This window comes from Phaseolus vulgaris, chromosome 4 (assembly GCF_000499845.2).
Source record: "Phaseolus vulgaris cultivar G19833 chromosome 4, P. vulgaris v2.0, whole genome shotgun sequence".
In the NCBI taxonomy this organism is placed as follows: Eukaryota; Viridiplantae; Streptophyta; class Magnoliopsida; order Fabales; family Fabaceae; genus Phaseolus; species Phaseolus vulgaris.
The window spans coordinates 8817004-8961182 of NC_023756.2; the positions used below are offsets into that span (position 1 = coordinate 8817004).

The window sequence follows — 144179 nt, forward strand, 5'->3', positions numbered from 1 at the left end:
TTGTTGAGTTTTTAGAATAAATCTTTGAAATTTAACAAAGGTTAAAATGAATTTCGTTAATTTGTTGAGGTTGTTGAATAAACCTTTGGAACTTACTGAAAGTTAAAAAAAACCTTCGTTATTTTGTTGATATTTTAGAATAAATCTTTGGAATTTAACGAAAGTTAAAAAAGCCTCTACTATTTTGCTGGGGTTTTAAAATAAACCTTTGAAATTTAACGAAGGTTAAAAAAACCTCCGTTATTTTACCGAGGTTTTAGAATAACCTTTGGAACTTAACACAAGTTAAAAAAACCTCTATTAATTAAATCAATTCCTAGGGTTATATTAACCTCTGCTAAATAACCTCTGTTAAAACCTTTTTTTTAGTGTCAAATTGACTCAAAGGAAGAAAAACAGAAAGAAACTTACTCTAGATAATATTACAATCATGCAACTTTACTCTACTCATTGCTAGGAGGCTGGTTAGACTGATAAAGGATAGGGTGGAAATTTAGAGAGAAGACAAATGAGAAAAGAAAATATTTTCTAGAGATAATGTGAAACTAATGCTCATATTAAGCGCAAGGAAATTGTGTTGAACGAATTTAAGGTAAAAAACAAATATAACTCATTTAAAATAATAATTTAACATGTAAAAACCAAGACTTAACTTTAAAATACGCATCACATCAATTTAAATCATCAACCACTTATTCAATTGTTTAAACTTCCAACCATTTTCACCAATTAACATCTATTTCAATAAAAAAGAAAATTTTGCAATAAATTTTGAAACTTGTGTGACCACATCACCTTCTTATCCAGATCCTCTAATTTAGAGTTCTATTGAAAAATAACATTGACTTCCCCTATTTGATTATGAGCACTCACATAGAACTCCAACTCCTAATAAAGAAAACAAAGATAACCTAATATGCACCACAAAATCGTCATCAATGATTTGATCACATCACTATAGTACCCTAAACTAAGAATAATCCTAAAGTCACATACATTACAAGTAAAATTAATTATATTTTCTATATATAATATATAATGTATAATATTAATATTTGTGCAATATACTATATTTTTTATTAGTATACCATTGTTATATATTAATATTATACTTATTAATTAATAAATATTTAATATATTTAGTAAATATAATATAGTATTAATTATATCAATTACTCTCAATGTTTTTTCTCTTCTTTTCTTAGTTGTACATATACAAAATTATAATAATTTATTAAATAAATAATGTTATATAATTAATATGGAATAATATGAAAAAATGTAATAACATAAATATACATGTGTATTTAATATATATATTTATTTAAAGTTTAGATAAAAATTTAATAATACATTTATTATTATAATAGATTGCATTTATACATTTTTTAAATAATCAATTTTAATCATAAAGGAAGAGAGAGATTAATTAAAGCCTTTCCAACTTTTCAAATTTTACAACCAAAATAAAACGCCTTATTGTATTTATATAACCTTTAAATAAAACATTTATATAAATTTATGATTTAATTTATTTCTTACTGCAATTGATAAAGTTCCTTAACAGTTTTGATAAATTTATATTTGTAAAGAGAGACTAAAGGGGAAAAAAAATATAATTCAAATTAGATCATAGAAATGTTAGAAATTCAAGGTGATTCAAAGTTGTTTATATGACAATATAAATAATAAACAAGTAAAAAAAATTCGGTTGGAGATATCATCTTGACTTTTTATATGAATTTGTTTACAATTCATTAATATTGAATTTCTCGAAAGTCTCTTCTAAAAAATCCTGAAAACGGTACAATACTTAAAAAAATATTTCATTCAAGAAAGAGATGTGTTCCAATATGAAATTTAAAAAAATATATAAATAAAAAATTCACAAAACTTTTTATCTTAAAATTTTAGGTTAAATATAACATTGTAGTATTTTGTGAATTTTGTTCATAACTTATTGTTAACAAATCTTCCTAATATCTTATAAAAAAAATAAAAATAAATTATAAATTTAAGCAATGTAAACATGCGTTTACTACTAAGATAAATGTTCATTGGATGCTTCGTATTCGATGAAATACGTGTCTTACTTACTGTGGAAGAACCAGGTTTATGGTTACTCATATTTTTCGTGAAGGGAATGTGTGTGCTGATAAGTTGACTAATTTAAGATTTATTCATAGAGAATCCTTTCATTGGTATAATAGGTTTCCATCTAGTCTGTTATAAGAATTTTTTATTAATAGGTATAGTTTATCTATGTATCGTTTTTGTTAACATATGAGTTTTGGTCTAGTTCCCCCATATTTTTGTATTTTCTTTCTTTTTCTTCTTTTTAATAATATTTTTTTCATGTGATGACAAATGATTGTTATTACTTGAGGTGTCATTCTATCTGAGATGTTAAGTAGCATAGTAATACCTAACACGAAAGCTTTTGACATAAAAAAAATCTTAAATTAGTTCCCCCACAATAATCTCAAGCTTGTGCCCCGACATTCCACACAATCCTTCTCCTCTCACATTCTCAACACCTATATAAGGCATTCCCCTCCCAACCCTAATGCACTCAAACCCTATTCTTCTCATTCACATATTCATATCTCTCTAAGATTCTCCCAATCCCATTTCCTATAACATTTTCTCCAAACTTTCTCTTTTGCTTATCATTGCATCATTCCACCACCCCAAACCCTAATAAGATCTCATCACCACCATGCTTCAAATCCTCTATTATCACAACTTTTAAATCCACCAATAGTTCTAGTTTAGATTTTTCACAATCATGTCTTAGATCCATAAGCCTCTACCACATCTTAGACACACTACCACTCTTCAAATCCTCTTAGTGAAATTTTCTTACTCCTCTCTCCTTTCAACTACCATTACTTACATTTGCTATATTTATGTTTTTAAAATTTGAATCTAAATTTGGACTCTTCTATCTGACTTCTGTTTTGGGATTTTTTGTGATTGGACAGAAGATGGTTGCCAATGAAGAGAAATAGCATGGCAATATTGCAATGTTTGAAATGGGGAAAACAATATCTATAGTTCTACAACCAGGTAAATATTTTCTTAAGTTTTGTGAGTTTTTTCCTATGTTATTTTGTCGTGTGTTTGTGGTGGTTTGCAGAGTAGGCGAAAATATTAAATATGAGGAATCATGTTAAAAGGTGAAACTTTTGTTGGTGGATTTGTGTTATGCTAAGGATTTTTTTTGTACTTTGTGTGTGTTAGTTGTGTTTGTGTCTACTTATGTATATATAGATTTTGTGGTTTGTTTTGAGTTTGGATGAAAAAAAAATTGTTTATTTGATTTTCTATGTTGAAGTGGCAACATGGAAAAAATATTTGTGTCCTATTTTATTATGTCCTAAGTGCCTTTTTAAAAAGCTTATTTTTAATAATATAAATGTTTTTTTTTAAATTGTATTATATTTAAATTATTCTATCTCTAGTGTCTAAAGATTTATTTCATTTATTTCATTTATTTTAGTTATTGGCAAATAACTTTTACTCATGGTGCATCTAGTTTATATTCACGTCTTTGTGTGTGACATATCTAGACGAGAATTTTATTTTATTTTTATATTATTTAAAAAAAAACAATTTTACCTCCATTTAATTTAGAATATACATTTTAGTGTATGGTCTATAATCTGCATGAAGATTTCTTAGCTATGATGTACCAATACTTTAAAATTTTCAAGATACGCATATCATATTTATGAGTTACTAATGTGTACTATTCAGATGCCTTTTTATCAAAATTTTATTTATATCTTTGAAAATAATGTAATGCAAGTTTTGTTTCATGTAAAAAAATGTATAATATATTTAATAAAATATCTTATATTCAAATTTAATTATGATATTTATATGATAAAATTTTCAATATAGATTAAAGACTAAAAATAATATCTTTGATAATCGCAAACTGATATATATATATATATATATATATATATATAAACATAATGTATACAATAAAAATCTAGAAAAATAACCAAAAAAATATAAATAAATTTTTTAAATTATTATTTTATAAATATTGTTTTTTTAAATTGCCATTTACTTATAGCATTATGCCTATTAATGTACTTCTAGTTGTATGTAGGATTGAATGATAGGGTTTGTGTTCTCTTCAATTTTTATTTAAGTTGGAAACGGTGGTTTCAAGTTCAACCATGTCAACATTCATTAGAAAAAATAATAATTTTAATATGCTTTAGAAAATAAAATATTAAAAAATCTGAAAATTTCTAAGCAAGGAAGCAAAAGAAAATGCAAGTGAGGTCACTTGATGTGTTGATAATACTAATGAAAAGTTCCAAACCTAATTTGCAAAGCTTTTAAACTACTAACTTTTTATGGACGAAACATTATGAATTCAGTAAGTATTACAATTTTAATTAGAAAATATATTTTGGAAACCTAGTTTGCAATTGCGTTGTTATTTTTTATCTTTTAAACCATTTCTTTTTTGTTTTTTTCTTTATTTTTTAAAATGGTTGGAAACTTGTTCAAAATGTCTTGGAAATAAAATCAAAATTTAAGGTGTTTATATGAAGGCATACAAAAAAAAAGTTCACTATTGTTGTTCTATGTATCTCGTTTGTCCTAGTTTGTTATATTCTGTTTATCAGTTTTATTCATTTTATTCCTGAAATTTGTCTTCTAGGTCAAATTTTATCTCACAAAAATAGTTTTGATTTATTTTGTAAATTGACTCAATTATACATTCATTCACATTTATTACCACTTCTTGCACACAAGTCTTAACTTCACGTAAATATTCTCCTATTTTCTTATTTAACCTTAACGTATGATAACAATTTCATTAATTTGTCCTTGTGTTGTGTTATAATGGTCACTTTATATGCATCTAGAGAAGCTTAAATCTTTATTCAACTTATATATGTATTTCTTAAAGGATTTTCTTTGTCATATTTTGCATGCATAATACATAAAAAAAAAATACTAGATCTTGAATTATCATTGTTTATTAGATAAATTGTGGGACTAGAAGTTTGAAATATAAAGTTAATTCTTTATCCTTAGTTGAACTAATAATACAATTCAATATCAGTGGTACAAGAAATATGGAATCATTGACCCAAGTAGACAATTTGGAAAGAATGAATGCTCATCATAATTCTTGTACCTACCCATTTTTGCGTGAAACTTCTCAGTTTTCTGACCAAGTATTGTATCAATAAACCATGAAATTTATCCATGGATAAGGAAGAAGGTCATATGCATCTTCATTATAATAATATTATGCACATTCAGGGATAAATTTCATGGTAATTGACAGTGTACACGGTTAAAGAATTTGAGAAGCTTCATACAAATATGAGTAGGTAAAGGGTTGTGATGAGCATTCATTGTTTTTAGATGGTCTACTTGAACTAATATTTTCACATTTGCATATCATCACATATTGAACTACATTATTGATTCAATTAATATAAAAAATAGAATTAAGTTTATACTTTTGAACCCCACAAATAATCAAGGAAAGGATGGTAATTCAAGATCAAGTATTATTTATGATGTAATATGCATGCATGATCATTCAAAGGGAATCCATTATAGAAAATATATAATGAAAAAAATTTGTCAAGCTTCTCCATATGTGTATAAAGTTGCCTTTATAGTATAAGATAATGACAACTTAATGGAATTTCTAACATATCATATAGTTGAAAAAAGAGAGCATATTTAACTTGAAGACTAAGACTTGTAGGCAAGAATTATACAAAAATAAATTCAATATGATTTTTTAGGATAAAATTACTCCATAGGACTAAATTATAAAAATATTGACAATAAATTATAAACATAATGTAACACAAAAGTAAGTAAAAAATAAAAGGAGAACATCCTCTCATAATTGTAAAACATACCCTCAACAATAAAATTTTATGTCAACTAGAAAAATGTTATCAGAATTCCAAGATTTGCTATTCTACACTTCATTGTTCTATTTGTTAAAATGTTCTCCATTTCATGAATTTGTAACCTCCTTTTACTACTTTCTTACACCTTCATAATCTTACAACCACTTCCTTATCACCATGAACTTCTAATGGCACCACGAGCTTATAAAACACCTCAACATCTTAACTTTCTTTGATTTTAACATTTACCCCACAAAATTGCTTTCATTTCTTTTTCAAATTGACTCAACTAGATGTTCATGAAAACTTATTACCAATTTTTGCCTACAAGTCATCTTTATATAACACTACAAGAAAATCATGAAATAGAAACCAATTTTTAGAGACAAAAAATAATTAGTTGTTATAGTGACTAAATTAGACATCGTTTTAGAGATTAAAAAAATTTTGGTTTCTAAATTAGTTTCTATTATTTTTAAATGGTTTCTAAATTGGTGTCTAATTAGCAACCAAGGTTTTTGCTACCAAATTTAGAATCTAAATAATTGGTAGCAAAAACCTAGGTTGCAAATTAAACACCAATTTAGAAACCATTTAAAAATAATAGAAACTAATTTAGAAACCAAAATTTTTTTAGTCTCTAAAATGGTTTCTAATTTAGATAACAACTAATTATTTTTGGTTTCTAAAAATTGGTTTCTATTTCATGATTTTCTTGTAGTGTAAACTCTCTAAGTTTTTTTTTAACCTTAGCAATTTCAACAATTTGTCCTTTTATTGTGCTATAATAGACACTTTATATACATGTGAAGAAACTTATTTTTTTATGTGTTTATTCCTTAATGAATTATTTTTGTAAGATTTTGCATGGATAGTACATCACAAATAATACTTGCTTTTACATTACCTTTGTCTCCTACCTTGGTTATTCATGGCATTAGACATTTAAAATATAAACTTCATTCTTTATCATTCACATTAGTAGAATGAGTAATATGATTGTGTTGCAAATGCATAAACATAGGTTCAGGTAGACTATTTAGAAAAAAATGGATGCTCATTAGAACTCATGTACATACCCAGTTTTTTTAAAGCTTCATAGCTTTTAAACCATGTACTATACCAATTAGCAATGGAATTATTTGCCTACTCGTTGGTAGAGTGTATGGTTAAGAAATTTGAGAAGCTTCATGGAAACGTAGGTAATTACAGGAGTCATGATGAGCATCCATTATTTTCAAATAACCTGCTTGAATCAATGTTTCCACTTTTGCATTACAATTACATAGACTCAACTAATGATAAAAAATGAATTTTAAACTTTGAAGTTCTAATCCCACGTATAAATAATCAAGCTACTAGAAGATGATAACTTTAGATCAAGTGTTATGTATGATGTAAGGATGCATTCTTATTCAAAGTGAACCATTATGGATATAAAGGTGCCATTATAAAACAAGACAATGACATATAATTTCTAACATATCTTAATGAGTTTCATATTGCTATAAAGATAGTATCCACAATATATATTTAGAGAAAAAAATATCCTTTATAAGCGAGATGTTTTCTAGAGCACACCCAACATTGCCAAACTTAATGCATGCATAAAAGGTATATGATGTGTTAATGAATCAAGTATAAACTTTAATACTATTTGAGAATTTATATTTAGTGATTTATTTAGTTAGATTCATGTAAGCTTATCTGATAATAATATGTTATCCATAATTTGTTGCAAACATTATTCCTAACATTATCTAGTTATTATTTTGTTCTTTTGAATGAATATTATTAACAAAAGAAAAGTTTTTCATATTTTTTTGTGAGAATCTTGTTCTTTTTACAAAATGTCTATAACTAACACTACAATAAAATCATGAAATAGAAACAATTTTTTAGAGACAAAAAATAATTAGTTGCTATAGTGACTAAATTAGAGACCATTTTAAAGATTAAAAAAAAATTGGTTTTTAAACTACTTTCTATGATTGTTAAATGGTTTCTAAATTTGTGTCTCATTAGCAACCAAGGTTTTTGTTACCAAATTTATAATCTAAATAATTGGTAGCAAAAATCTAGGTTGCTAACTAAACACCAATTTAGAAACCATTTAACAATAATAGAAACTAGTTTAGAAACCAAAATATTTTTAGTCTCTAAAATGATCTCTAGTTTAGTTACTATAGCAACTAATTATTAAAATTGGTTTCTATTTCATGATTTTCTTGTAATGTAAAGAAAAAAAAATTGAACACATATTAGTTAGATTTTATTGAGATTTGTATATGTTTCTTGCATGTTTTTATTTATGATGCTGGTGAAAAATCTATATATAGGAAGATAGTGAAGTTGGACCCTTTAATGTTACAACATGAGAAAAATATTTACTTCTTGTATCATATTTAAGTGAATCATGAAGTTCAGGCTAACCACATTTCTAAAATATTCTATTTTTATTTATTTTATTTGGTTGTAAAAAAAAAGAAATTTGAACTTATTTTGGACTCAATATTTAACTTTTCCAAAACATTTTTATGATGGAAATAAGATAGTCATTAGATTCCAATAAATATTATTTTTAGTTGAATTCAAATTTCTTATAAATAGTTAGAATATGGATGACACATCCGATTAGAAAGTGATGTATTCTCACGATTTCAAAATTAATTCCATTTAATTTATGACAAGACTAGGAATTTTACATATTTTCATGTTTTACAATTTCAAAACTAACCAAATGATAATTGTATTTACATTTTCAAAAAATTCATTAAATATATTAATTTTAGAGATAAAAAATAATTAGTCACTATATTAACTAAATTATATATAGTTTTAAAGAATAAAAAAATTATTGCATTATTAATAAATAGATTTTAAATTGGTGTATAATTAACTACCAAAATTTTAGCTACGAACTTTAGAATTTAATTAGTTGGTAGTTCAAACTTTAATAGTTAATTAGATATTAATTTCAAAATTATTTATTAATAATAGAAACTAATGTAGATAAAAAAAAACTTTTTAGTCTTTACAATAATATATAATTTAATTAATATAGTGATTAATTTTTTTTTTCTAAAATTAATTTTTATTTCTTTTGTCATGTAGTCACAATACTACAATACTTAGATTTAAAACAAATGAGTATTTATATAAGTTATTCAAATAAGTTGTAGGAATTTATCTTTTTCTAGTGTCTTAAAAAGGTTAAAGTGTTTATCAATAATTTAAAATGTGAATGTACATCAATATTCTTCCATCTTTTGCATACTCATATATTAGATTGACTAATGTTTGAAATATTTTCTATATTTTGAGTTTTTACATATTTTAGTTTCGATATTTTTTTTTACTGATTTTGTCTAATAATTGTATTATAATACCATTTATGATGTTAGTTTTGTAAAAAGAAATAATGATATTGTATTCTTATAGGCTATTTACATTAAATAAATAAATTTTACTTGAATTGTTACATTAAATAAAAAACAGATAAATTGTACATTAAACTATTATCACTATAAGAAAATAAAATAGAAACCAATTTTTTTTAAAAAAAATAATTAATTGCTAGTGACTAAATTAAGAAAAAAATATGTTAAATAAAAAATAAAGAAGAAAAAAAATTAAGAAAAGATCCTAAAGAAGATTCACGAGAGGCAGGGTAACAGAAATAGAAAAAAAAAATTAAGGTTTTAATTTTATAAAACTCTTAAATCATAATTTTTTTAAATTTTTTTTAAAATATGATATAAATCAAGAGTCACCAAAGGATAGGATATATGTTGGACAAACTCAATAAATGAAAAATACAGTAAAGATTTTCTAACCAACACATCCCCTTTCAAATTGAAATGATGATTGAAACTATTTTAGATAATTTTTCCTCATTTTATATGCCTCCTAGAAAAAGTAATCATGAGTTTTTTCTTAAATCTATGAACTAGCATATACCTTTTTCTAATTTCAGGGAGCACCCATATACATATATTAATAAGTATTAGTTGACATAATATTAGTTGACATAGTCTTTAAGTAGTTGTATGTTCACATTTAGTATTCTTATTATTCTTAAACACGTATAAGATGTCTCTTCCTATTCTAGATCATGACATATTTCTATATAAAGGAGCCTAAATCCCTATTGTAAATACTTTTTAAAGAATGTATGAAATCACTTTTGTGACATATCTCTTTGAAAGTCTTAAGAGTTATCTTATATTATCTTGAAAAACTTTTTTAATTAACGAATCAACATGACACTTATCATTTTAGAATCATCTTGAAGGTGGTGCGTTCTTACTTCATTCTTTTTACAACTTTTTCTTTTTTTTTTTCATTTTGCTTTGATGTAATCCTTAAAAGGATGGTAGGATCTTGATCAACTCAACAGATGTTGGACAAGAGAAACTCCATGCAAGAACATTGAAAAGTTGCAAAAGCATGTGTTATTCATATTGGTAACTTAAGAAAACAATATGTAAGAACAATTTGCAAAAAATGAAATAGAAAATGGATTGTGAGTTTAAATGGGGTAAGAACAAGCCACTTAAAAGTTGTGATTCAACCTTTATGACTAGGTGAACCAATTTTTCTAAAAATGTATACTCATAAAGTTCTACAACATTTTGAATTTCTCTTCTTAAAACAGTCACAAATCTAGCAATCTCTGACTCTTGATTTTCATGCATATTAATCTTAGTCAAAATTACTTCTAAATCTTTGAAGTATTCATCTACACTCTTAGGTCCTTGATGAAGTTGTTAGAGCTTCAACAAGAGTTCCTTCCTATAGTGAGGAGGAACAAATTGTGTGTGCATGCATAACTTTAAATCACTCCAAAAGACCACAGTTGGCCTCTTGTTTAGCCTAATGTTCATTACAGTTTGATGCCACCATTGCATGACATATTCTAAAAATTCTACGGAAGCTAACTTAACCTTTTGGTCCTCTTTGACACCATACACATTAAAAATTTGTTCTACCTTAACTTCTCATCCTAAATACAAGTTAGGGTCACTTTCCCCACTAAAACTAAGTAACTTTACAAAAGGAAAATAAGGCTTTGGTGGCGCCTAGTTTCCATATTTTGCACTCTCCATTCTTTTTATTCTTCACCCCCATAGTGCATATGATACCTTGCAGTGCGTCTAGGTTCCCACCTCCTTTCTCTAGCTAGTCTCTCTTGAGTATCTTTTAGCCTTTGAATTCTTTCCACTAGTTGCCTCATTTCCTCTTCTTTGTGGATCAAGCTCCTCTTGGCATCTGCAAGCTCCCCCAAAAGATGTGTTTTTTTAGGAGATTGTGACTTTGAAGACTCTCTTGAAGATAAATCAACCATGATTTTGTACAAAAGAAAGCAAACAGTTAGTAAAAATAACAATTTAATGCACTCATTCACGTGTATCACTCAACTATTTAGTAAAGGATGGAAAAAAAAGTTTAAATTCACTCAAAGATTTAAACTCCAAAAGGTATACACTTGGTAGCAACGCTTCAAGTGAAAGAGGTCAAAGCTCTTATCACCCGCTCACCAAAGAACCCCCACAAAACTAAAGAAAGATTTGAAGGCAAGAAAGAAAAGATAAATGAAAGAAAGCTAAACAAAATTAGAATTTAGAGGATGCCAAAACTTTTAACAAGACAAACAAGAAAAACGTTTATGAAGACTCAAAGAAACTTACTTAAACTTTTAACTATGAAGTTTTTAATTTTCTTAGAAAGTGTAAAAGTAAGAAGGATTAAGTTTCACAACTGTGAAAACAATTTGCCACATAAAAATAATCCTCTTAATATTTTAATCTTGAAAAGTGAATTGCATTCAAATTGTTTTTGTATTTGTTTTTATGGATTTAAAATGTCCACATTCTTGACATGCATATTTTTACTTCACTTTCAATTTTTCACAAAGAGAATGAGGTTCAATTCATATGATCACTTGAATTCTTTGTTTGGAACTAAATCAACTACTACTTAAACAATTTATAGTTGCTTTTAGTTCTTCACAATTAAAAGCAAAATAAGCAAAAAGGAATTAAAGACTATTAGAACACTAAGAACATAAGACTCAAGCAAAACAGACAAGGGAAAAATGGCACCTAATAATTCAAAAGCAAAATTTAAATGGCTGAATGAATAAAAGGGCGAAATCATAAATGACAAGAATTTAAAGGCGGAATTGAAATTGCTTGAAGATAAAAGCAATAATTGAAATGTGCTGAAATTTAAAGGAAGAAATCAACTCAAAAGCAATTAAGCACAAGATAACCATGCTCCGATACCACATGATTGAGTAGATTTTAGGATTACACATTTTATGGGTTACACTTTTGTTTATGAGTTTTGAGATTAATAATTATGGTGAGAAACCCAAAGAAGATTCCCACTAGACACGAACTTAACCAAATGATTAAGTAAGTGTGGAAGTTCAATTCTAGAGGATAAAGAGAAAATACAAATATGGTGATTATGATGATGAAGGTGCAAAAATAAAGGACATGAAAAGAAACATAAGATGATGAAGAAAGTCAAACAAAAATGAATAAAAGTATGGAAGAATGACGTAAGGAAAAGGAAAGAAAAACAAAAAGGTGAAGAGATTAAGAGATGCTTATGGAATAAGGAATCACGCCACTTGGAGGGGGGGAGACTCCAAGATGAGTGGTGAAGACCGCAACTTGAGGTGTTGTTCACTGAAGATAAGACCCAAAGATAATAGGAGACTCAGCTCACTAAACACTCTGACAGAGTTTCTTTACTTTCAAAATTCAATGTGTCATTTACAAAAGGGGAAACACCCTATTTATATAAATGAGTGCCTTGGAGAGGAAGAGGGGAAGGGTAGGAGTGTAAATAACTACAAGCTTCTTGAAATTGGGTGGGGGAGTCGAATTTAGGTCAAAGGTGAGCACATGGGTTTAGGGTTAAGGTGAGCTTTAACATAAGCCCAATTTATACTAAGTACATGCTAATCTAGCTTACTCTTCTATTTGAACCCCCAAAGTGAGCCCAATAAAGTTGAAGGAAATCGTTATTTTGAGGAAATGGAAGGGAAGGAACCCTTAAGCATTAGTCTCTTTGACCATTTTTCCATAAATTTGTCTTGATTAAGTATTAAAGTCGGTTATCTGGTTAGTATAGCATTCATTTCTTTAAAAATGCCCTATGTTATATTCTACTTCATTTCATTTTACATATTATTTCGATGTTGTTGTAGGATCTTCCTGCTCCATTTGCACAAAATATTTGACAAGGGAGATTCAATAAGGTTACTCTCCATTGTCTACTAATGGAGGTGGAATGCAAGGTTTTGAAAGGGAAGTTTCCTTTTAGACGCATTAAACTTGACAAAGGGTGGAAGAATTTTTGTCGTCTTCATTCTTTCCGTGAAGGAGACAAGATTATCTTTGAATGTGATACCAGAAATCCTTCTTCTCATATAAGAGTTTTGTTACTTACTTCTATTCACCGTTTAAGCTATCCTAGATAATTTCTTTTATTATTCTCTTAGGATAACAGTTACCAGTGCTTACCAAAGATTAAACATATTTATTTTTGTGCTTTCACTTTGTTGGAAACCTAAATAGTTAAGTGCTCTTTATGTTTATGTTGACTATATGTTTATGTTTAGTAGTATTCATATTCTATTTGTTCATGCATTTCTTGCAATGTGAATACATAATACATAAACTATTACAATTTTGTTTCATTATCTGGTATATTTATAATATGCTGACATTATTACATATGCTTAACGCTATAACAATTGTCAGTATATGAAGGTCATAAAAATCTTTGATCATATTTTTTATTTTATATATTTTGTGTTAATGTTATAGAATGCTTATATTCATTTTAATCTTTATATATTGTTTATTATTAATTAGTCATTGAAGTATTAAGTTGGTTGCTTTTTTTTTAGGAACCTACTGATGCATATATGTTTATTTTTGTTGTATGGTTTTTAAGATTTTTAGTTATTTATATAAATAGTATTTCATTGTATTTTATTTCATCATATTTTATTTGTATTATATTACATTTTAATTTAATTTATATGACAAAAGGTGACTTCATAATTTAATATGATTTTTGCCTACAATATGTTTCTGGAAGAAACACACATTTAGTTCTATTATAATTGTACTTGGTATAATATAATGAATTATTTTTTAATTGTAATAATTATTTGAGAGATTTTTGCAGATTAACTTACCGCATGAAGTTAGCATGGAGTTGGTGAAGAGTACTTCATTCTCACCGTAAATATTTTATGGGAACATAATATTAGATAATTATTTATATAATGTAAATTTGTTCAAATTATTGTATTGTATTGTAATGTATTTGTTATGGCAAAAATTCATTCATTCATTTTTACTTATAATTAATTTGTGGACTATTAACATTCCAAATTTATGTTAAGTTAAATTTTTTAATATGAAAAAGTATGTAAACTTATGCCCAGTGTTTAGTGTACTATATTTAATTTCATTTGCTCAATTTTATAATTTATATATATATATATATAAAATATTTATTAATTATAATATTAATATTTATATATAAAATATTCTAAAATTTTCCATGTGTTGCACAGGTAGTTTATTTACAAAAACATGTCTTTTAAAAAAACTAGAAGAAAGAACATTTGATGCTCTGACCTATGTCCAGTTCTTCTTCTGTTAAGGTCCTTCTAATATTTGGTGGGGCCTTGTCTTGTATGCTGAGATGAATGATTTAATTGAGAAACGTCTCTTGTGTCCTTGGTCATCTGCTTGTCTAATTGGGTTGTATCGAGGAGTTATGCTTGTTCATATGGTTAAACAAAATTACTTGGAACAAAGGTATGAAACTCATTAGATGATCTAGGTAAACCATATGCTCTTGTAGACTATGTTTCTCTCCTAGATGGTTGTACATTTTTACCTAATCTTAAAAGTAATTGTTTTTTCCTAACTGAGATGTCAAGTTGTATAGCAATGTCTAACATGAAAACTTTTATATATATATAAAGGTAATTGCTTGTAACTGATTTGTGGTTTGTACTGTTGGCCATCTTGGCCATCTGTGCAATCCGATTTTCCAAGTTGTGAATGATTTCTTGTATTCTTTACTAGAAATTCATGTTGTGCTCAACCCTCTGCTTCATATGTTCTCTAGAGAAGGTCCACTCTTTGTTTGTACATCAGTTGGTGATAGAGGTTGGTGTTGGTAGCGTGTGATAAGATGGTTTTCTTGCACCAACATTTTTTGTGATCGGTAAGGAACAAAAGATTATTTCTATTGATGCGAATCATTGCTAATTAGATGGTCTATTGAAGTCATAAGACAACCTATCTTCGCTTGAAATGTTGGCAGCATAAGTAAAAGTACAAATTCCACATAAGTAAAAGTACAATTTTATATAAGTCATGGACTAGTTGCTTAACCAAGGATATTAGATCGTCTAGCTTGCTCTTTAGCTTTGAATAATGAACAACATAAGTGGTCCTCATCTCATGAACACCTCGAGCACAAGGGATAAAATTGCTTTGACTACTGAATTGCTGATTATTAAAAGCCACGTTCTCGATCAGTTGTCTCGTTCTGACAAAAGTATTATCTACCAAGACTTCTCCACTATCAACATCTATTGTTACACTTTCTCAAAATTTCAACATTTTAGAGTATATAGTAAACGTTTCTATAAATATTTTCTTCAAATTTTAAATTTAAAAAGTTCAAAATACTTTTTGGAACTAACAAAATAAGAGTTAAAGTAAATTTTACTTATTTTAATTAATAAAAAAGTAAACTTTTAAAGATGTTACAAATATTTTTTAAAAAAAATTATAGACATTTTTTTAATTAAATTTGTAATTAAAAATTATTAAATTTATTTATTTTTAAAATATTATAAATTCATTCTTGAAACATTACAAAATAATATAAATTCCTTTGTGAAACTAATAATAGTTGTTGTTACATAATTAAATTCATGTTAACTACTTTTTTTTATCATTTTAAACCTTTTATAAATAATTTAAATTACTGGAATTAAATTAACAACAATTAATATTTATTATTAATTTAAAAATAAAAGTTCCTAAAATTTAATTATCATCTTAAATATATTTTAATTGAATATATAAATTTCTTTATATATTATTCTATATTAAAAACTCACCATCTCTAAAAAAGACCCCTGTTTTTTCTGTACATAATATTTTTTTTGTGGTCCGAAATATTTTTATTCACTTCTAAAGAAAAAAAAAAGTCACCCCAGTTTTATCTACACTTGTATATAATATGATTATGTTTTATAACTTTTTTTTCACATACATATTTTTATCTCTTTATTTTTGTAAGTATAATTAATTTTATTAATTTATAAAGAAACTATCCACTATCATGAATAGTAGTTTCTCTCATAAAAAAATACCAGCTCTTATTATATATAACTACAATATATTGCTATAATTATTATATTATTAACTTTTTAATTATGTACACTTTTTTTATTATCCTAAAAATATGTTTTTAAGAGAACATTTATTCATTTATTATATATAAATAATCTGAAAGATAACGAAGACACGTACCTCAAATTTTGGCGGTTGAGAAGCGTCTTCTTCATCTCGTTTCTTCTTACTTTCTTTTCTGTTTGTGTTGCTGAGAAAGGAAGAAAGAGCGAAGCACTTAAGCAAGCAAAAGTGCGTTTCCGTTGTGTGTTTGCGATGCCAGGTGGAGCCACCGTCTGCTCTGGTCACCGATTTCTCTGCCTTGTTGTTCCGCATTCAACTCGTCCCCGACTCAGCAACTCGACTCGCTTACGGCCGGTTCCGGTTCAGCTCCGATCCATATTTGTGTCCAATGGCAACACCAAGCTATGCGGCTCCAAGCTGAGTCTCATTCCCAGAGCCGTTGATTCTTCTTCCGCACAACCTTCCGTGGTTTCCGACGATGGCTTCTCCGTTTCTAAGGTTGGTCTTTTCGTTCCTCGCTCCGGTTTTCTTTCTCTTATCTTAATCAGTGAACCGAACCGGACTAGACCGGTCTAGTCTTATGATGACTTTTGAACAACTTATATATTTACTGTTTATTTCCGCTTATTTTGTGATATAATATAAGCCTATGGCCTGTCTAGTTGGATGATTTAGTTCATAATTGTTCTTCTAAATAAATAAACATGAATATTTTTATAAATGTTTATTTTTGCAGAAGTTAAAAATACATTTTCAAAATTGTTATTTAAGATACTTTTTACCACCTATTGGTTATTTATTATTCACGGATAAACTAATTTCAATTTTTATTTCGTGAAAAAAATAACATATTTGTATTTAAGATATTTAAAGCAACTAGATCTTATTTATTTATTGTTCATTATTTAAATAACTTATTAAATTCTGTAAATGTTTAAAAGAACTTGTAAATATAGGTAATGAATGACATGTCTAGTTGCTTTAAAACTTTTATCTAATAATCTTCTCTTTTTTGTTAGTTTCACAATACCAGATTCATAATAAATGAACTATAATTCATCTTGAGTAGGAACAAATACAATTAGTAGTACATAATTTACGAGACAAGTGCAGATTTCAGTATCTTGTGCTTTACTTTTTACGTATGAGTATTTTGTGAAGCATTTATAGTTTTTGATCAGAGAATTTGAAAAGAAATATTGATTTATTGGTGATGTATACTATTGTGTGAATGGATTCACACAAGTTGCAAGTGTGAACTCTTCCTATCTGTCTAATGACAAATTATATATGGCAGTGAATTGGTGGTTTGTCTGTAATATTTTCCTACTCTTTGAGGGAACTCTTGTTTATTTTTGTAAGTTCTGGTTCATGTTACTCACCTTCACTGCTTTATATGATTATTTACCAGCATTAGCATATTTTTTTTAACTAGTGGTGTAGGGTTATTTATTCTCAGGATATTGTTTAATTGTTGCAGGTTTCTTTTGGTGTGATTGGTCTAGGTGTTGGACTCTCACTCTTGTCGTGAGTATTATTTTCTTTTTTCACTTTCTTCATTGATTTCATACAAAGTGCTTTTGTTTATTATGCTGGCCTTTTTGTTACATGCAGCTATGGTTTTGGGGCATATTTTAATCTTTTCCCTGGATCTGAATGGTCAGCTTTAATGTTAACATATGGCTTTCCTCTAGCAATTATTGGAATGGCACTCAAGGTGAAGAAAGTTTTACCAATGTGAATAAATTTAGAAGATGAATGTTCATCGTAATAAAGTTGTGCAAAATAAGTCATGTTAGGTGTTCCCTTTCCTAGTTCTATTTGCATATTTGTGTTAGTGGATGCTCCTGAGTTACGCACTCTTCATATTCTTCATACTTTCTAATTGGCCATCTCTCCTTTGCAGTATGCAGAACTAAAGCCAGTCCCATGCCTCACATATTCAGATGCTCAACTCTTGCAGGAAAAATGTGCAACTCCAATTCTTAAACAGGTGACACCATCCTAGGTTCATACTTACTGCCCAACTTGGTGTCAAATCCACGACGCCTGGCACTTTTCTTTTAAACTAGTTATCTAAGAGCAATCAAGATTAGGTAATTAAAGGAGGCACACTATGTCTTGTCCAGGTTCTAGTCATTTATATCAAGGATTAAAATGCTCAATTGTGGTATTTTTCTTTGTTCGCGTTTGTAATTGCTCAGGTGAAATAGTCATTTTTCAATGTAGAATTCATAGGCTCTACAATTTAATTTGTTGACATGCACAAGTAAAGTGATTTATAACCATTAAGTTCATAAGTAAAGTGTGGATTGATTTGATGTTGCAAGATTTAACCAAATTGTTCTATGGCTTTGGTCACTTTTGAACTTGTGTGAATTACATACCTCCTTCAGGAATTGTAGTTTTGTGAAGTTAAGCAAACAAACTTCTAGTATGATATTGATAATCGAACGATCCTTCATATTGACTCCAATCTAGTATTTCACTAGAGAACCAAACACATGAGAATTGATCATCATTTTGTTAGGAAGAGGTCATTGTCCAAGGAACTTAGTACTGAATTCTTTAGCTCCATGACTAGCTTGCTCTCAAATTTAGAAAGAATAATATATTTCTTTTGTTTTTCAATAATGAGGCCATTGACCTATAAATACCTGAACTTGCTGTTTATTTTAGGAAATATAGAGAGCTAGTTCTAAGGAAACAATCCCTCTAATTATGGGAATTTTTTAAGTACATAATCGTAGTTTTAAAGAAAGATACACCTGTAATAAAGAATAAAAAAGCTTCCTAAAATATATAATCTGCAACACGGTTTTGATACTCCACCTCAAGCTCGTGAGTCTCCATTCACAGTTTGGATATAATTCTTTCAAAGTTAAATGCAGTTCAACCCTTTGGTGAGTATGTTTGCAAGTTGATTTTGAGTGGACACATATAGGGTGCTAATCAAGCCATTATGTAGCTTTTCCTTGATAAAATGTTTGTCCATCTCAATATGTTTAGTTCTATCATGTTGCATCGGGTTGTGAGCTATACTAATCGCAAATTTATTATTACAATATAACATCACACTTTATCTTCAGGTCTTCTAATATAATTTTCAGCCATAAGTTCACATATTCCTTGGGCCATTGCTCGAAATTTGGCTTCAACACTTTATCTGGCTACTACATTCTGTTTTTTGCTCCTCCAAGTCACTAGGTTTCCACCAAGGAAGGTGCAATATCCAGAAGTTGATCTCCTATCCGCAACTGACCCTGCATAGTCTGCATCAGTATACGCTTCAAGACTTACACTCTTATTTCATTAGACTTACACTCTTATTTCATTTAAATAAAATCCCTCTTCCTGGAGTCCCTTTAAATACTGAACAATTCTAAGAGCAGCTTGTAAATGAGCCTCCTTTGGTTGGTGCATAAATTGGCATACTAGACTCACAACAAAAGCAATGTCTCGCCTAATGTGAGAAAAGTAAATAAGTTTGGCAACAAGTGTTTATACATTTCTTTGTCCACTGCAATATCCTCCTCTGCATTTCCCAACTTTATGTTTGGATCAATAGGAGTACTAGCTGATTTGCAGATTGTCTTCCGTGTTTCATTAAGCAAGTCAATAATATACTTTTGTTGAAATATGAAGATTCCTTTTTTGAATGAGCCATTTCAATTCCCAAAAAATATTTAAGTCTTCCCAATGTCTTAATCTCAAATTCTATGCCAAGGCATTGCCTTGACATTTGCTACTCCCTTTTGTTATTCCTAGTTACTATAATATCATCAACATTCACCAACAATATTGTTACTTCCTTTGAAACTGAATGTTTGATAAATAAAGTATGATCCCGTTAACTTTGTTTGTAACCGTAACCTTGGTAAATCTACCAAACCATGCTCTTGGGGATTGTTTCAGCCCATACTTTCTTAACTTGCAAACAATTCCAGTAGCAACCTGTCCTTCATAGCTTGGGGCATTTCCATATATATTTCTTCATCAAGGTATGTAGGAATGAATTCTTCACATCAAACTGCTGCAGATCCCGATCATAATTTGTTGCTGATGACAATATCACTTTAGGTTTGTGAAAGATTTTGAAAATGGAAACTTACTAGAATATGTTAAAGAGCACATACCTGTGGGCTGGACTGGACATTTTGCAATCCTCTATCAATTTGGGAAATGTCCATAGTTTCCATTATGAAATGTTCTCATCCATATAGGTGGATTATGTAGCAATAAAGGCTGCAATAGTGATCAGAGTGGCGCACAATGAAGGATGCAATATGTTTAAGGGGCGCAACAATGAAGGCTGTGTTTTTAGGGTTGATAGACACAGTCAGAGACTCCCAAAGACTAGGGGCACTGATACCATCTCAAATTTAGAAAGAATAATATATTTATTCTGTTTTTCAATAATGAGGCCATTGGACCTATAAATACATGAGCCTATTGTTTATTTTAGGAAATATAGAGAGCTAATTCTAAGGAAACAATCCTTATAATTATGGGATTGTTTTTAAATACATAGTCCTAGTTTTAATAACAAGATACACCTGTAATAAAGAATAAAAAAAGAAAACTTTCTAGAATACATAGTGAGCAACACAGTTTTGACACTTGCAAACATTCTAACCAAGTTTTAAGAGGACGTAGAATTCAATTTATATGTTTCAATTTGAGCAGGAGTTTTAAATAGTTGTTTATTATTTGTTGTACAACAGTTGCTCCTTTGGTTGTATTCAGCTTAAGCATTAAGTATCATAGGATGTGGTTGTTTTCCTTTGATTGTTCATGTTCTGACCTTTTCCATACACACACACACATATATATACACACACACACACACACACACATATATATATATATATTTATGTATAAATGGAATACATCAGCTGAAGTAATACTCACTAACTTTTTCCATCCTTTAAATTGAAGTGTTTTGAATACTAGATGTAACAACCATCTTGGGCTTTCACAGGTGAAGAGTGATGTCACCAGGTATCGCTATGGAGATGAGCAACATTTGGATGAGGCATTGAAACGAATATTCCAGTATGGCCAAGTATGTTATTTGAATTAATGAATTATCTTTTTTCGTACATATATTTTCTATTTCTCTATTTTCTTATTTTGAGGACTTAAATGAAGCATAAAAGTCACATCTTTCCTCTTCTCTACTTGTGTGTTTGAAATGAGAACCCACTTCCATGCCTTATTGGGAAAAACCCAAGTCCCACATTATTAGGAGAAAGGAAACTATGAATTCAATGTCTGAGTTTCTACAAGTGATGAGGTTTGTTTATATAGACTACAAGAGCTCATCTAACTAATGAAAAAAAATATAATGTGGAATAAAAACTTAGTATAACACTCAATAATTTTATGCCTTAAATCCAGGAGAGACAAATTTACTGTAATAGTTGTGACTAAAAAAGGAAAGAAAATATACGTTTGGATCCTGGCTGTACAAATTAGAGATGCATGATCCTGATTAGCCAAAATAAACACATGATTTTGATTGATCATGATTACCCAAGACAATCACCAACACTCCTCCTTTAATTTGTATGATAGATATCTATTATACCTAGATTGAATCTAATATTCTTATAGGTGTGCCTTGGAAGAGCTTTAGTTAGAATTTTTCTTTTAGGTTGAATGATGGTATGTGATCAATCTTTATGATATTATGATTAATCTTTTCCTTTATGAAATGCTTTGATAAATTTCCTCATGCTTTATTCTATTGTGGTGGAGTGGGTATTTTGCAATGCTAGTGGCAACCTTCTTGTCACATAGTAGTCTCATTGTGTAATCTGTGGGAATCTTGAGTTCATCTAGTACTCTCTCTTCAGCTAAACTCCTTCACAAGTTTCATGTGTCATGGCTCTATATTTTTCTGCAATACTACTTCTTGCCACCATGGGTTGCTTCTTACTCCTCCAAACGACTATGTTTCCCATACAAAGAAACAATATCTAGTGGTCAATTTTTTATCTTAAGCACAACCTTCCCAATTTGGGTTTGTATAGACTTCTATGCCCTTATTTGAATTGTTCTTTGAACTAGGCGCCTTTTCATCGAGGACCTTTGAGGTATTGCAAGATTCTATTCACAACCTTCATGTGAATGTCAATTGGGTTTATCATGAATTGACTTACCATGCTGACAACAAACCCAATGCAGGTCTAGTGTGGGTTAGGTAGATTAGTTTTCCAACTAGGCTTTGGTACCTATCTTTTTACCGACTATAGGACTTGTATGTGCGAACTTGCATCTTTTTTTGGTTCTATTGGAATGTAAGTTGCCTTGCCTTACACCCTAGCATCCCAGTTTCTTGAAGTTGGTCTAACATTTACTTAGGTTAAGAGAGATAGATCCCATTCTTAGTTTGGCTACTTTCATCCCTAAGAAGTACTTTAGTTGTTCCAAGTCTTCAACCTCAAACTCTTTAGCTAATAGTCCCTTTAGGTGCCTAATGTAGTCATGAATATCCCCTATATGATAACTATATCATCAACATTAACAATAAACTTGGTCATCTTTCCTTTTGAAGAGTGATTGACAAATATGGTAGGGTCTGATTGGCATTGGGTGAATCCATCTTTCTTAACAACTTGAGTCAACATATCAAACTAAGCTCTTGAGGATTGTTTGAGACCATACAAGGATATTCAAAGCCTACATACCTTATTTGAGGTGCTAGATGATTCAAGTCCTGGTGGAATTGGCATAAACACTTCTTCTAACTCACCATTTAGAAAGCCATTCTTTATGTCTAACTAGTGTATTGACCAATCCAGATTTGCAAGTAAGGATAAAATGACTCAACAGAATTAAGTTTGGCCACCACAACAAATGTTTCTTCATAGCACACAACATATGATTGGGTGGATCCCTTTGCCACCAATCGGGCTTTGTGCCAATTTAAACTCCTATGACGATCGTATTTAATGAAAAATATCCACTTTGTAACCAACAGTCTTCTTTCCTTCAGGTAGTATAATGATCTAAAGTTCCATTTTTCACCAATACTTGGATCTTGTTTGTCATAGTTGCAACCCATTTGGGGTGTAGGAGAGATCTTGAATATTTCTTGGAATTTGGGTGTTATCAAGTGAAGTTGGAAATGCCTTTATCCTTGTGTCAACTTACCATATGATACATAACTCTCAATGGGGTGTTGAGTGTAGGTTCTCACCCCTTTTCTCATGGAAATAGGCAAATGTCACCAATATTTTGAGAGACAAATTTAGAATTGAGAAAGAATTACCTAAGTGAACCTTGTTTCTTGGAGCAGGTTGATTTCATGGTTTGGCTTAGGAGTTGTGTTTGATCCTACCTCCTTTTGGGTTTTCTTCTTCCTAAAGTAAACCCACATGTCATTATCTTGTGTAGTTGGACCTTGGTTTGGTTCATGAGAGTTTGTTGTCCTTGGTTTTGTTATTTGGATTTCTTCTAGTGCTTCCAAAGCTATTGAGATAGTTTTTGTAATTCCTTGATGAGGTAGGTTTAGTTATGTTGATCTTTTCTTGTCCCAAAATTTAGAATTTTGATACCTCAAGTGTGGTTAGTGTCTTCTCCCCCTAAATTTCAACTTTGGTGTAAAAGGCTAGTTTTTATATAAGTAGCATCCATGATGAGGTAATATCTTTTGGTTGAGAGAGAGTAACACTTTTTTGGTGAAGTGGGTAGCCAAAACCAATGCATTTAATGGATTTTGGGTCAAGTTTGTCGCAATGAGGATTAGTATCATGAACAAATGTTGATCATCCAAATTCCTTTAAGCGGGGTGAGGAGAGCATGCAACTAGTTGGTTTAAAAGTTTGAAAGGTGGCATGTGCGATGTTGATGTTAAGAATTTGAGAAGGTGTTCTATTGATGAGATAAGTAACAAATAGTACAACTTGTTCACAATACCATTTTGAGATATTTATAGCCAACATAAGTGGCGTTGTTACTTAGAAAATGTGTTGGAAGAGGGTGGTTCTTGTCGCAATGATCACCAAAGGAAAACAACACTCGGTAATGGAGGATAAGGGCACGCAATAGTCTTAGGTAGTGTTCACCTAAGAGAAATTAGAGCCTTTTGCAGATCATGGGTACTGTACACTTGAAAGAAAAAATTAGGGCCTTCTCGGAAAAAAAAAACCTTAACTACTGATAGCATATAAAAAGTGTTATCTGAATGTTGTGTGTTATTTATACCAATTTACGGAATCAATTACAATAAATTCTTTGTCTAATAATTAGGAATCAATGATCCTTGTAACAACTAATAACTAATTATATTCTAACATAAAGTAATTTATAATGACACCAAATTATAATTTTTATTTTGCTTTTAATAATGTCCAAGTATGTTTCCTAGTTTGGATTTTCCGAATGCTTTTATATATTATGTTTTATAAATTTTTATAATATTTAGATATGTATCTCGCACATATCTTTTCTTATATATTTTAGAATAATTATATCACTTATTAAGTACATATTGTATCTGAACATGTATCATGTTCATGCATCAAATAAGCCTTTATTTCATGTGGGATTTGATCTTTCTTTTGCAAATGGTAATATGTTCTTTAGTTCCAAAACATCATATCAATTTTATTTGTCTTTTGTTTCAGGGAGGAGGAATACCAAGGAGAAGTGCTCCTGTTCTACAACTGATTCGAGAAGAAGTATGTTTGTCAATTTTACATTTATTCACCAATCAATTCTAATATTTAAGTCTCATTATGAACATATTTGTTCATATTAGTGACAACATCCGTTGCAAATACAGGAAAATAAAAGAATAGCATATACCTCATTTTACTTCAAAAGAAAATTTTGTAGAATGTATTAACTTGTTGTGGAAAATAGGTCAAAACATAAGAAGAAAAAGTTAAATTGTGTTTTAAAATTTTCAAAAACTTTTCTTAAAGCTTTGTCTGATTGACGTAAACAAATAAAGTTTATACTTGACAAACGATTTGTGTGGTAGTTTTCTTAAGAGATTGCATCCGATGAAGAATGGTAGACACAACTATAAGTTTGACAGATGAACTATTTAAAAATGCTTTCCAAAAGACTTATTTTCATAAAACTCTCCTTTGATTAGTTGCAGATAAATAACAATACAATGTGAGTTTAAGAAAGACTTACTCAAGGTATTTTTATGTTAGTTTGTCTGATAATCAAGACTACATCTAGTTCCTGGTCAACAGAATCAAGTTTCAATAAGAGTAACTACGAAGATACAAGTGAGTATTGTTTAGACCTCAACCAATCTTGTCTAAAACAACACGAGTATTCTTTGGACACTCGATCACTCCTAGTTAACAACCCTAAGTTTTGTTTGGAACACAATCACCCTTAGCTAGGATCAAGTTTTGTTTGGAACACAACCACTCTTGGCTAAAACTGAGTATTGTTTGGAATGCAATCACTCATTGTTAAAACTAAGTATTGTTTGGAGCGCAAACACTCTTGTCTAAAATCGAGTATTGTTTGGAATTCGGTCACTCTTGGTTAAACCACCGAGTATTGTTTGAAACACAGCTACTTTGAAGACTAGGTATTGTTTGGACAACAACCACTTTTAGCTAAAACAAAAAGGTTTACAAAGAGAGTGATCTAGGAGAACACAAGTTTGTTCACTAGAAAGAGAGGTTACGCTTTCTACGTATACAAGGTTTATGCACTCTTCTAGATGGCTATGAACACAAATTGTGTTCATCGTCACAATTACAAGGCTAAGGATTTCTAAAGATTAAAAGAGCTTGTTCTCATTCTTGTTGCAAGATTTTCATCAATCTTCCATTTTCGAAAATATATTCCTTATATAGAGATGAGAACAAAAAAGCCATTCATGATGAGGGTCTTCTTCTATTACTGCTTCTTCTTGCGTCTGAGCACGCTTGAAGCGTTGGGACACAATTAAATGCTCTTGTCTTTAGCATTAAATGCGTGAGGCTTCTTTGGCAACACTACTGGAACACGATAGAGCTTCACAGGCCTAGGCAGGTTGCTTTTTTCGACCTTTTAAGAAAAGTTCGAGGTCTGATACAACTAGCTAACTCTCTAGCACATATATCCCGTCTTTTCCAAAAAAGTTGTTTGCGTGTAGTAACTTTCAGCACATTCTTCAAGGGATCTTTGATATTGAAAAAAACGTTGCGAGATCCTCTTGACATAATGAAGAAACGAACATTCTCTACAAGCATAAAATAGGCATTTATAAGTTTGATGGACACCATGAAATGCTCAAGGTTTGAGTTGTCAGAGAGACAAAGTATACTCACTCGCATTTGTTCAAGCAAAAGTTTTATCTAATGAAGAGCATGCTTAAGGCTTTTGCACATGTTAAACCGCACAACTTGTGTTTGTTAGGCTAAACTAAACATTTGCATCCGATATGATGTGATGTTAACCAAATTATATTTTATACTTTATTGTTCAAGTACAAAATTAAAACTAATCAAAGGGTGTGTTAAACTTTGATCTAACACTTACATAGTACTAGTTCATGTCCATCCTTCTATATATATCATGAAAATTTGAAGTTTCATTCATATTCTTTTGTCTACCTTGGCTTCATTTGTCTATCATTCTATTAGTTTATCATGGAGTCTTGTTTATATCTTAAGCTTTAACCTCTATCCTTATCCCCTTACCCATAGGCCACCTCAGAGTGACCTCAGCACTCTGAGTACCCTCTCATAAGATTCATTTTAATTAAACTCAAGCACCCGGGTTGGCTTTTGAGCACCATCAGATTCAACTAAATTTCTTGTGTTGTCTCAGTATTTTTGTTGGTTCAGGGTATAAAAGCTACAGGTAATTCTTTGATTAATTCACTTCTTGGTGCATTTAGATTGGCATTGAAAGTATATTTTAAACCACTTGAAATTTAGTAATTTAAAGCCAAAATAGGAGTTGTTTTGAATTCTTTTTATTTCTACACATTTGGTGCTTGTGCTATCTTTTTGTTAACCACTCCATCTTTTATAGAACGTATCTATTATTTTAAATGTTTCAAGATTTTTCTGTGAATGAGTACTGCCAATAGACAGGCTCTAGTCTCCAGCAGCTATTCTTTGTTCTAAGATTGGGTCCCGTCAATATTGTTTTTCCATTTAAGTAGAATGGCCTACCTAATCCGTTTTGGTTGCTCAAACTTTTGTCATTAGTACAAAAACCCTCTATTGTAAGATTCTATAAGGGATTCCATAACCCATTTTAGTTGCTCAAGCTTTTGGTAATATTCTGAACGCATCAAGCATATTATTTTTGGGATCATTGTTTTATTAGACTCTTTTCATTCCCCTATTAATCCTGTTTCTTGATGTGGTTATATCTTAGGTCACACAAGATGGTAAATACTGTCTGGTTTTGGTTTTTGAGGCCAAGGCTCTGCAGTTGTCAGATTTTGAACCAAGACAGGTATTCCGCTATGTTTCCTGGAGCTTATGTTTTAATTAAATAAATTTTGTATTAATTTTTATGCATGTTCGTGAAGATGATGGGACTATTTGGATCTTCGAGAGAGCACAAGTGCTAGAAACTAGATAGCTCGTGAGGTCTTTTCCTTGTACTCTATTTGGCAGGGCGGGATGGGGAATTTAAAAGAACTCAGAAGAGAAAATAAAAATAGAAGAATCAAAGAACAGGAATACCACAACCTAAATCTCATTGCCTTAAATTAATTTGACATATGTGGGTTTTAGAATTATACTTGTAATGTTTTTGGCAGCAGGTTTGGGTTATATTTCAGCTTGTCTACCCAGAGCGGTGTCCAGTATTCTGTTAAAATTTATATATTTTAATACGTGTTAACAATGAGACTTACTACTTAATGAATAATATTTTGCATATGTTGATCATATTTGTTTCGTAATATTAACTATATACTATTTAATCTACCAAAAAAAGACCCTGTCAAAAAATTTAGTTGGGTAGGGAGTAAGATAAACCGATCCCAACCTGAGATATCCAAAACAGAGTAACATCCGGACGAGTGGGAAATATTGGTCAGAAGAATTTGGGTATAATGATGGCTAGTTAAACATTCTATAATACGAAGAATAGTTATGAACCCAATAGGCCATTTTTCATGGGGTGATGAAGAGAGGAACCCAATTGATAAAAAGATAATAAAAAAAGAAACCTCAACTCCTCGGGGTTTATGCTGCACTTTATTAACTCCAAAATGGCATAGAAGTTAAAGCAATTCTCAAGAGATAAAACGTACTTTTCATAACAGGTTATCCCTATGCTATTCATAACCAAACCATATTATACACTGACAGAAAGCTCTAATTTAACTTTGGCCTACCACTGCTTTCGAAATTTAATTAATTCATTTCATATTTACTGCAATTCTTAAATCCTCAAGGGTTTTAATATCAAAATATATTGATGCTAACTATTTCTCAATCTTCAATTGTTCAGGCCAAATTTGCTTCATTCTTTGGGCCAGGAATTACAGCTGAAATTGGTGAGTTTGAAAAATCAAACTTTGCTTGTGTGCTAAATTGCTGATACTTAAAATTAGTCTAAAAAATGAGACTAGTGTGTGCTAGTATTTAAAATTGCTAAACTGCTTGTATGCTAATCTTCATTTGGTCGCTACGGTGGTTCCATTTTAATTTCTAGTCTCTAAATGAGAAAATTGTAATTTAGTCCCAACACATGCATAGAAATTAGGTTTTGGTCCTAGTCATTAACATTGTTATTAATGTGGCTAACAATGATGGTGTTAACATTGCTACCAAACATTTTTGGAGTGTAAAACTGGTATAAAAATTCTGACTGTAAACTTGCTATACATTTCAGAAAATTTTGTAACTGTGTTAGTAGCAGAAGCAGCATTTAACCGTGGTAATAATAGGGACCAAAACTTCAAGTCATGTGTAGGTACCAAAACTTTCAATTTTCTTGTATAAGGACGAAAACTTAAAATGAGGAAAACTATAGAAACTAAGTGAATAGTTTAATGCATTAAAATGCAAAGTGTGACAATGTGTAGCAAGAGTGAATACATTCTGACATAATAATTGGGTGCAGGTAAGGGCGAAAAGGACTTATATGAGGTTCGACTTATCTCCGCTACAGACCCCAATACTTCACCTTCATGAAGCTCTGGACCATTTGATCCTCTTCCTTGTCTCATGTATGTAAAAATGTTATGTTCAAAAGTATCGAGTTATTATTTAATCAACTGTAAATTTTGACATTAAAAGAAAATAAAAATAGCAATTTAAAAGTGACTAGTAACTGAATATCACATTATTTATGCTATTTAACATTTGATATAAAACTTGGAAACTAGTTTGAGAATTGTTTAAAACATGGCATGTCAAATTGTTCGATTTCGGCAATTTGGTAATAGCATTTTCTTCCTGCACTCAAAAAGTTTTTTCTCTCACCCTATCATACAAATGTGTTTCTCTCCTAACTAAAATAAACTATTAGTTCTAGAGATGAGTTGAGTACAGTTTAAATTTGACTTTTAAAAACTTCAGGTAATTATGTGTAATAGTTATTGACAGAGGGTTGTCGAAAAGTTTTATAAAGAAATTTACAAATCTTTTCAAAAATGTTTTATGTTGTCACGAACACAAGGGCACATGTAACATGTCATAGATGGAGGCACTGAATGCTTTGTTTTTATACTTGTTTACACACCTCGGTTATGTCTAGTTTATCAGTGTCAATGACAGAAGTTTCTAGATATAAGTGATAGTCAAAATGTATCTCTTTTAACTTAAGATCATAGAAGTTCAAACACTATGATTGTAACTCGGTCCATTTTTTCTCTTGACAATTTTTTCAACTACAATTTAACTCTTTATTTGTGACTTAATTTATCTAATTTCATCACAAGACAATTATACAACCTATAACAATATTTCTTTCAATAATAATTTGTCCTAGTGAAGACTTTCCTCTTTATCCTATGACAAATCCTCTTTATTAACAACGAAACTTAAAGGTTGACTGAAAATTTTTCTACTAACCAAGCTTCATATAAAAGCTTTTTTATCCTCTCCTAAGGAAGGTTTGAGATTTACTCATCAAGCCTTTTTTTTTCTCTAGTTGTGAAAGTCACCTTCTCATGTACTTGGTCAAAACTAAAGCCCAAATACATCTTCCAAAAAATCCTAAAAAAATTTACAAAAAAATATGTATACCTATATAACTTTCGCAAAATTAAGAAGAAAGAAAATTTATAATATTTTATCATAGAGTTTTCTCCTTTGAAGTTTCATCTTCTTCTTTCCTTTTAATTGTGGCCCTTTTTAAGAAGGGTGAAATATATTTTCATTGAATTCTGTTTGAGTTTATTTTCTCAAAATATCTTGTTTATTACAAGAGTCAATACTTATTTATAGAATGAGGTTCAGTGAGCTTAGTGTGTGGAGAAAAATTCAAAATTCAAATTAAACATGTGTAGGCACCTATTTCATGTCACTAAAAGCAGATCTAAGAGAGTTATGCTTTCACATTTAAGCATGTGCTTAATATGGAGAGTGTGATCACATGTCTCCTCTAGCTAGGGTTTCTAGGAGTCTAAGCTAGGTTATTTTTCTTGGGCCAGAAACTCAATTTATTACATTTAATCATGTCTTATAAAAGACTAAAAAAAAGAATACTTGATATTTTAGTCTATGCTCAAGTATTCTTCTCTTGAGGATCCTTTGAGGAATAAAAGAATGTGTCTGACCAAGTTTGGAGTCCTATGTATGTTTTGGTCATCCTCCTAAAAGGTTTGGTTGGTTTAGTATGTCCTCTGTCAATCAGAATTTCATCAGGATAGAAGAAGATGAAGTTTCATGGAGAAAGACTCTCCGCTTAAAGAATAAAATATTAGGATTTTCTTTCTTCTTCTTAGTCTAGTATAAATTGTATAGGTGTATATTTTTTTCTTTAAATTGTAGGATTTTGTGTAAACATAAGTATACCACTTTTAGGTATTAATAGTCCTCCGATAATGCACGAGGAAGCTACAACATAAGAAGAGCTTGAAGAGCGAGGAAAGACACCTTTCTTGGTTTTTGACAAAATTTCCCTCAATAGTGTGAAAAATTGTCATTAGTTATCATTTTATAGTTTTAGTCCCACACTGTAACAATAATTTCATATTTTTTGTAAATTTTCACAATATATTCCAAAAATATATATTAGTAAGAGTTATACATCAGGATATAGAATTATTCATATATTTTATACATTTATTAAATTTTATTTATTAAATTTTTCATGAGTCAGTTTTAAAAAAGATTTTTCAAAATCTTCCTGAACATCTCTTGTTGAGTAGGTTTTGCTTCTATTTGTACCACATGTACAAATCAAAGGAAAACACACAAAAATTTGAGATCTTTATAAGCCTTAAAATAAATAAATAAATGAAACAATATATAAAAAAAAAAGTACAATAATGTATAATTCAAAATAGACAAAAGATTAATAGAACACACATAAGTTTATTAAGATTAATATAAAAAGAGCTCAACCTCACTCCCTCCTTACTTTTAATTGGAGAGATACCTAGAAGCATAGTTATAAATGCTCTTAGGAAATTCAAAATTTCCATTACTTTCTATTCATTCCCTTTCTCTCTTTCTCCTTTCTCTCTCATTTTACTTTTTCTTCTTTATATTTTACACGCTCAATTTGCTTCTGTTTCATGATTAATTCAATCACAATTTATATTTCTACTTATGCTTTGTTTTACATTCTCATTTCTAAGTTTCTTCACTTTATATTTTTTTTAGTTTATGTTTCCTACAATTTACATTTCAACCATTTAGTTTTCCTGCACCTTACATTACAATCATTTTTTTTTATTAGCCATTTACTTTTCTATGATTTACTCTTAAACGCTCTTTTTTTCTTTTTCTGTAGAATCATTACACGGTCTAGTAAGAAATTGTTGACTAGACACTTTAATAATTGTACTTAACTTCTTTTTCATGGACTTTTTTATGTTTTAGTTTTCATTGTAGATTATTTTCATGTCTTTTATATTTTTTTTCATCTACATTTCAATTCTTTATATTTCTTGTGTTGATAGATGGTTTACTAGATAATTGTGTATAGACAATATATTATTCACTCTATTTTATGTTCTAATTTGTCTTTCATTCCAATTTCCTTTCTTCCCCCAAATTTTAATTATATTAAGGAGATTATGAAGTAGTGGAAGTGTGATATATTGAATGTGTCTTCGGGGATTCGACCTATATTACATTAGGGAAAGTTTAGTTTTATTTTGAAAACTAGACACAACTAAACCAATACATCAAATTGGCATTGTTGCTAAGGGACACCATCTCATTATGTTCCTATTGTTGATTTTCTCTTTTATTTATGTTCGTTTTCTTAGGATTTTTTTGTTTACTAGACGATTTTACTTAAAGGTCTTGATTAGACGATTCGTTATAAATAGTCTTATATGTAGACTTTTTTTTTTTTTTTGAGTTTTTAGATTGTCTAAGGAGTTTACAATTTGGTTCTTTTATTTGTTTCATTTCCTTCGCATTATATATGTATTTATTTTCTTTTAATAATAAGTTTACATAATTACTCTTAATTTTATCATGGTCAACATTATAACTATGAACCATATTATAAGCAGTCTAATGATTCATATTGTGTGTCATATTGTTATTAACTTTGTGCAAACTTTAACTATCAGAGGCTTAGTAAGTCAAGTTTTCAACAACCAACTTGTCAATCATACCAACAACGATCTTCGAATTCCTAAACACGATGTTGAAATCCTTCTACATGATTGCAATCCAGAACAAATCCCCAAACTTATATCTTTTGATTTTATGCCTTTGAATGGATGTAATAACATTTTACACTTTACTTTTATATTTTATCAATGTGAAAGTGACATAGCAAATTACAAGCTTTGAAAAACACAACATGTATTCATCAGAGCAACTATCACTAACTATAACCCTATGGTATGCATCAACTCTCATAAACAACTCTTTCAATCTCTTAAGGGCCCACACAAAGTTATTTCATGTTCAGAGCCAGTAAAACAAATGCACCAAAGAAAGTCAACCTTGTTGAGTATCCTCAAATAAGGGCATCTTGTACCTGTTAGTTTTGTAGGTACTATCTATCATCAACATAATGTTAAACAAATTCAATAGTTTTACTGAATCATGATGTGTCTAAAATATATTTTGCACCATGTTCGTACCCTTATTAAACCTACACCAACAAAGATACATGTCTCGCTAAAGTAATATCCTCAATTGTTGCATTTCAATTCTATAAGCTCTTTTCGATCTTTGATACACAATAAGTGATGGAGGACCATCCCAACATATCTAGTCACCACAACCCAAGCTAAGAGCATAGAATATAAAGCTTTACATAAGATATTTTATTCTTAGCCTTGTAAATATTTGTAAAAAGTAGACTAGTTTTAATTTTGGACCTTATATTTTACACCAAGTTGCATAGGGATTTATTTTGAACATTGTATTTAGGCCATGGATAAAATAGGTTTAATAACCTAACCTTAAATTCCAGTTATGAGACTTATGGGAAACTTGCTCCATAAGTTAAGGTTAGGTTTAGAGTTTGTGAAACTTGCAATGCAAGTTTCCCTTTCCTATAAATAGGACATACATTCTCTTGTATTTTCAACTTTGATTTGGATACAGAAATTCTGCTCAATTTCTTGCAAACTTTGTACCTGTCATGGTTCTCTCTAGAGTAGTCTTTTTTAAGATACTCTCTAGACTCCTTCTAAGTGTTGGCCCAACCTTACTCTAGGAACTCTAACCTTCATCTCCATCTCACAAAACACGACTACTCCATTCCTCAAAACGCTTCCGCCATAGTTCATCTTTCACGGAGAAGATCTAAAGAAATGCAAGAACGACTTGCATCAGTAAGGGCATTATAAACTTTCTTTATGGTGATTACATTATTATCATTATGCTCCTTCATTGTTAGCAAAATATTTCTAGGTTTATCTGAACTCTTTGTCATATAAAAAGCATGGATTTCTCATTAATTGTTAATCTACCAACATATTTGTCAAGTTGTGATTATGAGAGACACAACGTAATTTCATAAATCCTTCACCACCTTTTACCAGTTTCCACCACAATAAAAAGATAGTTATATTTCCTACTTCTGCTTTCAGTAAGCTCTAAGTTATTTTTATATCGTTTGTATTTACCTCATATCTCACAACCCAACAATGTGTACGTCTTCCTTCCTCGTTCCCATTCTATGTATCTTACCTTAATATAACAATAACAAAGTCAAACTCAAATAATTTTTGTACCCACTTGGAGATCATCAAAGTAGTGAATACTTACAAAAACTTATGCAATTTCTATTTTATTCGTCAAATAGGCTTCACAAATACAACTTATAAATACTTATGTGGCAGTAACCTTTACCTCATATGTCCTAAACACATCAATACATTCATGTGTTTTACATTCATTATCTAATGTATTACAAGATATTGAGTACTCCATATTAATATTATTTATATCCCCATAAACATCAACATCATTTATATCCCCAACATCATTTATACTCTCACAAACTTCAACCTCATTTGATATCTTCATGTAAAACTCGTAATCCATAATATTTTTGCAAAAAAAAATCAATTCATGTTAGAAAAAACATTATAGCTTAATACATTTTGGAAAGTCAATTCTGGAATAAGAAAAATGAATTCTGGAGAAATATGAAATAGTGAATATGACTTTATGAAAATATAATTTTAAAATTATAATTTTCTATTCCAAAATAAGGTTTCTAGAATAAAAATTACACTTTCAAAATTATATTTTCAGAATTCAAATTCACAATTTTGAATTTCTCATTTTGAAATTTATTTTTCCTTTTTTAAAGTTGATTTTCTAAAACATATACCATCATACCCTCTAGATCAACAATTTTGAAAATCTCTGAAACTTCAAATTTTGGAATGCATCTATAAAAGTTCTAGAAACTGTTTTCACAATGTACTTGATATTATTCCTGAAAGATGGTTCTAGAATACAATGACAAACACTCCCAAACTATTATTGATTTTGTTTTCCATAATCTACCTTACAATTCTAGAAACTCTATTCTAAAATACATTGTGTGCTCCATAAACACGTATTCTGAAAGTCTATTTTCGTATTCCAATTTTCACAAAATTTCACCATTTCATCAATATTATTAAAAAAAATAACCTTGAAACCACCTATCCTTAGTTCTAAACAATACTACCAATTCCACCACACGTGACTGAAACTATCCCCTTCCTCCCACACCAACCTGCACAAAGCCCCACTAACCAAGTCTTCCATGTAGCTTGTGGCTTTCAAATAAAATTTCCAAAAGACAAAGTTGGTATGTTAGAAATTATGCAAGTGCAAAGAAAAGTTGGAACGGGTGAACGAAGCAAAAGCTGAATGTTAAAGCTACAAAATAGTTACTTTTGTCTTTCATGTAGAAAATAGTTTGGGTTGCTTCGATCATGAGTTTCCATTTTTCCTAAGCATGGCCTCCTCAACTTCAATATGGACGGTAGCTCTCTAACGAGTCAGGTTCTTGATCAGAGAGTAACTGAACGGGCTCGCTAACATACCTTGTTGGAAAGCGGTGACCATCATCTCCTCATCTTGCGTTTGAAGTCTTACGGGGACTGCACAAAATCTATTCAAGTATGCCTTGAGCGACTCCCCTTCGCTCTGTTTAACATTGAACAAGTCACATGGTTGTGGGCATTGACCTTATTCACTGAGAACTGCTCTTTAAACATTCTAGAGAACTGGGGAAAAAGGTGATATGACCATCCAAAATCCCACTAAACCATTGCAGGGTTGTCCCTGTGAATGTACTCATGAACATCTTACATTGAATTGCGTCAGACCCCCCGGAGAGAATCATTTGAGCTCTGAACTCCTTTAAGTGATTCTCAAGATCATCTACACCAGTGAACAAGGTGATCTTGGGTGTTATGTAAATGGGTGGCACAGGCTCGTCCATGATTTGTTGAGAGAACGGCTTGGGGTCGTCCCTTAATAAAAAATGTGGGAAATGTTCCCGAGCGGGACGTCGACCCTGTTCGCAACTCCTCATTGGTCCTACGCAACTCCACATTTTGTGCATGCTCCACCATGGTCGCTCGAGAGGCCACGATCTAGGCCATAAGGCGTGCTTGAAGACGTTCTTGGTTAACTCGAGCCTCCGCTCGTAGTCGCTCTTACTCTGCCCTGACCTCTTCTCGAATTTGCTCCTACTCTCGTCAATATTCTTCGTTTGCCTCCTGGAGAGCCCTCGTGGCCTCCATGATTTGTTGCAAGGTGGGGGCCTCACTTCCTTCATAGCCCAACAATACATGTCTCGCGATTCTCATTATGCATAATACTCAGTTGCAAATATGTGTGAGATCAAGTTTTATCGGGTCTCACGGTGCACGTCAAATGTTCTTGTCGAATGACCTCGTAACACACTTTTGGGCTCATACCCGGTCCAGGCCGAGCTAGGCATAACTCGCACAATCGAGCTGACCATACCTAAACACTTGGACCGAGGTCCCAAACACTCTTGACTAGTACAAAATTTAATTTTTATTATTGATATTTAATTAGCTACTAAGATTTTAAATATTAATTATTATTTTAATTATTTTAATTAATATTTAAAGTATTTTTAAATTCCTCAGATTAAAGTTATTGTTACTGTCTTTCCCGTGATCCTTTTTCTCATGCATTTTCGTTTTCCCAATGTTGCACTCAACAACTTGTTCATAATTCAATAAAAACACACGCTTATTTACCTGATATTCATATTTGTGCTGAATTTAACATATTATTTGTTTTTTATTTTTTATAATATTAGAAATTGTTTCATTTTGAACTTATATGAACATTTTAGTAAGAGACATAAGCTTATCACTTCATGCAAGCTTTATTTTTCATTCCACAATTTCATGTATTTCATCCTATTTTCTTGTTTAAAAAAACAGTAAAAATAAGGTGAAATAAATATAACTAAAGTAACATAAATAAATGAAAATAATGTTCTTATGATTTCTCTTCCTTTCGAAACACTGAAGTTGGGTTTTAAGTATTATTTTTATTCTTTTTAAATTAAAATATTATAAAATAGTTTTGAATTAAAAAAAAAATTTAAGACAAAATATTCATTCTAGAAACTTCCTAATGTTTCATTATAAAAGAAAGAAGAAGAAACAAGAAAAACAGATAGGCAATTAACAAGGACGGATCTTATATGGGAGTTACTTTCTTCTCCAGTTCTTCCGAGTCATTCAACTCATTCGACTCAGCAATCAACTCGGTTAGTTTTCGTTTAGCTCCATCCATTTGGGTCACATGATTGCAACTGTTTTCAGTTATATTTTTCTTCCTCTCATTTAAAACTGATTTTTTTTTCTTTTTTCTAAAAATAAGAAAGATCGAACCTTCCAATGTTTTGCAAGAACTAATTTACGAGTGTAAGATTTAGATTAACTCAACAATTTAAATGACTAAAATTTAACAAAACAATTTTTCATATAAATATTATAGTTTTGAAACTAAGAAGTGTTTGCATGCAAATGTAAATGCTTGAAAAAGAGTCAAAGAAATGTATCTATAAATTATTTTCAGTTGACCTCTTTACCATTTATAAAATGCATGCATGAATTACACATCCAATAATTTTTTATGTTATTTTGAATAAATAAGAAAATAAGAAACTTATCACCTCAAGAAAGTATATTTTTTCATATTATAGAATAAATTATAAGTTTGAATTTGTTTAAAACATTGAAGTTGGATTTTAGGTATCTTTTTGTTATTTTCTCTAAAAATTAAATATTATAAAACAAAGCTTTCAATTAAAAAAAACTTATATTATTTTGCATCTATTTGTTTCTATTACTTTTTCAATTTTGTAAAATTGATCTAAAACAATAACAATTTAAATATATTTATAATATGTAGGTTAGTCTTCCTATATATTTATAGAACATCATGTACGAAGAAACAAAGTTGGAATTGGGGTCTTTTCTTGTATTTGTTGAACAAATGGCATTTAATTTGATTTTTTATGGTATGTTCTTTTCATCTAAACCTGCTTTTTCTTCATATTTCCTCAATCAATTAATTACATTTGATTTGAATTAGTTTGCATGCTTGTTTCAACTTAGACTTTAGATTATAGTTTGAATGCTTATTTGTAAATTTATTTTTTTCAGAAAAACATTTATTTTTGAGAATATATAAGAAATGGTTTCATAAATATATTAAGATGGAATATTTGGATACATATTATTGCTTGATATATTATAAGAATTTAATGTTTTTGTTATTCTAAGTATTTGTTATTTGTACATGTTACCGAGACTGTTTTGAGAATCAAACTTAAATTTTTGGATGATAATGGTAAAGCACTATGGAATTTGAGAAGTTACAATATTCTTCTTCTCCAAGGTAACTCTCAAAATCCATTTGAAATAATTATAGTATTGTGATTCGGATTCTAGCAAGTTTTCTAAAAGAAAACAACATGCAGATATTACAATACAAGATGAAATTACTAGTGTACAAGAAGAACACGGGTATGTTAATGGCGAGAAGAAAAAAAAGACTAATAAGTATATTTTCTTAAGGTGAGTTCATTTCTTAAATTTTAGGATAATGCTTACATGCATTCTATTAATTACCATTATTTTATCTATTAAATAAGTATAATGAAAATGAAATTGGGTTCCAAGAAGTCATTTAAGATACTTTCAGATTTATAATGTAATATTTTATAAGAACCTTAATATAGATGTCATATTCAAATCTTACATTTTAGGACATTACATTATCGACTAAACCATAACTACTAAGTTACATTTTTCTTTTCTACCTTGGATGAATGACTAAAAGACTCAATCGTCACAAAGTTTCATATGGACTTTTAAGTGAAATAAGTTTATGAGACTTTTTTTATAGTTAGCACATGGGTCTTATGTAAATTGTTCTTAATAGCATAGTTGTTGGTCAATACACTCATTGGTTTAGATAAATTGTATGTGTCTTTTTTCACTAATGGAGTATTGGTGTTGTATTTATGAGACAAATATAAATTTATCTAATACCGTGTGTTAGAAGTAACGTGTTGCTAACATTATTTTTAACATGATGGACCTTTTATTTGTTTATAACTTGTGATATGATTAAAATTATAATAGAAAATGTTTTTATTGTGTTTTGTAGGGTCTGGTGGAAATTTTTCTCTGATCGATTTTGATCGAGGCTGGAGTATATTTCCTCTGTTATTTGTGTTCTTTGTGCTTAAGGAATTTTCACATTATTGTGATGTAGAAAGATTCTAAAAGTTGCTTAAGATGTTTTTCATGAGATATTATGTTTTAATGTAAGTTAATATGTTTTTCATGAGATATTACTGTTTCAATGTAAGTTAAGATGTTTTTTATGAGATATTATTGTTTCAATGTAAGTCATTAAACTAATTAGATGGGGATTCACACGTTTATTGGAAAGTGATGTATTATAAATATTCCTAGTTAGCTCAATCAATTTTTGGCTTTTTATTAGATATTAGCTATGTATATTTTATTTAATACAACTTATTGTTGTTATTTTCTTTAATCATATAATTCATTCTCAAAAATATGTAGAGTTATCTATAAAAGTCGTTTCTAATAACACTATGAGAAAATCATGAAATAAAAACAAATTTCAAAGACCAAGAATAATTAATTACTATAGTGACTAAATTAGAAACCATTTTAGAAACTAAAATAAATTGGTTTCTAAATTAGTTTCTATTATTGTTAAATAGTTTCTAAATTAGTATCTAATTGGCTACCAAGGTTTTAACTACCAATTATTTAGATTCTAAATTTGGTAGCAAAAACTTTGATAGTTAATTAGATACCAATTTAGAAACCATTTAACATAATAGAAACTAATTTAGAAACCAAAAGTTTTTTTAGTTTATAAACTGGTTTCAAATCTAGTCACTATAACAACTAATTATTTTTTGTTTCTAAAATTAGTTTCTATTTCATGATTTTCTTATAGTGTAAGTAGTTCAATTTATTAAGATGAAAATGTTAAAGATGAGTTGGATATGTATTAGATTATTTTATTCTTCCAATAATGAAGTCTGTGTTGATATAGGTACATTCTATTTTGATTCAATGTGATGAAATGATTTTGATTATTCTTAATTTTTTGTTTAATTTTTTTAACGATTTTTTTCATCTTTTAAATTAAAATATAATATTAAAATTATTACTTCAAATTTGATAAATATATTCAATAATAAATTAATTTTTTTGGAGTATAAGACAAATAAAAAATTTAAATTAATTTAAAATATAAAAATACAACAAATTAATATGACACATCTGACCAAGTTAACAAAAAGAATATAAAAATAAAAATAAACTATATAATTGTCATAAAAAATAAGTAGAACATAAAATAAAATAAATTATATAATTATTATATCATCTAAAAAAATCCATATGATTGCAACATACTACTAAAAATAAAATATTATTTCTTAAATTTATTTATATTAAATTTTATTTACTTGGATTTTATTCTTCTTATTTTTCTCTCTTTCTTAGAAACTATTCTACGAAAAGTTTGTCCAAAAATATCCTAATTATTTACTAGCATTTTCATTATCTTCTTACTTTTTGGTTACAAAAATACCGTTTTTTAAAATTCATTTCCTGTTTCCAAATACAAAAAATATTAAAAATATATTTTCTAAACTTCTCTGTTTTTTTTATCAAATCTTTGAAAATAAGAAATACATTGAAAACAATGTGACACTTCGAAATTAAAAGGTGAAAACAGTTAAGTGATTCTGTCGATACTAGTTAAAGTATTATATTAAATACTTTTTTGACTACTTAAAAAAGGCATTAAATGACATTGGTATTTTTAATACAATAAATGCTTTATTTGAAAGAAAAAAAAAATCTACTTTTATTTCCTTAACCTAACATTTACCAATGCTTATATACTACTATAAGACTAACAATAAAAAGGCAAATCAGTTTTGAAACTAAAAGTAGAAGTCTGGAGCAGACTTTATCTGGTATCCATACCCTGTTCAGTTGGTTTTGGAGCTTTTAAATTCAGTAAGAGCATCATCAAAAGAGCTCCTAATATGCTTGCACATAAGCATCAGTTCCAAGCATCCATCTTTCAACACCTCACTTGCTGAATCCCCTGCACAAACATATTGAAGACAAAATTACAATTACAAAGTAAAAGTATGTTGCATATCAGATACATAATGATGCTTTTAGATGCTCCACCTTCACACTGACCTCATAATTCCCTTACAGTATTCATAGATGCATTACCTAAATCCTTTATGCTTTGCTTGAATTAGGAAGTCGGATTTGAAATGATTTGAAAGAAAAATGTGGAGAAAGGTAGATTGTTTAAATTAAGATGAATAGAATGGAAAGTGTACGGAAAACATGTGTCTTTCTGGGTGAACAGTAATCACTCGGATCCAAACAAGGGCTTAGTGTCCATAAAACATCTTACTTTCCTAACTTTCAATAAGGAAAGCAAGGACCAATATTTTAGTATCATCAGATCTAGTTATACAAGTAAATATCTTAATATATTGCATATTATTGATAATTTCTGCGAGTCAAACGCTCAAAGAAACATTATGAGATCATAGTGTTTTCCTTTTCTAGTTCCAATGAAGACAAATCCAATTTTTCATTGGGCTTGTGTTGAAGATTTATCTTCAGGTGAAGTGCCAAGATTGGAAAAGAAAAAGTTTTGCTTAGGTTCTCAGTAGTTCTTGCTTAATGCAGGAAACTCATCTTCCTAAGCCATGCAGAAAAACTAATATGGTTGGTATCAAAATTCCCAAGGAGTATCAAGCAGGTTTGGCTAGGTCCCAACATCATTTGCATGGCAGAGTAATTCTTCAAAAGGTGACAAGCCTTTTGAAAACTGATGAATGTAAGTCTTTGTGATCCCTATCATTTCTCTCTCAAAAGAGGTTTTTCCCAAATTTTCTTTTGAATCAGCAAATGAATTAATTAAGTAATATATTAGCAGTAGGTCATTGGAATCTCAAGCTAGGTTACTTGAGGCTATTCCTATGTTCCCTGAATATTAACTCTATACAACAAAGGATAACAAATGCACAAGTATGGGTAAAAAATAATAGGTCTTCTTCATCGGGAGTGTTTGCAGGCCAAGAATTTTGTATGCAGTAGTTGAAAGGATAGGGGTACCAATTTCGTTAGATGAAGCTAATATCTATAAATCTGTTGGCCACTTTGCTTGAATTTTGGTAGCTATTGACTTAAATAAGCAACTTCTTGATCAAACTCTAGTGAAAAGGGAAGGATTTGGATTTTTTGTTGAACTGCAGTGTGAGTGAAAGACTGCCTGCATTTTGTTATCATTTTGTGAAAGGACATGATCAAGGAAGAGCAGAAGATTACCGATTAAAGCTCACAGGATTGATCCACTCATGAAAGAAGAGAAAAGGGAGGGTAAGATTGGAGGAAAAATTCAAAATTCAGTTGGGGATCAAAGAGATTGTTAAAGAAGGGATAGATCAAACTAATGCTGAGTTTATTTGTGACTGAGTGGAACAAACCATCTTTTGAAACTACATTAAATTTTGAGAAGGTTTTGGAAACACAGCAAGAGTTTTGCTAGAAAAAGGCAAGAATAAATTGGAATCAGCAAGGACATAAGAAACACAACCTATCTTCAAAGAATGGTTAAAATACCTTTCTAAAAGAGGATGACAATATTCCAACTGATAGGCAAGAGATGAAGAATCATACTGTTAATACAAATTGCATTGGCAGATTTTATGTTGAAAATAATTTCCAAGGTATGGTGGCAGCATTGTTTCATGAAATAAGTGATAAAAGTTAACTTGTTTCAAGGATTTTAGTATCATTAGATCCAAAATATCATACAAGTTATGTAACAAAACTAGCAAAAATAAGGGTCCAACAGGGTATATTAGGTTGCAAAGCAGACTATGAAATTAGTGGTATATGTAAAGGAACTTGTGATTGTGAAAAAGAGCACTGCAGCATAAGTGTAGATTGTTTCCAAGATTTAAACCCATAACCTCATGATCATGGGGCAACAACCTTATAGTTGTGTGAAGGCTAGCCCTACATTTGTAAGTGTATTAAAACAAATATGAACCTAAAGTACATGATTGAGGCAGAATTTTGTTACTTATAGTAACATTTGGCTCAGTGTGATAAACAATGGACAAGAAACTCAAGACACTTCATGTATTACCTGTTGTCTGGACTCTGATATTAACTCGACTAAATGAGGGATGAGGAATGCTGTACCCACAAAATGTCACCCTCGGACTGCAAAACAACACCAACAAACTCAATGAATCAGGATATATTGAATTAAACTCACATCACAAGGGTTCTAAATTGTGGATTATTAAGACAGAGACAACAAAAACACCATGTTTTTCATGTTTTCTGGATGAATGTTTACACACGACAAACAAATTAAAAAACAATGTCACACCTTGTAATTAAGAGAAGGCATTGTTGTAACAGTTGTCATTTTAATCAGATGGAACTGAAATCTAAACACATTCATACTCCTTTTGTTTCTAAACTCTTGATGTTTAAGGTTATCCTATAAGGTTTAAACAATCAATATTACTGACAAATTATGTAAAGTTTAATAATTACTATAAGCTACATCAAGAGAAAACAGAGGTATATATAGAAAACAGACTTGAAAACCGTACAATATCAAGAGTTTAGGAATAAGATTTAGTAGGCTTAAACATCAAGAAGTTAGTAAAAGAACATGATATTCATATTACAGATATTTTACCAATTTGGTAAAATTTTATCTCTAAAATGAGTAAAATTTAAAAAAAAATTACTAAAATCACATAAGAATATTGACACTACTAACTCCTGATTTAGGGTGAATCGGATAGAATTTGCAAGTGTATGATCCTCATCCACCAGACAAAATGTTGATTTACTATTATCAGAATTTGACCCAAGCTCCATCGCTGTCACTCAATCTGAAACAACAACATAGCATATTTATAACAACAACCTTAAAATATAAAGAGTCCTTTGAGACCATCATGAAAATGAAAATCACAAATTAGTTTTCCTGTGCAAAAACTAAAAAATTGCTTTTCATATCTGTCCACACGACAGCAACAAGAACAATATCTCTGAAAGTTCCACAAATAACAATAATAACCAGAAACTTGGTATCAACCTCTTCTGCAGTTTACACAACCTTAAGAAATAAGAAGTGTGCATTTTTTTTATCATTAATGAATCTGCACCTATGATTACTGCATAACCAAAATCATCATCAATTACACTGATCAATCAAATTGCAGAAAAATTGCAGAAGTGACACATTCAATTATCAAAATAAAGAAGTAAATTATCAAATGTTGGTTTAAAAAATTCTTGTTTGCAAGTCTCACTGTCACCATTACCTATTAGTACCCAGAAGTTGAAGATTGAAACTTATTGAAACTTTTTGGTCACGAAATAATTTTAAATTTTGTATTTGTTAGAGATTGAAAACTTGTCAAAAGATTTATAATAACTTACCCACTATGCTCAACAAACTGAACAAAACCACCTTGACTCAGTTACTTTTAATTAATTAATAATTTTAACCAAAATTGATTATATTTTAAGAAAATATTAAAATTGAGAAACAGCTAACCGCTTACCCTCTCTTTACGTCATTTGGAAAAAAAAAAACTCGAGAAAACGATTATTTACTTAATTATTTGTTAGAGAATATAAACGGATTTTTTTATTTTTTATAACTTTATAATTATAATTTATTAAAAATTGAATTATAAGCATAAAATAAAAAGTAAAAAATATTTTTTTATTTTTAATTTAAAATATTGTAAAATATTAACAGAATCTATTTACTTGTTATTGTTATTACTTAATAGAAGATAAAAGATTTTGGAAACACAGGATGAAAAATTTAAATTAATTAAGATAATTATGACTAATGTCTATTAATTGAATTATACCGAAAAAAAGAGTATTTGAGGATGAACTTCCGCAACACATGTAACAGCAGCGTTAAATAAATGACAAAAGGATAAATTGGAAAAATTTATAATTGTATCATATAAGAAATGAGAAAAATATTAGTATTTTTTTCTGTTGTGTATAAAATCTTAAATGGTACTTTTTTAGATTAGAGATAGTGAGTGTTTTTTTTCTCTCTCTAAAACTCAAAGTGAATGTTGTTTACAATATTTAAAAAAAAATGTTATTCAGAAAGCTTGAAAATAGATTAGTGAAATTTTCCAAAAATTGAAAATATATCAAAAGAGTCTAATTTAATATATTTGGCTAGAATCTTTCAATTCAATTTTTAGTTATGTTTATTTTCTCATATTGAATTTATTTATTTTAGACAATTTTGTTAATTTATTGATTTTTTTTAATGATAATATCTATCTATAACAAAATATATATATATATATAAATATGATTTCTTAATTGTTGTTGTTCGTATCTCATATTTTTGTTTTATTTTTAAGGTTTAATTACCTTTTTCGTCCCTATATTTATAGCCAATAGTCAATTTGGTACAGTGGTTTTTAAAAAATTCAATTTGGTCCCTAAGTTTTTTAAAATGTATTCAAAATGGTCCTTTCTGTTAAATATCACCAAACGGTGTTAAGTGGTGCTTATGTGGCAGACACGTGTAAGTTACGTGGATGGTGTTTACATACATTACTTTAGTGAATACTGAATTAGGGTTTAGGTTATTCAAATTGAGAATTTCGAATTTCTGATTTAGGGTTTCTAATATGAGGATTGCTCCCCTGGTTGGATTCTGTGGTGCGCTTCCTTGCTTCGATTGCATTTGGAGGTGTGCACCACAAAATCGAATGAGGGGAGCACACCTCCGAATGGAATCGAAGCAGGGAAGCGCACCACAGAATCCAACCAGAGGAGCAATCCTCGTATCAGAAACCATAAATCAGAAATTCGAAATCCCCAATTTAAATAACCTAAACTCTAATTCAGTATTCACTAAAGTAATGTAAGCACAATCCATGTAACTTACACGTGTCTGTCACATAAGCACCACTTAATGCCGTTTGGTTATATTTAATCGAAAGGACCATTTTGAATACATTTTAAAAAACTTAAGGACCAAATTGAATTTTTTAAAAACCATGGTACCAAATTGACTATTAACTATAAATATAGGGATGAAAAAGATAATTAAACTTATTTTTAATTATGTTTTTTTTCATAATATATAAAAGAGGTTATCATATTCTAAAATGAAAATGAAAATAAATTATTTAAAGTTTAAAAATAGTTATAAACATATATTCTAACTTTATACAACATATTACAAATCACTCTCAATGACTCTAAGAAAATAATTTATTAACTATTATTAAAAGAGATGAAGGTTTATATAAGCACACTATTATTAATTCTATTTTCTTTAAAATATATCCCTAATTAACGATAATCTAGTTACTCGGAATTGAATATTTGAAATATAATTTGAATTTGTTATGGATTAATTTTATACATAATAGTTGTTAAATATATAAAAATAGATAAAATATAAATACACTTAAATACATAATGAGTTCCCTAAAGTAATATACTTGGTCTTGGATATCGAAACTTTGCATTCAAGTCTATAAATGACTCTTAAATTGACAAGTTAATTCAAATTTGAAGTAAGCAATTTCATGGGAAAAAATAGACTTTTTTTATTTCTACTAATTTACTTTAGAAAGAAAATTAGATTTAAATAATTTTGCATAGATTAGACTCACTTATGGGAGTAAAAATGGTGGAAAAGTTGTAAGACACTACAAGAAAAAAAGGTTTTAATAGAGGTTATTTAGTGGAGGTTAATATAACCTTAGGAATTGATTTAATTAATGGAGGTTTTTTCTAAAACCTCAACAAAATAACAGAGGTTTTTTTAACCTTTATTAATTTCCAAAGGTTTATTATAAAACCTCCGCAAAATAACGAAGGTTTTTTTAACCTTCGTTAATTTCCAAAGGTTTATTTTAAAACCTCCACAAAATAACGAAGGTTTTTTTTAACCTTTGTTAATTTACAAAGGTTTATTTTAAAACCTCCATAAAATAACAAAGATTTTTTTAACCTTCGTTAATTTCCAAAGGTTTATTTTAAAACCTTCGTTAAATTCTAAATATTTATTCTAAAATCTCATCAAAATAATAGAGTTTTTAATTTTTTTTAAGTGTCAAAAGTTTATTGTAAAACATCAATAAAATATTTTATATTTTCTCAATTCTTAATAAATAGATATAATTAATTTTTTTAGTGAGTTTAGCCTAAACTGGTATATATATTTAAATATGCTTTGAACTTAGGTCTTAGAGGTTGATTCATTAATTGAAGTTAGAAGGCACTTCATTAATTGAAATTATTATTCAATTCTTAAAGATTGTTTTTATGAATTTCAATAAGTAAAAATAAGTTGTTTGTGAAGTGACATTAACTTATCACATATATACATCATCATAATTTATTTTTTGGTTACATTTGCAGTATCAAATTTTGAAGAATCAGACACTGGAAACTATTCATTATAATAATATTAATAATAATATTTATACTAATATTAATAATAATATTAATAATAGTAATAGTAAAAATATTAATAATATGAATAATATTAATAAATATTAATAATATTAATAAATATTAATAATATTAATAAATATTAATAATATTAATAAATATTAATAATATGAATAATATTAATAAATATTAATAATATGAATAATATTAATAATATGAATATAATATTAATAATAATGTGAATATAATATTAATATGTATAAATTATGTTAATAATAATAAGTAAAATAAAAGTGATAATATGACCAAAGAACTTCTCTGGTCTAGTGGTTAACCCTTCTTTGGTTTTCCTGTTTCTTGTAGTGAGAGCACTATACTCACAATTCTCATGTATGAGAGACCACTTGTTAAGAAGGATTTTTTCAGTATTTAGGTTGAAAGTGATACCCCATATTTCAAATTTTATATTTTAGTATTTATTTGCTTAATACTTTTTTTAAAAAAAAATTATCAGAAAACATGGCAAAGAATTAAATAAAAACTAAACATCCAAGTAAATAAAATTTAATATAAACTATAATGTAAGAAATAATATTTTATTTTTAGTATGTTGCAATCATATGAAATTTTTTAGACGATATAATAATTATATAATTTATATTATTTTATGTTCTACTTAGTTTTTTATGACAATTATATAGTTTATTTTTATTTTTATATTCTTTTTGGTAACTTGGTCAGATGTGTCATATTAATTTGTTGTATTTTTATATTTTAAATTAATTTAACATTTTTATTTGTCTTATACTCCAAAAAAATAATTTACTATTTAATATATTTATCAAATTTGGAGTAATAATTTTATTATTATATTTTAATTTAAAGGATGAAAAAAATCGTTAAAAAATTAAGAATAATAAAAATAATTTGTTCTTATTTAAGACATGAATCAAGATAGAATGTACCTATATCAACAAAGACTTCATTATTGCAAGAAGAAAATAATCTAATACATATCCAACTCATCTTTAAAATTTTGATCCTTAATAAATTGAACTACGAACAACTTTTATAGATAACCTTACATATATTTCTGAGAATGAATTATTTGATTAAAGAAAATAACAACAATAAGTTGTATTAAATAAAATATACATAACTAATATTTAATAAATAGTCAAAAATTGATTGAGCTAATTAGGAATATTTATAATACATCATTTTTCAATAGATGTGTTTATTGTGTAATTAGTTAAATGACTTACATTGAAACAATAATATCCCATGAAAAACATAGCTTACATTGAAACATAATATCTCATGAAAAATATATTAACTTACATTGAAACATAATATATCTCATGAAAAATATCTTAACTTACATTGAAACATAATATCTCATGAAAAACATCTTAAGCAACTTTTAGAATCTTTCTACATCACAATAATGTGAAAATTCCTTAAGTACAAAGAACACAAATAAAGAAGGAAACATACTTCAGCCTCGATCAAATAAAGAAGGAAACATACTTCAGCCTCGATCAGAGAAAAATTTCCACCAGAACCTGCAAAACACAATAAAAACATTTTCTATGATTTTAATCATATCACAAGTCCAGAAGTATGTCCATCATGTTAAAAATAATGTTAGCAACACATTACTTCTAACACATTGTATTAGATAAATTTATAATAGTCTCATAAATACAACACCAATACTCCATTAGTGAAAAAATACCCATATGCAATTTATCTAAACCAATGAGTATATTGGCCAACAACTATTCTATTAAGAACAATTTACATAAGACCCATGTGCTATTAGAACCAAAGATACTAACCATAAAAAAGTCCTATAAACTTGCTTCACTTAAAAGTCCATATGAAACTTTGTGACTCTTAAGTCTTTTAGTCATGCATCCAAGGTAGAAAAGAAAAATGTAATTTAGTAGTTGTGGCTTAGTCGATAATGTAATGTCCTAAAATGTAAGATCTGAATATGACATCAAATATTGTACATTAAGGTTCTTATAAAATATTACATTATCATTACATTATAAATCTGAAAGTATCTTAAATGACTTCTTGGAATTCAATTTCATTATACTTCTTATTTAATAGATAAAATAATGGTAATTAATAACATGGATGTAAGCACGGTCTCCTAAAATTTAAGAAATGAACTCATCTTAAGAAAATGTACTTATCAACCTCTTCTTCTTCTTGCCATTAATACAAGTAATTTCATCTTGTATTGTAATATCTGCATGTTATTTTCTTTTAAAAAACTTGCTAGAACCCGAATCACAATACTATAATTATTTCAAATGGATTTTGAGAGTTATCTTGCGAAGAATAATATTGTAACTTTTCAAATTCCATAGTGCTTTACCATTATCATCCAAAAATTTAAGTTTCATTCTCAAAACAGTCTCTGTAACATGTAGAAATGACAATATTTAAAATAGCAAAAAGATTAAATTCTTACCCTATATCAAGCAACAATATGTATCCAAATATTCCATCTTAATATATTTACGAAACCATTTCCTATTTTATATATTCTCGAAAATAAATGTTTTGCTTGAAAAAAATATTTTTTCATAAGAAAATGGGGAATTTAAACCAAATGAAATTAAAACTTTATAAGATATTGCATAACCTTATTACGTATTATGTGAAAACTATAGATTAAAGTCTTTGTAAAGTCAATTTAAAAATAATTTATCAAGTATTTACATGCAAACACTTTTTTTTTTACCAAAACTATAATATTTATTCAAAAACAAATAGAGACATTGATTATTTTCATAAGTTGCAGTTAGTATGTTAGGCTTGTCCAATTTTACAAATAAGGATTCAAACTATAATGTAAGTTGAAATAAACATGCAAACTTATTCAAATCATATCTAATTAATTAATTGAGGTTTGAAAGAAAAAACAGGTTTAGATGAAAAGAACATACAGGTTTAGATGAAAAGAACATACCATAGAAAATCAAATTAAAAACGTCATTCATTAATTCGAGAAATATGAGAGAAGATCCAATTCCAACTTGCAGAAGTTTCCCTTTTTTTTATTGCTTTCCCTCTCTCATTTCTTTCTTTCTTCATAGCTGATGTTCTAGAATAACCTACATATTAAATATACTTAATTTTTATTGTTTTAGATCAATTTTATAAAATTGAAAAAATAATAGAAACAAATAGATGCAAAATAAATTATCTTCTTTTATAGCAAGTTTTTTTAATTGAAAGTTGTGTTTTATAATATTTAATTTTTTGAGAAAATAATAAAAGGATACCTAAAATGGAACTTCAATGTTTTAAACAAATTCAAACTTATAATTTGTTCTATAATATGAAAAAAAAAATATACTTTCTTGATAAGTTTCTTATTTTCTTATTTATTCAGATAACATAAAAGAATTATTGGATGTGTATTTTATTCCTGCATGCATAAGTTAATTCCATTATTAAAAATAAAATAAAATTATAATCTAGCATTTTTAATATAAAATTAACTTATTTTTATAAATGGTGAAGAGGTGAACTGAAAATAATTTATAGATACATTTCTTTTGACTTTTTCCAAGCATTTACATTTGCACGCAAACACTTTCAAAACTATAATATTTATATAAAAATTTATTTTGTTAAATTTTACTCATTTAAATTGTTGAGTTGATCTAAATCTTACACTAATAAATTACTTTTTGCAAAAACATTCAAAGGTTCGATCTTTCTCAAAAAAAAAGAGAAAAAATCAATTTTAAGTGAGAGTAAGAAAAATATCATTGAAAAGAGTTGCAATCATGTGGCACAAATATGTTATGGATGGAGGTAAATGAAAACTAACCGAGTTGATTGCTAAGTCGAATGAGTTGAATGACTCGGAAAAACTGAAGAAGAAAATAACTTCCATATAAGATGAGTCCCTGTTAATTGCCTGTTTGTTTTTCTTGTTTCTTCTTCTTTCTTTTATAATCAAACAGTAGGAAATTTCTAGAATGGATATTTAGTCTTAAAAAGTTTTTTAATTCAAAACTATTTTATAATATTTTAACTTAAAAAAGAATAAAAGTAATACTTAAAATCCAACTTCGGTGTTTCCAAAGGAGTTCCGAAAGGAAGAGAAATTATAAGAACATTATTTTCATTTATTTCTGTTACTTTAGTTATATTTATTTCACCTTATTTTTACTGTTTATTTAAACAAGAAAATAGGATGAAATACATGAAATTGTGGAATGAAAAATAAAACTTGCATGAAGTGATAAGCTTATTTTTCTTACTAAAATGTGTATACAAGTTCAAAATGAAACAGTTTCTAATATTATAAAAAATTAAAAACAAATAATATGTTAAATTCAGCACAAATATGAATATGAGGTAAATAAGGGTGTGTTTTCACTGAATTATGAACAAGTTGTTGATTGCAGCCAAAAGAAAATACATGCGAAGAAGGGTCACGGGAAGGACAGTAGATGCGGGCTGAAGGAATGAAGATGCATGTAGAAGAACGGTCCTGAGAAACATAATAACACTATTAAGTTTATAGAAACATAAAAAAAAAGAGTAAGAAAATGAATAGATATGAATATATTTAAATTTTTATTGTTTTAGATAAACTTTATTAAATTTAAAATAAATAACAAAAACAAACCGATATAAAATATATTACTTTTTCTTAATTTTTTTAATATTTAATATTTTATTTTTTAAAAATAATAATAAGAATAGGTATACTCAAAATCCAACTTCAATGTTTAAAAAAAAAATAGAAATCATAATTTTAAGAACCTGGTTATTAATTTGTTTTCCTTACTTTTTTCTGTCCATCTGTATTTATTTCACCTACTTCCTATTACTGTTTTTTAAATAAGAAAATGAGGAGAAATACATGACTTTCACCAAGTGATAAAGTTTCTTATTTTCTAATGTGCATATAAGTTTAATATCACTCAGTTTCTAATATTATTAAAAAATCAAAAATAAATAATGTCTTAAATTATAGATTTTAGTTTTATATATTTTTAATTAATTTAGAATCAATAATTTTCATATTTTTTTCAAGAAAAAAATATCCCTAAACATTATAAACAATGAATCTAATCTAACATCGAAATAAATAAATAAATTTCAATTTAAAATGTAAAAGTAAAATCAAAGTCCAGTATTATCTACTGTAAAATATTATAATAGCAAAACTAAAACAAATATAATTTTCTTTACTATTAAGAATATTTTCAATTAAAAATTAATTTTACATGATTTTTATGTCTTAATATATGCACCATATTTAGTTTTTTAGTACCCAATAATACTTTTAAAAATATCTTTTAAATTATATGTTTTGATCTAAGTTTTTTTTATGTGTGAATTTTACAACTCATATATCTATTAATTTCCTGGTGACATAATATATTGCAAAAATATTAAAAATTATTGATTTTATAAAAAAAAGTTAATATATTAAAAGATAAATTTAAAAATACATAAATATTAATTAAAATAATAATTAATATTTAAAATCTTAGTAATTAATTAAAAATTAATTTAAAAATTAGTTATCAATAATAAAAATTAATTTAGATATCAACAATATTTTTAGTATCTAAAATAATTTATAATGTAGTCAATATTGTAATTAATTATTTTTTCTCTCTAAAATAAGTTTTTATTTAATTATTTTCTTGTGATAATAGTAAAAATTTAATATAAATAAATATTTTTCAAAAAATTTATAGTTTAATTTAAAGTTGGAAATAAATATTATTATTTTTATAATATTTTGAAGTATGATTTAATTTGAACATATATTTTAAAATAAAATAAATTAAGATTTAAAATATATTAAAAGATGTAATAATTACCAAAACTATAATATTTATATAAAAAAATGGAAACATAAACTATTTTAATAAAAAACTACAACTACCAACAAATCTTTTGAAAAGTTAAAAGGAAGATGATCTTAATATAAACCCCAGTAAGGATGATACTCTTCTTTTGTAAGGCATGTCCACAAAATATAATGGTGATTAAATCTATATTATGTTACTTTAAATTGGTTTTTGGTTTTAAGGTCAATTTTTCTAAGAGCAGGAATGGTGGGGTGGGTATAAGTCAATCTCAATTACGACTCTACTCGTCTGTTTTAAACTGCGAGATTATGAATGCCTCATTCAAGTATTTGGGTATGGAGTGGTATAGAAAGGGAAGTTTTTATCTATGGTTGATAGAGTTTGTATGTTGAGGTCAGTTATTTCTTCCATTTCCTTGTTTTATATGTCTTTCTTCAAGATGTCATTGTCTGTGGTTCTCTCTATTAAGAAAATACAGAGGAATTTCATGTGGGGTTGAGGGAAGGATGTCAAGAAGGTAACTTGGGTGGTGTGGGAGAAGGTGTGCAATTCTAGAGAGAAAGGTGGTTTGGGTATAAGATATAAGGCGTTTTAATGATGCGCTTTTAGGGAAATGGATTTGGCGTCTTTAGTTTGTAGAGGGTGGGTTGTTGAAAGAGAAGTCTAAATACGACAACTGGATAGAATTGTGAGTGGTTGAGAGTAATTATAAGGATTCGCTTTGGTGGAATGACCTGAAGAAAGTTTGGGCGTCGGAGGAGTAGGGGACTAACTTTAAGGATAATATTGCTTGGAGGCTGTGATGGGAATCAAATTAGATTTTGGGAAGATAATTGATTGGAAACGAGGCTTTAAATGTAAGATTTCCAAGGCTTTACTCAATTACTAAGGATAAAAGTGTTGTTGTGTCAAGAGCTGGGGGTTGGGTCAATAACAAGTGATCTTGGAAGGCGGAGTGGAGGCGTACCCTTTTTTGCGTGGGAAGTGGATGAGGAAACCTGTTTAATGTTTCTATTTGAGGACAAGGCTTTATCTTTAGGGGTTATGGATAAATGGGTTTGGAAGTTGGACGAAATTTTTGGTTACTCTGTTAGTTCAGCACCGTACATTAGGTTAAGGTTGGCTGAGGAAGGTACATATGTTTCTATTTATGAGGCTTTTGGAGTCTTAAGGTGTTACCCTCGTCAATGACTACTGTTTGGAAAGTCTTGGCTGATAGGTTACCAACACATGTGAACTTGGAGAAAAGAGGGATTGATCTGGAAAGCAGTATGTGTTTCTTGTGCAGGGAAGAGAAGGAATTTGGGAGTCATATTTTTTTCAAATGCAAGGTAGCTTGGAAGGTATGGAGTTTGTGCAGTAAGTGGGTTGGGGAGGCCTTCGTATACCATTGGAATGCTTGTTCCCATTTTAATCAGTTTTATCTTGGTTGGGCTTCTCAGAAGATTAATAGATATTGGGGGAGTATGTGGATTGCTGTGATTGGGGAAATTTGGAAACAGAGGAACCTCATCATCTTTAAGAATGGTAGAGTGGATTGTTTGAAGATCTTCACCTTGGCCTAACTCAAAGTGTATGTGAATTGTTGTGATTGGGGAAATTTGGAAACAGAGGAACCTCATCATCTTTAAGAATGGTTTAGTGGATTGTTTGAAGATTTTCACATTGGCCCAACTCAATGTGTATGGCTCACGAGTAGAGTAAACAGTGTTTCGTTTACTTATGCCCAATGGTGTTTGGACCCATTGGTTTGTTTGAAGTCTAATTAAAAAATAAGGGTGGAGTTGGAGGTCTTTGTGGGTGTGTTGGTCTTTTGTCAACAAAGGACTTTGGTATGTGTTGCAAGTTCTTGAGTTGTTTCCGGAGTTATGAAGGATTGAAGTTTGTTTTTTCTTTCCCTTATATTATTTTACTTTGCTTCTTTTGGGTGGAAGGACTTGATAGGTTTTTTCTTAGGCATGTATGCAGTGTTGCTGGTTTGATCGGTTTGGTATTTTCGGAGGCTTGTATTTTCTGGCCGTTTGTCTACTATCTCAAGAGACTCCAAAATTCTGAACTCAAGAGATTCGTTTTATTGTCAAAAGTATTTCTTTCATTTATTCATATTTCTTGACATGTAACACGTTTAAAGACATATAACTTAGGACATATAAATTAAAAATAATATTTTCTTAACTTTTAAAAGATTAAAATCATTTTTGTGGTTATGTCTTGTTTTTAACAGGAAACAAATTCAGATTACATATAGTTTGTTTTATACTTTCCCATACATAATTCTTAATACAAACAAAAGTTAAATAAAAAGGAAAAGAAGTAAAAAAACACAGTACTTTTGTAATTAAGTGTGATAAATTTTGGCATTTTTATAGTATATTTTCTTAGCGATGAGAAAATATTTATACAAGTTAGATGAGAAAATATGTTTGCAAGATAAAATGTTAGATGTCTCATGTCATCTAACTAATTTTGAAATATAAATCATATATCTATTTGACAAATATATATTAATTTATTTTAAAGCCAACGTGTTAAATTGTACACATATGTCAGTATTTTTTAAGTATTTTGGGTTTCAAGTTGGAGACAATCTGAGAAAGAGAAAGTTTTGGAAAGAAGTCCTCAATAAAGTAAGGAAGAAATTATCAAAATGGAAAGGCAAGAACTTAATTTTTGCAGGAAAAGTATGTCTGATCAAGTCTGTCTTCACAATTGTACCTCTGTATTATATGTCCATCTTTAAAGCCCCAATGGAGGTATGTAAAGACCTAACAAGATTGTAAAGGAGATTTTTGTGGGGATGAGGTAGCGAGAAAAGGAAGATTGCTTGGGTAAAATGAGAAAACATCTGTAAACCAAAGATTGAGGGAGGCTTGGGCGATTAAAGATATTAGAAGTTTCAATATGGCGCTCCTTGCCAAATGAATGTGGAGGTTGAAAGTTGACGTATCTGGGGTGTGTAGAGAAGTAGTTTTGTCCAAATATTCTATCTACAGAAATACTAGAAGAACTTCTTCAAGCACAACACAATCCTAGTGGTGGAGGAACTTGTGCAATCTTTATGAAGAATGTAAAGAAACTAGTTATACAAACAATTAGCTTGGAAATTGGGGCCATTAGATAAAGTCCTTTTTGGGAAAGACAAATGAATTGGTGATTACACACTGAAACAAAAGTACCCTTTTGCATGGGGGTATGAACAACAGTCCCAACTCCTAACAGACTTGAACAACCTCAAACCCCATAAAGACTCTCATGATAATGTTGTTTGGTTAGTTCAGGAGGATGGTTTATTCTCTGTCAAATCCACTTTATGAAGTTCTACAGTCTTTCGAACATCTTGAGCCATGTCTAGCCATGAAAACTTTATGGGACACCAAAGTCCTACCAAATGCTTTATCCTTAGCTTGAAGAATTCTCAAATGCAAGATTCTGACTAGATTGAATCTCTATAGAAGAGGCCTCCCTTCTTTATTATGCCCTTTTTATAATCAGGTAGAAGAATTGACTCAACATATCTTTGTGGAATGTGCGATAGCTTATGAGGTATGGTCGCAAGTTTCTAGGTGGGTGAGAATTAAGTCAGTTTTTCATAATGACCTTAAACATCTGCTACAATTTTACCAGTTTCAATTCAACTCTAAAAGAAATAGAGTCTGGATGAAAAGGTGTTTGGGTGACAATTTTATGGAGCATTTGGAACCAAAGGAATGGGGTCGTCTTTAGAGGGGGAAGGGTGGATGTTGACGAAATAATTAACCTAGCACAATAACAAGTTTGATGTTGGTTGAAGAGGAAAATAACTAGTTTTAGTTTTTCCTATTCAAATTAGGTTCTTTACCCCTTGAACGACTTGTTCTCAGTTAGGTTTTTGTTATAGTAACACTAAGACCTAAAAACTACGAGAGATAAAATTTTAAGAAAAGGGAAAAACTCTCATTCATTCATTGCACTCATATTAAAATAGGGTTTGGGAAAGGTCACAATGGGCCTTCCCTTTAAGTCACATTACATTAAAACTGAAAACAATTAAATTGAACATCCTTTAGCCCATTAAACCAAAAAGTCTTTCATCCATCTAGGTTTATTAATCTGACGTTTGGGCCTGTTGATGTTGTTGGACCCTGGTGTAACATTACCATCCGCTAGTTGAGGCACTTTGTCCTCAAAGTGAGTCTGATGTCCTTTTTGGGTTAAGTGGGGTTGTTGGGCTGATTGGTTGGGCTTGGTTGTTATAGGAATTTGGTGAATGTGTGGGATTAAAGGTTTGGACATAGGTGCAAGTATTGTTGGACCCGGGTTAGGGTTTTCTACATTTTGGGTATTAAGGGGAGTTGGTGAGGCACAAGGCTTGAGGGGTACTATTGTGGTTTATGGTATTTGGTTTGAGGACATGAGATAATGGATTATTATGAGGAGTGGGTGAGGCACGGGTTTCTAGGGGTGGGCCAGTGGGATTTAATAGATTAGGTGCAATGGCATGCATGCAAGAGTTATGAATGAGGTTAAGTGTAGTTAGGGATTTATGAAGATTAGGTGAAATGTGGGGCTCAAGACTTGGACATTTTGAAAAAGTTGGGATTAGATGTGTTGGCGTATTTTGATTGGGCGGCAAGGACGGTGTAGTCAGAGGGTCATGTGCGGTTTGTATTGGGGAACTTAAGGGAGTAGTCGAGTTAATGTTCGTGATGGAGTTTGGGTGTGGGGAAGGATATGGTGTTGGTCCTCTGAAAAGCCGAAGAAGTGAGACGTGAAACACTAGGTGGATGCAAGATGAGGTAGGTAACCTGAGCTCATACGCAACGGTGCCTATGCGGGGGCTTATTTGGTATGGTCCCGAGTAACGAGGAGATAATTTTTGACAGGGTCGACGTTCCACAGATTGTTGGCGGTATGGCTGGAGGCGAACCCAGACCCAATCATCTATGTTGAACGTGCGGTCCAAACGGTACCAATTTTCCTAGTCGCACATGCGTTGGCGAGTTCTGCGAAGCTTAAGTTTGAGAGCATGCAACACTAAGGTATGCTGGTGTAGCAGATCCGAGATGGTGGTGTTGAGGCGAGGCGTGTGCAACAAATCAAGGATGGTGGGAGGTGGACGACCGTATAGACCATGGAAGGGGGAGGTGCCTATAGCTGAGTGATGCGTCGTATTGTGCCATAACTCTGGGAGGTGGAGGTAATGGTACCATGTGTGCGGGTGGTCCTCCGTGAAACATCGCTGGTAAGCTTCGAGCCCTCTATTTAAAACATCTGTTTGCCCATCCGTTTGTGGGTGATAGACAGAGCTAAACTTTAATGTTGTACCATGGACTTTGAATAGTTATCTCCAAAACGTGCTAACAAAGACTGGATCTCGATCTGAGACGATGGTTTTTGGCATTCCATGAAGGCGGAAGATCTCCACAGCAAAGCGCCTTGCGAGTTGTTGCGTCGTGAAGTGCGTGGGAAGAGCCAGAAAATGGGTGTACTTGGTGAGGCGGTCACAGATGACCCAAACTGATGGAGATCAAGCTCAAGTGGACATGGAGGCCAATCAACAAGATCAAGAAGAGGTAGAGGCTCAAATGGAGGACGCCCATGGAGGTCAAAGCCCACCTCAAAGGCTTACAAGAAGCATGTTCAAAGCTTTAGGAGCTAGGGGACAATTATTTTCTCTTTTTGTAATTTCTTTGGTTGAAGGTGCTTAGAGGGAAACATTAGAAATCTCTATTGTTAAAGCATGTTTTAGTCTTTAGTTAGGAGCTTTAGGAAGGGGGGTGCGTTAGTAGATAGGTGTAGGAGTAAATAAGGAGGTGCCAAAGTGAAGGAAGAGGTCACACCTTCCTCATGCATGGGTTTAGGCGCCGGTTCTAGTAGCTTTTAGGAGGGAATTTTGAATTCTTTTAGTTTGTTTTTCAGCACCTCTAGGCTATAAATATAGGTGTTTCCCTTGTACATTTCAGATTTGAATTTTAATTAGAGAAACTATACTCAAATTTTGAGAGAGCATTGGAGAGCTTTGAGCCTTCTTCTCTAGTCTTATCTTGATGGTTCCATGGTTACCTCAAGTGGCGGCTTGCACACTCATCTAGGAGCATCCATCCTTCTAGTGGCGTGATCATCTAACCATACATCCATCTTCATGAGCTTTCTCCTCTCCTTCCTTCCTTCTCTTTTGTTATTCATGTTTTAAGCTTGTGTTCTTGAGTTTTGGTTCGGTTATTTGCTTTTTCCAGCAGCTGTTCTTCTTCTTCTTTGTGTTTGGTTCGGTGCCTTTTAATTTCCAGCACTCCTTTTCAGTTTTCTTGCCTTTTAATTCAGTTTGTTTGGTTCATAGTTGTTCTTATTCAATTCTATTCGGTGCTTTTGTTTTTTTTATCTCTTTTTGGTGGTTCAATTTGACAATATGTGGAACTTCCAAATGAGTTTGGATTTGGTGCTAGTTTTGGTGAGTTCTTGACTTAGAACATTGATCCAATTCTAAGAAAAAGTGTCTAACTATTGTCCAACTTAAGTTGATTCCTAAGAATGTCAAGAATCATTCTCTTCTTTGCTATTGGAATCACATCACAAACCATTGTGTGACCTGCAGAGGAAGGTAAGTGAGTTATGAAATCCATAGACAAATCTTCTCATATTTGTGCTAGTGTCGATGGAGGTTGAAGTAACCCTTGAATTTTTTTTGGCATGTATTTATTTCTTTGACAAGTGACACACTGCTGGAGAAATTGTTTCACATCCTGCGTCCATCCCGGCCAATAAAACGAGGCAGCAATTCGGGCGAGGGTAGGCTTGAGGCTAGAATGACCATTTGTTGGGGACTCATGCATTTCATGGAGGATCTTTTCTCTAAATTTATAGGACGCTGAAAGGAACAGTTGGTGTCGAGAAAACAACATCCCATTGCAGACTGAGAACAAATTGGGTTGTTGTTGATCGTGGGTGCAAGATTGGATTAACTGGGCACCTTCCGAGGTTTTGAAGAACTGTTGTAACTCTTGAAATAAGATGGGGATCGGCGAAGACAAAGCGAACAACAATGAAGGTGTTGGTGTTCCTTAGTATCAAAACTTTAATATTTATATAAACAATTTAATAGATAAAATAGTTATCACTAATGAAATAAAAATAAAAATGATTAGTTTTTTTTTTCTCGGTTTCTCTTATCATATTCAGAACACTCAATCTTACCTATCTTCTCAAATTAAAAAAACTAGTATCTTAAGTATAATAGCATCATTATTCATAATTGATTGAAGAATTTTGAGAATTACCTGGTAACCGATCAACATATAGATTATTATTATTGTAACTTTTCAACTTCCTAGATGTTTTGTTAGCAACATCACAAGCACTCTCTTCTTTATGAATAAAAAAACAAATGTCAATTTTTAAAAATATAAAATTATTAATATTTACAATATAAATCACCAATACATTAATCTTTTTAGAAACTCATATTAAATCTAAATGTTTTATTTAAAATTTATTTTATTATTAAAGTAAAATGAGAGTAAATAATAAGAGATGTTCATTAAAAGATACATTAAATCCCTTATTAATTACACTAAAAAATATATTTACTTTGAAAATTGAGTTATTTTCCAAAATAATTACAAAAATAAAGTCATATAAACATTATATCTCATTATTTAGATGTATGGAGAATATCATAATATTATGCCAAAAAATTGTAGCTATATGAAACTAAGACATCAAGGTAAGAAACATTAGTCATTAACAATATCTTAAGAAATAGACTACTTACAAAATTTTATATTGTAAGGACAGAAATGAAATGTTTGTTTTCTTGAAAAACACTTTCCAAGTGTGTATCTTAAAATATGTCTTTTGAGTGTTATTCAACAAATATATAAATTTATAGAGTAAAAAATAAACTGTACTGGACAAATGTATTAAATATTTTAAAACACTCGTACATTAAATATAAATTTAAAAATAACTTTTACTTAAAAAATTTCCTAAGATTAATTTAAAATGGAAGTAAATAAGAGAAGATACATATATTTACTTTCTTAAAGTGGCATTCCAATGCAAAAGAATAGTCATTAAAATATTATAACTCACCATTCATATCCTTTCATATCCATAAAAAAGATTAAAATATATTGTCTCATATCTGTAGCTGCTGCACACGAGAAACACAAGAACATCAAACTCGCAATCACACCAAATGTTTATCATGGAAACAAACATGCATGCATAAATTATCTCTATTATTAAAAATAAAATAAAATTAAAATGTAATATTTGTAATGTAAATTTTAATTTATTTTCATAATTTATGGTGAAGAGGAGAAATAGTTTATGAACACTATTTTGAAAGCAGTTCGAAGCATTTGCATGCAAATGAAAAAAATTTCAATAATGTCAAAGTTTGCTCATTTAAATTATAAATATTTTAATTAGTCTAAACCCAGACTGAAATAAACCATAAATTACTTCTTGCAAACAGATTCTGGTTGAACCAGTATGAATGGGAAGAAAAAAAAAATACCAGAAAAAATTAGTTGTCATGCACAAATATAAATCCAGATAAATAAGCATGAGCTGTTGTTAATCTCTTCGTGAAGAAGAGCAAAAGAAAGAAGATGAAAATACAGAATAGTCAAGGGAACACTGAAGAGAGTTACAGAATAGTCTATACGTTTATTATTTTGTTTTCCCTTTTTAATAATAAAGTTTGTCTTTAAAAGGATGCAAAGTCATTAAAATCAGATCTAGTTAATTGATAAAGAATAAGAAAAAGGAAAAGAAAATATCATGTAAAATTCAAAATCAGATCTAGTTAATTGATAAAGAATAAGAAAAAGGAAAAGGAAATACAATGTAAAATTCAGAGTGAACTAAACTATTAAGGTAGAAGCAGCAATGAGAGAAGATCGTGACTCAACCTGCATAGGTTCTCCCTTTTTTATAATACCGAACTTAGAAGTTTCTAGAAGTTTCAAAGGTTAAGATTAGATCTTTCTTGATCCAGATAAAAGAGAAAAAAAAAATCAGTTTCAAATGAGTATAAGAAAAATATCATGGAAAGCGGTTGCAATCCATGCAGCTATGGATGAAGGTAAGCGAAAACTAACCGAGTTGATAGCTGAGTAGGAACGAGTTAAACGACTCAGAAGAACCAGTCGTGACAGAAGAAGAAAATAATTCCACTAAAGATGCGTCCTGTTAATTGTCTCTTTGTTTTCCGTGTTTCTTCTTCTTTCTTTTATAATAAAATTAGGAAGTTTCTGGAATGGATATTTTCTCTTAAAAAAATTTTTTAATTCAAAACTGTTTTATAATATTTTAATTTTGAAAAAATAAAGTATTACTTAAAACTCAACTTCAGTGTTTTGAAAGAAAGAGAAATCATAAGAAAATGAGTTTTTTTTTTTTTATGTTATTTAGTTATATTTATTTCACCTTTTTTTTTTTTTTTAATAAAAGAATGGGATGAAATGCGTGGAATAAAAAGAAAACTTCATTGGACCGATAAAGTTTCTTATTTCCTCTTACTAAAATGTACATATAAGTTCAAAATCAAACAATTTTTAATATTATAAAAATAAATAATATCTTAAATTAAAATACTAAACATAGGTAAGTGAGAAGACATTAACTTCATTATAAAAATACGTCCCTTGTAAGAATGATCATAGATAACTTTAATATACAACAGATTCATTCTTCTCTTCTAATTGCATTTGCTTTTATTATTTCATTTTCTTTATTTAATAATAAAGTTTATTATCACACTAGTAAGTTTATAAAAACATACAAAAAAAAGTTTAACATATGAATTTATTTAAATTTTTATTGTTTTAGATAAATTTTGTTAAATTAAAAAAAAAACAAGAGAAACAAACAGATACAAAATATATTATTTTATCTTAAAACAAATATTTTTAAATATTTTATTTTTTAATAATAATAATAATAATAGTTATTATCAAAATCCAACTTTTTATAACCTTATTCTTATTTTGTTTCCTTACTTTTTCTATCTATCTATATTTATTTCACTTCTTACTATTATTGTTTTTTAACTAAGAAAATTGGGTAAATACATGACTTTCATGGAGTGATAAAGTTTCTTATTATCTAATTTGCATATAAGTTTAAAATCAAACAGTTTCTAATGTTCTAAAAAAATAAAAATAAATAATATCTTAAATTATAGACTGTATTTTTATATATTTCTAATTAATTTTGAATAAATATATTTCATATTTTTTCAAAAAAAAAAAAAAAACCCAAAACATTACAAACAATAAATCTAATCTAATATCCAAATAAATAAATTTCAATTTAAAATAACCTTATATATAAAAGTACAATCAAAGTCCAGTATTACCAATTTTTCTCTCAAAACTGTAAAATACTATATAATAGGAAAACTAAAACAAATATAACTTTCTTTGGTGTTAAAAATATTTTCAATTAAAAAATAATTTTACATAATTTTTATGTCTTCATATACTCATCATCATTTTGTAGTACCCTATAATACTTTTAAAAGTACCTTCTAAATTATATATTTTGATCTAAGATTTTTTTTTATGTGTGAGTTTTACAACTCATATATATCCAATAATTTCCCCGTGACATAATATATTAAAAGTAATTACAAATATATTTATTTTTATAAAAAAATAATAAATTAATATATTAAAAGAGAAAAGATAAGAGTAATGCATGCAGAAGAGCAGAAGAACGGTCACGGAAATGCACAAAAATCTAAAGATGTGTTACTTTCTATTAATTGTCTTTGTATGCTTTTAATGTTTTCTTTTCTTTCTTTAATATTAAAGTTTTTTATATCCTTTATTAATTGTCTTTAAATATAAATATATTTAATTTTTTTATTTGTAAAATTAAAAAAATAACAGAAGCAAACAGATATAAAATATGTTATTTTGTCTTAAAACAATTTTTTTAATATTTTAATTTTTAAAAATAATAATAATAATAGTTATACTTCAAATCCAACTTCAATGTTTTTCAAAAAAATTAGAAATCATAATTTCTCTTTTGTTCATAAACACTTTTTAAATATACTTTATGAACACTTTTTTTTTCATAAATAAGAGTAAATGAAAGAAATAATTTTTCAAACTTGCTGCATTGAAAGGAGTGTGACAAATAGGAAAACATGCAGAAAAACAATAACTCAGTTTTAGAAAGAAGAACAATAACTTAGTTACCTCTCATTAAAGTTTCTAGAAATACAAAAAAAAATAACTAATTCAATACATATGAATACATTTACGTTTTTATTATTTTAGATAATTTCTTACTATTATAAAATATATATATATATATATATATATATATATATTAAGAGGGATTGATGAAGCAGATTTTAAATAAATAATTACAAAAACTTAATATTATTCTGTAAATATACTTCTGACTTGCCACTTATTTTAATATATGTATGACGCAAAATATTTTAGTATGTTAATGGAAAAAAAAATATTGATGTATTGATAATAATGAAAAAGGATTAGAGAGAATTTTAATTCCACATACACATCAAAGGTTACTAAATACCTAACTAATTAACATCATTTACATCTAAATACCTAAATAACTAAACACCATTTAAATCTTTTAGCCCTCCAACAATGGTAGAGAAGGAACAATTTATCAATTATAAGATAAAACTAGTAATAAAAAATTGTGTTTAACAACAACCTTGATTGAAATACCAGAAAAATGAATAATCATCAAATGAATTATATATAGAGAGTATATAACTAAATTAAATTCCAACCATAAAATAAAAAATTGTTTAAATTAATTTAAAAAAATCACATAAAAACACAAATAAACCTTTTATATAAGTAGGTATAAAATATTGAACCATATATTTACAATATTGTTTCTTATATTGTCACTAATTACAACTTTCTGATAGTTGTATCATTCCATATCTAACTAGTTAAATTAAGAAAATAAGACTATGAATAGTAATTACATTGAAATCTAATTCTGTTGTTTCTAACATGAAAAAATTCTTTATATTTCCCTCAAAGATTTCTACCAAAACCTGCAAAAACACAAGAAAAATCATTCCATGATTTTAATCATATCCACAAATTTAAAATAAATAAAATGTATATCATGTTAATAATAAAGTTACTTCTACTAACATTATTATTAAATACATTTACAATAGTCTCATATATATAAAGGTACTGACCATAAAAGTACTTCACTTAAAAGCTCTTGAGAAACCTTGTGACGGCTAAGTCTTTTTGCCCTGCAACCAAGGTAGAAAGGAAACAAGCAATTGTAGCTATCATATGCAGAGTCTGAAATCATAAGAACAATTCACTAGAAATTTTAAAAAATAATTCACCTTGAGGAAATATATTTATCGACCTCTTTCTTCTTCTCAGAGTCATAAACATACCAGTTTTCTTCAGGTGTTGTAGGAATTTCATCTTGTATTTTAATTTCTACATGTTGCTTTCTTTTAGAAAACTTGCAAAAACTCCAATCACAATGCTATAATCATTTCAATTAGATTTTAAGTGTTACCTTGCAAAAGAACAGTACATCCACTACAACAACTTCTAAAATTCCAGAATGTTTTACCATTGTTGTCTACAAATTCAAGTTTGATCCTCAAAGCATCACAACCTAGTATCATTGTAACATAAAAAGAATAAATGACAAAATATATTTATGAAACCATTTCCCAAACGAGATATTTTGAAAGATAAATACTTTGTCGTAAACAATTCATAAGAAAATGGTGAACTTAAACCAAACAAAATTTAAAACCTTATATAATGTTACATAACTAAATGTTATTGTGTATTATGTTAAAACTTTAGGCATTATAATATAATGATTAATACTTTTTAAGTTGTGACCTAATAATTAATGTCTGAATAATAAAATCCTTTAGTTTTGTGTTCTAAGATAGAAGAAATCTATATTTATTTTCAAGATTTAACATCATTAACAACTTGTGAACATTGAATAAGAGATACGCACTTAATATGTTTGATTGAGAAAATTACTATAGAGAGAACGTAATCTTTGTATACCAAGAGGTATCTAAATATATATATGCCTTAATTTAGAATTAATTACACTAGCTACTTAGAAGATATGACATAAATATATGTCTTAATTTATAATTTATTAAATAATTACAACTAATTTCATGTTTTATTATACTTCAAAATTAATAGATAAAATAATTATCACTAATAAAATAAAAATGATTAGTTTTTTTTTCTCTGTTTCTCTTAACATATTCCACACACTCAACCTTATCATAAAAGTAGTTTCATCTTATATATTTTATATTTATATGTTGTTTTTTTCTTTTAATTTTTGTTAGGTTACAATAGCATTGTTATTCATAAATATTGATGGAATGATTTTGAGAATTACCTGGAAACTCATCAACATATAGATCATTATTGTAACTTTTCAACTTCCAAAATGTTCTCGTAGCAACATCACGAGCACTCTCTTCTTTAAGAATAGAAAAACAAATGTTAAATTTTACAAATATAAAATTATTAATATTACAATATAAATCACCAATACATTAATTTTTTTAGAAACTCATATTAAATCTAAATGTTTTATTTAAAATTTATCTTATTATTAAAGTAAAACGGGAGTAAATAATAAGAGAGGTTCAGATACATTAAATCCCTTATTACACTAAAAAAAATATTTACTTTGAAAATTGAGTTATTTTTCCAAAATAATTACAAAAAGAAAGTCATATAAACATTATATCTCATCATTTAGATGTATGGAGAATATCAAAATACTGTGCCAAAAAATTGTAGCTATATGAAAAGCACCAAGCTAAAAAAACATTAGCTATTAACGTATTACCTAAAATCAAAGAAATAAAAATTTGAGATAAGAGTCCAATTCCTACACCAATAACACCAAACTAATCTGGCAACCATTAAATAGACTGCTTACAAAAGTTTATAATAGTGTATAACAAAAGTAAAATTTATTAGGATAAATATATAACTTATTATATAAACCAATTTTTAAAAAAAGAAAGAAAGTAAAAATACATAATTCTTGCATAATTATTAGGAATAGATAAAAACACTTCTCAAATATTATTACAACAACAATGAAAATGTTTGTTTCATTTTTAGTTGAAAAACATTCCAAATGTGTATCTTACAAAGATCTCTAACAAAGTTATTCAACAAATATATAAATTCATGAGTGAAAATAAATTTTATTGGACAAATGTATCAAATAATGCAATTAACTGATAAAATGATTTCCATAATATAGTACATAAACCAGATCCATATATATACTTTAAAACAAATTTTTCATAAAGATATGGTACCATGACATAAATAAATATTATTAACAATAGTGACTTATTAAAAAAAGTAAAAATTGAAACAAAATATTAATTAGATAAAAAAAATTGCAGAAGATTTTGGTATATTTTAAACTTTTCATAAATAAATGAAAAATATTGAGAATGTGAAAAAAGTTTACTTACTCAAACAATATTCTTTCATTTGCAGCATCTGAACTCAACAAGACTGCGAAAGGAAAAAGACCAAAAGAAAGAAGAAAGGAAGTGCCGAAGAAAGTGTGAAGTTTAAGCATGTTAGGTTAAACTTATATACACAAAAACATGGGACCCACCATCTGATTTATGTGGTTGAAAAAATTTATGATTAATGGATTATTTATATTTAAAAAATATGTGTAAATCAATCTTTAAAAGGAACAAATAAATTATAGAATAATAATTTTTAAATTATGCATCAATGTATTAACATAATTTAGTATAAATTATGAAGTAATATATTTTTAAGTATGACTAAATATATTAACACTCTTTTAAAATTGGTATAAAGTAAAAACATTTTATTCAATAAAATAGTATCAAGCCAGTCAAATAAAAGTTTCATATTAAATTTGATATTACTAGTTTATTTAAGTGTGTAGATTACAATTACAAAGATAAGAGATGAATAATGATCAGAACATTCAATTGAATTAAAATAATATGATAAGTTGTAATATTAAGTTATTAATAAAATTAACAATTGCTAAACGATTTATAATATTTTTTGGAAAATAAATAATTGGTTTAAAAGACTATGTAATAAAAGATTTATTATAATTCTTGTTATTTAAAGAAATAAAGTTCAATATTATAAGTTTATTCATTTTAAATAGGGATAAATCTATTATATATATTTATTGATCATTATTAAAAACTAAAATATTAATAAATACTATATTTTTGTTTCGTGTAAATTAAAGATTTGATTTTGTTATAACATGGTTTAAAGTAATACCTTCATTGTAATTAAATATGTAAATACAATCATATATCAAATTAAATACTTAAAACTTTAAATTATTGAAAACATTGATATTATTTTTTGGATTGAATTAATTTTATATATTATGATTAACTACCTTTGCTTTGTGAATCATAGTAATTTAATTTCGAATATTAAAATATGAAAGTTTATTTTATGTTTTGAAGATAAAGGTATTATTGTTGATTTGAATATTTAATCGGTAAACATATTATACTAAAATATTACATGGTTTATAAAGTTTTTAAGTATAAATATATGTCATAAAATTATATTAAATCTGTTTATGAAAAGATTTGTTATATTAGAAAATTGTTTTGTTATATTCATGTCATTGAGTTGTAAACTATGTTAATGTATATATATATATATATATATTATATATATATATATTATATATATATATATATTTTAAAGGGTTGGAGAACCTAAATTCGTTATATTATTTTTTTCTTTGTTGATAACATAAAAAATAACAAGCAGGTAAAAGAATTTGACATGAAAGTCAATACCATGTTAGCAAGTTTGTTTGTACATTTGTTTTCTTGTTTTAAATGTGAGTAATCCTATCCTAAAGTGTATTTATCTAATTCTATATATTTCATATCACATTATATTTTAATTTAGCTCTTTTAGTTAAAGCGTAGAGTAATTACAAAAAATAATATCTTTATGTTATTGTGATAAATACTTTAAAAAGTTTCAACTGAATAAATTAGTTGTGAAAATTTTGATTAATACATTTTCAAACTTTATTCCTTTGTTTTAAAATAGGATAAACCCTAAACCCTAAACTTACTAGATAGAGTACTTGTAGCTAATGAAACGATAGATGAGCTAAGTCGAAAGAACAAGAGTGTAGTAGTTATAAAGGTAGATTTTGAGAATGTGTATGACTCGATTAGGTGAAACTTTATAAAATACATGTTAAAAATACTTGGATTCTGTACAAAGGGGATAAATTGTACAACTTGTCGAGTGACTTGTGGCTACCGCTCTTAGGAGCACAAAGGATTGTTGTGAACCTCCTACAACATCAAGGTATGACATTAGTCAAATAAGCCAATGTGGGTTACTTGTAGAGGACAATTTCACTCCTCGGGTGGTGGTCATAGGAGAAGTCTTTGAAGGGGACACTACCTTACATAATGTGGCTATCTCCATTGATGTGATGAAGGTGACAGTGGACAAAGTACGAGTTGTTGAAGCTCCCGTTCCTCTGCCTACAGATGAGGTAACTACTATGGTTAAGGCATGTCAAACATTCATAGCCTAGCCTAGACACCTCTTTCAATTCATTTCGGAAGCCCCCGTAAGAAATTAATTTGTAATTATTAATTTATATTTATGTATTATATTTATTTAATACAAATGTTATTTATTTTGTAGCAACTGCATCGGAAACCAAGTCTGCTAATAAAGAAGCATTCAATTTCCATTGATGATCCTATAACCTCTTTATTAAAGATTGCTTCAGCTATTATAAGTACAAACCCTGTGCAGGTTCCGTGAGATGACACTATTTTTGAAAGAAGTAGTGAAATCCTTGTATACTTATATATGACTGGTGTGTTAGGGTTTGTAGCTGGAAACCACAAGCTAAATATATTTGTCATTCAATTTTTTTATGATGTAAGTCTCTTCCACCTATATCTCATTTTACTTTATTATATTATGTTATTGATTATGCTTTAATTAATTATTTGTGGGTATTTGTCTAAAGTTTCTATAATAAGGGAAAATATGATGTTTATGGATTCTTGGATCCCCAATTAATTAATCCAACGGGAACTCAGAAAGTTGAAACCTAATCATACATCACTAACTGTCTTCATATAGTGGGAAAATAAATATATTTTCCCTTTATATTAATCAGTAAGTAAGTTCAGTTACTATAAATGATCAATTATTAGTATTTCATCCTTTAAAGTTTTACTAACTGTTTTCATGGATGATGCAGGGGTCACTGACAATTACTTGTGTTATCCCTAAATGATAGCACTGTTGTGTGGTTTTTTTCATTGCACAAGAAACAACCCACATATCTCAAGTAAATAGTTGACATTATCAACTTACCTATGTACAATACTTAAATGTCTACTAACAAGTTTTTTTTTATTAATTACCTCATATAGTGGATATAACAAATTGAGATGTCGACACAGTGAAGATTGTCAAAAGCTGACATGGCTGATCCTAAAGTTTTTTGTAATTTTCTATCTTCCTCTCTTCATTGTTTGTCAAAATATCAATATTAACTTTTAATTAATATTAAATTGTAGTGCAATAATCAATCGGAATGGTATGAGTGTGTCTACTATGTTATGCAATGGATGACTACCATTATAAGACTTAGCATTAATAGAGGTTAAGAACATGCAATCATATTTAAATTATTGTTTATAATAAACTATATGTACTTTAACATTAATTTTAACTTATTTTGTATTGCAGTATTTTATGGATACTCAACCACTAAATTTGGCCACAATGAACTATGTGAGGACTGCTTGAACCATATATTTCATTAGGTTCTACAAGTCTAAGATAGAAAATGAATAATATATAGGTTTAAGACATTTTTTTTTGTCATTTTTTGTCAGAAAACTCAAGTGTTTTACATAGCATAAGGTTCCTTCTTAGTGTGTTAGTTTATTGTTTGCAAACATCTAAATCATTCATGGACGCAACATCAGTGCCAACACCTGTATCATTGTTCACAACCATCATTCACTACAAGAAAATCATGAAATAGAAACCAATTTTTAGAGACCAAAATAATTAGTTACAATAGGAACTAAAATAGAGACCATTTTAGAAACTAACAAAAAAATTGGTTTCTAAATTAGTTTATATTATTTTCTATTATTGTTAAATAGTTTCTAAATTGGTATCTAATTAGCAACTAAGGTTTTAGATACCAATTATTTAGTTTCTAAATTTAGTCTCTAAAACCTTGGTTGCTAATTAGATACCAATTTAGAAACTATTTAACAATAATAGAAAATAATAGAAACTAATTTAGAAACCAAATTTCTTTTTAGTTTCTAAAATGGTCTCTAATTTAGTTACTATTGCAACTAATTATTTTAGTCTCTAAAAATTGGTTTCTATTTTATGATTTTCTTGTAGTGATTGCTATGTTTTTTTAGTCAGGAAGACTAAGCTTTTACAATTTATTTTGCTTATGTTCTGTTTTGCGATTGTTCATGGTTTGTAAGCTAGGTGGCAAGTTTTTGGTTGATATGAAGATGAAAAGGTATTCTTTGAACATTATTATGCTTTATAAGGGTTGGATCACCCTTGAAGTGGACCTATTTAATTTTATTGCTATTTGCTGACAAAAGAAAAAGTTAGGCGACAAGCTTGTTTTTGTTCTTGAAAAAGGATTGGAAGACCCTAAAGTATCCCCATTTAATCTAATTATTTTTTACTGATAAAAAAATTGTTCATAGCCATCATAACTATAATCTCTTTTTTCTTCACTCTTTTTTAATAAATGATCATAATAATTACAACACACGATAGGGCCTATCTATGTTTTAGAGCATGAAAATGATAGACATGCAAATTTAAGATTCAAATATATCAATGTGTTTTCCACACTTCTAACCTTCTATAGGTAAATTTCAAATTGGATGTGAGATATAAAACAAATGCATGCATTGGTGTATCTTATCTCAATGCATAAAAAATATGAGTATTTGATCTTTCACACTACATAGTATGAAAAATCTCATTAGATTAACATCCAAAGTTAATGCAACATAATAAACATGGTTTACTATTATGTCTAACTTTTTAATATTTCTCATAAAAACAACATTTATATATTTCTTTTACTTCTTATATTATTATGTTGCATACAGTTTGAGATGCTAACCTAATAACATGATTCATCCATTCATTCATATTTTTTTTAGGAGTATGCAAGTTTATATAGGAGGGTCTCTATGATATTCTAACTAGGATTTTATAGTAGGAACCTTTTGCATATGAGTGAGATGAAGAGTAATCATGATCAATTATATGCTATCCCAATTAGAGTTTGATGTTATATTTGAGAATGGATTATGAGGGTATTTTTTTAATATGATTTTATTCATGTTCTTATATAGTGTACTTCATATGTCTTTGTTTTATGTTATTATACTACACACATTTAGAGATAAAAATACTAGTAAATACTACTACATTAAAATATTTGAGTCAATTGAAAGAGTTTGTGTTAATGCATATGCGACGTTATAATTAAGTGTGACATAAAGATATATATCTTCACTCATTTTTCTATGTCTATTTTTCTTTAGTTTCTTTTCCAATATATGTGTTGACGTTACTACAAACAAATGTTAAAGATGATGAATACCTGATAGTTATCATTTAGAAACTTATCTCCCATTAAATCTAATAATGAATCCATTAAAATCAATATTTAAACTTATCTGCAATTAATGAAAGTTATCAATAACAGTAAAGTAAACGAGGGTTTGTGATTATTTAGTATCCCCATTTTTTTAAATAAGGTATAAAATTGTTTTGTGTTATAAATACTACAAATTATCACTATAATAGAAATATACCTAAGAAAATAATAGAATTGATTAAATAATATTGCTACTCCGGGGAATTTATATATATATATATATATATAATTAGTAATGTTATTACTCATACTAATACTAATACAACAACTATATTATATAACACTAAAAATAATAACATTGAAATTTAATATGCCAAAGGTTTATTGATTATTGTTAATTAAATTATTAATTTTGATAATAAATAAAAGAAAAGGTAAACTTTCTTAAAATCATAATTTTGATAGTTACTGTGTCTCATACTTATGTTTGATGCAGATGAAAATAAAAAATTTGTGAGTTTGATTGGTACAACATTACAAGTGGCAGACATGCATGGTTAGATTCAAATTTTTGACCATGCGTTGCAACTTCTTAGGTTTTGTGCATAAATGTCAAATTTGACTGTCAGATTCAACTATGCATGAAAAATTGATCATAATTTGTCTTATAAGAAAACATTGAAATGAGTACCATTGATCCAATGAATTCAATAACTTTACTGAGATGAAGTTAACGTCAAAGTCTTGAGATGCTGAATCAGGTTACAATGTTATATTATTATTTTTGAAGAGCAATTTGAAATTTTTTGCTGAATAATTTAGGTATGAAGAATTCTGTTTTGAATTTGGAGAAACATAAATATACTGAGAAACAATTATTAATATTTATAAATATTTAATACACTAATTTAAAAAAAAAATTGCTATAATGATTAAATTAGAAATTATTTTAGGGACTAAATAAATTTTTAGTTTCTAAATTAGTTTTTATTACTGTTAAATGGTTTTTATATTGGTATCTAATTAGTGGTCAAAGTTTTTGGTATCAAATTTAGAAACTAAATAATTGGTAGTTAAAACTTTGACATCTAATTAGATACTAATTTAAAAATTATTTAACAATAATAGAAACTAATTTAAAAACATTTTTTTTTAGTTTCTAAAATAGTTTTTAATTTAGTTACTATTACAACTAATTATTTTGTTCTCTAAAAATTGAATTTTATTTGATGATTTTCTTTGTAGTGATAATGGATTGTGTTTTAGTTTTTTTTATGTGAACTGTGTATTATAGTGTATGTGATGTTTGTTAGAAGTATAAGTATATGTTAAGTTAAGGGTATAATAGAAGAATAATTGCATCTTAGAGTTATTTTCGATAGTAAATACTTGATGCATCAGTAGAATAACCTAAATTAATTTCTTTATTCATTAATATTTATGAGATCATATATTATTTGCATTCAAATTTAAGTCAAAATTGAATACTAGTGTATCGTGTGTAATAAACACAGAAGAAAGGTTACACCTAGGTATTTATTTATAGTGTTGGATTCATTAACACAATTAATTAGAAGTCCACAGTATATGAATGAATATGTTTGCCATTGTTTCGGTACTGTAACTACTCTCAATTAATTCAAATCAGACTTTCATTTCAATCAAGTAAAACTACAAGGCATTTTCATTCAAAAATATAAAACTTTTAACACTAATAGTACTATAAAAGTAAAATATCACCCTTCCACCAAAATTACTATTAATACCAAAATTAGTCAACAACGGTCACATTATTAATAACATAAATATCATCATTAATTTGAATCTCACAATTCAATTTGACATTTATGTATACGAGGTTGCATTGGAAACCCACAATATGGAAGAATTTTAATCCATATGCACATGAAGTTTTTTTTTTTATATGTATTAGCAGACTTATCTTTTGTGTTCTCTAAAAGGGTTTCTACATATTTAATTGGTTTTATGAATTGTCTTGATAAAAAATTTGACTTTTTTTTTTATCAGCAATGACTTTTTTTTTTTTACTAAGATCCTTTATGTAGCATGTAGTATACCGTTTTCAAATTTGAGTATGTGAAAGAGTATGAAGAGTCTATAAGGTTTTGTATAGTCTTTTGAAGTTGCACTTGACAGAGATTGTGAAGATCAAAGACCGAGAAAACTAATGTGTGGATGGAAAAATGCTAAACTTTTTAATGCAAAGATTTTAGCTATCTAAAAATAGTGTCGATCAAAGCAGAGATGATATTAGAGTGGGTTAAACAGATTTTACTGCAACAAAATTGTAAAATTTAGAGTCAACTAAGAGAAGATTACATCGGCACTAACAATTTTTAGAAAAAAAAATGCTTATAAAAAATAATAAAATAATAATGGTAAGCGTCGGTTTAGCCGATGTCATCAGAATAAAATGAATTATATTTAAAAAATATAGAAAATGAGGTAGCTAGGGTCTAAAATAATATCTAAAATAAAACTAAAACTAAATGAAATTATATCTAAAATAATACACAAAAAAAATGAGGTAGACTGGGCCTACCTGATTTTACTGACTAAAACAACTGAAATTAAATGAATTATATTTTTTTTTTTAAAATACCAAAAAACGAGGTAGGGAAGTCCTAGCTGACGCTATAGGTGACGTGAATTTGCAAGGGCATGGCCAACGCTACACGTTAGAGACATTAGATGGGGTGCGCGGGTTATTAGTGAACCCGAAATCACTTTACAGACGCAAGCGTCCCTTCTAGCGATGACTAAGCTCCACTCTATTAGCGTCTCTTTTAGCGATGACGGAGTCCACTTTATTAGCATCTCTTTAACAAGGGATAAGCCTTCATTTAGCATAGTTGAGTCCACTTTATTAACATCATTCTTATCGGCGTAATTGTTTAAAATTTCACGTATATAGCATAATTTTTTTGCACACATAACACCAACACAAATATATACTTAGTGTCGATTTTTTAACATTTGAGACTTTTATTAGCCAATCTAAGATCATGTTTTCTTGTAATCAATTATAATATTAAAAGTGGTTGTGACTTAGACACTTGCTTCGTGAATGCAAAGTAAGTTTTTTTTTTTAATGTTAAAAATATCTTCATGTATACAAATACAAGGTTATACTTTCCAAATATCTAAGCTTGTATACATTTTTTTTACAAAGAATGAATTAAATAACTTGGACATTTAAAGAATATCCAAATCCTATTAAAAAAAAAAAAGACAAGTATGTCAATTTAGTTAAAAAAACCTCAAAATTCCCCTAGAATGTGGGTTATAATGTTGTATACATAAATGATAAATTGGATTGTGAAATTCAAATAATTGATTATAATATTTGTTATTAGTAATGTGACTGTTGTTGGTAATATAATCATTTATATCATCTCAATATTGATAGTAATTTTGTGGTCGGATTGATTCCTCTATAGAATCCTTTACCTTTATAATGTTCTTAATTTAGTGTTAAAAATTTATTTTCCAAAAAAAAATGCCTTGTAGTCTTACTTGACTCAAATGAAATAATGTGCAACTATTAGATATATCAAAACAAATAATCTGTGACTATTAAATGGACCAAATCAGAGCAATATGCGTTTTTAGAATAATTTTTTATTTTATAAACAATGTTAATATTCTAATATGGTATTTGGGGTCTACTTTATCACAATTTTTTTTATTTTATTTAAAAAATTAATTCTATGTCTCAACTTAAAAAAAAAAAAAATGTTTAGACTTCCAGAAAAAATAACATAACTTACATTTAAAAAATATCTTTTGTATACTTATTGAAACTTCTTTATTTTTTATTAATAAAAAGAACATCACCCTCTTCATAAAAAAACATGAACCCTTACACTTACAAATCTGAATTACCCTGCAAACTAAGGGTAGTGCTGCAGACTTCAGGGGTACTGCTACATTGCCTACTTAAAGGCTTTATCTTAAGACCACTGACGTGTAATCTTTCTTCTCTGTTTATTTGACACATACAGCTCTTCAATTTTGATGGAAATAATATATGATATGATCTGATATATTAATGAATAAAGAAATTAAGATGGAAGCATTTGAGATAGTGAAGACTGGTACAAAACAATAAGTGAAGTAGTAATAATTTTTATTTTCTTGGAACTACAGACGCTAATACTACATAACAAAACCGTTTCTTGGAAAATCTCCCTCCACCACCACACAGAACACCAAGTACAAGAACTAGAACATTATCAAAATTTTCTCATTAAATTCTCGTACAGATGTAGCATTGAGATGCTCAACTAGGTTATTAATGTATCATTGAGATGCTCAACTAAGTTCTTAATCCTAGACTGCTGCAAGGCCATAAGTGGTGAACTGCTGCACCCTCATCCATTTGCAGTCATGCATAGAGATTCTCATCTTTTTCTTTTGCAGTGATGCATAGAGATGGTTATCCTTTTGGAGTCATGCATGGAATTTCATTGGTACAACGTATGGAATTTGATTGGTACAACGTTGAATCTAATTATTTTAAAGATTATTACTCTTTTTTTCGAAATTTTTTTTTTTTTTTTTTTTAATCTAATTATTTCTTGGTAAGTATTCAAAGGAAGAAAACAATAACTTTAATGTTGTGGGCTGCTAAAGTAGCATGGTGCAGTAAATAGCAACTGCTACTGTTTTGCAAAATAGCTTGTGTTTGTAACCTAATTCAGCATCTAATGCCAAATTAATGCATCATCTGAGTAAAGTTTTTGAATTCATTGGATGAGTGTACACATTTCAATGTTTTCTTATAAGACAAATTGTGATGAATTTTTCATGCACAGTTGAATCTGACAGTCAAATTTGACATTTATGCACAAAACTTAAGAAGTTCCAAGGCATGGTCGTAAATCTGAATCTAACCATGCATGTCTGCCCACTTGTAATGTTGTACCAATCAAACTCACAAATTTTTTATTTTCATTTTTTTATTGAAAATAAATAAATTAAATAAAAAAAATACTTTCAGAGTATCCCAACTATAATTCTAAAAAGGAATAAAAATAAATAAATTTATTTTCATATGCATCAAACATAAGAATGACTGTTAAAATTATGATTTTAAGAAAGTTTACCTTTTCTTTTTTCCACCACACATTACTTTTCTCTGTCCAATAAGTGTTTTTTTATCAGCTCTGTCCATTAAGTTGCAATCTTTATTTATTATCAATATTAATAATTTAATTAGCAATAATCAATAAACATTTGGCATATTAAATTTCAAAGTTATTATTTTTAGTATTATATAATATAGTTGTCGTATTAGTATCGAGTAATAATATATATATATATATATATATATATATATATATATATATATTATCCCCGGAGTAGCAATATTATTAATCAATTCTATTATTTTCTTAGGTATATTTCTATTATATTTAATAATGTGTAGTATTTATAAGACAAAACAATATTATACATTATTTATAATAAATCGAGATAAAATATTATATTTATTAATAATAAATGTGTATACGAATTTTTATTTTTTTTTATCGGTAATAATAAATAAATAAATATGAATCACTTTTGGGGTGGTTCAACCCTTATACATAATGACAACCTTAATCACATCCAGTAGACATACAACCAAGTATGGCTACACAAGATACTCTTAACTTAATGCAGAAAAGGACACCTGACATACTAAGTAAACATCTCATAAGATTATCCTAATACAAATCATCGAATCTAAACATCGCAGACTGAGACTTGGATGAAACCCAAGACCAAGGTTTTAGTTGGACCAACGCGAAAGCCTCCCGTACATCTATTACTCCCCTTTTAAATATAACCCTATTCCTATGCCTCCAGACCTCATTAATTACTACAATCCAAATTCCTCCCCAAACCTTATTCACCGAAGTCGGCGCACTGCTCATCCTAAACTGGGAAAAAATTAACAATTGAACATTATGAAACACAATTCTGCATACCCAGTCATACACAACAATGGTTCCACAATAACCAAGCAAATCTGCACTCGAAGAATAACTGATTTGTACTTCCTATTTTTTTATTTTGATTAAAAAAAAACTGATTCATCCGGAAATGTTTCAAATGTTAAGTTTTATTTAAATGAATTGAGTTAGTTGGCTTGAAAAAAAAAACATTCTAATTCATTATAAATTGTACAGTAAATATCATTCAATGTAATTAATTTAATTCTTTTATAAATGTTAGATGTGATTAAATCAAAGAGATAACTATTGTAAAAGTACATTCTGAATGATAGGTAAGTTAAAGAAAACTATAAGGTTTAAATAAGTTTAAGTTCTCTATATTTATCTGATTTTTATTTTAAACACTTAATAATTTTTTTTTCATTTTAGATACCTAATAAAAGACCTTATCATATTTTGGAAATGTATTAATGATAAAAAAATAGAAGTTGAAAAAAATCAAAAATTATTTCAAAGATAATTAAAATAATTAACATAATACTAAAGAAAAAATATAAAATAAATATTTCTTATAAACTTAAACCAAATTTTATAATTTATTAGATACCTAATTTTTAAAAAAAAATATTTATTAGACATTCAAAAACAAATTTTGAATGTATACAAAATGAAATTCTACATTAAGAAGCTAAATCTTATTTAACACTTCTAAAGAATTTTTTACAATGTTTAAAATTTTATCGACATAATTTCATTTAATAATAAATGTTTGGACTATATTTATGAAAAAATTCACTATTCTAATTATATTCATCTAATTAGATTTATTTTGATCGTAATTGTTATTTTTACTAATTTTGTGTTTTTAATCGCATGAAAGGATCTAATCTCAAAGTAGACGGTCTGACTAGACGACTTGATAAAAACGTATAATTAAATGGTCTTAATGAAGTGTGTTCATGCCGAATCATGCATAAGTTCAAGTTATTTCTCTAAATCAAAACGGGAAAACAAATCTAAGTTAAAGAATTAGAACATTAAATTTGCAATATCTCGTAAATAGATTTGGAAGCAAATTTTCTGTAGAGATATTCTCTCAAATTTCTGAAATTAAAAATCCCCTATTAAATGCATCAAAGCAAATCTCGCTTGAATATATTAATGGTTCAAGTAAATCTTCTCCAAATATCTCTCGCAATATAATTATAATCAATGTGCAAATTTGAATCGAGTTTGAAAACATAATATTTGGAAGAGAAGGAAGAACGAGATCTTAAACTTATCAGAAAAGAAGATATCCACTTAATAATTCGAAACATATGCGATAGATTCTGAAATCAATTCTAAGGAAGAACATGTCATCACATTTTCCTCATTTTCTTTCTATTTATTCATGATATCAACATGAATTTTTCAACATTTTTTTTAATCAATAGGAATAGATTATTCCCATTTCTAACAAGTGAACTATTTTAACTCTAAAGAACTAAAACTAACCATTCCCTTTTCTATATTGCATCTATGTTCTCATTCCTTAAACATGTTAATGGGTAGAAAAATATATCATTAAAGACTTAGGGTGCAATAATAACAAAAATTCTTTGCTCAAAAATGGTTATAAACAATGAATTTTATTTACCTAAAGGTTGACTATTTGTCCCTAATTTTCTAATTAACACAATTTCCTCAATCATCGTGTCAGGCTCATGAGGAATATGTCCAACATTTTCTAGGATGTAAAATAGCAGGATGTACTGTATGGAATAAATGTTCGAACTGACTAGGTTTAACATCTGTAATGATATCTTTATGCTTATTATTTTGTAAGCTTTCTTTGTATAAGGGTTGTGACACCCCTGAAGTGTTCTCCTTTAATTGATTTGTCTATTGCTGATAAAAAAAAAACAAACAAAATCTAGTATGAAAGGGGTTATGGGTAACAATAATCTGGGATATCTGGGATCATAGGAATATAGTCATTTTTAAACAAGGGAAGATGGATGGGGAGGGACCCAGCTAAAACTTGGACTTGGTTGTAAGTAGGGGCTTTGTGATGGCTAAAGACTAGGTTTTGATTATACAAGGTTGATGTATATAGATTTTGACGGTTTTTAGGTTTTTTTGTACATAACCTATTTATTTGATTCTTTCTTTTTTTATAAAAAAAATATTTATGTTTGTGTCGAATTAGTGTCCAATTAATGTTAGACACTACAAAGTTAATTTAGTCAACTCTAAAGTGACACTAACTATTTTTAACTGTTTTTAATAAGTTAAAATTTTATGTTAGTATCGGACTAGTGTCAGCAAAACTGACAGTAACTAAAATAAGGTTAATATCAATCTAATTTTCTTTTTGTTGATCGGCAAGCGACCTAGTTTATACTAATCTTATTTTTTTATAGTATTTATATTTATTTAACACTAATTAAGCTGACACTAATTTTATTTATTTTATTATTTATTTAAGTTGGTGTCAATTACGTCAATACTGATATAATATATCTTTAATGTTTATCTGAGTTTAAGTCAATTTAGGTAACGTTAATTTATATGTTATGAATTTGCACGTTTTTGTGATAATGAATTATGTATTATTTTTAATTCAAAAACCAAAATTTAAAGATAATAAATCTATTATTATAATATTTTTCCAATTTTTATATAAATCTATTAAGAACCTACTCCTAACCGATATTAAATATCTACTTTTAAAATATGATTTAAGAAATGTTAATTAATATTTATGTATATCATAAAAAGATATTATTTAATAATTTATACTTCCTATTCTTAGGAAGCGTTAATTAATATTCATTCATGTTTGAAAAATTATTATTTTATAATTTATTGGTTTCTTAAAGATTGATTGACACATTATTTTTATAAAAATAATTAATTAATATATAATAAAAAATTTCAACCACATGAATAAGATGGGGGTCCCCATATTTGTGTATATATAAGTTTAACCTAGATTGCTACAACCTCACTCGGATCGGCGCCTCCTTTGTTTCCATTTCTAGATTGCAATCTTATTTTAGTTCTAATAATGCAATTAACTGATGCATGCTTATGAATGTTGACCTGACAGAGACACATCTAAATATTTTGGGATATTTAAAAAAAAAATATGAAATGGATTTATTATAAATTAATTAAAAATATATAAAAAATATAGTCTAAGGCATTATTTATTTTTAATTTTTTATAATATTAGAAACTGTTTGACTATAGAGTTACCATTACAAGAAAATCATGAAATAAAAATAAATTTTTAGAGACAAAAAATAATTAGTTGTTATAGAGTTACCATAATTCTCCCAGCCTCCTAAGCACCCTTCACGTGAGAGTTTCCTTCGTGTACTATAGCTACCCTACATTCAACCTTTTCCCTCCAGATTTGTTTCTTATGTTCCTTCCCCTTACCTATAACTTCTAATACACGGAAGGGGATTCAGGACCAAGTAGTAATTGAAAGAAGGAATCCTATATTTCATACACAACCAAAACTTAAGTTGAGCCATTTGAAAAATCTCTTCCGCATCAACTGTTTCTTGCTTGAAATTAACATGGTTTATCTTACCCCAAATACACCTCAATATGACTGCCCAAATACCTTTCCACACCAAATTTTGATTGTTATTCACTTGTTCCAAATGAAAATTCACAAAATGGTACTGCAAATCATTGTGTTGCACATAATACCAATCCATCTGAAACATGTGACCCAAACCTTCTTTCCAATCACGCATTCTATGAACAAATGTTGACTTGACTCCTCCTTAGCCTGACACAACACATAAGGGAGTAGGCACTGACACTCCTCTCGTACTCAATGCCACTCTTGTTGGAATTCTATCCAGCAAGACCCTTCAGGCAGTAAAAAGCACATTGGGTAGCGTTTTTACCTCCAAAAGCACTTGAAGAGGTCATTGTGAGGACCTCTTACGGGATAAGCTAAGTGATCATACGCCAACACTGTGAACACCCCTGATTCTTCATTCCTCCACACCTAGAAATCCTTCACCTCCTTATTCAAATTGGTTTGAGATATGAGCCTTAAAAGGTCTTCCTCCATAATAGATTTCCGCACAAACCTAGCACGTCTCCACCTTAGAGTCCACCGCCATTCTGATTCTACCCACACACAAACCTCACCTACCTTCTCTCCATAGTTCAAAGATAAAGAATGCAACCTAGGGAATACCGTTTTGAGGTTCAAATTACCAACCGACACATCCTCCCAAAATCTAACTTTATCACTAACTCCTATTTTCGAACCTGTTGCTTCCTAAAACCATCCACCACCTCCTCCCCCACGACAGACTATGGACAGGTCCCTCCACCACTGATACAAACCGACAGATAACTAAGGACACAACAAGAACTTCCCAAAAGGGTCAGTCATCTCCAGATACAAAGTTAGACCCCACCAAACCTTGAGAAAGAATCAACAAAAGAAGAAGAAGCTATAAACCTGAATATCAGAAGTTCTTCCTTTTGGTCTTCTTAGAAAATAGAATATGTTTGTAAATAATTTAGTCTCACTTTAAGGGTCCAAATAGAAAATATACGCTAAAATAAGATGTCTTTAGCATAATAGGGAGTGTAGTTATCATTTTAGCTTGTTCCTAGCCCTTTAGGAAGACAATTTGACCTAGTTTCTAGAAGGACAAGCCTAGGGTGCGGGTTTGACTAAGGCTGCCCATTTTTTCCCTTTTACCATCCTACCCCTCTTTCTTGTTTTTCAAGTCTCCTTCACCTATAAATAGGAGGTCTACCCATTGTATTTTACAAGTTGAATTTAAATGGAGTAAAGAAACTCTGCACAAATTGTGTGAGCTCTTAGTGAGGCTTATGTCCTCTTAGGTTTGAGGTCTTATCTTAAGTGATTTGGAAAGTTCTCAAGTGGCAGCCAACACACTCATCTTGGAGAATATCACACTGCAAATGGTGTGATATTTCTCACCCACCATCATTGTTTTCTCATTCAATTTTCCTTCCATTTCTCCATTCCATTTTATGTGTTTGTCTCTTTAGTTTCTATTCTTTGTTGCTCTTGGGTTTCTCTCATAATCACGAGTATGGTGCATCATTTGGGAGGTCATGACCACCATTGATGTTAACCTTGTGACCATTTTCAATCCCGCAATTGCATCTCATCCTCACCATATCTTGTTTTTCATTTTTGCCTCTGTGAAGTGAACCTTTATACTTACTTAAGCACTTTGTTAAGTTCGTGTCCAGTGAGAATCTTCCTTAGGTCCTCACCATTAATTGTTAAAATCCTAATCTTAAGTAAAAGTGTCACCATAAATGAAAACATCTAAAATCAACTCACATCATGTGGTATTCAGAGCTTTGGTTTTTGAGCTTATCTTGTTTAAAGTTGATTGACACTTTACTTTCTTGCATCTTTAATTCCTTGTCTTTACATTCAAGTACCTTTAAATTCTTGTCTTTACTTTCAAGCACTTTTAATTTAAGCCTTTTACTTTCTTGCTTTTAAATTTGGCATTTTACCTTATTCAATAACTTTGTTTCGCTTTTTGAATATTCCTTTATGTCTTCTTTTGTTATTACCTCTTTGCCTTGAGTCATATGTTCTTTAGTGTTCTGGGAGTCCTTATAATTTTTCCTCTGCTTACTTGCTTTTAATTTTTAAAGTTTATAAGTAATTAGAAACTTGTTTTAGTAGAAGTAGATTTAAGTTCCAAACAAAAGATTTCAAGTGATCAATTATTTTGAATCCCAAACTTTTTGTGAAAATTGGAGTTATATGAAAATATGCATAGTCAAAACTATGGACATTTCATTCCCAAAATCCAATAACAAGTATAAAAAAGAAATGGGAACTTGCGCAAAAAAAAAAAATTGTTCCAATCTTTCAAAGAGCAACATTTTCAAAATTTTGGGTTCATCTTTATTGGCAAATTGGTTTCAACATTGTGGAATTTTTATCCTTTTGCTTTGACAAATTTCTAAAGAAAGTTTCATTGTTAAAAGTTTAGTAAGTATCTTAGAGTCTTTTTGTGTGCCTTTTTCTTGCTTGTCTTCCTTTTCATGTTTTGTCATAATCTCTTTTCCCAAATTTGGTTTAGCTTTCTTGTTTTGAGCTTTTCTTGATTGTCTTTCCAAATTTCTTAAGTTTCGTTGTGGTTCTTTAAGATCAAGTGTTATTGGCTTTGTCCTCTTTCACTTGAGAATATTTTGAACACCAAGATAGGCCTTTGTTGAGAGCATTTCTTTCTTGAGTGAAACACGTGAGGAGCGTTTAAATTGTTTTCACTTATTGTTTGTTTCCTTTGTGCAAAAATTATGGGTCATTTTTCTTTAGGTGAATCTTCAAAACCGAAATCACATCACAAAACCCACCTTTTGGGAGAACTTGTGGAGGTCAAGAAATGAATTGTCCACAAAGACGAGGAAATAAGCCAACTAGCGAAAAGATTGCAAAGACTAGAAGAAGCTCAAGCGAGGCAAACTCAAGAAAGGAGATGGGAGCCGCCAAGAGCAACTGGACATTCCATGCACTATGGGAGTCAAGAACATAATTGGCGAGTGCACAATTTCGCAAACCAGCACCATCAACACCAATAACAACCACAACATTCTTTTAATTTTGTAAAGTTACCTAGTTTTAGTGGGCACAATGACCTACTTTGTATTTTTAGTGGAAAGCTAAAGTTAAAAAACTATTTAATGTGTATAAGGTTACCGAGGACCAAAAGGTTAGGTTAGTTTCCCTAGTGTTTTTAGAATATGCCATACAATGGTGGCAACAAACTGTATTGGGCATTGGGCTAAACAAGAGGTCAATCGTGGTCTCTTGGTATGATTTGAAAGCATGTACGCGCGTGCGATTTGTTCCTCCTCCTTATAGGAAGGAACTCTTGTTGAAGCTCCAATGGCTTCATCAAGGACCTAGGACGGTAGACAAATATTTTAAAGATTTAGAAATAACTTTGACTAAGATAAATATGCATGATAGTGAAGATTCAAAGATCACTAGGTTTGTGAGTGGCTTAAGGAGAGAAATTAAAGATGTTGTAGAATTATATGAGTACTCTTCTTTAAAGAAGTTAGTGTGGTGAATTGTGAAATTTACCACGTGTTTCCGTAACTGAAGAATATGTGGGGTCCACCATGGATGATGCAGTACATGATGATGTTGATGATGATCAATTGGAGGACATGATTCGTGATGTGAGAGTTCAGTCTTTTGCAGAAGCGCATAGATATGGAAGTATGTCGAGCAATGCAGAGACTCCATTGTATCCTAGAGAAACTAACTTCACACGGTTGTCGGTGTTATTAAGATTGATGAATTTGAAGGCAGTAAATGGATGGACTGATAAAAGCTTCATAAAATTGCTTCAGTTGTTGAGGATGTGCTTCCAGAGGGAAATACTCCACCTAATCGTAATTATGAGGCCAAAATGATTCTTTGTCCAATGGGTATGGAGTATAAAAAGAAACATGCATGTCCTAATGATTGTATATTATACCAGAAAGATTTTGAATTGTTGAAAAGTTGTCTGAGGTGTGGGTTATCACGTTATCCTGGTTCAAGCAATTGGAGGACCTGAGCACTGTGGTCGTGTTCGTGCAGCTAGACAAGGGGTTGGAATTAAACTATATTTTGGAGTTTCATAACGACACTCATCCTCCTCCCCCCAAGAGACCAAAGCAAAAATGAAGACTAATATACGTGACGAATTAATGGAGGAGATGAGAAAGAGATTGATCAGATGCGGCTAGAGTTGCGACAAGAGTTTCTATCGCTACAAGTTTGTGCTGAGCCGATTCAACCCTTTGTTAGTCCCACTCCCAAGAGCACAAAGGGGAGTTGTGCGGCTTCTACAACATCAGGGGAGGATATCATTAGGCATACGAGGGAATGTAAGCTACTGGTAGCGAGCGACAAGCTTCCTCAGGTGGTGGCCATTGGAAAATTCTATGAAGAGACCACCACCTTACATAACGTTCCTCTTTCTTGATGTGACAAAGGTAACAGTTGAAAAAATATGAGTACCTGATGCTCGTGTTACACTACCTTCAGATGAGGTAACCACTGTGGCCGATGCATTTCAGACATTCGTTGCCTGACCTAGACACCTCATTTGAATTATGCCAGAACCTCCGATAATAATTTAATTTCATTATATTAATTTATATTTATATATTACATATAATTTAATACAAATGTTCTTTATTTTGTAGAAACCTCGTCGGAAACCAAGTATGAGAAAGAAACATGAGGCTCTGGTTGACAATCATATAGCTTCCTTAGTTGTAGCTGCTAGACAGATTGGTCCAGATCCTTTTGAAGTTCCTTGGGATGATACGTTTGTTCAAGTAAACACTAAACTGCCACTATACATATACATGACAAATTTATTAGAATTTATAGATGGGGATCAGGAACTCAATATAAATATAATTCAATTTTTTATGATGTAAGTATCTTTACCTATATTTTAATTTATCTTATGTTAAATTATTATTAATTATGCTTTAACTAATAACTTGTAGGTTTTTGCATGGAGTCTTCTCACTGAGGAGAAGGAAAATGTGTATGGATTCTTTGATCCTACATATACTAGTCCCACTGGAGTAAAGGAAAATGAGACCCAATCATACATCACTAATACCCTTAAAAAATAGGGAAAACAAATTTATTTATGCCCTTGTATTAATGAGTAAGTTTAACTATATGTCGTTAATTATTACTATTTCATATTTTAAATATTCTTTTCATGGATGATATAGGCGTCATTGACTGTTACTTGTGTTATCAATGGTTGATAAGACTGTTGTGTGGTTTTGTTCCCTACACAAGAAGATATTCGCAAGTCTTAAGAATATCATTGATACATAAGTACACTATAAACTTAACTCTATATGTTACTAATTAACCATCTACTAACGAGGTTTTTTGTATTAACTAGTTCTTGACGTGGATATAACATCCAAAAAGGTCTATCCAATTCAAATTTTCAAAATTTGAACTAGATATAAGAATAAAGGTTTGTAATTTTTTTCTTTCTCTTTTCATTGTTTATCAATATACTAACTTTTACTTTTTATTGAATTATAGTGTAATAAACAACCAGGAAGCTATGAGTGTGACTATTACGTTATGCAATGGATGATTACCATTGTAAGACTAGGCCTTAAAAGTGATTGGGAATTGGTAACATGACATGTTAATTTTTGTTTATAATTCTTGAACATATATGTATCTTAAAACTAATTTATGTCAACAATATTTTGAAATGCAGTTCTTCACGGATGAAACACCAATGACTTCGGATGCCATAACATATGTGAGACATTCTTGGTCCACATATTTCATAAATTTTTATAACTCTAGGATAGTTGATCAATAGTGTAGGAATTATATGTAATTTGATTAGTGTTTGTAACACATTTTGATCAATATATATTTTATTCTTTGAATTTATGTATTTGTCTGGCTGGGTATATATAATTGAACATGTTAATTTATATGGGAATTAACACTAAACAGATTGCACTAAAAAAACACTATTTACAATGACAGTTATTTACCATAGTCGCACTTATAAATCCTGAGCAAGATTTATAAGTGTGACTATGGTAATAACAACACTTATAAATGCATTACCTTTAAACCCCTAAACCCTGATTCATAAGCATATACAAGTACGACTACCATAAATAGTCGTCCTTATAAATAGTATTTACAAATGCGGTTGTACAACCGCACTTGTATCTCTTCGATTTAAGAATGTGTGCTGATCAAATGCGGCTATATAGCCGCTCATGTAAATGTAAAATAACTATCCTCATTTTGCCTTTCTGCACTAGTGGTAAGTTCTAAATTATATATTTTGATCTTAGCTTTTTTATATGTGATTTTTACAAATCATATATTCATTAATTTTATGGTGACATAATTAATTACAAAAAGTATTAAAAACATTTATTTTTATAAAACAATTACAAGTTAATATATTAAAAGATAATTTTAAAAATATTTCAAATATTAATTAAAAAAATTACCATAATAGTAAAGATGAAATATAAATAAGTATTTTATAGAGAAATAAAAAAATAGTGGTTTGTATTGTTATAGCGAGTTTCTGATTTGTTATTTTTTGGATGCATGAGAGTGTGTAGGTTGATTTGGTTGACATTACTAAAAATTTATTAAATAAAAATTAATTTTAGAAAAAAATAATTAGTCGTTATATTAACTAATTTAGATACTATTTTAGAGATTAAAAAAATTATTGGTATATAAATTAGTTTATATTATTGATAAATAACTTTTAAATTAGTATCTAATTAACTAATAAGATTTTAACTATCAATTATTTATATTTTAAGTATAAAGCTCTAGTTTTCATCACTTATGAATTTCAATGGGTCAGTTACCCCATGCGCAAGACTTCCAATCTAACACATACAACCAATGCTTTTGTATTGTGATAATGAGTCTAAAATAGCTTCAAATCAAGTTTTCCATGAGAAAATGAAAATATAAAAATTGATTATCACATTGTGAGAGAGAAAGTTCATCAAGGTCTTATCAAGATTTTATCTATATGTTCCAACCTCAATAAACTAACATATTGACCAAAACTCTTCCACCTACTTTTCATAATCTCTATTCCATGTAAGGTATGACCAATATTTATTTTCGGCTTAAGGGAAGAAATTTAGAAGAAAAACAGAAAAATTAAAATTGTTTACGATTCATTGTGTTGCTTCTTTGTTCAACGAGTCAGTCATTTTAGCGTAACTTTTTTGTTTCCTATTTTTCTGCTATATAAATAGTAGTTATCTTGTTTCTTCGTAACATGTGTTTTGCTTTTTGTTTCAATAATATTCTCTTTTGATGATTTATAGCCTCTACTTTTGTTTATTATAGTTTTTTTTTTCTTTTAATATGATGAGCATATTCTTGAACATGATGAACACGGTCCTTGTCACTCGCGATTGGTTATGTAGAGAGATTTCTAAGATTTATCTCCTTACTTTTCTATTTGGGTTTTATCATGTGAGCAACGTATTTGTGCTAAAATTTAATTTATTTAATACAATAATGAAATAACAAGGATAAACATCTATCAAAATAATAAGTGGCTTTATAAATACATCAAATTTCTTTTAAAAGGTTTAGTAAACTTGCTTCGTTTCCATAATCTTACTCTTTTTTCTTATAAGACATTCCAAGATACATCATTCTTCTTGATAGGTAATGAATTAAGTGACATATCTTTAGTAAAAAAGCATCAAACACTTTAGATTCTTGACTTTGTTGGGATCATGTACGCGCGTAAAGGTAGAAAAAATCATGTTCATAAAAGAAGAATAAATATTCAGTTCAATACAATAAGTATTAACATATTTTATTTTTGGTTCAAAAAGGAAAAAAAATTAAATTCTTAGTATAAAAACTTTAATTCCATTAATTTTGTTTTTTTTTAACTATTAAAGTAACTGAACAAGTATTTAGTCTTTAATAATTGTCATATATTTATTAGAAAAAAATTAATGCAAATAACCTTTATTGAAATTTTTTATTCTTTACTTATTGTTTTATAAATATAGAATTCTTAGTTATTCGTTGTTTAAATATATATAAAAAAAAATAAGTAATTATTGTATTGAACTAACTATTTATCTAAAAGCATCTGTCAACTCTTTTGGATATAAGTTTGCAAAAATTAAATAAGATATTTAATAAAGTGATTTCAAATTATATTAACTTTTTTCTATTTTTATCTCTACCATAATGATCTCTCTTACAAGAAACGAAAGACAATATTTTTTTAAGAATTAAAAGAATATATAGAAAATTGTAAAAAAAGAGAAAAAAATGTAATAATTTTAAAAAATATGAAAATTGTTTAAATGTCCTACATTTATAAAGATGTCTTATAAATAAAAATCATATTTTAAAGCTTATTATTACCTCATTATAATCTACATTTAAAAAATCCTAAAAATATTAAATCTATTTTACTTCACTTTTATTTTCACAATATAAATCATATCTCATCGAAAGTCAGACTTTATTATTGCAAGAATAAGATAATAATGCATTTATTGCAACTCAATTAACATACTTAAATGGGGATGATAATTAATTAAAAAAATCATGTAAATCACAAATAAACCTATTACATGAGTATGTATAAAATATTTAACCATATACAACTCAACTTTTCTACCATTGTTAAAAAAGACTTAATATTCTTTCTTAGATTGCCAATAATTAATTGAGCTCATTTGGAATATTTACAACACATCATTTCCCCTGTCTAACTATTTAAATGAAGAAAAATAAAACTATGAATAGAAATCTAATTCTCTTTTTCTAACATCAAAAAATCCTTTATGTTCCCATCAAAGATTTCTACCAAAACCTGCAAAAACACAAGAAAAACTATTCCATGATTTTAATCATATCCACAAATCCAGAATAAATAAAATAAAATGTATATCATGTGAAAAATAACGTTACTTCTAATATCATGATTAGATAAATTTACAATAGTCTCATAAATACAAATACAAAGATACTAACCACAAAAGTTCTACAAACTTGCTTCACTTAAAAGCTCGTGAGAAACCTTACGCCGGTTAAGTCTTTTAGACCTGCAAACCAAGGTAGAAAAGAAACATGCAGTTGAGTAGTTGTGGTTTAGTCGAGAAATATAATATCACATTATAAATCTTGAAGTCTCTTAAATAACTTCTTCAAATCCAATTTTCATATATCATTATACTTCTTAATTAATAGATAAAATAATGATAGTTAATAAAAAGCTAGCTTTGCTAACTATTTAGCATCATGTTCATGGATAAAATATAAAGAATTTAAACTTTCCAATATCATGTCCAGAATCTGAAACCACACGAACAATCCACTATAAATTTAAGAAATGAACTCACCTTTTGGAAATATATTTATGAACCTCTTCCTTCTTGTCAGGACCATAAACATACCACTTTTCTTCCGGTGCTTTGGCAATTTCATCCTCTATTTTAATTTCTGCGTGTTGCTTTCTTTTAGAAAACTTGCTAAACCCCAATCATAATTCTATAAACATTTCAAATGGATTTTAAGTGTTACCTTGCAAAATAACAGTATATTCACTACTGCAACTTCTAAAATTCCAGAATGCTTGACCGTTATTGTCTACAAATTCAGGTTTGATCCTTAAAGCATCACAACCTAATTTCGCTGTAACATTAAAAGAACAAATGACAACCTTTACAATAGCAAAAAATTAAATTCTTACAAGATATCAAGCAACAATATGTACCCAAACTTTCCATTCCAAGAGCAGTAATATATTTATGAAACCATTTCAAAAATAAATGCTTTGCAGCAAACAATCATTTTTCCATAAGAAAATGGTGAATTTAAACCAAATGGAATTTAAAACCTTATATGATGTTGCATAACTGAATGTTATTGTGTATTATGTGAAAACTTTAGGCGTTATAACATAATGATTAATTTACATAGCTCGTATCATACCTTTTGGAAGTGCACCCTTTAAATTATTTCTTTATCAAACCAAGACCTAGCTAGATGTTTAGTAAAATACAAAATTGATGAATTTAAACTGAGAAATTAAACATCTTATAGGATGTTGTGTAAGTGAATATTGTTGTGCAAGAAGAGAAACATGTTATAAAATGATAAAAGCATTGAGCAGTATATAGTACAAAATTATTGTAAAACCTAAGACTAAACCTATGTACCAATAGATGTTTGTCATACATATTAGTTATTTTTCATCCTAGTGTGATCATAAAACAAAACCAACATTTTATTCTGCTTTTAGGATCTTTTGCTAATGATTGCTTGTTTACAACTTGGATAACTTTGAACTATGGATTTATGTATCACACCAAAACATTTTGACCTAAGAAAATGAAAGTGGGAAGAACTTTAGGCAAGATAACATCAATGATGATAATAATTCATAATCGATTAATCATGACATACCTTTTTGAGTTATGCCCTTTAACCCAAGCATATCAGTGTGTGCTTCATCAACCTCAATTCTTATTTTTGAAAGAAGAGCTTCATGCTCCTCCATCGGAAAGGGAGACACAGTTGAATGAACAACTTTGGCCTTCTCACTCCGCAACTTCTTCTCAAGACACTTTACCTGTAAATAACATGCACATGAAATTATTATGAACACAATGTAACAGCAGCAAGGATAATCCATATACAAAGAGCATAATACCTTTGTTTCTATTACCTTTTCCTTAGTTGCAGCAACCTTATGTTTTGCTTCTTTCACTTCTTTTGCATGTCTTGAATTTTCCTCATGAATATAACTCCTCAGTTTCCTGGACATATTAAGCAAGTTTCCAACCACTTTAAATGATATTAAGACAACAAAAATTAGAAGAAAAAGACAACAAAAAGAAGGATAAAGTGGTGAAAGTAATAAAACGAAAGAATACAAAGAAAAAGGATATTTTCTAACTAGACTTGAAATACTTACTCAGTGTTCAGAGCTTCGTCACAAAGAAAAGTCATCAGTTTAAACTTTTTAGACAAATCCAACTTATAATATCCACCGATTCCTTCTTGAAGCCAATCCAAAGGAAAATCATTTAATATATGATAGGATTTCATGATTAAATCCTCCACATGTTTCAACCATGAATTATTTCCATCCCTAGTAGGTAAGGATGGAGACCTACATCAAAGTCATCCATATGGAACTTTAATTCAAGTATCTCATAGAAAAAAATTAATCACCCAAAACTCCAAACAAAAGTTGTAAGAGATAACTCACTCATTTCTCGAATTGTTTAGGATCAAGTCCAACACTCTAATATGAAATTCAATCAGGAAGGTGTTTTCTCCATGCATGTTTTGTTTACATACTAATTCTTCTAGTATGGCTTCAGCTTCTCCTTCCTTGAGATCAAGAGCCTGATTAAAATTACACACAAGAATAAATGTGAAGGAATACTTAATAAAATATATTATGAATGGCAGCAATATCATAACCACAAAACAATAATTACGCATGTGATAATAATGTCATTATTTCTAGAATATATAATTTAATGTAACAGGAGGGAATATTATTCATGGTGAAACCATTAAATGACCAACTACAAAATCATCGAAAACTTGACTTTTAAGTTGCATAATATTTGATAAAAATAATTAGTCCCAATTATGTAATATCCCTCTATAAGAACAAAGGAATTTGTCAATTATGTTTTTTCAGTCAATCAACTATTAAATACAGTAATAATTACAATTAATCAAACAAAACATTAGGATGTTAACATGAAACCATACCTTTCCAAACACTTTGCAAAACTCTAAAAGTTGCAAAGCATTTCCAACATCTTTGGAGGGTACCTCAATGCCAAATATTTCTTTCAACTCTTTGCCAGGGGGCAAAAGAATTTCCTCCTCAATTGGTTTGCTCTCTTCTTGGAAGGGGGCATCATTTGTATCTATACAACTTTCTTTTCCAAATTCTCCTGAGAAATGTACTTCAAGTTCCTGCAAGAAATAACAAAAACGAACATGAACCACCAACTATAAGGTCATCTCATAAAAAGCATATCATAAAACACATTTTCGCTCATATAATCATGAATTTGCACAATTAAACAAGAGATCATTTCTAACCAAATCTATCAAAAAGAGAAGATTTTAGAAAAATAGCATATTTTTTTCTCAATAGCTTCATTTGATGGTAAGATACTCGTGCCACTGACCTTATTTAATCCTGAATCATCCGAAGCCTTTTTAACCGCAAGCATTTCTGCTACAGACTTAAAACCAGATTCTTTGGCATTACGGTATAGGGGACCAGTGGGTTGCTCACCTCGTTTTTTCCTACAAACATAACTCTCCTGTCATATTGAACTTATAGATACAGTATGAAACACAAATAGTAAAAACGAAAAAAAAACTCACTGGCATAAGCTGCAGTTGCAAAACCCTCGACACTTTGGACATATCCAATCAGCCAAATGTGCCACTTCTTCAGCATTCTCTCCATACCTAATTCACGGTACCAAAATCCTCATGAGAGAAAGAAAATACATATACACCAGTATTGTATCATTATACTTAGGATTCCCTCTAAAAGTATAGCACATTGGACCCTATATTTAGAACATTTTGTTCACATTTACAAAAACAATATTAGTCATAGTTTTAGAAAGGATGCTGATATCTTAACATTGACTACAGTAAAAAACTCTCTTAACAAACAAATCAATTAATATTTTCATTTTAATTTTTAATTAAAAATATTATAATATTATTATAATGAGTTTTTGAATAGTGTTATTTACTGTGTGCAATGTTAACAAAACTTTTTCTTTTTAGAAAATTTGAAATTGTTTTTTGCATTGCAAGTGCCTACGAAATTCATTGCTTTGCAACTATAATTGAAGCACACAGCAACCACCAAAATGTATTATTTTTTTCTGTACAAGGCATAGGTATCCAGCATAATCAACAAACTCAAGTTAGGCAGAACCACTATAAAAAACAACAGAGTTATTGATGGTCCTACCCTGTTCACACAAGATAGTCTATCATTAGGGATACTGGTGACATGTACAAAGAAAAAAAACAAGATATTTTTGTGATTTCTTCGGATACTTGTTGCAAAAGAATGGATCTTTGGACCATGTTGCAAATTAAAAAAGGCTTTGCCATAAACATGGCCAAAAACAAGGCCTTTAGCTCCTCTAGGACCTTCCACTGTTCCCACATCTTCATATATTTCTTTGATATGATGCATGTGATAGGTGGGAGTATAGGAGTAAACCTTGTTGAGATGTCTTCTTCCACAGTGGTGCTAAGCATATCAAGCCTTTATGAAAAAACCATGGGATAATTTTGAAAATACAAATCTAAAATAAAAAGAAAACCCAAGATTTATAATGTTGAACTAACCTAGTCAAGAGGCACTTGTGGCAGTACTTAATCGGACAAGGCTTCCCTTTCTTCAAGTTCTTGCATGTTGCAGCAAAATCCTCTTTCTTTTGCCGGCACTTCACAGTTGAAAACCAACGAAACAAAAATGTTAGTGTCCAAATGCACAACAAAATCAAGAAACAAACTGAACAACAAAGAGTAAACACAAAACCACCACACTCCAAAATGAAAAATTGGGCAACACAAAATAAAATAAAAATAGAAAAGTACTTGGTGGCAAGATTTCCCATTTGCTCCTATTTGAATGGGACAAGAATTTGAACGTTTTAATTTCTCGCTGGTAAAGCCCTCCTCGAAGTTCTTATTCTGAGTAGAAAACAATCGGTTATCCATGTTGAAATAGGAAAAGGAATTCCCTCCTTGAATGGTGAGGTGAAGAGAGCAACAAAGGGAAGACGGCTGGTTTGCAATTTTGGTAGGGTACTTCTGTCTTCCTTTCCCCATACTATTTATAATATAAACTTTATTAATTACAGTAATAAATGTATTAAATTATTTTTATCAATCTATTAATGTATTAAATCTAAATCTGAACAATTTTCAGACACAAATGTTATTCTAATTTACTATAAGTCATCTATTAAATGTCAAGTGGATTACAGTGGAATTTCAAGGTCAATCTAAATGCAACTGAAAATAATTAAACATGGAATTAGCCATAGTTTTATATTCCAAAACCAACAAACATACTGTCATACCCAAAAAGAAGACTGAGACAATTCAAGAGTATTTTGTTTACAAATGCTGAAAAGACAAGCTGGCTGCTTCGGTTTTGTCAAAAAGAATCTTGAAAAAAGCGTACTCATAAATGCTAAGGATAAGGATAGAAGTTGTAAGCCTAAGATGAGGTCAAAATCCAGGATATACCAACAAATGATCATAAATGTAGTTTAAAAATTAAATAAATAGTAATAAATAAGAAAAGAATACAAGGGAACCTAATGTGGTTAAAACAGCTCATAATACAGAGAGAGATGATAGTGTATGCACAGGGGAATAGATGAACCAGCAGCATAAATTTACCCATCCTATTATACCCATACACTCATTTTTCGATTACATTAAAATTAGATAAATGCCATTATTTTCTTTTCCCGTAGCATACTTCTATAAGAATCAATTTTAGAACAGGAGAACAAGAATGATGTCTCATCCCTGAAGCAACACAGATAAAATGATGTCTCAGAACTGAGGATCATATAACAGGGTACAGAAGAAGAATGCTTAAATTCCATTTGCAACAAGTGCATGCAGTGGCAATCTAGTTGTTTAACTAAGGTATGGATGAAGATTGTTAAGAGTATCTCTAGTTTGGAAAAAATTAGCATGCATTCTCCTAATAGTTTAAGTTTATGTGATGGTTGGTTAACAAATATATCATTATGTATAAAGAAGGATTAATCTTTTCCCATGTTCAGAGTCAAATCACCCCAAATTTAAGCCTTGTTAAGACTATCTCTAGCATGAAAAAAATTCACATGCATTCTCCTAATAGTTAAAGTTTATGTGATGGTTGGTTAATGACAAATATATCATTATGTATTAAGAAGGATTCATTTTTGCTCATGTTCAGAGCCAAATCATCCCAGATTTAAGCTTTGAAATTGGTTCAAGTACTGTGTTGTGTTTCATTTCAAACACAAGCAGAGAACAGAGAAAAGGAAATGTTACTTTTATGTTTCGTTTAATTCCTAAAAGTATGAAAATGAAGTATTAATATACAAAAAATAAAAAGTACCAAATTGACTATTCACTAATTCAAATAACATACATGGTCATATAAGAATATTTGTTTCCATGACTCATCCAAATGCTGCTCATCTCCATACCAATATCTGGTAAAATCACTCTTCACCTGTAAAAGCACAGGACAACACATGATACATTTAATGTTCAAAACCACCTATGTTAGACAGACAAGCTGTGAGTAGAATTGAATGCTTACAGGGAAAATTGAAACTAATGTTAATAAAATAAAAAACAGTTTGAAAACTATGGATGGACTTCATATTGAGTGCATAAAATGACTATTTATAGAAATGAACTATTTCCTTGGCAGATGTACATGTACACCTATATGCCATTGGCAATTTTGGCATGATCCATGGACACTACATAAAATGAACTCTGTACTATAAGGTTTATTTAACAATATATTATTAGTCCAGAATAAAAAAAAGGTAATTTGGCAGGAACAATTAACAAATGAGTTCAATCTTGTTAAAATCCTACAACTAAGGTTAAACGACATTTCATATCCGATTAATTGTTTGTATACAGTTTGACACGTGCATATCAGCCAACTCAACTACTGAAAGTTTTAGACTATACATCCAATTGACCATTTTCGATAACACATTATAAGTAATTTAAATTGAAACCAACAATGACAGTAAGCATGAATCTACCAAGAGATTACCTGCTTAAGAATTGGGGTTGCACATTTTTCTGTCAAGATTTTAGCATCTGAATATGTGAAGCATGCTGGCATGAGTTGTGCATACTGCAAAAAAGATGGTTCAATAACAGAATATTAACAATACACAGAGCATTTGACCCAAAGGACCATTCAATCAAAACATCAGTGCATAAAGAGAAACATGAAACAACTGTTAAGACTCAAGCAGTGTTTAGTCTCAGACAGTTTAAGCATATTAGATGACATTTACACTACGTTTTAATAATAACAACCAAGATTAAGTTTTGAAGTAATAACAGAGTTAAACAACATATGCTTTGGAACTTGCTAAATCATTTAAAGAGCTTAATGAATTTATATTACCTAACCTCCTATAAGACAAAAACAGCATGCCGGCTAGCATATATAATTTGTTTTTATCAACAAGTATTATCCGCATCCAATGTGCTGTTTTCTGAAAGGATTTACTTTCTGGTAAGATCTGTATTAAAATAAGGTGAATATTTTTACTTGCCTTAATTTAAGATTGAATATAATGTAAATGGCAATAATATAACACATATAAAAGGAAATATATTACACGTTATCCCCAAGACACATTGTACATTTAATTTCCTTTTTTGAAGTGTCCAGCACTTATCAATAAACCGAAAATAAACATAAGCAGACCAACAAGAAAGAACAAAAAACTATTTGGAGTAACTTTCTACAAGAATATTAAAGATTACAAGAAGATCTGCTTCACTTTTCTGAGAATCAAAGATTTGTTTCAGTAACCACAATCAAATGTCTTACCATGAACACATTTTTGAAGCCTAAACAATACGAACAACATCGAAGACAAGAACAACATCAACACAACAAATACACAATTTTTATAAGTAATACATGGTGTCAAAGAAAGCAAAAGCAGCTTAGTGTCAGAGAATACTTGGTCTTCTTAGTCTCAAGGAGAGATTTTACGGGGGTATTCCAGGAGTGAGATTGTGTACTCAGGAAAAAGTGATAAAACGAGTTTTCTCTGCTCTTTTAGTGTACTTGAGACTGTCTATGCGGATAAATCTTTACAATTTAGTTTTGCGAAAATCATTTTATCAAAAGTCTTTTAAAAGCATAAACATTCATACATTACACTGTCGACTATCAACCCTCCCCCTCTAGAGTTGACTTATTTTTCAGCGACAACATGAAAATTAGGAAAGGGCCTAACCATGACTCTTTTGCACAATTTTGTTACGATGATTGTCTATCTAGTAAATTTATTTACTGTGTACCTTAAGTGGCATTCCAATAACTGCAAAAGAGAAGTCATATATTAACATAACTCACCCTTCGAATCCATGGAGAAGATTAAAATATGCTGCCCAAAAACTGTAGCTGTATGAAATAAAAAGATCAGCACTTAATGTATTACATGAAATCAATGAATAAAAAATTGAGGTGGTAGTCCCACATCTAGACCAATCATGCCAATTAAATCCTGCAACCATTAACAATATCCTAAGAAAAAATAACCCATCAACCAGTTGCAAATTTTATGTTGTGAGGGCAAGGACAATCATGTAAAGCAGTGAATCAACAAGCTGAGATGAGGGATATTAACCAGAACTTAACAATATACAATAGTTCCCTCAAAGAGTAGGGACATGTTACAAACAAATCAAAAATGCACCAGCAATTTCATTTGTGCCAACACAGATTGAAAGAAATAACATTTACAACTGTGTAAAACCTATTCACTTCGCAGTATATATCATCAATAGTTCAATATTTCTTTTCTTAAATACTTCACAAAATACCAATATAAACAGTAAAGTACAAGATATTGAAATCCAAATTCTCATAAACTCGCAAACAAAAAGTATTCATATGGTTTATCTGGTATTGTTGAAATAATAACTGAAATTTATTAGAAAAAGTACACAGTATCTTTCAAAGTAACTACTGGAGCCCATAATTTTTCTCATAAAGAGAAATATTAAGGTTGTTTGTTCTGAGAAAATATTTTTTAAGGTTATTTTTTGTTTTTAACAGACAAGAAATCAGATATATACAGTTTGTTTCTTACTTTCACATACATTGTTTCTTATACAAACAAATTTTCAGAAAAAGGAAAGGAAAATACACAATACTATCATAATTATTTGTGGTAACAGAGACCAAAAAACACTTCTCAAATTTGGAATTTTTGTCTAGTGTATTTTCTGTTTCGGTGGAAAACTAGAGCTCAAGGTTCCAGAACTATACTAGCTACCTCAAAAGAAAGTAATGCCAGCAGTATTTGCTGATAAAGCTAAAGAAAGAAAATTGGTACAACATAAAAAATTAAAAGAAATTTTCATCTTCAAACCATAATTAGACAACCAGAATATTGTTGTAGCCTTTGATCACAGGTCCGTTTTTAATTCTCTTTGGATAATCAGAGCTGGTTATGTCTAAAGCAGAGCTATCAAATGTAAGCAGATGATGTGGGACTTTACAAACTCCTCCACTTCACCATGTTTCTGGAAAACCAGGCAAACCCGAATAAGTAATAAGTACTATTTCATCTTAGCAAATTGACATTAAGCATAATTGCCCCCACACATATATAAGTTGCACACCAAGACTTGATACTTGCAATGTGGGACTTCCAAACATTTCTCCTGTAACCTCAGAGGGATTAACTTTTTCATTTAACTTTGCCAAGAAGTGAAGTTTACAAGCAGACTCTAGTTTATTGGAGGAAAGTCAAGTCATTTTAACTACTTTCTTTATAAATATTTAAAGTGAAATTAATTCAAAGAACAGCATCAAAGTATTTATTAGATAACTGCTTATGATGTAAGTATTCATGCAAAAGTTATTTCTATTATTGGAATTTAATCTTATAAATGATCTAATATAAACCCTAAGCAGAAATAAACAGTAAAGTACTTCTTCCAAACTCATCCTAGGGTTCGGTCAGTTACAGTTCATATATTGAGAAAAGAAAAAGATGTATTTCCAATGAGGAAAGAAAATACCATTGAAACCAAGCTGAAGCGATTGGCACCAGCATTTGGCAGAATCCGAGATGAAGAAGCAGGCAGTGACCGAGTTTATCGGTGGGTAGGGATGAGTTGTATGAGGAAGACCGAAGAACTGGTGACCGGAGAATACAGTAGCTCCACCACACATGACTGAGATGTCCCTCTGTTAATCGCTTCACCTTTCATTCTTTCTTCTCCTTTCAAAACAATTCTTTTCATACACAAGTTTCCATCAACATGTCTAAATTTTTATTCTTTTAGATCAATTTTGCAAAATTGAGAAAATAAATATATAAGTTTTTTTAACACTGGATTACATATATTTGTTTTTTAAAAATAATAAAAGTCATACTTTCTGTTTTTTTTTTCTATTCATTTTTTTATTTTTCCAGTGTTTTTTCATAACTGAATTTATTTTTAGGTTTAATATTTCTTCTCATTGTTGTTAAGAGAGTGATAATTTGAAAGTTGGAATTTGACACATGGCTCATTCATGGAGACAGCTGTCATCTAAGCTAAGCTTTTAAACCAAGTATTACTTTATTTAATAATTATAATTAAAATAAAGTAATGGTAGTTATAATTTAATAAAGTAATGATAATTATAATTAAAAGAATGTAATGATTATTATAATTAAAATAAAGTAATGATAATTATACTGAATTAAAATAAAGTGACGATAATTATAATAGTTAAAATAATGATAATATAATTAAAGTAAAATAATTATTATTATAATAATAAATAATTATAATTATAATAAATAAAGTAATGATAATTATAATAAATAAAATTATAATAGTTATAATTAAAATTAAAATTAAAATAAAGTGATGATAGGAGTTGGGGTATGGTTTCATTTGAGTTTTTTTAGGTGTACGGAAAAGAAAAAAAAAATTTCTTAAATGAATCTGTTTAATTTAATTTTTTTTTATAAAAAAAAATTGAAATGCTTAACTTTGTTAGATTGTAGGACTAAGTTGTGCACGTTTATGAATGTAAAAAAGATCATGTTCATGAAAAAAAATTATTTAATATAACAGGTATTGACATATTTTATTTTTAGTTCAATAAAAAAATTACATTCTTAATAAAAATCTTTAATTCCATTGATTTTGTTTTCCACTTTATTAATGGTATATACAAGTATTTAATCTTTAATAGTTGTCATTTATGTTTATTAGAGAAAAAAGTTAACACAAATAATCTTTAATGAAATTTTTTATCCTTTACTGATCTTTATAAATATAAAATTATTAGTTATTCACTTTTATAAATATAGAATTCTTAATTATTCATTTAAGGTTAATATTTTTCTTTTAATAAAGATATATAAAAATTACTAAATACCTGCTCAGTTATATTAATTATTAGTAAAATTTAAATAATGATCTACACTTAAAATATCCTAAAAATATTTAATATATTTTATTTATTTTTAATTTTCACAAGATAAATCATACCAAAAGTCAACGCAGACTTTATTATTGCAAGAATAAGATAATAATGCATGGTGAATCAATTAATGTGGGATGAAACTCTAATATATTTTACTTTGATTACATATTAATTCTTCTAACATGTTTCACTTCTCCTTGAAATCAAGAGCTTGATTAAAATTACACACATAAATAAATGTGAAGAAACACTTATTTTTTTTTATTATATTATGAATGATTGCAACATCATAACAGTAAATAATAATTATGTTTGTGACAATAATACCATTATTTCTAAAATATATAATTTAATATAACCGGAGGAAATATCATTCATTGTAAAACCATTTAATTAAATGAGTAACTATAAAATAATCAAAAATTTAATTTTTAAGTTGTATGATATTTGATAGAAATAATTAGTTTCAATTTTGTAAAATCACTCTATAACATTAAAAGTATTTGAAAATTATGTTTATTCAGTTAGTCAACTATTAAATGCAATAATGAATTACAATTAATCAAATAAAACATCAGACCAAATTGTTAACATGAACACTTTGGAAAACTTTAAAAGTTGTAATGCATTCCCAACATCTTTGGGTGGTAACCTAATGCCAAATATTTCTTTTAACTTTGTGTCAAGGGACAAAAGAATTTCCTTCTCAATTGTTCTGCTCTCTCCTTGGAACATGACACCAACATTATCACTTTTAGTGACATCATTTGCATCTGTACAAATTTCTTTCTTAAATTCCCCCGAGAGATGTGCTTTAAGCTCCTATAGGAAATAACAAAAAAGAACATGAACCACCAACCATAAGGTCATTTCATAAAAAACATATCATAAGTTGAACTATAAACACATTTTCACTCATATCATCATTATCTAATCATGAATTTGCACAATTAAACAAGAGATCATTTTTAACCAAATCTGTCAACAACAAGAGATTTCGGAAAGGACATGAACATAAAAGTAGCATACATTTTTCTCAATAGCTTCATTTGATGGTAAGGCTATCGTGTCACTTACCTTATTTAATGATTAAGCTTTTGAAGCCTTCTTAACCGTAAGCATTTCCACAACAAACTTAAAACCTGATTCTTTGGCATTACGATCAGGGGACTAGTAGGTTGCTCACCTCGTTTTTTCCTACAAACATAACTCTTTTGTCATATTGAACTCATGGATACAATACTAACTCGAAACACAACTAGAAGAAGCTATAGTTGCAAAAGTCTCGACACTTTGAACATGTCCAATCAGTCAAATGTCCCACTTCTTCAGCATTCTCCCTATACCTAATTCATCACAACAAAATCCTCATCAGAGAATGAAATTACATGTGTACAAGTATTGTATCATTATACTCTCAAATTCTTTTAGGATATCATAACTGACAATTAGAGTCTAACTCCCTCTAAAAGTATAACACATTTTGTCCTTGCATTTGGAACATTTTGTTCACATTTACAAAAACAATATTAGTCATAATTTTAGAAAATATGAAGTTGTTTCTTGCATTGCAAGTGCCTACGAAATTCCATTGCTTTGTTACTATAGTTAAAGCACACAACAATCACCAAAATGTGTTATCTTTTTTCTGTACAAGGTATAGGTATCCAGCATAAGAAACAATCTAACTCAAGTTAAGCAGAACTACTATAGACAACAACAAAGTTATTGATGGTCCTACCCTGTTCAAACAAGACAGTAGTAAGATGACCAACTTTATTTTTAAAATTAGTTTTAATTTTTTAAATTTTCAAAATTTATATATATGTATATATATATATAAGTATATCTTATTATATAAAGATTTTTCAAAAATTTTATTGTTTAATTAATATCTTTAATCAAATAAATTAAAATAATTATTATATGTAATATTAAATCGTTTAAAACCTAACTATTTTATTTTCTTATATTATAAATTATTTTAAATTAAAATTTATTTATTTGGATGTTAGATTGGATTTATTGTTTATAATGTTTTGAGATATTTAAAAAAAAAAAAATGAAATAGATTGATTCTAAATTAATTAGAAATATATAAAAATAAAGTCTATAATTTTTTTAATTTTTTATAATATTAGAAACTGTTTGATTTTGAATTTATATGCATATTCTAGTAAGAAGAAGAGGAATGAAGAATGTTTATCATGAAAGTATTTTATCCTATTCTCTTATTTAAAAAACAGTACTAAAAAAGAGGTTGAAATAAATATAACTAAAGTAACGAAACAAAAGAAGAATCATGTTCTTAGAATTATGATTTCTATTTTTTTTTTCAAAAACATTCAAGTTGAGTTTTAAGTATTATTTAATTAAAATATTATAAAACAGTTTTAAATTAAAAAAAGCCTTTTGTAAGACAAAATATCTAATTTTTTAATTTTATAAAATTTATCTAAAACAATAAAATTTTAAATAAAGTACTTTTTCTTGTAGTGAGTTTATCACTTAATGGAAGTATTTATTTTTTTATTCCAGAAATTCATGTATTTTATCCTATTCTTATATATATTTAAAAGTATATCTTATTATATAAATATTTTTTAAAAATTTAATTGATTAATTAATATCTTTATAATCAAATAAATTAAAATAATTATTATATTTAATATTAAATAATTTAAAACCTAACTATTTTATGTTCTTAAATAATAAATTATTTTGAATTAAAATTTATTTATTTAGATGTTAGATTGAATTTATTGTTTATAATTTAATTCATTATTTGTTTTTAATTTTTTATAATATTAGAAACTGTTTGATTTTTTATTCCACAATTTTATGTATTTTATCCTATTCTTATTTAGAAAACCGTAATAAAATACTCTGTTTCTTTAAAAAACACTCAGACTCAAGTTGGGTTTAAGTATTATTTTTTTTAATTAAAATATTATAAAACAGTTTTGATTTATGAAAGATGATAGGATGTAGGTTAGAATTGAAATGGCACAAGAAGAAATTGCCTTGGAATCTTGCAGTCTTGCACTAATTGGCCAAACTATTGGCGTGGAAGTGTTTGCATTGAATGCATGCATTGATTATCACAAGCACATGGGTGGTGTTGAGGTTGACAGCTTTAATGTGATGTTGCACAGTCATTGAATCTTCACACTCTTGCATTCATTGGTGAAACAATAGGTGCCAGAACAAATAAAAAGTGAATGAGCCATTTAGGGTTTCCGTTTAGGGTTTCCAAATAAGCCGTTTAGGATTTCCACAACTGTTGTGTGTCTTCAAACAACTCAGGTTTTCTTCCTTTTCCCTTTCTTGATCTGCATCTATTACTTTTCTTCCTTCTACCTTGCTTTATCTGCATCTATTACTTTTCTTCCTTCTACCTTTCTTTATCTGTATATATTTGAGAACTTTAGTTTTATTTTATGGTTTTCTCCTTGTTATTAGTGCTTCAATATTCATTTTACAATCAAGTTTAACATCCTTTTCGTTGCTTTAGGTTACTTTAAAATTAAAAATCCTTCTTAGGAGATATTCACTTGAAGGTTGGTAGCCCAGTTCCACGCAAAAACAATTGCAAAAGTTAAACAAATTTTTTTAGACTATATATATTTTAAAATTGTTACATGAGTTGTTTATAACTCTTTTGAGTTTTCAAAGTATAATTTTTTTACACTATTACACTAAATGAAACAGTTTTTACATGAACTTTCAATTTCAGGATTTTAATAATTTTAATTAAAATATTATAAAACAGTTTTGAATTTAAAAAACTTGCTGTTAGTTAGTGCTTCCGTATTCATTTTGCTGCAGATATGTAATATATACCTGCACCAAGTTTAACGTACATTTCGTTACTTAAAAAAAAATTTAGGAGATATTCGGGTGAAGGTGGTTGCAAAAAGTTAAAAATTTAGGAGATATTGTTGTTCTGCTTGGATTCCCATTTGACTCACTCCTTCCGATCCAGCAATCAAATTCTAAACAGGTGTTTCTTTCATTTACTCCTACTTATGTAATTGTCACCATTTATGAAAATAAGTAGTTAAAAAAAATGTGTCCTAAATTATTTTTACATTTCACTATTTATGAAAATAAGTAGTTAAAAAAAATGTGTCCTAAATTATTTTTACATTTCACTATTTATGAAAATAAGTTAAATTTACATTACAAAATTTATTTTGAATGTTCTGGAATATTTTTTTTAAAAATAAATTGGATTGATTATAAATTAACTAAAAAAATTATAGTCTGAGATATTATTTATTTTTAATTTTGTATAATATTAGAAACTGTTTGTCTATAGAGTTACATACATCCTTGTAAGAGAGAATAAGAAACTTATCACCAAAAAGAAAGTATCATATTTTTCATATCACATAAAATAAGGTGTTTAAAATTATAAATACTATTTTTTTTAAAACACTAAATTTGGGATTTAGGTATCACTTTTATTATTATTTTTTTTAAAAAAAATGAAATATTATAAAACACAGTTTTCAATTAAAAAAACTTGTTATAAGAGAAAATAATTTATTTTACATATATTTTATTACAATTATTTTTTTTAATTTTATAAAATTGATTTAAAATAATAAAAATTTAAATATATTTAATAGGTTGGTTACTCTACTTATATTTCTAGAAACTTCTATGATAACAACTTCATTAAATATGAAGAAAATGAGAGAGAGAGGAAGCAATAAAAAAGGAGAAACTTCAGTCTTCTCTCATTGCCGAATCTTACTTTATGTTTTGCTTTTGATTAATTGGTTCATTCACCTTGAATAAATGACTTTTAACTTGGTATTTTCTTTTCATCCCATCTTGATTTTTCTTCCTCTTCAATCAACCAATTAATTACATTTGATATGAATGAGTTTGTATGCTTATTTCAACTTAGGGTTTAGATTATAGTTTGAATGCTTATTTGTAAAAGTGGACAAGTCTAACCTATTGATGGTAATATTTTTTTTTGAAGTATTTAAGGAATAGAATATTGAACTATTGATGATATATACTATGTTGGACAATGAGCTGTTAGGGTTTCTGCTGCAGCTGTTGTGTACTTTCAAACAATTCAGGTTTTCTTCCTTATACTTTTCTTTATCTGCATCTATTTGAGGATTTTAGTTTTATTTTATGGTTTTTTTTAGTGCTTCAATATTCATTTTGCTGCAGACATGTAATATATACCTGCACCAAGTTCATCCCTTTTTGTTACTTTAAGTTACAGTAAAATTAAAAATCTTTCTTAAGGGATATTCAGGTTTTTACACTATTACAGTAAATGAAATAGTTTTTACATGAACTTTCAACTCCCAGGCTTTTAATAATTTTAATTAAAATATTATAAAACAGTTTTGAAATAAAAAATCGTTTTAAAGAAAAAATATTTATTTATTTTTAATTAATAAAATTGATCAAAAACAATAAAACAGAGAAGATTAACAGATAAACTAATTTCTTTCATTTACTCCTATTTATGTAATTGTCACATATTTAAGAAGTGTTTGCATACAAATCCTTGGAATTAGTTAAAAAAAATGTGTCCTAAATTATTTTTACTTTTCACCATTTATGAAAATAAGTTGAATTTACATTACAAAATTTATTTTTGAATGTTTTGGAATATTTTCTTAAAAAATAATTTGGATTGATTATAAATTAACTAAAAATATATAAAAAAATATAGTCTAACATTATTTATTTTTAATATTTTATAATATTAGAATCTGTTTGTATATAGAGTTACATGCCGTAAGAGAAAATAAGAAACTTAAGTATCATATTTTTCATATCACATAACAAGGTGTTTAAAATTATAAATTCTAATTTTTTTAAAAACACTAAATTTTGTAATATCTTTTGAAGTATTTAAAAAATAGAATATTGAACTATTGATGGTATATACTATGTTGGACAAATTTTTCTTTCCATCTGTATTGGCATAATATAAATTTGGTGGTGCATTGGTGATTTGTTTGTAATTTGTCCCTACTCTTTGAGGAAACTATTGTATATTGTTGTAAGTTCATGGTTTCACAATTCGTTTGGTGTGATTGGTTTAGGATTTGAACTCTCACATCAAATTTTTGTTTATTGATGTCATGTAATACATTAATTTCTAATGTTTATTACATTGATGTTTCTTTCCTGTCCTGACAATTTTTGGATAACATGTTTTTTAATCTTCTCCATGGATCTGAATGGTGAATTATATGTTTTTATGACTTCCTTCTTGCAGTTATTGGAATGTCACAAAAGGTACAAATTAAATAAATTTACTAGACAATTACCATAGGAAAATTGTGCAAAATAATCAGTTTGCTTACTCTTCCAATTTTTTTTAATCGGCAAAAAAAGAATAGAGTAAATGGAGGGTATTTCAATGATACCTCAACCCTTATACAAAGACAATGACATCCTTTAGCCAACCACATGCATTAATAGCTATAGAGCGAGCAACACCTTGAAAAGCTCGTCAGCTACCCATACCTAGATACAAAAACAACACCCCCTAACTTGAATCAAACCGTCTCAACTTGACCTCCCCCTCTAACCATTCCTATTTTTGATTGACCTCATGCATACCAAAGGTTCAAGACACCAATCTGAGTAGGAAAAGCACGCTAAACATACCTTTGAGGTAACCCATGACCAGACCTGCAGCTACAACATTATGAAGATTTCTATGTGATCTATGCGTCCATTATGGAAGACCTTCTTATTCCTTTGTTTCCAATACCAGATCCGGTTAACGTCTTCGCTTTCCTCGTTCATCCTGAAAAAAGGGAGAAAATCATATTTGGATCTTGATGAACCACGGTCCTACCCACCCACTCAGTGCACTTTCCAATGTTCATGTTGTTGCTGAAATAATTGAACAAGTCTAGAGAGGAGAGTTGAATAAAGTTTAAAACTTCCAAATACTTGGAAATCAAAAGAATAGACACAAGACGGTCTTATGTATGCATGTTTATGATTTTAAAATACTTTTGATAAAACGATTTTCACAAAATCAAAGTGTGGAGATTTATCCGATTAGATAGTCTAGGAGTATATTAGAAGAGTGGATAAGGCTTGTTTTATACTAATTTCCTCCAACTTCGCTACATCCATTCCTTTTCCAAGAGTTCAACTATAATCAAATTGAATTACAAAATAAATACTCTTTACTTTTGGCTTAAATAAATACACAATGTCTCTTTTGACAAAATCCTGTAATCTTTCCCTAAAACTAGGAAGACTAGGTATTCTCTAACATGAAGCCACTTATGGCTTTCTTTAACTCCAATTATTACTTCTAAAACTTGTTTTATTGTGTTGATGTATTGACTGATACAAGTCATTGGGCCCTAAGGCTCTACAATCAATGTTAGGCATGACACTGCTCCTAATCTATTACTGAATTAGTCTTTCATCCATGAGGGTTGCTTCTTCTGTCTAATGGGCTTGCTGTCTTGGGGGCCCAATGCTCTAACATTTTCGTTCGCTTGTGGAGACGCTTCATCCTCAAAGTGTGTAGGAATATTATATTGGGTTGGGCTTGGAAATTGTGGGTTGGTGGGGCCGATATTAGGGTTAGTGGGGAGGGTAAATGGAGTGTTCTGGATTGTTGGGTGGGAGAGGGGCTCAAGGTGGGTGTCCACGTGGCGTGGGAATTGTGGTGGGTTGGTGGGTTTGATATTATGGTTAGGTGAGAGAATGAATGGAGCGTGTTGGATTGGTGAATGTGAGAGGGGCTCGATGTCCTTTCCACATGCAACTTTTGATGTGTCGGAGGGCAATTGGCTGAGGGGGGTGGTGTGGCTAGGAAATTAAGTGAGAGGGGGTGTGCGTTAACTTTAATTTTTGTGGGCAGGGTAGATGCGACTAGTAAATTAGGTGAGAGTGATGTGATTCCAATAGCCACATAGAACAAGATTCTTGACACTTTGAGGAATCACCTTGAGCTGGAAAATGTAGAGGCACTTTCTTAGAAGTTGGATCATGGTTCTAAGATCAAGAACTCACCAATAACAAGTACCAAATCCCAAACTCATTTGGATGAACCAAATATTGTCAAATTGAATCAACAAAGGAATAGAAACTAGATTAACCGAACAGAATTAAGCTACTAAACAAAAGAACCGAACAGAATTTAAAAACAAAACAGAATATAGGTGCTGAAAATAGAAAAACCGAAAGCTAGACAACTCAAAACACAAGGTAACATGAACAATTGAAGAAGAAGAAAGGAAGGAGAAGAGAATGCTCATGAAGATGGAAGATAGGTTGGATGATCACGCCACTAGAAGTATGGATGCTCCTAGATGAGTGTGGAAGCCGCCACTTGAGGAAACCATGGTCCTTCAAGATAAGACTAGAGAAGAAGCTCAAAGCTCTCCAAATGCTCACTCCAATTTTGAGTATAGTTTCTTTAGATAAATTCAAATCTGAAATTTACAAGGAAGGCACCTCTATTTATAGCCTAAGGTGCTGAAAAAGAAAGCTAAAACAATTCAAAATTCCCTCCTAATTCAAACTAGAACCGGCGCCTATTTGCAAAGCAAGGAAGGTGTGATCCTTTCCTTCACTTTGGCACCCCCTATTCTACTTCTACACCTATCTACTAATACACCCCCCTAAAGCTCCTAACTAAAGCCTAAAAGATGCTATAACAAAAGAGGTTTCTAAGGTTTCCCTCTAAGCACCTTCAACTAAAGACACTACAAAAAGAGAAAATAAATGTCCTCTAGCTCCCAAGGCTTTGAACATGCTTCTTGTAATCCTTTGAGGTGGACTTTGACCTCCATGGGCGTCCTCCATTTGTGCCTCCACCTCTTCTTGAGCTTGATGAGTGGCCTCCATGTTCTCTTGGGCTTGATCTCCATCAGAGAGGGAGTGTGAGTTAACATTAAATTTTGTGGGCAGGGTTGGTGCGACTATTGAAGTAGGTGAGAGGAAGTTTGAGTTAGAGTTATTTTCATTGGGCAGAGAGATTGCACTTGAGTTTGAAAGGTGTGAAGGTGAGGGTCCTTTGTAGCTTTGAAGTAATGAAGCATGGAAGACAGGGTGGATCTTCAAAGTCACTGGCATTTGAAGTTCATACGCCACCGTGCCTATACGACGAAGGATTTGAAATGGGTCGGAGTAGCGTGGTGCAAGCTTAGGTGAAGCGCGACATTCCACAGATTGCTTTCGGTACGGTTGGAGGCGGACCCACACCCATCACCCATGTTGAAACACATCAGAGCGATTGCGGTCAGCATTGTCCCGCATGCATTGACGCGTGCACTACAGATGCTTCTTCAATTCGTTTAAGATGATAATGTGTTGGTGGAGGAGCTCGGTCACGGTGGTTCTGAAGCGTGAGGTATGTAGCAAATCCAAAGTGGATGGTGGTGGACGACCGTAAAGCGGAATGAAGGGTGATGTGCCTATGGCTTGGGCCGACTCGGATCGACATGGTCCCAAGTCGACTCGATCAACATGGGCATGGGTCGACTCTGTTTGACAATGGCCCGGGTCGGCTAGATCGATATCGGCCCGGGCCGACTCTGATCGACATGGACGCGGGTCGACTCGGATTGACATCGTCCTGGATCGACATGGATCTGGGCCGACTCGACTCAACATTGGCCTGGGCCGACTCGTATCGACATGGTCCTAGTCCGAATCGAATCAACATGGGTCAGGGTCGACTCTGTTCGACATTGGCTCAGGTCTACTCAGATCGACATCGGCCCGAGTCGACTAGGATCAACATGGACGCAACTCTACTCAAATAGACATTGGCCTGGGCCAACTCAGCTTGACATGGGTCTGAGCTGACTTGACTCGACATGGGCCTGGAGCGACTTGGGCCCTAGTTGACTTGATTCGACTTTGGCATGGGCCCAATGCTGACTCGAGGCGCTAGCCCACTCAGCTCGACTAGGGCCCGGGTTGACTCTACATGACTTTGGCCTGGGCCATCTAGGCTTGACTTGGGTCAAGACCGACTTGGCTCGACTATGTGCCAGACCGTCTTGAGCTAACTTTGCTTGACCTGGGTCCATATTGACTCAACTCAACCTGGGCCCGAGCCAAGTCAAAATCCAATCCAAAATTCATTTTGGATAATTAAAAAATGTGTCCAATATATATCTAATCCATATCCAATTAAATGGATTGGACTTAAAATCTAAAAATATGAATTTGGATTTGAGACAAATCCATTTAAATGGATTAAAAGTAATATGGATTTGGATAATTATGATTTGGATTTGACAATTTGGATATTTTTATCCACACTTACCTTGTACAGAAACAAGATACACATTTTAGTGATTTCTATGTGTTTCAACTATAGTTGCAAAACAATGGAATTTCGTATGCACTTACAATGCAAGAAACAAATTCTCTAAAAATGTGACTAATAATTTTTGTAGATGTGAAGAAAATGTTCCAAATGCAAAGTTCAAACATGCTATACTTTTAGAGGGAAATAGGCTCTAATTGTTAGTTGTGATATCTTAAATGAATATGAGAGTATAATGATATAGTACTTGTATATATGCCGAATGAGGATTTTTCTGTGATGAATTAGGTATAGGGAGAATGCAGATGAGTTGGGATAGTTGGCTATTTAGACATGTTTGAAGTGTCGAGGCTTTTGCAATTGCAGCTTATGCTAGTGAGTTTCTTTTCATTTTTTCTATTTATGTTTTGGATTAGTATTTTATCCATGAGTTCAATATGAAAGAGGAGTTGTTGGTAGGAAAAAACGAGCAACCTACCGGTTCCCTATATCTTAGTGCTAAGGCATCTGGTTTTAATTATGTTGCGGAAATTCTTGTTGTTAAGAAGGCTTCAAAAGCTTCAAGATTGAATAAGGTCAACGACACGACCATCTTACCATCAAATGAAGCTAATGAGAAAAAATATGTTATTTTTCTATTCATGCTCTTTACGAAATTTCATGTGGTTGACATGTTTGGTTAAAAAGGATCTCTTGTTTAATTGTACAAATTCGTGATTAGATAATGATCATATGAACGAAAATGTGTTTATATTTCAACTTATGATAAGTTTTTTTATGAGATGACCTTGTGGTTGGTGGTTCATTTTCTTTTTTGTTATTTCTTGTACGAGCTTGAAGTACGTCTCTCAAGGAAACTTGGGAAAGAAAATTTTACATATGCAAATGATGTCACTAAAGTTTGCAACAAAGATGGTGATGGTGGTGATAATGTTGGTGTCATGTTCCAATGAGAGATAGTAATGTTCCCAAATGTTGGTATGAACTTAGAGAGCAAAACAATTGAGGAGGAAATTATTTTTTTCCCTGACATGGAGTTAAAAGAAATATTTGACATTGAGTTATCACCTAAATATGTTGAGAATGCATTGTAACTTTTAGAGTTTTGCAAAGTGTATGGAAAGGTATAGTTTTGTTTCATGTTATTTTTTTTTCGATGTTTGGTTTGATTAATTGCAGTTTATTGTTGCATAGTTGATTGATTGAATAAACATAATTGACAAATTCTTTCAATGCTATACAGTGATATTACAAATTTGGAACTAATTAATTGTATCAAGTTTTAGATGATTTTGTAGTTGATCATTTAATTGAATGGTTAACCATGATGTTTCCTTCTATTAGAGTATATAATTCAATGTAACAAGAGAGAATATCATTCATGGTGAAACCATTCAATTAAATTACCAACTACAAAATCATCGAAAACTTAATTTTTAAGTTTCATGATATTTGATAGAGATAATTAGTTCCAATTTTGATATCACTCTATAACATTGAAGGAATTTGCCAATTATGTTTACTCATTCAGTCAACCATTAAATGCAACAATGAATTGCAATTAATCAAACAAAACATTAGGACAAATTGTTAACATAAAATCATATCTTTCCAAATACTTTGTAAAACTCTAAAAGATGCAATGCATTCCCAACATCTTTGGATGGTAACGCAATGCCAAATATTTCTTTTAACTCTGTGTCAAGGGGCAACAAAAATTCCCCCCTCAATTTTTTTTCTCTCTAAGTTCATACCAACATTAGAGAACCTTGCTATCTCTTCTTGGAACATGGCACCAACATTATCACCTCCATCATCATCTTTGTTGCAAACTTTAGTGATATCACTTGTATCTGTACAATTTTCTTTTCCAAGTTCCCCGAGAGATGTACTTAAAGCTCCTATTAGAAATAACAAAAACAAACATGACCATCAACCATAAGGTCTTGTTTCAAAAAGCATATCATAAGTTCAAATATAAACACATTTTTGCACATATCTTCATTATCTAATCATGAACATGCACAATTAGACAAGATATCCTTTTGAATCAAATTTGTCAATCACGGGAGGCTTCGAAAAGGGCATGAATAGAAAAATAACATTTTTTCTCACTAGCTTCATTTAATGGTAAGACGGTCGTGTCATTGAGCTTATTTAATCCTGAAGCTTTTGAAGCCTTCTTAATAGCAAGCATTTCCGCAACAAAACTAAAACCAGATTCCTTGGCATTACAATACAAGGACCAGTAGGTTTCTCATTTTTTCCTACAAACATAACCCCATTTTCATATTGAACTCATGCATACAATACTAACTCAAAAACACAAATAGAAAAATGAAAAGAAACTCATTGACATAAGTTGTCGTTGCAAAAGCCTCGACACTTCGGACATGTCCAATTAGCCAACCGTCCCAACTCTTTTGCATTCTCTCCATACCTAATTCACCACAGAAAAAACCTCATAAGAGAAAATAAGTACATATATTATATACAAGCATTGTATTGTTGTACTCTTATATTCTTGTAGGATATGTTAGCTGACAATTAGAGCCTAATTCCTTTTAAATGTATAACACTTTTGGACCTTGTATTTGAAACATTTTTTTTTCTCATTTACAAAAACAATATTAGTCACAGTTTTAGAAAATGCATTACAAGTGCGTAGAAAATTCCATTGCTTTGCAACTATAGTTGAAACACACATAATTCATCAAAATGTGTTATCTTTTTTTTTACAGATACATGCATAATAAAATCCTTTAGCGTCGTATTCCACTAAAATAAGATACAAGGAATCCATATTCATTTTCAAGATTTAACATCATCAACAAATTTTCAATATTTAATAAGAGATATGGACTTTATATATCTAATTGAGAAAATTACTATAAAGAGAGTGTCATCTTTGTGTACCAATAAGTACCTAAATATATGTCTTAATTTACAATTAATTACCTATTATAGCTAATTAGAAGATATGACATAAATATATGTCTTAATTTATAAGTAATTAAGCTATTACTGCTAATTTCATGTTTGATTGTACTTTTTAATTATTTAATAGATAAAATAATTATCATTAATAAAATAAAAATAAAGGTGATCTGTTTTCTCTCAACATATTCAACAGACTCAAGCTACCTTTGGTAACCATTTACTATTATGTTCATTGACAAAATATAAAGAATCAAAACTTTTCACAATTACCTTGAGAAAATATACTTCACAATCTTATCTATCTTCTCAAATTAAAGAGACTAGTTTTCTTCAAATGTATAGTAGCAGCTTCATCTTATATTTTTATACTTGTGTCTTGTTTTTTTATTTCTTTTAGAAATCTTGTTGGATTACAATAGTATAATTATTCATAAAAATGAAGTTAAAGATTTTTAGAACTACCTTGTAACTAATCAACACATAAATTATTGTAACTTTTCAAGTCGTAGCATTACTCTTCAACAACTCAAGCTTGATTCTCGTAGCATCATAAACACTATTTTCTTCCAACATTTGAAAAACAAATGTCTACTTTTACAAATATTAAAATATTAAATATTATAAGATATAAATCAATCGTACATTAATCTTTTTAAAAACTCATTAAATCTAAATCTAAACATTTTATTTATAATTTATCTTAATATTAAAGTAGAATGGTTGTAAATAATAAGAGATATTTATAGGAAGATACATTAAAATTCTTATTAATTACAATAACAAATATATTTAGTTTGTAAATTGAGTGGCATTCCAAAAATAATTACAAAAGAGAATTCATATCAACGTTAACCATCAACATTAACAATTAACCTATTACGTGAAATCAATGACATAAAAATTTGAAATAAGAATACAACTCCTATACCAATCGCACCAAACTAATCCTACAACCATTAAGAATATCTTAAGACATATACTACTTATAAAATTTTATATTGTAAGGGCAAAGACAATTAAGTAAAGAAGTGAATTAACAAATCACCAATGTACCAGCAAATTTCATTTTTGGCTGACAGATTGGAAGAAAAATTTATTCACATCATAGTGTATATCATCAATATCTCAGTATTCCTTTTCTAAAATACTTAAAAAAACACTAATAATAAAAGTAAAACACAATTGAAATCCACAATTGTCTCATAAACTATGCATAATTAGATGTACTCTCCAAAAGAATTATTCATCTAGATTTTCTGATATTAAAATAATAAAAGTGAAGTTTATTAGGATAGTTAACATAAATGTATATTCTCCTAAATGTATTATTGGCTCACATATTTTAGGTTTGTTTTCTTTTTAGTTGAAAAAAACCTCCCATATGTATACCTTACAAATATTCCTAAATATGTATACCTTACAAATATTCCTAAATACTGTTGAGAATGATGTTCAATAGATATATAAATTTAACTTCAAAACTCAAGACTTTGACAAATGTATTAAATCTTTTTAAAAAATTTACATTAAATCTAAAAATAAAGTTTTACTTGAATTTATCTTAAGCTTAATTTAGAATGGAAGTAAATAAGTATAGATATTAATGAGAAGATACATTAAATCCTTTATTATACACTCACAAATATATTTACTTTATAAATTGAGTTACATTCAAAAATAGTTACAAGAGAATAGTCATATAAACATATCCAGGAAGAAGATTATAACTTATAAATTGAGTTGCATTCAAAAATAGTTATAAGAGAATAGTCATATAAACATATCCAGGAAGAAGATTATAACTTAAACTCTAATATATTAAACGTACTTTGATTACATATTAATTCTTCTAACATGCTTCAGTTTCTCCTTCCTTCAAATTAAGAGCTTAATTAAAATTACACACATAAATAAATAATGTGAAGAAACACTTGATAAATATATTATGAATGGTTGTAACATCATAACTGTAAAACAATAATTACGTCTGTGACAATAATACCATTATTTCTAGAATATATAATTTAATGTAACAGGAGGGAATTTCATTCATGGTGAAACCATTCAATTAAATGACCAACTATAAAATAATAAAAAACTTGATTTTTAAGTTGCATGATATTTTATAGAAATAATTAGTTCTAATTTTGTAATATCACTCTATAACATTAAAGGAATTTGAAAATTATGTTTATTCAGTCAGTCAACTATTAAATGCAACAATGAATTGCAATTAATCAAACAAAACATCAGAACAAATTGTTAACATGAAAGCATACATTTCACAACACTTTGAAAAACTTTAAAAGTTGTAATACATTCCCAACATCTTTGGGTAGTAACCCAATGTCAAAATTTTCTTTTAACTTTGTGCCAGAGACAAAATAATTTCCTCATCAATTGTTTTGCTCTCTCCTTGAAACATGGCACCAACATTATCACCTTCGTCATCTTTGTTGCAAACTTTATTGACATCATTTGCATCTTTATAATTTTCTCTCCCAAATTTCCTTGAGACATGTACTTTAAGCTCCTGCAAGAAATAACAAAAAAGAACACGAACCACCAACCATATGGTCATTTCATAAAAGGCATATCATAAGTTGAAATATAAACCCATTTTCGCTCATATTATCATTATCTAATCATGAATTTGCACAATTAAACAAGAGATCATTTATGACCAAATCTGTCAACAACAGGAGATTTCGGAAAGGGCACGAACATAAAAATAACATACCTTTTCTCACTAGCTTCATTTGATGGTAAGACAGTTGTGTCATTGACCTTATTTAACAACAAGCATTTCCACAACAAGCTTGAAACCTGATTCTTTGGCATTACAATACAGGGGACTAGTAGGTGGCTCACCTAGTTTTTTCCTACAAACATAACTCTTTTGTCATATTGAACTCATGGATACAATACCAACTCGAAACACAAATAGAAAAGACAAAAAAGAAACTCACTAGCCGAAGCTGCAGTTGCAAAAGCTTCGACACTTCGAACATGTCCAATCAGTCAAATGTCCCACTTCTTCAGGATTCTTCCTATACCTAATTCATTGCAGCAAAATCCTCACCAGAGAAATTACATGTGTACAAGTATAGTATCATTATACTCTCAAATTCTTTTAAGATATCCTTGCTGAAAATTAAAGCCTAACTCCCTCTAAAAGTATAACACATTTGGATCCTGCATTTGGAACATTTTATTCATATTTACAAAAACAATATTACTCATAATTTTAGAAAATATAAGGTTGTTTCTTGCATTGCAAGTGCGTACTAAATTCCATTGTGTTGTTACTATAGTTAAAGGACACAACAATCACCCAAATGTGTTATATTTTTTCTGTACAGGGCAATGATATCCAGCATAATAAACAATCTAACTCAAGTTAGACAGAACTAGACAAAAAAGACAGTAGACAAGATTGCCAACATTATTTTTAAAATTATTTTTAATTTTTTAAATTTAAAAAAAAATTTATATATATATAAGTATATCTTATTATATAAATATTTTTGAAAATTTTAATTGTTTAATTAATATCTTTAATAAAATAAATTAAAATAATTATTATATTTAACATTAAATCGTTTAAAACCTAACTATTTTATTTTCTTATATAATAAATTATTTTAAATTAAAATTTATTTATTTTGGATGTTAGATTGGATTTATTGTTTATAATTTTTTGGGATATTTTTTATAAAAAAATATGAAATAGATTGATTCTAAATTAATTAGAAACATATAAAAATAAAGTCTATTATTTAAGCCATTATTTGTTTTTATTTTTTTATAATATTAGAAACTGTTTGATTTTGAACTTTTTAATTTTTTTATAATATTAGAAACTGTTTGATTTTGAACTTATATGAGTAATAAGAATGAAGAAAGTTTATCACTTATAATGGAAGTATTTATCCTATTCTCTTATTTAAAAAACAGAAATAAAAAGAGGTTGAAATAAATATAACTAAAGTAACGAAGAATCATGTTCTTAGAATTATGATTTATGTTTCTTTCAAAAACATTCAAGTTGGGTTTTAAGTATTATTTTTCTTTAATTAAAATATTATAAAACAGTTTTGATTTATGAGAGATGATAGGGTGCAGGTTTGATATCGCACAAGAAAAAATTGCCTTGAAATCTTGCAGTCTTGTACTCATTGGCGAAACTATTGGTGTCGAAGAAAAAAAACTGTTTGAATGGTTATAAATTTATTAAAACAATAAAATTTTAAATATATTCATATTAATTGATTTAGTGACTTTCCTTATATTTTAAAAAACTTCATAGTATAATGACAAATTTTATGATTAAAAAAAAGAAAAAAGAAAGACGAGACAATCAATATAGGAATGAATCTCTAGACTGAGTTATTGCTTTTCTGAATGCATTCCTAATTGACTCACTCCTTTCAATGCAACAATCAAAATACAAGTTTGAAAATATATTTATTTCATTTACTCTTATTTATGAACATGTCGCAGGTGTTTCGACAATACTTGCATGCAAATGTTTGGAACAAGTTAAAAAAAAAAAAACTCTTCCATCCATTTGGCTATTGGTATTGGTGCACCATGGTGTAACATGTAGAGACTGATTCGAACTCATTGGCGAAACTATTGCCGTGGAAGTATTTGCATTGAATCCATGCATTGATTCTCACAAACACATGTAGTGGTGTTGAGGTTGACAGATGTAATGTGACGTTGCATTCACTCTTATCTACGCAGTCATTACAGTCATTGGAATCTTCACACTCTAGCATTCATTGGTGAAACTATAGGCGTCAGAACAAATAAAAAGCGAATGAGCCGTTTAAGGTTTTCGAATAAGCCGTTTAGGGTTTTCGCAACTGTTGTGTTTCTTCAAACAACTCAAGTTTTCTTACTTCTACCTTTCTCTATTTCCATCTATTACTTTTCTTCCTTCTACCTTTCTTTATCTGCATCTATTACTTCTCTTCCTTTTACCTTTCTTTATCTGCATCTATTTTATGGTTTTTTCTTGTTGCATCTATTACTTCTCTTCCTTTTACCTTTCTTTATCTGCATCTATTTTATGATTTTTTCCTTGCTGCATCTATTACATCTCTTCCTTCTATCTTTCTTTATCTGCATCTATTTTATGTCTTTTTCCTTGTTGTTAGAGCTTCAGAAGAAATAAAAAGAAAATGAGCCGTTTAGGGTTTCTGCAGCTGTTGTGTGCCTTCAAACAACTCAGGTTTTCTTCCTTCTACCTTTCTTTATCTGCATTTATTACTTTTCTTTCATTCTCACAACCACAGGCAGTGGTGTTGAGGTTGGCAGCTGTAATGTGACGTTGCATTCACTCTTATGTACACAATCATTACAGTCATTGGAATCTTCACACTCTAGCATTCATTGGTGAAACCATAAGCGTCAGAACAAATAAAAAGCGAATGAGCCGTTTAAGATTTTCGAATGAGCCGTTCAGGGTTTTCGCAGCTGTTGTGTTTCTTCAAACAACTCAGGTTTTCTTCCTTCTACCTTTCTCTATCTGCATCTATTACTTTTCTTCCTTCTACCTTTCTTTATCTGCATCTATTACTTCTCTTCCTTTTACCTTTCTTGACCTGCATCTATTTTATGGTTTTTTCCTTGTTGCATCTATTACTACTCTTCCTTTTACCTTTCTTTATCTGCATCTATTTTATGGTTTTTTCCTGGCTGCATCTATTACTTCACTTCCTTCTACCTTTCTTTATCTGCATCTATTTTATGGTTTTTTCCTTGCTGCATCTATTACTTCTCTTCCTTCTACCTTTTTTTTATCTACATCTATTTTATGTCTTTATCCTCGCTGTTAGAGCTTCATAAGAAAGAAAAAGTGAATGAGCCGTTTAGGGTTTTTGCAGCTGTTGTTTGCCTTCAAACAAGTCAGGTTTTATTCCTTCTACCTTTCATTATCTGCATCTATTACTTTTCTTTCATTCTCACAACCACAGGCAGTGGTGTTGAGGTTGGCAGCTGTAATGTGACGTTGCATTCACTCTTATGTACACAATCATTACAGTCATTGGAATCTTCACACTCTAGCATTCATTGGTGAAACCATAAGCGTCAGAACAAATAAAAAGCGAATGAGCCGTTTAAGATTTTCGCAACTGTTGTGTTTTTCTTCAAACAACTCAGGTTTTCTTCCTTCTACCTTTCTCTATCTGCATCTATTACTTTTCTTCCTTCTACCTTTCTTTATCTGCATCTATTTTATGGTTTTTTCCTTGTTGCATCTATTACTTCTCTTCCTTCTACCTTTCTTTATCTGCATCTATTTTATGACTTTTTCATTGTTGTTAGAGCTTCAGAAGAAATAAAAAGTGAATGGGCCATTTAGGGTTTTTGCAGCTGTTGTGTGCCTTCAAACAACTCTGGTTTTCTTCCTTCTACCTTTCTTTATTTGCATCTATTACTTTTTTTTGATTCTCACAACAACATGCAGTGGTGTTGAGGTTCGCAGCTGTAATGTGACGTTGCATTCACTCTTATGTACACAATCATTACAGTCATTTGAATCTTCACACTCAAGCATTCATTGGTGAAACTATAAGCATTAGAACAAATAAAAAGCGAATGAGCCGTTTAGGGTTTTCGCAGTTGTTGTGTTTCTTCAAACAATTCAGGTTTTCTTCCTTCTACCTTTCTCTATCTGCATCTATTACTTTTCTTCCTTCTACCCTTCTTTATCTGCATCTATTACTTCTCCTCCTTTTACCTTTCTTTATCTGCATCTATTTTATGGTTTTTACCTTGCTGCATCTATTACTTCTCTTCCTTCTACCTTTCTTTATCTGCATCTATTTTATGTTTTTTTCCTGGCTGTTAGAGTTTCAAAAGAAATAAAATGTGAATGAGCCGTTTAGGGTTTCTGCAGTTGTTGTGTGCCTTCAAACAACTCAAGTTTTCTTCCTTCTACCTTTCTTTATCTGCATCTATTACTTTTCTTTGATTCTCATAAGCACATGCAGTGGTGTTGAGGTTGGCAGCTATAGTGTGACGTTGCATTCACTCTCATGTACACAGTCATTGGAATCTTCACATTTTAGCATTCATTGGTGAAACTATAAGCGTTAGAACAAATAAATATTGAATGAGTCGTTTAGGGTTTTCGAATGAGCCGTTTAGGGTTTTCGCAACTGTTGTGTTACTTCAAACAACTCAGGTTTTCTTCCTTCTACCTTTGTCTATCTGCATCTATTTCTTTTCTTCCTTCTACCGTTCTTTATCAACATCTATTACTTCTCTTTCTTTTACCTTTCTTTATCTGCATCTATTTTATGGTTTTTTCCTTGTTGCATCTATTACATCTCTTCCTTTTACCTTTCTTTATCTGCATCTATTTTATGATTTTTTCCTTGCTGCATCTATTACTTCTCTTCCTTCTACCTTTCTTTATTTGCATCTATTTTATGATTTTTTCCTTGCTGCATCTATTACTTCTCTTCCTTCTACCTTTCTTTATCTGTATCTATTTTATGGCTTTTTCCTTACTGTTAGAGCTTCAGAATAAATAAAAAGTGAATGAACCGTTTAGAGTTTCTGCAGCTGTTGTGTGCCTTCAAAGAACTTAGGTTTTCTTCATTCTACCTTTCTTTATCTACATCTATTACTTTTCTTTGATTCTCACAAGCACATGTAGTGGTGTTGAGGTTGGTAGTTGTAATGTGACGTTGCATTCACTTTTATGTACACCGTCATTATAGTTAATGGAATCTTCACACTCTAGCATTCAATGGTGAAATTATAGGCGTCAGAACAAATAAAAAGCTAATGAGCCGTGTAGGGTTTTCATAGCTGTTGTGTTTCTTCAAACAATTTAGATTTTCTTCCTTCTACTTTTCTCTATCTGCTTTTATTACTTTTCTTCCTTCTACCTTTCTTTATCTGCATATATTACCTCTCTTCCTTTTATCTTTCTTTATCTACATCTATTTTATGGTTTTATCCTTGCTGCATCTATTACTTCTCTTCCTTCTACCTTTCTTTTTCTGCATCTATTGTATGGCTTTTTCCTTACTGTTAGAGCTTCAAAGAAAAAAAAAGTGAATGAGCCGTTTAGAGTTTCTACAGCTGTTGTGTCCCTTCAAACAACACAGGTTTTCATCCTTCTACCTTTCTTTATTTGCATCTATTACTTTTCTTTGATTCCCACAAGGACATGCAGTGGTGTTGAGGTTGGCAGCTGTAATGTGACGTTGCATTCACTCTTATGTACACAGTCATTACAGTCATTGGAATCTTCACACTCTAGCATTCATTGGTGAAACTATAGGCGTCAAAACAAATAAAAAGCGAATGAGCCGTTTAGGTTTTTCGAATGAGCCGTTTAAGATTTTCGCAACTGTTGTGTTTCTTCAAACAACTTAGGTTTTCTTCCTTCTTCCTTTCTTTATCTCCATCTAATACTTCTCTTCCTTTTACCTTTCTTTATCTGCATCTATTTTATGATTTTTTCCTTGTTGCATCTATACATTCTCTTCGTTTTACCTTTATTTATCTGCATCTATTTTATGATTTTTCCTTGCTGCATCTATTACTTCTCTTCCTTCTACCTTTCTTTATCTGCATCTATTTTATGACTTTTTCATTGCTGTTAGAGCTTCAGAAGAAATAAAAAGTGAATGCGCAATTTAGGGTTTCTGCAGCTGTTGTGTGCCTTCAAACAACTCAGGTTTTGTTCCTTCTACCTTTCTTTATCTGCATCTATTACTTTTGTATGATTCTCATAACCATAGGCAGTGGTTTTGAGGTTGGCAGCTGTAACGTGACGTTGCATTCACTCTTATGTACACAATCATTACAGTCATTGGAATCTTCACACTCTAGCATTCATTGGTGAAACTATAAGCGTCAGAACAAATAAAAAGCGAATGAGCCGTTTAAGATTTTCGAATGAGCCGTTTAGGGTTTTCGCAGCTGTTGTGTTTCCTCAAACAATTAAGGTTTTCTTCCTTCTACCTTTCTCTATCTGCATCTATTACTTTTTGATGTGATTCCAATAGCAAGATATAGATGATTCTTTGACATTTTATGGAATCAACTTGAGTTGGAGATTGAATAGGCACTTTTATAGAGATGGATCAATGTTCTATGTTTCAAGAACTCACCAAAACTTGCACCAAACACCAAACTCACATGGAAGTTCCATTTCTTGCCAATTGAACCGATTAAATTGAACAAGAAAGTAAATGAACCGATTGAAACTCTAAAGAAAGCAATTGAACCGAACAAAACATGAAAAGAAGCTACTGAACCGAATTAAAACAGTGAGAAATTGAAAAGAACCGAACAAAAGTGTAAGAAAAGGAAGATGAACCGATTAAAAGAAACTACACTTGTTTTGGAGTTCATATGGACATGGAAATGGAAGAACTAGATGGAAAAGAGAGAAGACTTATGTGGTTGAAGAACTTGGTTGATGAACACGCCACTTGAAGTATGAATGCTCCAAGATAAGTGTGGGAAGCCGCCACTTGAGAGAACCAAGGCACTCAAGATAAGACAAGGTGTATGAGAAGACAAAGTTCTCACAATTCTCTCTCAATTTGAGTAGAGTTTCTCTATTACAATTTCCAAATCTGCATTATGAAGGACCTAGGCCCTCCTTTTATAGGAGCAAGGGCTGGTCATGAAGCTTACAAAACAAGCTAACCAAAAGTCCCTTGCATGCTACTCACTTCTAGCACCTAAAGTGAAGCATGAAGAGTCACCTTCTAGAAAATTCTAAACTAATGCCTAAAGATGCTTTTACAAAAGAGGTATCTAAGGTTTCCCTCTAAGCACCTTTCCTAAAAACTATGTATTTAAACATTCTATATTATTTACAAATTTATAAAAGAAACTATAAAGAGAGATATTTAAATGAAGCCTATTCTTGAAAGCTTGTAGACTTCTTTGGCTTTATGGCTTGATCCACTCTTTATTTTATGTCTTCTTTTTAATTTTGAAAAGACTAGAAGGAAGAACTTCAAATGTGTAGGTGAATGACCTCTCCCTTCATTAATAAAAGCCTCCTTTATTTGATTCTCATCACTTTTCTTCCTTCAACCTTTCTTTATCTGCATCTATTACTTCTCTTCCTTTTACCTTTCTTCATCTGCATCTATTTTATGGTTTTTACTTTGCTGTATCTATTACTTCTCTTCCTTCTACCTTTCTTTATCTGCATGTATTTTATGGCTTTTTCTTTGCTGTTAGAGCTTCAAAAGAAATAAAAAGTGAATGAGCCGTTTAGGGTTTCTGCAGCTGTTGTGTGCCTTCAAACAACTCTGGTTTTCTTCCTTCTACCTTTCTTTATCTGCATCTATTACTTTCCTTCGATTCGCACAAGCACATGCAGTGGTGTTGAGGTTGGCAGCTATAGTGTGACGTTGCATTCACTTTCATGTAGACAGTCATTATAGTCATTGGAATCTTCACACTCGAGCATTCATTGTTGAAACTATAGGCGTCAGAACAAATAAAAAGCGAATGAGCCGTTTAGGGTTTTCAAATGAGCCGTTTAAGATTTTCGCAACTGTTGTGTTTCTTCAAACAACTCAGGTTTTCTTCTTTCTACCTTTCTCTATCTACATCTATTACTTTTCTTCCTTCTACATATCTTTATCTTTATCTATTACTTCTCTTCCTTTTAGCTTTCTTTATCTGCATCTAATGTATGGTTTTTACCTTATTGCATTTATTACTTCTCCTCCTTTTACCTTTCTTTATCTGCATATATTTTATGGTATTTTTCTTGCTGCATCTATTACTTATCTTCCTTCTACCTTTCTTTATCTGCATCTATTTTATGGCTTTTTTCTTGCTGTTAGAGCTTTAGAAGAAATAAAAAGTGAATGAGCCCTTTAGGGTTTTTGCAGGTGTTGTGTGCCTTGAAACAACTCAGGTTTTCTTCATTCTACCTTTCTTTATCTGCATCTATTACTTTTCTTTGATTCTCACAAGCACATGCAGTGGTGTTCAGTTTGGCAACTGTAATGTGACGTTGCATTCACACTTATGTACATTGTTATTACAGTCATTGGAATCTTCACACTCTAGCATTCATTGGTGAAACTATATGCGTCAGGACATATAAAAAGGGAATGAGCCGTTTAGGGTTTTCATAGCTGTTGTATTTCTTCAAACAACTCAGATTTTCTTCCTTCTACCTTTCTCTATCTGCATCTATTACTTTTCTTCCTTCTACCTTTCTTTATCTCCATCTAATACTTCTCTTCCTTTTACCTTTCTTTATCTGCATCTATTTTATGGTTTTTTCCTTGCTGCATCTATTACTTCTCTTCCTTCTACCTTTCTTTATCTGCATCTATTTAATGGCTTTTTCCTTACTGTTAGAGCTTCAAAGAAAGAAAAAGAGAATGAGCCGTTTAAGGTTTCTACAGCTGTTGTGTGCTTTCAAACAACTCAGATTTTCATCCTTCTACATTTCTTTATCGCATCTATTACTTTTCTTTGATTCTCACAAGCACATGTATTGGTGTTGAGGTTGGCATCTATAACGTGACGTTGCATTCACTCTTATGTACACAGTCATTGAAATCTTCACACTCTAGCATTCATTGGTGAAACTATAGGCGTCAGAACAAATAAAAAGTGAATGAGTCGTTTAGGGTTTTCGTAGCTGTTGTGTTTCTTCAAACAATTTAGATTTTCTTCCTTCTACCTTTCTCTATCTGCCTTTATTACTTTTCTTCCTTCTACTTTTCTTTATCTGCATCTATTACTTCTCTTCCTTTTACCTTTCTTTATCTGCATCTATTTTATGGTTTTTTCCTTGCTGCATCTATTACTTCTCTTCCTTCTACCTTTCTTTATCTGCATCTATTTTATGGCTTTTTTCTTACTGTTAGAGCTTCAGAAGAAATAAAAAGTGAATGAGCCGTTTAGGGTTTCTACAGCTGTTGTGTGCCTTCAAACAACTCAGGTTTTCATCCTTCTACCTTTCTTTATCTGCATCTATTACTTTTCTTTGATTCTCACAAGCACATGCAGTGGTGTTGACGTTGACAACTGTAATGTGATGTTGCATTCAATCTTATGTACAAAGTCATTTCAGTCATTGAATTTTTCACTCTTTGGCATCCATCGCTGAAACTATAGGTGTCAGAAAAAATAAAAAGTGAATGAGCCGTTTAGGGTTTTCGAATGAGCCGTTTAGAATTTTCGAAGCTGTTGTGTTTCTTCAAACAACTAAGGTTTTCTTCCTTCTACCTTTGTGTATCTGCATCTATTACTTTTTTTCCTTCTACCTTTCTTTATCTGCATCTATTACTTCTCTTCCTTTTACCTTTCTTTATCTGCATCTATTTTATGGTTTTTTCCTTGCTGCATCTATTACTTCTCTTCCTTCTACCTTTCTTTATCTGCATCTATTTTATGGCTTTTTCCTTACTGTTAGAGCTTCAAAGAAATAAAAGTGAATGAGCCTATTAGGGTTTCTACAGCTGTTGTGTGCCTTCAAACAACTCAGGTTTTCATCCATCTACCTTTCTTTATCTGCATCTATTACTTTTCTTTGATTCTCACAAGCACATGCAGTGGTGTTGAGGCTGACAGCTGTAATGTGACGTTGCATTCAGTCTTATGTACACAGTCATTTCAGTCATTGAATTTTTCACTCTTTGGCATTCATTGCTGAAACTATAGGTGTAAGAAAAAATAAAAAGTGAATGAGCCGTTTAGGGTTTTCGAATGAGCCGTTTAGAATTTTCGTAACTGTTGTGTTTCTTCAAACAACTAAGGTTTTCTTCCTTCTACCTTTCTGCTCTGCATATATTACTTTTCTTCCTTCTACCTTTCTTTATCTCCATCTAATACTTTTCTTCCTTTTACCTTTCTTTATCTGCATCTATTTTATGGTTTTTTCCTTGTTGCATCTATACCTTCTCTTCCTTTTACCTTTCTTTATCCGTATCAATTTTATGGTTTTTTCCTTGCTGCATCTATTACTTCTCTTCCTTCTACCTTTCTTTATCTGCATCTATTTTATGACTTTTTCATTGCTGTTAGAGCTTCAGAAGAAATAAAAAGTGAATGAGCCATTTAGGGTTCTGCAGCTGTTGTGTGCCTTCAAACAACTCAGGTTTTGTTCCTTCTACCTTTCTTTATCTGCATCTATTACTTTTTTTTTATTCTCACAACCACAGACAGTGGTGTTGAGGTTGGCAGATGTAATGTGACGTTGCATTCACTCTTATGTACACATTCATTACAGTCATTGGAATCTTCACACTCTATCATTCATTGGTGAAACTATAAGCATCAGAACAAATAAAAAGCGAATGAGCCGTTTAGGATTTTTGCAGCTGTTGTGTTTCTTCAAACAATTCATGTTTTCTTCCTTCTACCTTTCTCTATCTGCATTTATTTCTTTTCTTCCTTCTACCTTTCTTTATCTGCATCTATTACTTCTCTATCTTTTACCTTTCTTTATCTACATCTATTTTAGGGTTTTTTCCTTGCTGCATCTATTACTTCTCTTCCTTCTACCTTTCTTTATCTGCATCTATTTTTTGGCTTTTTCCTTACTGTTAGAGTTTCAAGGAAATAAAAAGTGAATGAGCCGTTTAGGGTTTCTACAGCTGTTGTGTGCCTTCAAACAACTAAGGTTTTCATTCTTCTACCTTTTTTTTATCTGCATCTATTACTTTTCTTTGATTCTCACAAGCACATGCAATGGTGTTGAGGTTGGAAGCTGTAATTCGACGTTGTATTCAGTCTTATGTATACAGTCATTTCAGTCATTGAAATTTTCACACTCTAGCATTCATTGATGAAACTATAGGCGTCAGAACAAATAAAAAGTGAATGAGACGTTTAGGGTTTTCGAATGAGCATTTTAAAATTTTCGCAGCTGTTGTGTTTCTTTAAACAACTCAGGTTTTCTTCCTTCTACCTTTCTGTATCTGCATATATTACTTTTCTTCCTTCTACCTTTCTTTATCTCCATCTAATACTTCTCTTCCTTTTACCTTTCTTTATCTGCATATATTTTATGGTTTTTTACTTGTTGCATCTATACCTTCTCTTCCTTTTACTTTTCTTTATCTGCATCTATGTTATGGTTTTTTCCTTACTGCATCTATTACTTCTCTTCCTTCTACCTTTCTTTATCTGCATCTATTTTATGACTTTTTCATTGCTGTTAGAGCTTCAGAAAAAAGAAGAAGTGAATGAGCCATTTACGGTTTCTGCAGCTGTTGTGTGCCTTCAAACAACTCAGGTTTTCTTCCTTCTACCTTTCTTTATCTGCATCTATTACTTTTTTTTTATTTTCACAACCACAGGCAGTGTTGTTGAGGTTGGCAGCTGTAATTTGACGTTGCATTCACTCTTATGTACACAATCATTACAGTCATTGGAATCTTCATACTCTAGCATTCATTGGTGAAACTATAAGCGTCAAAACAAATAAAAAGCGAATGAGCCGTTTTAGATTTTCGAATGAGACGTTTAGAGTTTTCGCAGCTGTTGTGTTTCTTCAAACAACTCAGGTTTTCTTACTTCTACCTTTCTCTATCTGCATCTATTACTTTTCTTCATTATACCTTTCTTTATCTGGATCTATTATTTCTCTTCCTTTTACATTTCTTTATCTGCATCTATTTTATGGTTTTTATCTTGCTGCATCTATTACTTCTCTTCCTTTTACGTTCCTTTATGTTCATCTATTTTATGGTTTTTTCCTTGCTGCATCTATTACTTCTCTTCCTTCTACCTTTCTTTATCTGCATCTATTTTATGGCTTTTTCATTGTTGTCAGAGCTTCAGAAGAAATAAAATGTGAATGAGCCGTTTAGGGTTTCTTTAGCTGTTGTGTGCCTTCAAACAACTCAGGTTATCATCCTTCTACCTTTCTATATATGCATCTATTAGTTTTCTTTGATTCTCTCAAGCACATGCAGTGGTGTTGAGGGTTGCAGTTGTAATGTGACGTTGCATTCACTCTTAAGTATACAGTCATTACAGTCATTGGAATCTTCACACTCTAGCATTCATTGGTGAAACTATAGGCGTCGGAATAAATAAAAAGCGAATGAGCCGTTTAGGGTTTTCATAGCTGTTGTGTTTCTTCAAACAACTCAGGTTTTCTTCCTTCTACCTTTCTTTATTTGCATCTATTACTTTTCTTCTTTCTACCTTTCTTTATCTGCATCTATTACTTTTCTTCCTTTTACCTTTGTTTATCTACATCTATTTAATGATTTTTTCCATGTTGCATCTATTACATTTCTTCCTTTTACCTTTCTTAATTTGCATCTATTTTAGTGTTTTTTCCTTGCTGCATTTATTACTTCTTTTCCTTCTACCATTCTTTATCTGCATCTATTTTATGGTTTTTTCATTGTTGTTAGAGCTTCAGAAGAAATTAAAAGTGAATGAGCTGTTTAGGGTTTCTGTAGCTGTTGTGTGCCTTCAAACAACTTAGGTTTTTTTTCCTTCTACCTTTCTTTACCTGCATCTATTAATTTTCTTTCATTCTCACAGCACATGCAGTGATGTTGAGGTTGACAGCTGTAATGTGACGTTGCAATCACTCTTATGTACACAGTCATTACAGTCATTGTAATCTTCACACTCTAGCATTCATTGGTGAAACTATAGGCGTCAGAACAAATAAAAAGCGAATGAATCGTGTAGGGTTTTCGAATGAGCCGTTTAGGGTTTTCGCAGCTGTTATGTTTCTTCAAACAACTCAGGTTTTCTTCCTTCTACCTTTCACTATCTGCATCTATTACTTTTATTCTTTCTACCTTTCTTTATCTGCATCTATTACTTCTCTTCCTTTTACCTTTCTTTATCTGCATCTATTTTATGGTTTTTTCCTTACTGCATCTATTACTTATCTTTTTTCTACCTTTCTTCATCTGCATCTATTATATGGCTTTTTTCTTGCTGTTAGAGCTTTAGAAGAAATAAAAAGTGAATGAGCCGTTTAGGGTTTCTGCAGTTGTTGTGTGCCTTCAAACAACTCAGGTTTTCTTCCTTCTACCTTTCTTTATCTGCATCTATTACTTTCCTTTGATTCTCACACGCACATGCAGTGGTGTTGAGGTTGGCAGCTGTAATGTGACGTTGCATTCACTCTTATGTACACAGTCATTACAATCGTTGGAATCTTCACAGTCTAACATTCATTGGTGAAACTATAGGCGTCAGAGCAAATAAAAAGCGAATGAGCCGTTTAAGGTTTTCATAGCTGTTGTGTTTCTTGAAACAACTCAGGTTTTCTTCCTTCTACCTTTTTCTATCTACATCTATTACTTTTCTTCCTTCTACCTTTCTTTATCTGCATCTATTACTTCTCTTCCTTTTACCTTTCTTTATCTACATCTATTTAATAGTTTTTTCCTTGTTGCATTTCTTACATCTCTTCCTTTTACCTTTTTTTATTTGCATCTATTTTAGTGTTTTTTCCTTGCTGCATTTATTACTTCTCTTCCTTCTACCTTTCTTTATCTACATCTATTTTATGGCTTTTTCATTGTTGTTAGAGCTTCAGAAGAAATAAAAAGTGAATGACCCGTTTAGGGTTTCTGCAGCTGTTGTGTGCCTTCAAACAACTCAGGTTTTTTTCCTTCTACCTTACTTTATCTTCATCTATTATTTTTCTCTGATTCTCACAAGCACATGCAGTGGTGTTGAGGTTGGCAGCTGTAATGTGACGTTGCATTCACTCTTATGTATATAGTCATTACAATCATTGGAATCTTCACATTCTAGCATTCATTGGTGAAACTATAGGTGTCAGAACAAATAAAAAGCGAATGAGTCGTTTAGGGTTTTCGAATGAGCCGTTTAGGGTTTTCGCAGCTATTGTGTTTCTCCAAACAAATCAGGTTTTCTTCCTTGTACCTTTCAGTATCTGCATCTATTACTTTTCTTCCTTCTACCTTTCTTTATCTGCATGTATTACTTCTCTTCGTTTTACCTTTCTTTATCTGCATCTATTTTATGGTTTTTTCCTTGTTGCATCTATTACTTCTCTTCCTTTTACCTTTCTTTATTTGCATCTATTTTATGGTTTTTTCCTTGCTGCATCTATTACTTCTCTTCCTTCTACCTTTCTTTATCTGCATCTATTTTATCGCTTTTTCCTTGCTGTTAGAGCTTCAGAAGAAATAAAAAGTGAATGAGCCATTTAGGGTTTCTGCAGCTGTTGTGTGCCTTCAAACAACTCAGGTTTTCTTCCTTCTTCCTTTCTTTATCTGCATCTATTACTTTTCTTCCTTATAGATTTCTTTATCTGCATATATTTGATGATTTTAGTAGTTTTATTTTATAGTTTTTTTTACTAGTGTAAAACTTATAAATAGGTACGGTTTTATTATAAACTTTTGAAGAAATCAAAGCTGGGCACGAAAATGAGTTGTTAGGGTTTCCGCAATTGTTGTGTACTTTCAAACAACTCAGGTTTTGTTCCTTTTACCTTTCTATCTGCATCTATTTGAGGACCTGCACCAAGTTCATCCCTTTTCGTTACTTTATGTTACTCTAAAATTAAAAATATTTCTTAAGGGATATTCGGTTTTTTACACTATTACAGTAAATGAAATAGTTTTTACATGAAATTTCAACTCCAGGCTTTTAATAATTTTAATTAAAATATTATAAAACAGTTTTGAATTAAAAAAGCTTTTTAAAGAAAAATATTTATTTATTTTTAATTAATAAAATTGATAAAAAACAATAAAACAGAGAAGATTAACAGGTAGACTAATTTCTTTCATTTACTTCTATTTATGTAATTGTCACATATTTAAGAAGTGTTTGGATGCAAATACTTGGAATTAGTTAAAAGAAATGTATCCTAAATATTTTACTCTTCACCATTTATGAAAATAAGTTAAATTTACATTACAAAATTTATTTTCAATGTTTTGGAATATTTTTTTGTAAAAAATAAATTGGATTAATTATAAATTAAATAAAAATATATAAAAAAATATAGTCTAACATTATTTATTTTTAATTTTTTATAATATTAGAATCTGTTTGTCTATAGAGTTACATGCATCCTTGTAAGAGAAAATAAGAAACTTAAGTATCATATTTTTCATATCATAACAAGGTGTTTAAAATTATAAATTCTAACTTTTTTAAATGAAATATTATAAAACACAATTTTCAAATAAAAAAAAACTAGTTATAAGAGAAAATAATTTATTTTACATATATTTTGTTACTATTATTTTTTTTCAATTTTATAAAATTGATTTAAAACAAAAAAATTTAAATATATTTAATATGTTGGTTATTCTTCTTATATTTCTAGAAACTTTTATGATAACAACTTCATTAAATATGAAGAAAAGGATAGAGAGAGCAAGCAATAATAAAAAAAGGAGAAACTTCATGTTGGAGTAACCGTCTTCTCTCATTGCCGATTGTTCCTTTCCGCTTTGCTTTCAATCAATTGGTTCATTCACCTTGAATAAATGACTTTTAACTTGGTATTTTCTTTTCATCCCATCTTGTTTTTTTTTTCCTCTTCCCTCAACCAATTAATTACATTTGATATGAATGAGTTTGCATGCTTATTTCAACTTAGGGTTTAGATTATAGTTTGAATGCTTATTTGTAAAAGTGGACAAGCCTAACCTATTGATGGTAATATCTTTTGAAGTATTTAAGAAATAGAATATTGAACTATTGATGGTATATACTATGTTGGACAAATTTTTCTTTCCATCTTTATTGGCATAATATAAATTTGGTGGTGCATTGGTGATTTGTTTTTAATTTGTCCCTACTCTTTGAGGAAACTATTGTATATTGTTGTAAGTTCATGGTTTCACAATTTGTTTGGTGTGATTGGTTTAGGAGTTCAACTCTCACATCAAATTTTTGTTTATTGATTTCATGTAATACATTAATTTCTAATGTTTATTACATTGATGTTTCTTTCCTGTCCCGACAATTTCTGGACAACATGTTTTTTAATCTTCTCCATGGATCTGAATGGTGAATTATATGTTTATACGACTTCCCTCTTGCAGTTATTGGAATGCCACAAAAGGAACAAATTAAATAAATTTACTAGACAATTACCATAGGAAAATTGTGCAAAAGTCATGTTTGCTTACTTTTCCAATTTTTTTAATCGACAAAAAAAGAATAGAATAAATGGAGGTATTTCAAGGATACCTCAACCCTTATACAAAAACAGCGACATCCTTTAGCCAACCACATGCATTAATAGTTATAGAGCGAGCAACACCGTAAAAAGATCGTCAGCTACCCATACCTAGATACAAAAACAGCACCCCCTAACTTGAATCAAACCGTCTCAACTTGACCTCCCCCTCTAACCATTCTTATTTTTGATTGACCTCATGCATACCAAAGGTTCAAGACACAAATCTGAGTAGGACAAGCACGCTAAACATACCTTTGAGGTAACCTATGACTAGACCCGCAACTACACCATTATGAAGATTTCTATGTGTTCTATGTGTCCATTCTGGAAGACCTTCTTATTCCTTTGTTTCCAATACCAGATCCGGTTAATGTCTTCGCTTTCCTCGTTCATCCTGAAAAGGGAGAAAAGCATATTTGGATCTTGATGAACCACAATCCTACCCACCCACTCAGTGCACTTTCCAATGTTCATGTTGTTGCTGAAATAATTGAACAAGTCTAAAAAGGAGAGTTGAATAGAGTTTAAAACTTCCAAATACTTGGAAAACAAACACAAGACGGTCTTATGTTTGCATGTTTATGATTTTAAAAGACTTTTGGTAAAAGGATTTTCACAAAATCAAAGTGTGGAGATTTATCTGATTAGATAGTCTAGGAGTATATTAGAAGAGTGGATAAGGCTTGTTTTATACTAGTTTCCTCCAACTTCGCTACATCCATTCCTTTTCCAAGAGTTCAACTATAATCAAATTGAATTACAAAATAAGTACTCTTTACTTTTGGCTTAAATGAATACACATTGTCTCTTTTGACAAAATCCTGTAATCTTTCCCTAAAACTAAGAAGACTAGGTATTCTCTAACATGAAGCCACTTATGGCTTTCTTGAACTCCAAGTATTACTTCTAAAACTTGTTTTATCGTGTTGATGTATTGACTGATACAAGTCATTGGGCCCTAAGGCTCTACAACCAATGTTAGACATGACACTGCTCATAATCTATTACTGAACATAGTCTTTCATCCATTAGGGTTGCTTCTTCTGTCTAGTGGGCTTGCTGTCTTGGGGGCTCAATGCTCTAACATTTTCGTTCGCTTGTGGAGACGCTTCATTCTCAAAGTGGGTAAGAATATTATATTGGGGTGGGCTTGGAAATTGTGGGTTGGTGGGGCTGATATTAGGGTTAGTGGGGAGGGTAAATCACTACAAAAAATCATGTATAAAGTGACGATTTTAATATGGCGGTTATTAATAACAGCCACAAATATCTGTATAATATGCCATTTTAATAACCGCCACAATTATCCTTTAAAATATGTCACTTTGAACTGTCACAATTCTCCTTCGATTTTTGAAAGCCTCCTTTAACTCTTTAGAAACCGAAACCTCTTTTACCTCTCACTCTGCAAAACACTTCTCATTAAACACTCACAAAACCGTACCTCTCTTCCCTCTCTCTCTCTTTGTAAAATACTCTTCACAAAGCCTTTCTTCACTCTCTTCGCGAAACCTAAGTTAGTTCTTCACCCTCGCCTTCACGCGTCTTCGCTCTTGCCTTTGCGAAACCTAAACCTAACCTTCACTGTCTGCGATTCGTTTCTTTTGTCCGCCATTGCCGCTTCCTCGCAAGGATTTCAAATTTCTGTCTGCCATCGTTTGTTCAGGTTCAAAATCTATTGCTGGATTGTCTTCTAGTATAGATAATATCTGTTAGGATTTGGTTAAAGATGAACTAATTTGGATTTAAATCAATTGAGCTTGAAGCATATAATGCATTAAAATCTTTGAAAACTGAGATGATAGACGAGGAAGTTTTATTATTAGATGCCCTATGACCAATTGATGCAGGAGTTAGATGTGGCAAATGTTCGTGAACTTGAAGATTTTCTTATTAATGAATGCATGTATGCAGGAATAGTCCGACGAAAGTTGGATCAGTTGTGTCGATGCGTCGATGCTTTGAGGTCCAATTTGCAGTCGGGAGGGACTTGAGGCCTGATCAACTTGGGAATATGATCCAGACTCTCTCCATAACTGCTTATCCATTAATGTTTTCATCAAAACAACATTTTAAGTTTATAGCCATATATAGCTGCTGTTGCTGCACTAATCTTATGTTTGGATTTGGAGTTGTGTTAGATAATGTAGAAGTATTGCCTTAGTTATATACATAATTGCTTGTTGTTCTTTATGGTTGAAATTATTGGTCGACGTGTCTTACTTACTTCGTGGCAGAAGTTACACACTGTAAGTAGACCGACGTCGACTTCAGAGGCATGAGGAGATCTGCTCTGAATCGGGTGGAGTGATGGATTATGAAGAAGATCGAAGCTTACCAAAGAGGTAATTTGAATAAACTGTGTAACAAACTAGTATTTGATCATGCCTTGATCAAAATTGATTTTCTAAGTTTACATCATTGTTCTTGAACTACAAGTTTGACATGGATATGGCTGCCACTTTTGTTTATCTGTCTATGCCTTAAATGCGTCTGCATACAGTATGTATTGAAGTGTATTCATATTATCAATGGGAATATACATTAGATATGGCATTATAAATATAGATTGGGTTCTGCAGGCATCTAGTTCAATTTTTTGTTTTTGAAAAAGATAAAAGAATATTATTAAAGCAAAAGCCAAGTTTAGAGCACAAGATATGCCCATTAGAGCAAACCAGATGAGTTCTTTAGTTGCTTGCTTGATTTTTATTCATGGCATGCGTCCACAGAGAGGATATAATCTTTTGCAGACAAGTATATCTCATCGATATTGCTCTTGTATAGCACACCACAAAGCGAAACCCTAGTCAGAAAGGGAAGAAAGAAAGTCTCTCTTTGCTCAACTATCTGAGTCCAAATCCAAACAGGAGGCGATCTTATTCCAGAAAGCAAGGCAGAATTGGATAAAGCAGGGGGATCACAATACAAAGTTCTTTCATTCCGCGGTTAAGTGGAGGAGGGCAGGGAACCAGTTACATGGTTTTTTTGACAATAATAAATGGTGTGATGATAAGGAGGAGGTAAAGGATAAGGTTAGTAAGTATTTTGAAGAAAGGTTTGCCCGGAACGATGTTTGTCAGGTCACTTTGGATAATGTCAGGTTCAATACCATATCGGAAGCTGATAATGCTATGTTAGTCAGCATTTTCTCGGAAGAAGAGGTAAGAGATGCGATTTGGGGGTGCGATAGTTCAAAAAGTCCTCGTCCCGACGGGTTTAACTTTGGTTTTATAAAATCTTGTTGGGACATCTTGAAGAAGGATGTGATGAACGCAGTAAAGGATTTTGCTGATTTTGGATGTTGGCCAAGAGGATCAAACGCATCGTTTCTTTGTTTGACTCCAAAAGTTGAAAATCCTCAACAACTGGGGCAGTTCAGACCTATCTCATTAGTAGGTTGCCTGTATAAGATCATCTCAAAGGCACTCTCCTTGCGCCTGAAAAAGGTGATTGGAAAAATCATTGACATTAGACAGTCGGCTTTTATAGAAGGAAGAGGTTTGTTGGATAGTGTGCTTATTGCAAATGAGGTTCTTGAGGATTACAAGAGAAAGAGAAAACAATGTATCTTCTTTAAAGTCGACTACGAGAAGGCATACGATTTGGTGAAATGGGAATTTTTATATTATATGATAAGGAGGTTGGGTTTCTGTGCTCGGTGGATTCGTTGGATTCGTTGGATTAAGGGATGCTTGGAGTCTGCTTCGGTGTCGGTCATTGTAAACGGAAGCCCAACTAGGGAGTTCTTTCCTAGAAAGGGTCTTCGTCAAGGTGACCCGCTTGCCCCTTTTCTCTTCCTTATTGTGGCGGAGGGGTTAGCTGGGGTGACAAGGGAAGATGAGGAAAAGAAGTTGTTTGACAGTTTGGAGGTTGGGAAGAATAAAGTAAAGGTAAATATGTTACAGTATGCGGATGACACTTTGTTCTTTTGTGAAGCAAATACCCAAAGTGTCTTCAACATCAGGGCGATCCTGCAGTGTTTCGAGCTCTCTTCTGGGTTAAGGGTTAATTTTGCGAAGAGTAGGATTGGAGGGACGGGGATGGATCAGGTCACACTACGGAGATTTGCAGCGATTCTTTGTTGCGATACGATGGTTCCTCCGTTCATTTACTTGGGTCTGCCAGTCGGAGGGAGTCACAAGCGCAGTGCGTTTTGGAACGGGGTGATTGAGAAAGTGCAGGCTAGATTAAGCAGGTGGAAGGGAAGAAGTTTGTCGATGGCTGGGACGATTTGTCTGATTAGGTCTGTGCTTTCTTCTATTCCGTTATTTTTTATGTCTTTGTTCAGATTGCCTGCTGGGGTGGCAAGGAAGTTGATCAAGTTGCAAAGGGATTTTCTTTGGGGCTGGGGTGCAGAAGGGAGGAAGATCGCTTGGGCTTCCTGGAACCTGGTTTGTAAACCTCGTGAGTTTGGGGGGCTTGGAATAATAGATCTGAGACTGTTTAATTTGGCTCTGTTGGGAAAGTGGATTTGGAGGTTGGGCTCGGTTGAGGTAGGTCTTTGGAAGGACATCATTTTTTCTAAGTATGGTGGGTGGAGAGATCTGGGAGAGGCAAGTAATGGTAAGAGTTGTTCTCTTTGGTGGAAGGATTTGAAGGAAGTTTGGTATTCGAAGGGGTGGGGGAGATGTTTCGAAGATAGTTTTGAGTGGAAGGTTGGGAATGGGACGGACATTTGTTTCTTGAAGGATAATTGGTTGATGGGTGAGGCGTTGAAGAATGTTTTTCCACGACTTTTCTCTGTTAGCTCTAACAAAAATGCAAAACTGTCGGAACTTGGGACTTGGTCAAATGGGAGATGGGTTTGGGGACTTGTTTGAAGAAGGCCTTTTTTCGAATGGGAGACACCGGCGGCGGATCGATTGAGTCAACTCCTGCTTGGGGTTGAGGTTGTTCTTGAAGAGACTGATAGTTGGGTTTGGAAGGGTGGGGGTTCTCAGTCATATACGGTTAGCTCAGCTTACAACCTTTTCAGGAAGGATAATGAGGCGGTTTCCTCGCAGGAGCTTAGAAAGTTGTGGAGGAGTAAGGCAATTCCATCTGCTATGGTTTTGGCTTGGAGGGTGTTGGAAAACAAGCTTGCTACCAGGGTCAATCTTAGTAGAAGAAGGGTTCTTTTAGAAAGCTTGAGGTGTGTGTTGTGCAGGAAGGAGGAGGAGTCGAGTAGCCATTTGTTCTTTGGTTGTTCGTTTGCTTTGCGAGTTTGGTGTTTATGTTTTAAGTGGCTAGGAATCCTGTTTGTGACTCATATTGATCCAAGGAGCAATTTTGATCAATTTAGATTGAGCTTACCTTTGAAGACGGGCCTGGTTGTTTGGAACACGATCTGGGTAGGGGTGATTAGTGAGATTTGGAGTCACAGGAATTGTATAATTTTTAATAGTGGAGTGGCAGACGAGAAAGAGGTCTTTGCATTGGCACAGGTAAAGGCTTGGACTTGGGTCTCAACAAATTCCCGGTTAGTTTCGTTCTCTTATTCTGATTGGTGTTTGGCTCCTTTGGAGTGTACGAGGTTAGTTTCTTGAGGTTTTTTGCTTGGTTTAGTAAGGGGTAGAAGAGTTGGGTTGGTTTTTGGAAGGAGATAGCTAGAATTGGTTTAGCGTTTTATGTATAAGGGTTGAACCACCCCTGAAGTGGTTCTATTTTATTTTATTTATTATTTATTGCCGATAAAAAAAAAAACACCACAAAGCGAAATAGGAAACAATGAGAAAAAAAGGGGGAAACCCGTTAACTTTTTCAAGGTTGTATTTTGGAAATTGATGGTGTTTCTTGAACCATTTTAATCTAATACTGAGTTGTCAAGAACAAGCTGAGATGGTGGTGCAGCTATTTATTTTTGGGTTGCTGAATTTATACTACTGTTTTGTTTTGTATTATGCTTCACATATATGATGCTTCAATTGCATTGTTATATTATGAACAAGGTGGGTGAAAAGCTAAAAGATTCTACTACTTTAGTTTGTGTTGTGTATTTGTATTTGATGCCAATGCTCTTTGGATACTTCAACCATAAATATTAGCCAAGTATACTGGACTTTAAATCAAGTTATGAGTATCCAATACCCATACGAGATATAGAAGTGTGCAATATATTGAAAGAAACAAGTAAAAATGGTCCCTTGATGAACCACAGATAGAAATCATTCCTCTGTATGAATGACGTTGATACTATTCTATGAAGCCGATTACTTAAAAAATTTATTTTGTTTTTACTAATGTCCAGAAGTATGTTCATGATTTGGATTTCAGAATTTCAATTATATATTATGTTTTACCAATTTTTACAATATGTGGATATGTACCTTACGCATGTCATATCTTATATATTGTTTGAATAATTATATTTGTTGTATAGACTACGTTTTGAACGAGTGCACTCTGCACAATGTTTATATCATAAGCCATTACCATATTTGTGTGTTATTAGTATTTAAAATGCTATAGTTTGTGATTTTTTTTGAAAGTAACCTAACTTGCTCATCTTTCATCTCATGCATATGGAGAATCAATGTTCTTTTTCTTGATATTTTAAGTTATTAATAATTCATGTCTTATTATCATAATTGAAAATCTTTATTAATTCAAATTTTCTATTCTCTTATTTGATAGGTTGGTTGTATAACAAGATTGATCTTACTACTTACATATAAAAACTGTCATTACTTACACATAAAAACCGTCACTACTTACATATAAAACCGCCACTAATTACATATAAAAACCGTCACTACTTACACTATGTTTAAAGTAGCGGGTGTTGCGGCGGGTAGCGTAAAACCGCCAGATTAAACTTTGTGGCGGTCAGTTCTACGGCGGTTTGGGAAACCGCCACAAGCGTATATTGTGGCAGTTATAAACGACAATTTATACGAAAATAACTGCCACAATATACACTTTTTTGTAGTGAATGGAGTGTTCTGGATTGTTGGGTGGGAGAGGGGCTCAAGGTGGGTGTCCACGTGGCTTGGGAATTGTGGTGGGTTGGTGGGGTTGATATTATGGTTAGGTGAGAGAATGAATGGAGCGTGTTGGATTGGTGAGTGTGAGAGGGGCTCAATGTCCTTTCCACATGCAACTTTTGACGTGTCGAAGGGCCATTGGCTGAGGGGGGTGGTGTGGCTAGGAAATTAAGTGGGAGGCGGTGTGCGTTAACTTTAATTTTTGTGGGCAGGGTAGATGCGACTAGTAAATTAGGCGAGAGGGAGTGTGAGTTAACATTAATTTTTGTGGGCAGGGTTGGTGCAGCTATTGAAGTAGGTGAGAGGAAGTTTGAGTTAGAGTTATTTTCAGTGGGCAGAGAGATTGCACTTGAGTTTGAAAGGTGTGAGGGTGAGGGTCTTTTGTAACTTCGAAGTAACGAAGCAGGGAAGGTAGGGTGGATCCTCAAAGTTGTTGGCATTCAGAGTTCATACGCCACCGTGCCTATACGACGAAGGATTTGAAATGGGTCGGAGTAGCGTGGTGCAAGCTTAGGTGAAACGCGACATTCCACGGATTGCTGTCGGTACGGTTGGAGGCGGACCCACACCCATCACTGATGTTGAAGGACACATTAGAGTAATGGCGGTCAGCGTTGTCCCGCATGCATTGGCGCGTGCACTGGAGATGCTTCTTCAATTCGTGTAAGATGACAGTGTGTTGGTGGAGGAGCTCGGTCACGGTGGTTCCAGAGCGTGGGGTATGTAGCAAATCCAAAGCGCAGTGAAGGGTGATGTGCCTATGGCCTGGGCCGACTCGGATCGACATGGTCCCAAGTCGACTCGATCAACATGGGCATGGGCCGACTCTGTTTGACATTGGCCCAGGTCAGTTTAGATTGATATCGGTCCGGGCCGACTCTGATTTACATGGACGCGGGTTGACTCGGATTGACATCGTCCTAGGTCGACTCTGCTCGATATGGGTCCGGGTCGACTTGGCTCGACATGGATCTGGGCTGACTCGACTCAACATTGGCCTAGGCCGACTCGGATTGACATGGTCCTAGTCTGAATCGAATCGACATGGGTTGGGGTCGACTTTGTTCGACATTGGCTCGGGTCTACTCGGATCGACATTGGCCGAGTCGATTCGGATCGACATGGACACAACTCTACTCAGATCGACATTGGCCTGGGCCAACTCAACTTGACATGGGCCTGGGCTGACTTGACTCAACATGGGCCTGAAGCGACTTGGGCCCTGGTTGACTTGATTCAACTTTGGCGTGGGCCCAATGCTGACTTGAGGCGCTAGCCCACTCAGCTCGACTAGGGCCCGGGTTGACTCTACATGACTTTGGCCTGGGCCATCTAGGCTTGACTTGGGTCAAGTCCGACTCAGCTCGACTATGTCCCAGACC

General features: G+C 30.2%; 4 protein-coding genes and 1 long non-coding RNA gene across 34 annotated transcripts in view; 2 read left to right on the forward strand and 3 right to left on the reverse strand.

Annotated features, from left to right (window-relative positions):
* Positions 1–16381: 16381 nt before the first annotated feature.
* LOC137837186 (uncharacterized) lies at positions 16382–29643 on the forward strand. The gene is made up of 9 exons (XM_068646080.1): positions 16382–16879; positions 17862–17908; positions 17996–18098; positions 18288–18374; positions 21363–21446; positions 25015–25068; positions 27734–27814; positions 28823–28868; positions 29438–29643. Exons 1-9 carry the CDS (start codon positions 16634–16636, stop codon positions 29506–29508), a joined length of 819 nt encoding a protein of 272 aa, XP_068502181.1. The 5' UTR covers positions 16382–16633; the 3' UTR covers positions 29509–29643.
* Positions 29644–41448: 11805 nt separating this feature from the next.
* Positions 41449–44456, reverse strand: LOC137836417 (uncharacterized). Its single transcript, XM_068645137.1, has 4 exons — positions 44324–44456; positions 43932–43953; positions 43705–43781; positions 41449–41628 (listed from the first exon to the last, which is right to left on the reverse strand). Exons 1-4 carry the CDS (start codon positions 44454–44456, stop codon positions 41510–41512), a joined length of 351 nt encoding a protein of 116 aa, XP_068501238.1. The 3' UTR covers positions 41449–41509.
* A 7962-nt stretch (positions 44457–52418) lies between these two features.
* Positions 52419–63093, reverse strand: LOC137836418 (uncharacterized). Its single transcript, XR_011085262.1, has 3 exons — positions 62989–63093; positions 61973–62033; positions 52419–52566 (listed from the first exon to the last, which is right to left on the reverse strand). It is a non-coding gene; the product is annotated as an uncharacterized lncRNA (long non-coding RNA).
* Positions 63094–65847: 2754 nt separating this feature from the next.
* LOC137837187 (uncharacterized) lies at positions 65848–102280 on the reverse strand. 28 transcript variants are annotated; one of them, XR_011085380.1, is made up of 19 exons: positions 102011–102250; positions 100335–100382; positions 99006–99089; positions 98358–98441; positions 96797–97031; positions 96545–96642; positions 96417–96461; positions 95552–95638; positions 95350–95470; positions 94922–95131; positions 94404–94543; positions 94107–94304; positions 93843–93948; positions 93596–93761; positions 92711–92821; positions 92530–92629; positions 92162–92232; positions 91933–92000; positions 65848–65876 (listed from the first exon to the last, which is right to left on the reverse strand). XR_011085380.1 is itself a non-coding variant. In XM_068646092.1 (19 exons), exons 4-18 carry the CDS (start codon positions 99075–99077, stop codon positions 92172–92174), a joined length of 1695 nt encoding a protein of 564 aa, XP_068502193.1. In that variant the 5' UTR covers positions 99078–99089; positions 99374–99486; positions 100335–100382; positions 102011–102207; the 3' UTR covers positions 91698–92000; positions 92162–92171. The 28 variants fall into 28 exon arrangements, 27 of the variants coding, with proteins under 27 accessions (XP_068502193.1, XP_068502192.1, XP_068502183.1 ...); XM_068646092.1 differs by lacking the exon at positions 65848–65876 and adding an exon at positions 99374–99486 and having other exon boundaries at positions 91698–92000; positions 96797–96892; positions 102011–102207; XM_068646091.1 differs by lacking the exon at positions 65848–65876 and adding an exon at positions 99369–99486 and having other exon boundaries at positions 91698–92000; positions 96797–96892; positions 102011–102207.
* Positions 102281–137032: 34752 nt separating this feature from the next.
* The window catches only part of LOC137837190 (V-type proton ATPase subunit a1-like), a 16883-nt gene continuing 9736 nt past the window's right edge, over positions 137033–144179 (forward strand). Inside the window, exon 1 of one of the 3 annotated variants that reach the window (XR_011085384.1) lies at positions 137033–138177. The gene's annotated coding sequence lies outside the window, so the exon portion shown is untranslated. The remainder of the gene's footprint in view (positions 138178–144179) is intronic. The other 2 variants (XR_011085383.1, XR_011085382.1) reach the window with 2 other exon arrangements.

What these genes read in the sequence shown, in the direction of transcription:
- LOC137837186 (XM_068646080.1), top strand. Translation starts at nt 16,634, where the DNA reads ATGCCAGGTGGAGCCACCGTCTGCTCTGGTCACCGATTTCTCTGCCTT. An exon ending in ATGGCTTCTCCGTTTCTAAG is followed by an intron (nt 16,880 to 17,861) that starts GTTGGTCTTTTC and finishes TAATTGTTGCAG; the next exon opens with GTTTCTTTTGGTGTGATTGG. An exon ending in TACAACTGATTCGAGAAGAA is followed by an intron (nt 25,069 to 27,733) that starts GTATGTTTGTCA and finishes GTTATATCTTAG; the next exon opens with GTCACACAAGATGGTAAATA.
- LOC137836417 (XM_068645137.1), bottom strand. Translation starts at nt 44,456, where the DNA reads ATGGAGCTTGGGTCAAATTCTGATAATAGTAAATCAACATTTTGTCTG. An exon ending in GTGACATTGTTTTTTAATTT is followed by an intron (nt 43,782 to 43,931) that starts GTTTGTCGTGTG and finishes GTTGTTTTGCAG; the next exon opens with TCCGAGGGTGACATTTTGTG. An exon ending in TATCAGAGTCCAGACAACAG is followed by an intron (nt 41,629 to 43,704) that starts GTAATACATGAA and finishes ATGTTTGTGCAG; the next exon opens with GGGATTCAGCAAGTGAGGTG.
- LOC137837187 (XM_068646081.1), bottom strand. Translation starts at nt 98,413, where the DNA reads ATGGAGATGAGCAGCATTTGGATGAGTCATGGAAACAAATATTCTTAT. An exon ending in CTAAACAATTCGAGAAATGA is followed by an intron (nt 94,305 to 94,403) that starts GTGAGTTATCTC and finishes ACTTTGATGTAG; the next exon opens with GTCTCCATCCTTACCTACTA. An exon ending in CATAAATATATTTCCAAAAG is followed by an intron (nt 92,233 to 92,529) that starts GTGAGTTCATTT and finishes CTTGGTTTGCAG; the next exon opens with GTCTAAAAGACTTAACCGGC.